A 144,179-nucleotide genomic window follows, 5' to 3' on the forward strand; every position below is an offset into this window, starting at 1 on the left:
ACAATCCCTGGCAATTACATAAACCCAACATAACACATACCATTTACCTAAAATTTCTAAACTTCTCATAGAATAAATCTCAAAAATAAACACATTTTAATTCTCCTTCTAAATGTAAGATACTGCTATGAGCTGCCTTAACTGCCAGCGCCTATAGTTAGGTGCAGTTTGGTTCTATTCCATATCAATGCACATAACATTTGGGGACACCCCCAGAAACACCCCTATCCATGCCCCCAAATATTTGTATTTATTTATTTTACTTGTTTACTAGTTTGATTAAATTGGACTCGCCTATGATTCCTTCCATCGTCACTACTTGCGTCTGAATCCCCCGATGATCCCTCGAATGTCTGTTCTTGTTTATTTTCCCTTATATTAGTAGTACGCTTCCAGGAATATACCATGTCCTGATGATAATCACGCTCATCACGTTTATACTTCTTAATTTTTGTCTGGCGTGTGGTCTCTTTAAACGTATTAATTGTTTGCGGTAATTCGGCATGTTGTTTATTGTACTCCTCCAGCGTATTTTTTCTTTAAGTTGTAGTTCTACCTCATTAATCTGTGTCTTAATCTCTTCCTCAATAGTAGTTGTGTTTTCCATTATTAACAACATTAAATCACTGCTACATCTATTCAAGATGGCAATCCATTTATCTGTAAATTCTTTATCATATGTGAAGAGTTTAGGTTCTTTCAGGACACGAAGTCCTCTAGGTATCATCGGTTTTTTTTAGATACTGGACTAGTGTACTACCGTGTAGCTCAGCCCTAACCAGTCTTTTATGATGATTAAGTAGTTCAGTCCAAGAGTTGAGAGAGGCACCCTCGGTGTTGTCATCTAACAGCGCCATCTTTGTACGATCCGGGAGAACTGCTCCTCAGAGAATCCCGAGAATTCCATAGTAGTGCTAAACTAATTATCCAGATAGTCAATCCGCACTGAATATAATTATAATTGAAGGGAGCTCACAGTCATACAATTCAGGATATGCTCAGCTTCTTCACATTAATCTAATTTTCTTAATGGTCAGTAGGGTCAGGGAGTCATGGTAGGATCTATCAGATCAGCGTACCTGTCCCTATTTGGCTGAATTATTCAGTGAGCCAAGCATACATTTCAGGGGTGGTATCGCAATCCTCATTTAATCCTTATTATATTTTTTTATGATTTTCATTAATATTTACTTTTTCATGAAACCCAAGTCATGTATATAACATATCATTATGTCAAGGCCATTATACATATATATCAGTTTCAAATTCCTTTGCACTATACTATACTTTGTGCTATATGTATATAGCTATCTTAAGATAATACTTAGCTTGCACTAAGCTTTCAATGCTGGAGACCAGATGTCACCGACATAGATCCATGTTTCGAGTTTCTATGCTGTTTCAAGGTAGTCTCCTATGAAAAATAAAAGATAATTCTTAACAAGTAACAGTATTACTATGACCCAAAACACATCTTGACCGTTACTACCCACGAGTGTTTAGAACAGACGGTGTCTAAGATGGCCGCCGATACTTTTCACCAAGGTTATATACCCAATCAGTTCTCACTTAACAAAGGGCACCAATCGCAGCTCCAGGACCGAACAGCTGAATGGATGTCATCGGAGTGATTGATCATGTACTGCGATCCCAAAAGTTGAATAAGGGTTGCCAGTTGGCTTAGAGATAAATTGGACAGGAGGGGAGACAGGATAGATCCCTGAGGGATGCTGCAGTGAAGATCCCATACCTGAGAGGTGGAAGTGGGAGTAATTACCTGAAAAGAGTGATGTGACAGAAAGGAGATGAACCAGGTAAGGGCTTCACTAGAATTTCCCAAAGCTGATAGATGAGAGATTAATAAGGAATGGTTAACCAAGTCAAAAGCGGCCGAGAAGTCTAGAGAAACTGCTAATATGATTTTTTTTTTGTTCATTGAAATGGGACTGAATTTCACTTAGCAGTGTTGTCAAAACTGTTTTTGTACTGAAATTGTTTCTGAAACCTGACTGACAGGGGTGTAGATCAAGAAGTTTTTCAGAAAAATTGGATTTGTTTTGAATTATTTTTGTAATGTCATCTCAGATTTGAAATAGCAAGAAACACAACATCAGATTTCATTGTTTTTCCTCCCTAACAAGGCCATATAAACTCTTGAAGTGGCAGTCCAGTCTGAAGAAATATAGAAACTGAATGCACTTTTTAGAGAAAGTGCCACCCAGAAATGGACCGAGGCAAATCAGCAAGAGACAGTAACTTCTATTTCCACTACTTGTTCTGTGCCTGCTGTGAAACTCAATTGAATGACTCCAGTCACCAGCATTGTCCATTCCATAACTTTTACAAGCACTAGTTTCACTTAGGGGGAAAAAAAAAAAAATTCACACTGAAAGCATGAAAAGTACATAAGAATCAGTAGAGAATGGTAAGCTGTTTATTATAACTGAAGTGACAGAAACTCCCATTCTTTTCTGATGTGGAGAGGCTCTGTTTAGTAAAATGAGTAGATATTTCGCCTTGCGTGTTTATTTATCCAAAATTACTTAACTATGATGGCCCACAGAGATCAATCTCTTATTTATGGAGAAAACCCATGTCTTCAATTCCAAGACCCTTTCGAGTGCAGAGTGTCAGTCAGTGCAAATGTGTGGGGCTTTTGTAAGATAGGCTACCCCCTACCAGAAGCAGAAACCCTCTAAATTCAGTGCACATGTTCCGACGTGCCATCTGATCCACATTATAGCAGCTTTTTGTTTGGTTCCTCAGGTCAGGGCTGGATTCCCACTGTGGTAAACTGTGAACACACAGAACAACTTAGTCACTGAGTTTTCATGTATTTTTACATTTGTCTGTATTATGTCTGAATGTCGGCCCTGAACAAAGCTTCATACAAGGTAGCCATCCTCTTTTATTTAATAATAATTTTTAATGAGGGTGCTGAATTTCTTTCATTCTAGAACTCAATTTACTCAAATTCGGGATTTAGAAAAGTTTCTGGCAGAAAAATTACTGACCAACTTAGAGAAAATAAACATAATCAGATGATATCTCAGAGGTCAGTGAGTATAATGTATTAGCAGCCTTGTTATCAATATAATCTTCACTACCCTTTTTAATTATGGCTGTTATTTTTGAAGTGCATTTTTGCATTTTAGATATGCATAAACCAGCATTTAGACCTACATTTTGCATACATGTCTAAATGCCAGTTTTAGAAAGCCAGGATATAAATGTCCAAAACTTAACTATGTATGGCAAGAGGGCATGGTCGGGGTGTGTTTTGGGTGGGACTATGGTGTGGCAAATAGATACATAAACTTTGCCCATTTCAGAAGGGGAATTCACATTTACCTCCTCCAACATCAACATCAGGATTTACACCTGCTCCTGAGGATGTCTAGGTGGGAGAAAGTTTTTTATTTTGGGGTAAATTCTATAAATGGTGACTAAAAAATTAGCACAGAAAAAAACCCTGCTTAAATGGTATTCTATAAGCTATGACTAAAGTTTGGCATAGTTTATAAAATACACACTTAAGCGGAAAGTCGAGCGTAAGTTTAGGCGTGGCCATTTGCATCAATAAAAATGTGACGCAGATGCCTGTGACTTAATTTACACACAGAGCACCATTTTTCTGTAAGTATGCATGTAACTCAAAGCCACGCCCCATTCTACATGAAACACCCATGACCCTATCATTTCCAAGCCCCCTTTTTTGGAACGCTCGTAAATTTTAAGCATGGATCCTAATCTAATTAGTGCCAATAATTGCTTGTTAAAAAGCCAATTATTGGCACTAATCGGCTTATTATTCAATTAAATTGCACATGCAAATCAGGAATGTGCCTTAGATTGCACACAAAATTTGACAACCTTTACAGAATCAGGGGGTCTATGCAGCATTCCACTGGAAGGATTAGGGAAGTTTTTCCCCTTAATCCCAGTGTTTTTGACCCCCTCCCCCCACCCAAAAGATATACTAGCAAAGGATATCTGGAATTGTGACAGCTTCAGACAAAATAAATGTATATATTGTGATAAGGCAGGTAAACATGACCATAGACAGAAGCAGCCAACCCCAGAATCCCTTGGGAGACTGAAAGAGAGGGGTGGACCCCAAAACATGGAAGGGACCTCAAACATTAGCAGGAATGGAAGTAACTCCAGGAAATGGGGGCCAGTTACTCCAGCTACCAGAAGGGGGAGCAGCAGTCAAGAAGCCCAATTTCCGTGGGTGCGAAATCAATATATAATTCCTCCCAGCTGTGAGGAAGAGAGGGCAGATCCCCTGAAAGCTCTCAGAAGTGTGGGAGAGGAGAAAGTCTGTGGAGAACTAACTGAACCTATGGAGTATGTGGAGAAGGAAAAGGACCTGCCTCCAGAACTTCCTTGCTTAGAGGAGCAAGCCAGCATGGACTGGGAAGATACAAAAGCCAACCTTTCCAGCACTTAAAGGCAGTTGTGGGAGGCCATGGGAGTTTGTTATTGTGGAGTGGGAGGTGAACTACCAGCCCTGCTTGCTGCAGGGCTGCTGGAGTGCTACAGGAAGAAAGGTGATGTGCTCATGGTTTTTTTTGTTACTTGAGCTTTTGAACTGAACTTTAAGTTTGTGAGCTGAACTTTAATTGAACTTTTGAACTGAAGGGGTGGGGTTTGGGGTTTGATTATGTTTTGTGGAACTGGGTCTGCATTAAAACCTTTTTTGTTCGAACTGAGTCCGGATTAAGGTGTGGTGCTGCACCGGAACCTTGTGCCCTGAACTGGGCTTTTGGTTACAACCCCAAAACAGAAGTGGAGGACCTCTTTACAATATACATCTATATATGGCTGGCATACAGTACACATATATGTTCTGGCACATATGTATTTATGTTGCTGTGTTCACTCCATTGATATTTTAGACATTGACCCTTGCAAAATGGATGTTTCCACTGTACTTAACTGGCACATTCATGGAAGACCTGTTCTAAAATACTAGCAGAACTTGACATGTCCCGACCTGGACAGTCAATTCTGATTTGCACATCCTTCCTAAAATCCACCTCCACATGTCCTGGTGTCATCCATCTATGGAACTAGCCAGAGGAAACCAACAGAGCAGGTTCCCGCCAAGATGTGACCTTAAAACCAGGGGAAGAATTTGAAAAAGAGGAATTGAATGGTTTGATTTCTTTTTAATTCCATTGTTGTAATCACAATTAGGCTCATTTTCAAAGCACTTAGCCTCCCAAAGTTCCATAGAAACCTATGGAACTTAGCCTCCCAAAGTGCTTTGAAAATATGCCTCAATGTGTCTTAGAACTGGTCATAGTTTAGCAGCTACTTTTACAATACCATGAAATGCCCTTATCTAAGGATCAGGATACGAGTGTGGGCAATCACCTCCTAAAAATGCCAACGACTTCCGTCATTGGCCCTTAACATGTCGCAATCATGTAAACAGTCTGCTTCTTAATTATGTATATTACTCAGATGTAATGTATCAACCAGTCAGCCATTTATCAAGCAAATCTAAGGTGTTCCCTATATTCCATGTCAGCACAGGTGGCTTTTGTCTGGTCCTCCACCTTGTCTATGACTCTAACAGAGTAAATATTTTGCAAGTGCAATGGAAACCCAGACAACAAACATCTAATAAGATGCCAAAAGCTTTACAGGTCAGAAACTGAGGTTACTTGCTGTAGCCTCAACCCAATTCACTAGATCACATCCTAGCTGTAGCGTTACAAGAATCACTTCAGCTTTACAAACGTATCTTTCATCCTTACATACATAAATAAATAGATAGATAGACTGATAGATTAGGGTGTCTACGAAATTACAATAAATGGCACACGGTAGATTTTGATAAGCAAAACCCGTGTGTGATCAGAATGAAAAATTCAATACACTTATGATGTACATATAAAACAATCAACACTTATTGTGCGAGATCAAAAAGTTTGATTATTGTTTATTTTTTTTAATGAAATGAATTTTTTTTTAATTTTTAACTTTCATGTGTGGTTTCTTTGGCAAATGTACCCCAAGAATTTCAATTATTTTTTACGACTTTGAATAGAAAAAATTAATGATGTCACTGGTTTCACTTGCATAATATCTAATAATGCATCTATTGGTGCCAAAGCAATAAGATCCATAGGTGAGGCAGTAGGTCTAGCTTTACAGAGGTTAAAATGGGGGGAGGAGGTGGTGGGAGTACAGAGAAATGACTGGGAAGGAAAAGCCAGAGAGAGAGAAGCAAGAAGAGGAGATCTTCTGAGTGAAATACCTGAAAAAGAAGGAGAGTTTGGATTAAGAGACATAGAAATGGGAGCAAGAGGAGGGCAGAGAAAACAACTGAAGAGGCAAAGGAGAGAATGAGAGATTAATTCCTCAGCCAGACTATATTTAACTAATCTATTAACATGGGGCCCAGTTTCAGTGGAGTCAGAGGCCATACTAGTTTAAACGCTGTTATATGTAGATCAGTGGCTTTCAATATACATTTAATGTAGTCACGGTCACCACCACTATCTGTTTAGTTTAGGCTTGCTATTGAGCTTAACAAGATAGCAGCTGAATATCATTGCTCTCTGGCTAATATAAGAACATAAGTGTTGCCATACTGGGATGGAGCAAAGGTCCATCAACCCAGTATACTGTTTCCAACAGTGGCCAATGCAGGTCACAATTACCTGGCAAGATCCCAAAACAGTGAAAGAGATTTTATGCTGCTTATCCTAGAAACAAGCAGTAGATTTTCCCAAGTTCGTGTTAATAATGGCTGATGGACTTTTCTTTTAGGAAATTATTTGAAAAAGAATTTGAAAAAGATGAATTGAATGCTTTGATTATCCAAACCTTTTTTAAACCCCACTAAGCTAACTGCTTTTACCGCATTTGCTGGCAACAAATTTTCAGTTTAATTACATGTTGAATGAAGAAATATTTTCTCTGGTTTGTTTTAAATTTACTACTTAGTAGCTTCACTGTGTGTCCCTTAGTCCTAGAATTTTTAGAAAGAGTAATCAAGTGATTTATGTCTATCTGTTCCACTCCACTCAGTATTTTATAGACCTCTATCATATCTCCCTTCAGCCAGGGCCGTGCCGATGCGGTAAGCGAGGTAAGCGCCGCAGGGGGGCGCCCACCTCTGGAAGGCGCCGCCGCGGTGCTTACCCTCGCCCCGCGCCGCAAAGGCCTTTAAATATTTTACCCGGGTCGCAGCAGCTTCAGTGAAAGCGCTGCCGACCAGCAAGGGCGGGGCGGTCCGCCCCGAGTGTCATCAGAAAGGGGGGTGCCGCCGCTCCCGCTGCTCTTCTTCCTGGCAGCCCCTCCCCCGCACCAGCCCTTTAAAAATAAATTGCCGACGCGAATAGCGAGCGCAGCACCTCGTGTGCAAGTAAAAGAAGCGGATCCGATTATCTCATTGGGCCTTCCCTCACTGTCCCGCCCTCCTCTGACGCAACTTCCTATTTCCTCTAGGGCGGGACAGTGAAGGAAGGCCCAATGAGATGATCGGATCCGCTTCTTTTACTTGCACACGAGGTGCTGCGCTCCCTATCGCGTCGGCAATTTATTTTTAAAGACCGGGTGGCAGGGAGAAGACGAGGCAGGGTGAGGGTGGGGGACAGATGGGGTGAGGGTGAGGGTGGGGGGGACTCGGATAGCAGAAGGGACTGGGTGGGAGACAGATGGGGTGAAGGGGACTCGGATGGGCAGAAGGGACTGGGTGGGAGACAGATGGGGTGAGGGTGGGGGGCACTTGGATAGCAGAAGGGACTGGGTGGGAGCCAGATGGGGTGAGGGGGACTCGGATGGGCAGAAGGGACTGGGTGGGAGACAGATGGGGTGAGGGTGGGGGGGCATTTGGATAGCAGAAGGGACTGGGTGGGAGACAGATGAGGTGAGGGGGACTCGGATGGGCAGAAGGGACTGGGTGGGAGACAGGGTGAGGGTGGGGGCACTTGGATAGCAGAAGGGACTGGGTGGGAGACAGATGGGGTGAGGGGGACTCAGATGGGCAGAAGGGACTGGGTGGGAGACAGATGGGGTGAGGGTGGGGGCACTTGGATAGCAGAAGGGACTGGGTGGGAGACAGATGGGGTGAGGGGGACTTGGATGGGCAGAAGGGACTGGGTGGGAGACAGATGGGAGAAGGGGCATGGATCTGGAACTGGGGTCTGAAAAGTGAGCAGGAGGGAGAATGGGGTCATGCCTGGGGCAGGGGTGGATGGGAGAATCAATGGATCTGGAACTAGGGGCAGCCGCAGGTGGGAACTGGGAGCCGAAAAGAGGGGGCATTGAGAGAGGGGGGATAGATCCTGGATGGAATGGGGAGTGAGAGGGAGGGCAGACCCTGAATGGATGGGAGGGGGAAAGAGAGAGGGCAAATGGTGAATCGAAGGAGCAGAGAGAAAGGGCAGACAGTGGATAGAAGGGAGTGAAAGAGCAGACAGTGGATGGAAGGGGCAGAGATAGAGGGCAAATGCTGGAGGGAAAGGAGAGAGAGAGGGCAGATGGTGGATGGAAGGGGGAGAGAGAGATGGCAGACTGGGGCAGATGGTGGATGGAAGGCACATTAGAGAGGGCAGACACTGGATGGCAGAGAGAGAGCGAAGACAGATGCTGGATGGAAGGAAGACGGTGAAAAGAAGATGAGGAAAGCAGAAACCAAAGACAACAAACTGTAAATATATATTTTTATTATTTTGCTTTAGGATATAGTATTTTAGCTGTGTTAATAAATGTTTATAAATAGAACATGTAAATAAGGTAATCTTTTTATTGGACTAATTTTAATACATTTTGACTTAACTTTCAGAGAACAAAACCCCCTTCCTCAGATCAGGATAGGATACTGTAACAGCACTATACTGTATTGACCTGAGGAAGGAGATTTTGGCCTCTGGAAGTTAAATGTATTAGTCCAATAAAATGGTATTATTTTATTTTCTGTATTTGTTTTATTTCTATTTGTTAATTTGTAAAGTGGTGATTGGTATTTGTTAGTTTTTTCAAATTTACATCTGCTGTCTTTATATTTTGCACAGTACTAGGAGACATTTTCTGTTTCTGTGGCGTTGCATTGTATGCAGAGTCTGGCGTTGGGGGTTCAGTTTAATTTTTGTCTAAATAGAAAGTTTATGATTACTTATTCTATAGTGGATTAGGGTGTATCTGTTTGTGAAAAAGACATGGCTTTCAGTTGGCATTGACTGTGCAGGATCGACGATCTGTACTATTCTGTCTGGTTTCGTCTTACAATAGGTGAATTGATGTTCTAGTGCTCACTGTAGTGCTTAAGATGCTTTCCTTTTCCTTGTGTGACTCATAGAAACGACTGCTTATGGTATGGTAAAATTGCTCTATAGGTCGTGTTTTGTATTCTCGGTATGCCTAGTACTGGATTTGGGGGGGGGGGGGGGGTGTTAAAAAAATGACCGGCCCCGGGTGTCAACTACCCTAGCTACGCCACTGCTGCCGACGTCTCCCTTCCCTTGCACTCGTTGGTTCCCTCAGTGTCCCGCCTTCTTCTGACGTCAGAAGAAGGCGGACACTGAGGGAACCAAGAGCGCAAAGGGAAGGGAGATGTCGGCAGCGCTCCGCTTTCACTGACGCTGCTGCGACCAGAAGTAAAAGATTTAAAGGCCCCAGGGCGCGGAGGGAAGGGCAGAGAGGCATGGATGGGAGGGCAGAGAGTCATCGATGGGAGGGCAGGGCCCAGGGAGAGGACAAATTGCTGGAAGGGGAGGGGAGAGAGGATTGCTGGCTATGGATGGAGGAGGGAAGGGCAGAGAGGGACAAGGATGGACATGGGGGCCCAGGAAGAGGACAAATTGCTGGAAATGGAGGGGAGGGGAGAGAGGAGGATTGCTGGCTATGGATGGAGGAGGGAAGGGCAGAGAGGGACAAGAATGGACATGGATGGGAGGGCAGGACCCAGGGAGAGAGGAGAAATTGCTGGAAATGGATATAGAGCAAGAAATGAAGAAGAAAGGAGAAAAGTAAAGAAATAAATGGAAAGGAAGCCCTGGAAATGGAGTTAAGAGGACAGATAGCAGCAGAATCAGATACTGGACCAGCATGATTGAAAAAAGAAAGTCACCAGACAACAAAGGTAGAAAAAAAATCATTTTATTTTCATTTTAGCATTTGGAATATGTCCACTTTGAGAATTTACATCTGCTATCTTATTTTGCAATGTATACCAATTTGTTTCTAAGAATATTGCTGACAATTCCTTTCAGTGTGGCAAGTGGTGAGCGATCATTTTCATGGGGGGGGGGGTGATCATTTTCACGGGGGGGGGGGGGGGCGCCAATTGATAGTCTGCAGGGGGGCGCCAGAGACCCTAGGCACGGCCCTGCCTTCAGCCTTCTCTTCTCCAAGCTGAAGAGCCCTAGTCACTTTAGCCTTTTCTCATAGGGAAGTTGCCCCATCCCCTTTATAATTTGTGTCACCCTTCTCTGTACCTTTTCTAATTCTTGCTATATCTTTTTTGAAATGTGGTGACCAGAATTGCACACAGTATTCGAGATGCGGTTGCAACATGAAGCAGTACAAAGGCATTATAACATTCTCACTTTTGTTTTCCATTCTTTTCCTAATAATTCCTAGCATAAAAATTATTTTTCAGACGTGCGCCAAAATTGAAATTACTGCAAGGGCTACGCGGTAACTGGGTGGTAACTCCAATTTGGCACACATGAAGGGGCATAATCGAACGGAAACGTCTATCTCCATGGGCGTTTATCTCCGAGAACGGGTCCGTGAAGGGGCGGACCGAAGTGTATTTTCGAAAAACATGGACGTTTATCTTTTTTTGAGCTGGGCGTTTTTGTTTTTCAGCGATAATGGAATCCGAAAGCGGCCAGCTCAAAAATGAATAACTCCAAGACATTTATTTATTTATTTATTGTTTGCATTTGTATCCCACATTTTCCCACCTCTTTGTGGGCTCAGTGTGGCTTACAATAAGATAAGAATAATGAAAATACATTTGTTACAACTTGGTTATGGGTTATATTGTACAAATTATGCGAGATAATCGAATTATCATTAGGAATATCACAATGGGACGTCAACATGAAGCTTAAGGGCAGTGTTAAGACACAAAGGCATATGGTGTACATATTTCTGTGAGTAAGTGTATGAGTAGTGTTGAATTATAGGGGATGGGAGATCATAAGTGGATGTATGATGCATTGATGAACAGTGAGTGTGGACTCTATGTGTTTTGGTTCTTTCCGTGGGAGGGGCCAGGATTCGTAGTGCACTGGTCCCCCTCACATGCCAGGACACCAACCGGGCACCCTTGGGGGCACTTTTACAAAAAAAAACAAAACAAGGTAAAACAGCTCCCAGGTGCATAGCACCCTTCCCTTGGGTGTTGAGCCCCCCAAATCCCCCTCAAAACCCACTGCCCACAAGTCTACACCATTACTATAGCCCTAAGGGGTGAAGGGGGGCACCTACATGTGGGTACAGTGGGTTTGGGGGGCGGTTTGGAGGGCTCCCATTTACCAGCACAAGTGTAACAGGTGGAGGGGGATGGGCCTGGGTCCACCTGCCTGAACTCCACTGCACCCCCTAATAACTGCTCCAGTGACCTGCATACTGCTGCCAGGGAGGTGGGTATGACATTTGAGGGTGAAAATAAAAAGTTGTGAAACGGCATATTTTGTGGTGGGAGGGGGTTTGTGACCACTGGGGGAGTCAGGGGAAGTCATCCCCGATTCCCTCCAGTGGTCATCTGGTCATTTAGGGCACTTTTTGGGGCCTTATTCGTGGAAAAACTGGGTCCAGGAAAAGTGCCCTAAATTCTCGCTAAAAGCGCATATTTTTTTCCATTATCGGCGAAAGGCGCCCATCTCTGATCGGCCGATAACCACTCCCCAGTTCCGCCTTCACCACGCCTTCGACACGCCCCCATCAACTTTGTCCACATCCGTGACGGAGTGCAGTTGAAAACGTCCAAATTCGGCTTTTGATTATACCGCTTTATTCGTTTTTGTGAGATAAACGTCTATCTCCCGATTTGGGTCACAATATAGGCGTTTTTCTATTTCGATTATAAGCAGGACTGTGAGCTATATCAAAAAGAAGCACCAGGAGCCATCAAAATCGGGACACAGTTTCTTTAATCATATAACTTGAATGTCAATTCTTCCCTTAATGACCCGACATGGGCCGTGTTTCGATGCTAAGCACCTGCATCAGGGTCAAAAAAGTTGTGACATCTAAGGAATAGCAGAGCTTACTCCTTTTAGGGTAACAATTAAGATGAGTTGTCCCATTGGATGCCAAAGAAATATACCTACGCAGCTTAGTAAAAGGGCCCCTGAGGTAGGGAAGTTGGATAAAAAGAAACAGGTAACTGATTAGATAAAGGGAAAAGGAAAATTGAAGACTACAGGCAGTGGAATGGAGTTGACTACTAGGGTCATGTCCCAACCAACATTTTTCTAACACAATATCAGCAAATAGAAAGTTTGGGAACAAGGCCAAAAAAAAGGGTGATTTGGCTGCTCCAGCCAAAAAGATTATCCACTGTCCCAGCTGAAGATAAACAAACAGATCAACCTTTAAAGAACAGATTAAGATGGGGGTTAGCAGAATGGATGAAATATATGGAAATACCAAGAAAAAAATGTGGACTGAGTCAGTGGAATACAAGTAAAAAAAATCAAAGAAGGAAGGCTTGAGGAAAATGTCAGGTTTCTTGAAAAGGTAGTGAGTAGGGCCAGCAGGGTGATAGCAACTATTACTACCATTGTGTGCTATGGTAGTGATGAATTTATCTCTAGTACTACTTCCTCACAGTCTAACCCTATCTACATTGATATGTAGGGTTCCATTTACTAAGCTAAGCAATTACTGTGCATTAACAATTAACAAAGAGGCCCTTTTACTAAGATGCTCAGCATGTGCTCTGAATTTAGTGTACTGGGAAGACTCTTTATTGCACTTATTGCATTGCTACATGCACCTGTGTGCTAGTGTTACATGGCAATGCATACAACACAGTTACCTGGCTTGTCAAAAAAGATGACATCACAATGGTGCTGGTTCCCCCTTTCCCGATCCTCCCTGATCCTCCTGATCCTTCCCCCAGTGCATCAACTACCCCCTCCAGTCCCCCTTCCCCCAGTGCCACAGTTACATCTTTGTCATACCCCCTAGGTCAACCCCCCAACAGACCCCAGCACCTCTACAAACCAAATCCCCTCTTGAGTAGAGCGAGACCAGCTCCCACCTCCACCCCTGGGACTCATCCTGAGGTTCTATGGTGGAACGGGATGGAAGTGGTCCTCATCCATTCCCATCCCATCTGGTGCCAAGTTTCAAAGTGACACAGATGACCCCTAGCAGTAGTCTAATGGTACTGCACTAGGGGACTTCCATGCAGAAGGGGCATAGAATGATCTGTGACTGTGTCTTACAGTTAATGCAGAGGTCAGTACTATGTGGCACCTATTACCATAGGAGGTAACAGAGAAAACACCACCTCAGAAGGTCTAGCTAACTGTGTCTTGCATTATCTGTGTGCAGTTAATGTGCAGTAGCACATTTTTATCTTTGTTAGCTGCACTTGGAGGTGCTGGAAACACCTGCAACAGTTAATGCAGAGAGTTTGTAATTACCACTTGGTAAGTGCAAAACCTTAGCACAACTTAGCAAATGAGGCCCATAAGATGCATCAGCAGCACAAGAAGAGTAGGTTAGCAAAGAAGTGGAATATCAGAGTTAGAGAAGGAGTTCTGCTGATAATGTACTGCAGTATCCAGTGGTGTGCTGGTAAATGTTTAACAACAGGCTCTCTCCCTGGTCCCCCTCTGCGCCCCCCATCCCCCTCTGTGCCCCCCCCCCCCAAATTGCAGAGCTGACTATAGCCGGGGAGAGAGCCTGGGGGGGTGGCAATGTATTATCCAGGAAAAAAAATTTAAATGATCCCAGGTTCCAATCTAATTCATGTTTAATGTGGGATAAAATGCCATAAATAAGTAAATAAATATAAACTTTTAATGTTGAGCACCTGATTCTCAAAGTGAACATATTCTAAACACTATAATGAAAATAAAATGATTTTTTTTTCTACCTTTGTTATCTGGTGACTGTTTTTCTGATCATGCTGGTCCAGTATCCGATTCTGCTGCTATCTGTCCTCTTAACTCCGTTTCCAGGGCTTCCTTTCCATTTATTTCTTTCCATTTCTCCTTTCTTCTTCATTTCGGGTCCTCAGCTTCTGCCTATTTTCTTCATCCATGCGCAGTTTTTCTCCTCTCTTTCTTTTCCCTCATCTCATCTCCTTCCTCACTATTCTCTCCCCTCCATCCATGTCCAGCATTTCTTCTCTCTCCCCTCCTCTCCCCTGCCCTGCATGCACCCATGCCCAGTAGTGACTCTTCTTTCCCCTGTCCTCCATCCACCCATGCCCAGCAGTGACCCTCCTCTCCCCTGCCCTCCATCCACCCATGCCCAGCAGTGACCCTAATCTCCCCTGCCCTCCATCCACCCATGTCCAGCAGTGACCCTAATGTCCCCTGCCCTCCATCCACCCATGCCCAGCAGTGATCCTTCTTCCCCTGTCCTCCATCCACCCATGCCCAGCAGTGACCCTCCTCTCCCCTGCCCTCCACCCACCCATGCCCAGCAGTGAACCTAATCTCCCCTGCCCTCCATCCACCCATGCCCAGCAGTGACCCTTCTTTCCCCTGTCCTCCATCCACCCATGCCCAGCAGTGACCCTCCTCTCCCCTGCCCTCCATCCACCCATGCCCAGCAGTGACCCTAATCTCCCCTGCCCTCCATCCACCCATGTCCAGCAGTGACCCTCCTCTCCCCTGCCCTCCATCCATCCATGCCCAGCAGTGACCCTTCTTTCCCCTGTCCTCCATCCACCCATGCCCAGGGACTCCCTTCTCTCCCCTGCCACCCCTCCCATGTTGCTCACTGGCGACTTCTCCTCCCTCCCTCCCTCCGGATCCGTCCCTCACCGACCTGACTCTTCTAATTCTTCAGCGGGGCAGGCAGTCTTGCCTGCCCGCTACCAGCGCTGACTCTCCCCTGCCGGTTCGCACTTCAAAATGGCCACCGAAGTCTCGCGAGGCTGCCCGTGGAAGTCTCGGCAGCCATTTTTAAAGCGCAAACTGGCAGGGGAGAGTCAGCGCTGGTAGTGGGCAGACAAGATTGCCTGCCCCACTGAAGAATTAGAAGAGTCAGGTGAGGGACCGGATCGGGCGGGCGGGAGGGAGGAGAGCCGGCTCGCAGTGGGAAACAACCGGCTCGCAAGTCGGTACAAAATGTAACAACCGGCTCTTGAAAGCCGGTGCGAGCCGGCTCCAGCACACCACTGGCAGTATCCTTCATCTGCAGTCTACTGGTGCAATATCGAGAGTCTCATGAGGAAAAAGAATCCTACAGAGATTAGAATGATGAGAAAAGCAAAATGACAAAGGACCTGGAAAGATGAAAAGAAGCAAAACAAAACCTAAGCTGTAGTTACAAAAGTGTATGTGCACCTGAAAAGCACTGGCAGATACTCTTACTAAGAGGCTTAAAATTAAGGCAGTGTATACAGAGGAAGATGAAGCCACCAAATGGACTTGGATGTGAGGGAAATCTGAGGTGAGAAAATTTACACCTCCCAACAGACTCATTCTGTGACAGATTGGTGCCAAGATACAGCAGGGGAACAAGAAGTCCCTCTTCAAAAATAGAGGCCAACCAAAGTTTCCCAACCTCTTTCTGCCAGGTTTCGGTTTTGGCTGAAAATTTATTGTAATTATCAGCCATGTTTTCCGTTTCATCTGAAAGTGACCATGAGTTTTTGTTGAAAGCGGAAAACTTGTACTTTGTCCTGTTTGTCTTCCTCCCTCCCCCCCTCCAGACCCCCAGAGTGCCTCTCCCTTCCACCCATAGGCCCCCTAGGCCTATCATATAATCCCTGGTGGTCTAGGGGTATAGTTGGGACAGGAGCAATTTACACCTGTCTGTTCTGGCTGTGCTCTCAAAATGACAGTGACAGGAGTATCACTCTGCCCTGACTACACCCCTAGACCACCAGTGATTGTAAGGTAGTCCTGAGGGGGAGGGGCTACTCTTTGTATTTTTGTATATTTTTTTTTGTATTGCAGTTATGATCTTGTACAATAGTTTATATGGTAAGTAGAGTGCTCTTTTGATATGAAATTTTAACAGGAATTTCAGTCTGTAAATTTGGAATGATAAGCTCCTTAGGAATTAGCCTTTCAGTGGAGTTATGATGTCAGCTGTCACTCCAAATGTATTGCAAAGTCAGACAATGTAAAAGCACTGTGGCTTTTAGTTTGTTTTCATTAGCTGCAGTCCATGTGTGAAGTGGCTATTCTGTTTGGAGGTAAAATATGGTCTTTCATTGTTTAAATTATTATATTCTGGTTTGAATAGGGTTTAACAGACTGCAAGCTTTGGCAATTCTCAGCGGCCCTCGCTGGTTCACATTCAAACAACCAAACTTGAGTTTTTGGTTTTGGCTTCGGCATTGACCTCAAATGATGAGTTTCGGCCGCAAACTTTCAGACAGTTTCAGTTGCAGTTCCGTTTTTGCCCAAAACTAAACAAAGCAGTTTCAGTCTGCCTCTATTCAAAATACAGAATAGGCACGTGATGAAAGGAGATACCTCAGCAGAGAAATGAGGTGCAGAGTGCAAAGGCAATGTCTGTCATGTGGATGCTGCTGGCTAACATAATTCTGACCACTTCTTTTTCCTGATCTCCTTTAAATTATTTTAAGTTCTCTCTGTGAAATTTTGCCCTACCTTTCCTAGTGTTCTGTGGCTCCTGCCTGCATCTAGCTCCTTCTTCACCCCACTCCCTCCCAGCACACAAAGGGTTACTCTGCTTCAGGTTTTACAGCTGAGGATGGTAGAAGGGGCTGAAATACCATGAAACAATATGGTAGTGGTAGAGTGATAAAGGGAGCGAGAAAAGTGACCAGGTTCAAATGGACGATGATCTCCCACTAGCTCAGGTAAGGGCAAGACAATCGCCATGCTATCAAGTTTGGCATGGAATAGAGGGCTACTTGGTGTGAACTAAGTAGTGGATTTGGGAGATAGTTCTATAAGGTGAGGCCTACTTGTAGACATTAAGAAGATACATAAATTGTGACATTCCAGTCATTTATGCACATCAGTGATCACTTGCATAAATGACCTTTTTGAGACTATTGACTAGCAGAATAGTCTGGGCCTTGATTTGATGGTGCATATTCTGCAGCTTGGACATGTGAATGGACAGAGTTTGGATGGAGTGTGGACAGGGCGCACCAGTATGTACGTGCTTAAATTGTAGAATACTATATTTTATGCTTATTTTATCACACACCTAGGTCTGGGCATTTACACCAGCTATAGGGCTGGTCATACCTTACACCTATCTGCATCTGATAATATTCTATAAGGTGCGCACATTGCAAGTAGACTGCCCGTGACATACCTATGCTCCACCCACTAGTACCGCTGTTATGCATCATGGGCCAGATTCTATATAGTGTGCCTGAAAAATCTGCGTGGAAAACGTTTCCGCCTAAGTGTATAAGCTGCACCTAGATTTAGGTGTGGTATATGGAATACGCTTAGGGCCCTATTTACTAAGATGCGTTACTGTTTTTAGCATGCCTACACTTAGCATGCGCGCTAAACATGTAGGGATATTGTAGGCGTGTACATGGTTAACGCGTGTTAAAAACGTTAATGCACCTATAACGCTGCTTATTAAACAGGGCCCTTATTAAACAGGGCCCTTAGTTGATATCCTAGTGCCTAAAACTACGTGCCTCCATTAACACCAATGAAAACATGGCATAAATCCCCATGCATAGATTTAGGTACACAGGGCCACATTCTATTACAACGCAAGGAATTTTTGGAACTCCCACAAAATGCCCATTTCCCTGCCCCCAACCATGCCCCCTTTGTCTGCATGCATTAGAATTTAGGCACACTTCATTACAGAATATGCTTAGTGATTTAAATTCTAATTATTGCCAATTAGTGCTCATCATTGCTTGTTAAGTGCTGTTAATAATGCTGATTGGCTTGTTAAGCCAATTAAGTTACGCGCATTGTTATAGAATACGCCTAGATTTTGGCATAGATCTGTAGGCACGCTATATAGAATCCAGCGGCATGCAATTAGCGCACCAGTGTTAAATGCCGATATGCACACAAGTATATCTTATGTACCTGTTCTATAAATTTGTTTGCGCAACTGGCTTCTAAATTTAGGCACCTTTTATAGAATTGCCTTTTCAGTAAATCGATTAATAGTAACCAATTAGAGCAGTGGTTCTTGACCCTCTCCTGGAGGCACACCTAGACAGTAGGGTTTTGATACAAAATGTTCCGCACTCTTGAGCTGAAGATGCCATGGACTCATTTCTTAGCACTGAGCAAAGGATGATGAGCCATGAATGCCCCAGAGAAGACAAGTAGTACCTCTCTTCAATCAAATGACAGAGCTGCACATTTGTTGGAAAAGAATCAATGATGAAAAATCTGTTTCAAAGAAGAGAAGGACTTTGTTTTGATATATTTTTTTTTTTTTGCTCAATTTATTTTTTTTTAATCTTTTGACAGTTTGAAAGGAAGAAATCACAAAAGAGGAAGTGTTTGCAAACCACAGTTTAAAGGAGTGCCTTTTAAAATAACAAACGGACGAAGGTTGTTCTCATCCAAGTGCTGAACTATTTCCTAAATCCACTTTCCAAAATTCTGAGGTTTGTACCAGTGGGGCCTTTGCCGGAATCCCAATCACTTTCCAACTAGAGCAAGTTCCCTTCCAAGCTCTGAAACAAAGTTTAATTCCCCCTAAATATTTATAGTTCAATAATGAAGCATCCCTTGCATGCACAGGTTGACTAAATGTTTGTTAAGCCACTTAGGGGGATTTTTACAAAGGCACACTAGTGTTTTTAGCTCGCCCTAACCATTAGCGTGTGCTAAATGCTAGATACATCCATAGGAATATATGGGCATCTCTAGTGTTTAGTGCTTGCTTATTTTTAGCGTGCGCTAAAAATGCTACTGCATCTTTGTAAAAGGACTCCTTAGCTTACTTTTGTACTTGTATAACTGTTACAAATTTTCTAAGAGAAACTTTCCCCTGTACTGTGCCAGTGTTGTAACTGCAGTAAATGAAACTAGATGCACTTGGAGGGCAATTTTTTAAAGGGGTTTCTACACTTAGGCACATACCCCTGGATTCTATATGTTGTGCCCAAATTTGGGTGCACCGCTAAAATGCACAAGCAACCTAATTGCACAACAAGCCATCAACTATCAATAATTGATGTTTATTGGCAGGGACGGCCCCTGGGCAGTGAGGGTCATTGGGCCCCTTCCCCCTTCCCACACATTACAGCCCCCCTACTCCCACAGTTGCCATCTCCTCCTGCACACTATAATCACCCAAGTCTCAGATTCTTCGGAGGGCAGAAAAGAACCCCACTCTTTCCTGCCCACTACCATTATTCTGCCCTGCACTGCCATGTTTTAAAAATGGGTAACTAGACTTCCCGTGGTAGTCTTGCAGGTCTCAGCGGTCTGCCACAGTGAATCTTGGCAGCCATTTTTAAAACTTGGTGGCAGTGAGCAGGAAAGAGTGTTGTTCTTTCCTGCCTCCACAGAGGCCACTACACCTCCAGGGCCCTTCAAGGTGGAACTGGAGAGGGCCCACTGAAGCTCAGGGGGCTGTAGTGGACAGTGACAGCAGCAGTGGCAGCAAGGGGGAGAGAGAGCATCTAGGCTCCCAGGCACTGCCCGATTGCTAGAATGATTAGTCCGCCCCTGTTAAATGTGTAGCCCAAAAGAGGGCAAGACCATGGGAGGGGCATGGGCAGGTCAGGGACATTCCAAGAAATTGTGCACATTGTTATAGAATACTAGATCAGCACACCCAACTTGGGTGCCAGCATTTATACCGGGTTTCAACAGGCATAAGTCTGGTACCTAAAGTTAGTGCGCAGGAATCGGTATTAAGTGCAATTCTATAAAGGGTGTGTGTCCTTTATAGACTCATGCTTAGTTTAAATCTTTTTTGACACCCATTTTTTAGTGTGATTGATAGAATCTGGCCGATGGAGAGTGCCTAATTGGAGCTTGTTCCATAAAAAAATGTGGAGGGGCATTTTTGATATGACATCTGAGTCGGACTTTGGACGTTTTGCGCAAAACGTCAAAAATCCAAACAAGAAATAAGCCAATTTTTGAAAAAAGCAAAACATCTATTTTTTTTTTAATACTGTTTCGAACAAGAGTTTGTACTTTGGACGTTTTTGTTTCTGGTCCATATTTGGGGGAAAAAAAGGAATAAATGCAAAATGTAGAAAATCAAGCCATGAGGATATAGGAGGGAGCCAGCATTTTCAGGAGAGCAATGGGGCACCCTAGAGGGCACTTCTGTGCACTTCATAAAAATACTCCCAAGTACACAACTCACTTTTGCTTCCTTATCTTGTCCCCTGAGGTCTCCAAAACCCACCGTCCTCCACCGTACACAACTACAATAGCCCTTATGGGTGAAGGGGGCACCTATATGTGGGTACAGTGGGTTTTGGGTGACTTTTGGAGGGCTCACAGTTTCCACTACAAGCGTAACAGGCAGGGAGAGGTATGGGCCTTGGTCCATCTGTCTACAGTGCACTGCACCCACAACTATACTACTCTGAGGACCTGCATACTGCTCTAATAGACCTGGCTATAACAAATGAGTCTGTCATAAAGGCTGGTAAGTCATATTTTTATTTACATCTTGGGAGGTCAGAGGGGGTCAGTGACCACTGGGAGTGTATTGGGGGGTCACCCCGATTCCCTCCAGTGGTCATATTTATTTATTTGCTGCATTTGTATCCCACATTTTCCCACTTATTTGCAGGCTCAATGTGGCTTACAATATTACATCATGTCAAGCGTCATTCAAGAGTAGATACACAGTTAATTACACACCGAGCAAGTGTAACAATAGATATAATCAATTCAGTAAACAAGAAAACAGTCAGAATATCAAGTGAGTAGCGATGTGTTAGAAATTCTATTATTGATTATTACGGTAAGTCTTGTTGAAAAGGTAAGTCTTTAATGATTTTCGAAAGTTGATTAGGTTGTGAATAGACTTCAGATCAAGTGGCAATGCATTCCACATCAGTGTGCCAATGTAGGAAAAGCTAGACGCATGTACTAGCTTGTATTTTAGACCTTTGCAGCTTAGTCATTTAGGGCACCCTTTTGTGCCTTTTTTGTTCCGAAAACAGGTCTAGACCAAAATGTTGAAGTTTCAGCCCCAGACGTCCATTATGGCTGTAAAACGTCCAAGTGCTATGAATGCCCTAAGCCCACTCCTGAAACACCCCCAACATGCCCCTTGCGATTTGGACACATTGCAGACAAATTGCATAGATAAACGTCTGCAAAATAGGCTTTGAAAATACTGATTTGGACATTTTCAGAAGAAAAACACCCGAATGGTGCTTTATGACACTTTTTGGACATTTTTCTCTTTTGAAAATGAGCCCCATAGGCAGTGACCATCCTAGGGGGGCTGACACCCGGGGCGGATCGCCAATGCGCCCCGCCCCCTGGGTGCAGCGCCCCCCCCCCCCCCCGGGTACAGCGCGGACCCCCCCCGGCGAAAGGACCCGCCGTGAAGGAACCCCCCCAGGTGCACGCCGCTGGGGGGGTGCCGTGCGCGCCTGTCCTCCGTTGTTCCATGCTTCTTCTCTGCCCCGGAACAGGAAGTAACCTGTTCCGGGGCAGAGAAGAAGCATGGAACAACGGAGGACAGACGCGCATGGCACCCTCCCCCCCCAGCGGCATGCACCCGGGGCGGACCGCACCTACCGCCCCCCCTAGAAACGCCACTGCCCATAGGCACCTACTTTCCTTCACAGAAGACTAGCATCAGTACGTATGCATGTATGTATTAGGCCCAATCACTTACGCACTGGTGTAATTGCTTGCACCCAGATTCTTGCAATATATGCATAACTTATAGTATTATAAAAGTTATACATGTAAGTCTGTACTCCGCCCATGAGTGTGTCGCCTTCAAACTATGCACAACCTAAGATTTGCATGTAGATATAGACTAGGACATAGCTAAGCTATTGACATTTATGAGCATATGTGTACATATTTATGTGTATAAAACAAAGAGAACTGCTGTCACAAAATGACTACTAACAACTGAATAGTATACCAAAATAGCGGAAAAAGCCTCAAAAAGCTTCCAGGTCTTGAATTGATCTGTTGAAGCTATATCGGGTCAAAAGACCCTACTTTCATCATTGGCACAAAAAAACGCTACTGTTTAAACTAATTAGTTGTGCTTTACTAATGAAACTATCAATGTTAAATAGACACCACACTTATCTTTATAGCGGGTGCTTCATGGATAGCGTAAATCGCTGAATTTTTCTCTTCCAGGTACAAGTGCAGGGCCGACAATGGCCAGCGTTTCGCAAGGCTGCTTCAGGGCCTCTATCGCACAGTTTGGAAGAAAGGTCAGCCCGAAATGTTACGCTCTCCTATTTATATGTATATGCCAGTATTCAAGTCATGTAGGCACATCTGTGGTGCCTAAATATCGGTGCCTTCTTTACAGAATTAACCCCATTAATCTGAATATGCAATATACATGTGTCCTCTTCTTCCTGATCAGGTTACATTCCTGGAAATCTATGAACTTAGAGTAGTTAATTATACATACCTATTGAAACTGGGTGGCTTTATTTGGACATTCAATAAGGGTTATTATCACTTCAGGGGATCTAGCTAACTAGCACCTTAGGTCAGCTAGATTTATTTATTTATTCAAATTTATTAAATGCCTCTATAATAAAAACACAATGAAGCAATTCACAAGTCTCAAATGCAATCATCAAAAACAATATATAATTCATACCCCTATTATTAAAATCTTTCCTATTCTAACACATCTAAAAAATCCTAATCCTTGCCAACCATAAATAACCCCACCCTAATCCTCCGCAGCCAAGCCTTTGCTTTTTTTTCACTCTATGCTGAAGTAAATTTTAATTTATCTGATTGGTTAATGAGGAGATTGTATAGCTGTTGGATATTGAACAGCACCTTTATGGGTTCATCAGACTATATAAGTGACAAGGTGGCTTGATGGTTCTCTTGCTAATCTGGTGAACAAGTAGTGCCAGCCATCACTCAGCAGGGACATCTGATGGCCAGACTCTGAATGCATGCATAATGGGTTCTGGAGGGATCTGCAGTCAATTTCAATGGAGATTACTGCTGGAATGGCTAGGCAGTAAAGAAAAGGGTTAAATGGTAGAGAGGGAGGGCTTTTAGATGTAGGTAAAAGTGAGCCACATTCAGGTACAGTAGGTATTTTACGGTCCTTAGAGGGCTTATCATCTAAATTTGTACTTGAGGCAATGGAGAGTTAAGGGCTTCTTTAACAAAGCCATGCTAGCAATTCCTGTGCAGCAAATGAGAGGAAGCCCATAGGAATTGAATGGGTTTCCTCTGATTTGCCAGTTGGGAATCCCTTGCGGCCCTAAGTGACTTGCCCAACCTCACAAGGAGCAGCAGTAGATGAGTTTGAACTAGGCTCCCCTAATTCTCAGTCTGCTGCTCTAACTCAGTGGTTCCCAAACCTGGTCCTGGAGGCACCCCAGCCAGTCAGGCTTTCAAGATATCCACAATGGATATTCATGAAAGAAATTTGCATACCAAGGAAGCAGTGCATGCAAATCTCTCTCATGAATATTCATTGTGGATATCATGAAAACCTGACTGGCTGGGGTGCCTCCAGGACCAGGTTTGAGAACCACTGCTCTAACCACTAAGCTACTCCCTGGATAGTTGAAAGGAAAGACTCAGGGCACTAAGAACCCGGTAAAAGTCAGCTTGATGGCTCTGAAAGCAGAAAATCTGCATGAGAAGCTTTCCAAGAATGATAAACAAATGGATACCTAATTAGAAAGGTAGATTGTACAGTTCCTAAGGATATCACAATGCTGTTACCTGGACTGGACAACATAAAACAATACGGAAAGGGAAAGGGGATGGGATTTGATATAAAGCAAAATAATTTTGTATATTAAATAAACCATTCAAACTTGTTCAAAAACTAAAATGTAATCAAATGAGCAGGAAATGCATTGCAACTGTTGTAAACAGCTAGAGATGTCCCTGTAGTAGGGATTCAAAGGCACCTGCCATATCCAAGATTACTTCGTAGGGGTAGGGTAGGGGTAAGATTCATTGCAAACAATTCTCCAAGATTAACATGAAATGCTTTCTTTCCTATGTCCCTTGCACATCTGCTTTAGTTCAAGATGTGCTGAAAACCAGAGCTGTAGAACCTTGACGTATTATTTCCATGTGGCATGCCTTCTGATGCTACAGAACTGTTGTACGGCTTGCACGTTTCGTTTCTAGAAGCAAAATATTGAATTTAGAAATAAGAAATAAGTGGATGGGGGGGGGGGGTCAAAAATAAGTGGGAAGGAGGTGGGGGATTTGTAAATTATAATCCTCTTTTGCAACAGAGTAATCTGTGAAGCAGCATCATATTAAATGCTCATTACCCTTTATCAAAAAGCCTTCCTTTTTTACATCGCTGTGTTTTCTTCTGTAAAGTGGCTCAACCCAATGCACAAGATTTAATCTGGATTTTTTTTTAAAGACTAGTAAAATGTTTGTGATAAGAGTATTCTTTTATCATCAATGTTCCCTCTAAGGATTGAGCTGATGTGAGCAAAGTTTTTCTTTGCAGCAAAAGACTGAGTTGATATGAGCAAACATTTTCAGTTACATTACCCTGTGAGCACTTTTTACAGATACAAAGGCACACACACACACACTTTCTCTCTCTCTCTCTCTCTCTCTCAGAGGTTGGAAAGAATTTCATGAACCATGCTCTGCATGCTTTCCCTATTTGTTTGCTTGTAGCTTAACTATATGTTTATGTAAATATATGCAAAACAACTTATCTTTTATATGCAGAGCTTGCCAAACACTCACAGCCAAATTCACTCACCAACCAAGAACACACATGAACACCAAACTGAGGATCTTTGATTACCATGCTAGTCTGTATGTTATATGTCATAGAGTACGTACAACAAAAAGGTTTGGCTGATGCTCATTCAAATTGAATTTTTCCAGCTTTTTATGTACTCTTCTGTGTTTTGCATGCACTTAATATTTTTAGGCGCCCACACAAACGGAATACATGCTCACGGTTGTACATTTCTCATACATCATGACTTGTTGTGTGAACAAATATGCAAAAACCAATCCACTAGTTTTCCTATTTATTTATTTTTGGAGGATTGTATTCAAAAAACATTTTTAAAAAAAAGTCAGCTGGAAACCCTGTCAAAAACTCATCCATTGAAAATAGCAGGGCCATGCAGATGTTGCTGGTAGCTGGCATTTTGTAAAGCACCTTTCCTTCTGCTTATGGAAATCCATTGCAATGCTTAGCTGGCTGAGGGTGTGCTATTTATCTTTTTCAAAAGGTCAAACTTTAAGGGAGTTAAATCTATCATCCCGACCCAATCAGATTAAAGTTCACTCACATGATTAGATTGAGCTGTTTTCAGTCTGCTGGCCTCAGGGCACCTCCAGCATTGGCTGTTTTCATCATCTGAGTGCTGATGGTCTTTACCTGCTCCAGACAGATATGAGTGACATTCCACATCAGTGTGTGACGTTCCTGCATCTTTCTGGTGATGTTATCATTGACCCTGAGTGTCCCCTTTCACTTGCACATGAGCCTGAATGAGACAGCTGAACTGATTATTCCAGTTTTGGTTTTTATTCTCTGATCATTTCTTTTTTTGTACTTTTATTTTAATTGCAGGTATAAAATGTGCATCTGGAACCTGAAAGTGGCGTGGGTTTCCATTTCTGGAGTGATAACTAATGAAAGCGGGTGAGAGCAAATGCAATAGGATTCTAGGTCAGACATGCATCCTATAACAAAAGTCCTCCTGTTTTAAATATGAAATGTTTAACCTAATGGGGTATATTTGCGGAAGCACATTGCATTAACATACATGGTTTTTAACATTAGCTGAACATTAAAAAGTGCCAAATGTTATGCGTATTTTGGGAAGGTGGGCAAGACTTATGGTAGCCTCAGTAGAAGATAGTTTCTGTTGCACTATAATGGCAGTCCATTGTTAAAAGTGACCACAGCAGCTCATGAGATACATGAGGGCATTTTAGAAGTATCTACACATGGAAATAGTGGCAATTTTATGTGTAGATTATGTACAAACATTTTATGTTTTTTCTGGCTATTATACACTTGGTTCCAGGCATTGTAGCAACAGTCCTTAGCTCCCCAAGAACCCAGGTTAAAAGGGCAGGAAGGTGCCTATTTTGGCCCTATCTTTTAAATGCACATAGGTGCCTATGGGGCTCATTTTCAAAACAAAAACATCATAAGGTAGCAGAAGGATGTTTTTCACTCAAAAAGAATCCAAGTTATATCCAAAACATGCCCCCTTGAAATTTGGACAAATCTTGGAGCAAAATGTTTAAAATCGAGGGTACTGAAAATCCTGTTTTGCATGGGACATGGGCAGCACCAAGAGATAGATGTTTTCAGAGAACCGCCCAGGTTAGGCTAGGGCATAGCCTCTTATAAGCCCTTATAAGAGGCTTGGGGAGGCTAAGCCTCCCCAGCCCAACTGTGACCTTCTTCGCCTGCTGCCCCCACCCCGCGATGAGCTGCAGGCTTCCCCGCTCCCCAGGTCGTCCATCCCATCTGCCCTCAGCTCCCCCCTAGCCCTCGTTTGCTTCCTGCCATTGCCCTACCTTTAAATATTGCATTTTTCTTCCAGTCGCGGCGCCATTATTAAAAGCAGAAGCAGGCTCTGCTCCAGCCTTCCCTCGCATGGCTCCGCCCTCTTCTGACATATTTCCTGTTTGCGCGAAGGCGGAGCCATGCGAGGGAAGGCTGGAGCCGAGTCTGCTTCTGCTTTTAATAATGGTGCCGCGACTGGAAGAAAAATGCAATATTTAAAGGTAGGGCAATGGCAGGAAGCAAACGAGGGCTAGGGGGGAGCTGAGGGAAGATGGGATGGATGAGCGGGGGATCGGGAATTGGGGGGGCTGGAAGTTAACATTGCTGGATGGAGGGGAGGGCAGGGGGAGAGGAGGGTTGCTGGACATGGGAGCATGGAGGGGAGGGCAGGGGAGAGAAGAGTTATTGGCTCTACATGGGTGGATGGAGGGAAGGGCAGGGGAGAGGAGAGTTGCTATAGAAATGCTAAGTAGTAGTAGTAGTAGTTGCTGGCTGGACAAGAGTGGATGGAGGGAAAGGGAGAGGAAGGTTGCTGGACATAGGTGGATGGAGGGGAGGGCAGGGGGGAGAGGAGAGTTGCTGGACATGGGTGGATGGAGGGGAGGGCAGTGTTTGGAATATGTCCACTTTGAGAATTAGGTGCTCAACATTAAAAGTTTAAATGTATTTACTTATTTATGGCATTTTATCCCACATTAAACATGAATTAGGGTGTTTTGTGGCTCTACATGAGAATTGTGATATTATGATCCCTTGTTTCATATTGTTGACGGTCTGCATTTTCCGTGTGGGTGGTATATTGGTGTATTAGGTTCTGCCCAGTGTAATATTTATGGTACAGTAAGGTTCTGAGTGTGTTTTTGCACAAAGTTGTGCATAGTGTTGAGCGATTGTGGTTAGTATATGCTTTGAGCAACCACTTTATTCTTTGACATATGATACATATCTAATATCTAAATTTAATAAAAGGTATTGTGACTTTTATTTTTTTTCTGTGTTATCAGACAATTATGGATTTAAGCCCCACCCCTAACCCCGCCCCCTTTAGCCTCCCCAAACAGTTGGGCCACCGACCGCCTATGGGCTAGGGGATTGATAACATTGGCTGTAGCAGTCCATTAAGGTAAGGGTATAATAGGTAAATTAAGTAAGTAATATAATGTTAGGAGGGAGAGGAAAATATGTTTCTATTTATTAAAAATTTGAAACCCCACCAAATTTCCCAGAAATGGGTCTAAGCAGTTTACAAGTCTAAAATCAATCTAAGAAAACAGTAAAGAACTCCATAATCATAATAGGACAGTATAAACAATCCACAGCAGTAGGACAGGATAGGTATTCACAAAACACATCGTACCAAAACTAAAAATTAAACCAATAATTACTCAAATTAAATAAAATCAAACACAATTCAATTCTCATCCCATATAGAAAGTGTCAAGCAGGTCAGCTAGGTTGTGATAATTGAGAGGCAAATGCCAGCTCAAAAAAAAAAGAGCTAGAGAAATGCTTTAAATTTAGAAAAAAAAACATGTCCATTATGATGTGAGGGGGGCAAGTTATACAGGTGTAAAGGAAGGAATGATTCAGCTGGGTTTGAAACAAGACTGGAGGTTTGGGGATTTGGATTGGTTGAAGGTGACAGATGAGGATTGATGAATGAAAAGGAGGAGTGAGATTGGGAGGTAAGGAATGAGGAGTTTGGGCAGGCTGTGAGTCAGGGAAGGCTGAGAAGGGAGCAGGAGAGGGAAGTTGAGGGAAGTCTGTGAATTTTGCCTACCCTTCCCAGCCCAATGTATGTAGATGTCTGGTGTTTAGTGTTTGTGGTTGACAGGATGCAGGTTTTATTTCTGTGGGTTATGCTAAATTGTGGGTTGATGGGTCATTTAAGGTGTGAGTGGGAGGTGGGGGTCGGTCACAGCTGGCAGTACAGTTGGCCCAGTATGTGAGGCTTTTGGCTTCAGATGCGGCTGGAATTATACATTGCAAGGGTTAACTATTTAACTTAAAGATTCACTCATGGGCAGCACCACCACCATGAGTAGAAGCCTAGCATGATGACACTGTAAGTCATGCAAAGAAAAGGAGAAAAGATTTGCAATTAAAGGCAGCTAGTTCTGACACCGAATAGCTCAAATTTGTTTGAAGCTGCACTGGGGATGCCAGTAGTTGTATATAGATTACAGTTGTACTTGTTTAAATGGTTAAGTTAATGTTAATGAATATATTGGACTGAATAAAGTATTCAGTGGAGGAGTGGCCTAGTGGTTAGGGTGGTGGACTTTGGTCCTTGGGAACTGAGGAACTGAGTTTGATTCCCACTTCAGGCACAGGCAGCTCCTTGTGACTCTGGGCAAGTCACTTAACCCTCCATTGCCCCATTTAAGCCACATTGAGCCTGCCATGAGTGGAAAAGTGCGAGGTACAAATGTAACAAAAATAAAATAGGAGACACCTGCAGATATAAGGGCTATTGTAGTGGTATACAGTGAGGTACAGTAGGTATTTTTCCACTCCTGGAGTGTTCACCATCTGCTGGGATGTCTGTGTGGCCAGTCAATTAAGAATGATGCCCTCCCCCCCCCCCCCAGACATCCCAATGGTTAGTTTTGGGACATTTTTCTATTGCATATTTTATTTTCCAAAATGGTCCCAAGAGAAAAACTCACTGAGCACAAAATATCTAGAAAAAGGTGATTTTGCAAACCGAAAAGAGAGACATTTTTCAGAATCTAAATGACTATGTTCGCCACTCCATTTTTGTATGTTTTTAACGAAATGTCCAAAATCGGGCTTAAACATTTTATCGAAAATGCTCCTCCATGTGTGTTTATAAAAGACTAGTGCAAATCCAACAGCACCTACATTGAAAGTGCAGACATCACACCTGCTTGATGTCTGTGCATAAAGTAAACAAGTACATGCATAGATTAGCAAGTTTCTTAATGAACATTCATACTTCACAATTCCGTCTGTGCCCTGCCCAGGCTGCATTCCCAGTAACGCCTACAGTGAAAGTATGCTTGTTTGATCTAATGTGCATCCTCCTATGCTTGGCCTAACTTTATACAAACTAACATTCAAACGCCTAAAAAAAAATGAGTTCAAATCAATCAATAAAAAGAATAAAACTCCCCAAAAATCACAGCCAAAACCTAATAATTATAATGGGTGATGGGTGAGTTTCAGAAATCACCAGTCACTTTTACAAACATAGGGGTCCTTTTACTAAGGGGCACTGAAAAATGGGCTGCGGTAGTGTAGGCTCGTGTTTTCGGCACGCACAGAATAATTTCTCAGTGCACTTGTAAAAAATGCCTTTTGGGGAGGGGGCGAAAATGGATGTGCGGCAAAATGAAAATTGGCAAGCATCCATTTTCGGTCTGAGACCTTACCACCAGCCATTGACTTAGTGGTAAAGACTCACGTGTTAACCAGGCGGTAATGGTCTACGTGCACCCAAATGCCGATTACCATCCACGCGCCAGAAAATAAAAATATTTTCTGACGCACGTATCAGATGCACGGCAAAAATGAAATTACCGCATGGCGGGCGGTAACTCAGAATTGGCACACATTGGGCGCGCGTAGGTGCTTCACGCGGCTTAGTAAAAGGGCCCCTGAATGCTATGCAGACAGCAAGTACTTATTGGTCCGCTGTCTAAGTCATGAAAAGGACCTTTAAATTACAGCACTATTTAGGTATTCACATGAGGTATAGTTGATAATTTAAAGTGCACATCATTCATAATGTTCATTAAGGCAGTAAATGGCAAATGTCAATTCTTTTAATCTTTAAGCCTTATAAAAATCAAATGACACTGTTTACTAACCAGCATTATAGCCTACATGGTTAGCACGCACTAAGTGTTGGCGTGCTAAAAGCACTAAAACGCTTCTTCGTAAACAGGGCCCTTAGCTTGCCAACTGAGCAGTCCTTAATCACCCATCTGAACAGTCTATGGGTCCTGTTTACTAAGCCACGATGTAGGTGAGCAAACTTTCTAGCTCGTGCTAAAAATTAGCGCACGCTAATGCTAGAGACACCCATAGGAATATAATGGGCATCTCTATTGTTAGCACATGCTAATATTTAGTGTGCGCATAAAAAATTAGCACACCTATATCACGGCTTAGTAAACAGGGCCTTATGATTCCCCTTTGAGCAAAGAACCTTCCTTGGAGGGACTTTTTTTTTTTTTCAAAAGCCATCGCTAAGTGTGTGTTTTTGTTTTTATTGATTGATTTACCAATTTTATAAAAGCCATTTTATTTACATATATTGCCATACTCTTATAAACTCATTTTAGCAGAATTATGCTTTAAGGGCCAGATTCTATGTATGGCACCTGAAAAATCTATGGGAAAGTATTTCCACCTAATCATATTCTATAAGCAGTTTAGGCGCAGTATATAGAATATGCTTAGATGATATCCCAGCATCTAAAACTGTGTGTCTCCATTTACACCAATGAAAACATGGCATAAATCTCAGCGTGTATATTTAGGCGCAGAGGGCCATATTCTATAACAACACACGTAAATTTCAGAATGCCCACTAAATGCCCATTTCCCTACCAATAACCACGCCCCTTTTTGCCTGTGCACATTAGAAGTTAGGCATACTACATTACAGAATGCGCTTAACTAGTTGTGTGTGTAAATTCTAATTATTGCCAATTAGTGCTCATTATTGCTTGTTCTGTGCTGTTATCAACACTAAGTAGCTCATTAAGCCAATTAAGGTACACGCATTGTTAATGAATACGCCATGATTTTGGTGCAGATCTCTAGGCGCTCTAAATAGAATCTGGGGTAAGCGTGTAGCATTGACTAGCCAATGAGTTAGTCATCATCCATATCAGTAGTGTGTGATGGTTGAGGCTCCTCTTTGCCCCAGTCTTAATGTGACTCCCCTGCAACACCCCTCACCCAGGCAGAGAAGCAGTGACGTATACAAAGGTCCAATGGGAGTGAGGGTGTGTGGCCCTGTTCTGAAAACTATTGATGCAATAGGGGAGGCTAAACTGAGAGGGGAGGGGAGGAGGCAATCCAAGGCTTTCCAAATGAAAACTCCTTCTGCTGCAGTAGTAGCAAAACTCAGTTCATATTGAACTGGGAGCCTTAATGAAACAGGTGATAAATGCAGAACTAGAAATAATGGAATAGATATTTAAAATAATAAAACCAGGAAGGAAAGGCACCTGACCGGTTAAATTGCAGTGAGCAAGCCATCCCCAGATTCTCAGTGGCACTTAACCACACAGTGCCACTGTAAATTCAGTTAGTGCTAGGGCAGTCTGGGGGCAAAATTGGGGCAGGGCTGGGAATTTAATCTTTTAACAAAGAGAGTCTGTTAACCAGGTAAATGACCAAATAAAGGGGTCCATTTACAAACACGTGGTAAAATGTGGCCTGTGGTAGTGTGGGCGTGTCTTTTGGGTGTGTGCTGGGCCACTTTTTACCGCAGCTGGAAAAAAGGCCATTTTTTAATTGGCCAGGAAATAGGTGTGCGCAAAAATTACAACTAGTGCGTGCCTATTTACGGCCTGAGCCCTTACTGCCAGCCATTGACTTAGCAATAAGGGCTCACACGCTACTTGCACAGTAACCATGCAGCATGCACCAATGTGGCTGCACTGCTGATTATGGCAGGGAATGCCCCCCATGGTAGAAAATAGAAAAATATTTTCTACCATGGGATTCGGCATGTTCCAAACTCAGAATTACCACTAGGCACACTAGGCGCATGCGCTTCCCCAGTAGTAGTGTCAGTTTGGCACGCGCTACCTGTGCGTTAGCCCTCCCATGCCTTTGTAAAAGGGCCCCAAACTTAGGGTAGCAAAAAGACTGTCAGTAGCTGAATATTCAGTGCTAGTGCTGATTAGACCCAGCATTAAACATCCAGGCAAATAGTCAGTGCCTTTGAAAATGCTAACTGCCACCCGCTGAATAATGGGGGGAGTAATTACAATAATATGTAGCGTATTGCTCAACTTCTGTTGCCGATCATCAGCGCTGATGCCTTTTAATACTAGTAGAGACCAGTTCTTGAACTGTGCTTTTCCACACCGATCAGATTCCAACAAAGGACTGCAGTGCTGATGTTTATCTATGTGACAATTCTGATTTCATTATGTTCTGTATTCAGCTGAGCAGAAGAGTTGTCCAGTCAACATTCTGCTCTATGACATCTGTCCACCTTGCAATAGTTTCCTACTGGCAAATGACCAAGGAAAAATCTTTTTGAGAATGCAGATGTTGGCCATACGTAGAATCTTGCCAGCCCACCAGAGTTGAGATGCTAACAGCATTGCTTCAATACCTGTCAGACTGCATGTGTGAAGTATGTCAGTGTTAGGAACTCTATCCTCCTATCTGATGTTGAAAATTCTGCAAAGTCAGCGCAGATGGAACTGATCAAACTTCAGGATGTGGCAAGGGAGTGGCATCCAGGACTCATATCCATAAGAAGAGTCATAAGGACAAATGCACGATTGACTTGCCAACTTTGTCATCACATGCACACCATGCTCGTTCCACAGGCGCCACCTCAAGCATCCAAATGCAAAGCTCGCTTTGGTCAATCTGGTATTAATATCAACATAAATGTTACCAGAATCTGGATAGAAGCTGCTGAGATAACAGAATTTGTTATCAGCTGTTAACCAATGTGTCTCAGATATATACTTCTGATGCTGATGGGTTAAGAACTGGAAAGCACTGATGCAAAATCTCAGGGAATTTTGTTTTAGGCTCATAGAGTCAGAAAGGTTGAAAGGATGATACAAAATGATCAAAAAGCTGTGAACATCCATAAACTGTGCCATCAAAACAGTTGTCTGTAAAAGATCATTGTAGATCATAGTTAGTTTTGTGTGTATCCGTGTTTTGACTGGCAGCCACCTGAGGCTGAAGATGTCAACACCAATTCGAAACTGGATAGGAATGCCTAGAGAGCACTTTTTAAAGGCAATGAGCAATACCATTTAAAAAAATAAATAAATAACAGATGTTAAATCAGGACACAACTCTGTTTGCTTCCAGTGGACACAAGGATGAAGTAATGTAATTGTTGTATTAGTCCACTTGAATACACAGAAATAAAGTTTAACAAAATAAAAACATATATAATGTGATACCTTTTTATTGGAATTACTTCATACATATTTTAATTTTAGTTTGACTCATTTCAAGTAACATATACAAGCATTATCTTGCCAAGGGAAATAGATCCATTCCAAGAATGAATAGCAAAGATAATATAAATAAATAATAATAATAAAGGAAATAGTAGGATTCACATCAAATCAAATAGTACACTCTCATCAAATCATTGCAGATTGGGATGACCCAAGATATGGAAAAATCTCTTAAACAAAGCTAAAAATAAAGAAATAAACCAATTTCAATAGAAGCAGTTCCTTCACATGCAATATATAGGCTCCTAAGATGAGACGACATGAGACCATATCTCTTGACTAAACCTTACCATCTAGAAACCTCTCATACTTATCAGGGTCAAATTATTGTAAAAGGAAAATACACATTTACGTTTACAAGGAAATTCTAATAGAAAGTTAAAATCTAAAGCACTACTAGCCCTTATTCTCAGCAAATAAACTCTCTCTTCTTTGTATTACTTTAACAAATAAAGTAAAAACTTCCGTGTATCAAAAATACAATTTTAATATCAAATTCCACATCAACAAGTGAAGAGTCCAGTGTAAATGTTTAAATAATCAACACGATGTATTAAAATTCCAAATATTCCTTTATTCTCAAATATTATCTTCTTTCATATTCTTTCACGCAGCGTGAAAGAATTGGGGTTTGATAAAATACTTCTGTGCTAAACTCAGCAAGCCCTGCCAAGGCATATAGCTGATCAAACCCTCAGATTTTGTAATGCACTGAAGAAATCTAACCAAAATCACTTACATCAAGGATAGATGGGGGGGTCTTGCTCTTCCTTTAACCTTAGCAAAAAAAGGAAAAATGTCAAATAGCTGAGCCAGGTAAGAGCAGCAACTTTAGCATGTGATCAGCTTGACACCAGCTTGGATCTCCTCAACATAATTTCTTCACCAATTTTCAGGAGCCAGCACCTCCTGAGGAAGTCCTGAATGCTAGTGAAGAAAAGATTTACATTGGGGGAAGGGAGAAGTTTATTTGTTAACCTTAATTTTTGTACAATGGAGACAACTAAACTTTCTATACTCTCACCACACTGCTCATATGTCTTATAAAAGAAATAAGCAACTTTTAGAAATTTAAACTTAGGCAATTAATTTTCCTGGGAGCCCGTCCCAATTGAATGAATCAAATGCTTTTTTTAGATCTACAGACACTGTATAGAGGTCTTGATGGTACCCCTGTATCTACAAATGTCTCACCAAATGGTTGTATCAACAAAGAAGCCAGTTGGCTCTCAGGAATGATTTCATTGGCTGTACCATGTTCTCACAGACTGTCGAATGGGACACATGTTAGGATTTTGCCCCAAGTAAATATTAATAATTATTGTCACAATATGTTTGAATATGTGAATATGTGAATAATAAGAAGGTCCTTTAAGCCATGAGTCACTTCTTCTTGCCATATGTGAAGAAAATGCTTAGTCAATCAGCAAGCCACCTGGTGGCCATCAAATTTAAATAGTTCAAGTGGCAGACTATCCTCACTGGGTTCTTTTCCAGAGGACAGCTACTTGGATGACTTTCAACACTTCATCCTGCTAGGGAGGGAATGCCAGGTGCATTGCTACAGCCCTCTGAGGAATTTCATCAAGCACAATGTGATCAAAGAGAGAAGGCTGGTTGAACAACGCTTGAAAGTTCTCTGCCCAGCACTCTAAGATCTTTGCACGGTCAATGATCAGAACAGATCCATTCTTTGAGCAAACTGCTGCATGACCAGAGTTATCTTTCTATCAGTATAGAAACACTTCATGTCATGTCTTTCTGCTGCCTCAGACAGCTGTGTTGCTCTATTAGCCCATCATTTCTTTTTTGTATCCCAAAATTGTATTTATGCATGCTGTTTAGTGCTTGCATTAACAGCCTCTTAGTACGGTTAGATAGATCATTGATCCAAGCCAAATGAGCAGTATATATTTTGTCCAGTAACAGGCATGCTTTTAATGTCTTGGTCATCTAAGCAGGTCTAGTGGGGGATGGTATAAAAGCTGAGTAGTTCCACAATGTTCTAATACACAGTGGTCTTCAGGTACCTCCAGATTTTTGAGCAGGCAATGAACAGAACAGATTTCTTGTTGTTGACCTGCAGTGCAGCATTCAATTTTCCTGAAGCTGTCTTCCCTTTTGTAAGCTTCATTTTTATGACATTTTGCTCACTTTTGTTGCTGCCTGTCTTCAATGATGCAGTGGAAATGAACACTGGGCTACATACAAGGCAAAAGACTAGTTGGAGGTACCTCCCATGCAGCCTGACAAGAAGAAAGATAACTGTCCCCACTGTCCCCAGATTCTATAAGCTCCTTCGAGCAGGGACTGTCCTTCTTTGTTAAACTGTACAGCACTGCGTAACCCTAGTAGCGCTCTAGAAATGTTAAGTAGTAGTAGTAGTAATTGGCTGTTCAATTAACAGACAATTATTGGCTTAAATTGGTGTTACTTGGTACTAATTGGAACCAATAAGTAATTGCACATCCAATGCCCTTAGTCGCTATTCTAGAAGTTGCATGCACCAATTCCATCGAGTGCACCTTCTAGGAGGGCATGGACAAGTTTCGCACCATTAGTGCCAGAAACGCTGTCAGTGCTCTGCATTTTGGTTCTTGCTCCAGCATCTAGTGAGATATCCACAGTACTGCATGGTAAATGTACTTCAATTTAGGAACCCTGATGAAGGCAATTTTATGCCAAAACACTGCAGTGTTGGGTTCATCCTCATGTTGTGCACACCACTATTATTATTCATCTATTTTTTGGATATTGTCCCTAGAAGACTGTTATAGTTTTTATGTTTGAATAATAAATGAACCAAATTTTATACTATCCTGATGTGGATTTGGCTCCTTCCATCCCCTATTTTTTCCTGGGTCAGGGGCATGCTAAAGGTTTAGACATGCAGCTTATAAAATACTAGGAGTTACGCTCATGACTGCCAACAGTTAGACACGAGCACTTACACCAGTCTTTTACATGGGATAAGTGCTCACGCCTAAAGTTAGGTAAGAAACTATGGACTTATGCTAGAATGGAACTGCTGTTATAGAATTAACACTTAGCACACATCATCCTGGTGTCTAAATTTTGGTGCTCTTTCTTGCATCTACCCCTGTATGCGGTGTTTGGAGAGTGGATGCGTGCAAATATTCTTGTTCTTATTCACGGAGAGCACAGGTTTCCTAACTAAGTGTACCTTTAGAGTTTTTATTAATGGTGTGCAGCCCAAAAAAATTTGTTTTATTTCATTTCCTGTGTCGTTTACAGGAATTTTCATTTTGTTCCGTTTTTTTTTAAATTTTGTTATTACAGGAACAATATCATTGTTAGTGTGCATTCTTCTGAGAGAGACTGCATTCTTCTGGAAAAGTGCACACACTCTTTTGGAAAGAATGCACACTAAGGGCTAAATTCTATATATGGAGCCAAAAAGTACTACTACTACTACTAATCATATCTATAGTGCTGCAAAACATATGCAGTGCTGTACGATTTGAGGGGCATAATCAAACGCGAACGCCCATCTCCATGGGCGTCTATCTCCGAGAACGGGTACATGAAGGGGCGGGACAGACCGTATTTTCGAAAAAAATGGTTGTCCATCTTTTTTTTTTTTGATAATACGGTTTGTGCCGGTCAAATGCATTGGATTTGTGCGGATTTGAGCTGGGTGGTATCGGTTTTCAGCGATAATGGAAACCGAAGGCGCCCAGCTCAAAAACTAACAAATCCAAGGCATTTGGTCATGGGAGGGGCCAGGATTCGTAGTGCACTGGTCTCCCTCACATGCCAGGACACCAACTGGGCACCCTAGAGGGCACTTCTAACAAGTAAAAAAAAAAAGTTAAATACCTCCCAAGTCCATAGCTCCCTTCCCTTGGGTGCTGAGCCCCCCAACCCCCCCCCCCCCCCCCCAAAACCGACTGCCCACAACTCTACACCATTACCATAGCACTTATGACTGAAGGGGGGCACCTAGATGTGGGTACAGTGGGTTTTGGGGGCGGTTTGGAGCGCTCCCATTTACCACAACAAGTGTAACAGGTAGGGGGGGGGGATGGGCCTGGGACCACCTGGGTGAAGTCCACTGCACCCACTAACAACTGCTCCAGGGACCTGCATACTGCTGTCATGGAGCTGGGTATGGCATTTGAGGCTAGCATACAGGCTGGAAAAAAAACTTGTTAAAGTTGGTTTTCTTTTAGTGGGAGGGGGTTAGTGACCACTGGGGGGGAGTCAGGGGTGGTGATCCCCGATTCCCTCCTGTGGTCATCTGGTCATTTAGAACACTTTTTTGGGACTTGTTCATGAAGAAAAAGGGTCCCAAAAAAGTGACCCAAATTCGTGGTAAAAATGCCTTTTTTTTCGATTATCGTCCCAGGGCGCCCATCTCTTCTCGGCTGATAAACACACCCCAGTCCCGCCTTCACCACACCTCCGACACGTCCCCGTCAACTTTGTTCATTCCCGCAACGGAGTGCAGGTGAAGATGCCCAAAATTGGCTTTCGATTATACCAATTTGGGCGCCTTTGCAAGATGGGCGCTCATCTCCCGATTTGGATCGAAATATGGGCGCCCATCACGTTCAAAAATAAGGCTGATTATCTCCCAGATTCTATATAGTGCGCCTAGAGGTCCACGCCAAAATCCAAGTGGATTTTATAACAATGCACTTAACAAGCAATAATGAGCACTAATTGGCACTGATTAGAATTTACGCACACTTGATAAGCGTATTCTGTAACTAAGTGCGCTGAATTTCTAATGTGCATAGGGGGAAAGGGGTGTGGTTATGGGTGGGGAAATGAGCATTTTTTGGGCATTCCAAAATTTACATGTATAATTATAGAATGTGTGTGTACATCTGTGTGCTTAGATTTACGCCACATTTTTGTTGGTGTAAATGGATGCATGTAGTTTTAAGCGCTGAGATATCAACTAAGCGTATTCTATAATCGGTGCCTAAATCTAGGTGCTGATTATAGAATATGCTTAGCACTGATTTTTTAGGCACCATATATAGAATCTCCCCCTATATAGAGGTGCTTTCTTTGTCCCTAATGGAGTCACAATCTAAGTTTGTATACCTGGAGCAGTTATGTGACTTGCCCAGGGTCACAAGGAGCTGCAATGGGAATTGAACCCAGCTCCCCAGGATCTCGGTGTGCTGCACTAACCATTAGGCTACTGCTTCTCTATTCTATATGCTGTGCTTAAAGTTAGGTGTGGTTTATGGAATCATGCCTAACTTTAGGCGCACCCATTTTCACCAACTGAAACGTGGTGCAAGTGTATGTGCCTACATTAGGTGCATATCCCCGTTATTCTATAACAACGCATGTTAATTTTAGGAATGCCCCCATTCCACCCATGCCCCTTCCATTTCTACACCCCCTTTTTTAAATTGCATGTAAAATTCACTTCAATTTAATTAATGCCAATAATCGCTTGTTAAAAAGCCAATTATTGGTGCTAATTAGCTTGTTATTTAAATAAATTAAAGTATGCCCAAATTTGTGCACATAATTTTTGGTGACTTTTACAGAATTAAAGGGTATTAGTAAAGAGCGTGCACTCTTGGGAAACAATGTGCACTCTTTCAGATGAATATGCATTCTCTCCTGATTCCTTCACTTTATTACAACGGGCTGTAAAACTAGAATTCACACATAATAACCCTGCTACATCACCAATTTAATATAAATATTTCTTAGGACCATCAGAAGGTGAAGCATTATGCAATATCCAAATCTTTAATATGTGCTTTATAAAAATCAGAAAAAAATGTTTCTTCTGCTTCAAAATCTCTTCAGCTTAATCTTATTCCACTGTTATAAACTCCACTAAGGGGGTAATTCTCAAAATGGTACCCAAAGATAGGGATAACGTGTGCTAAGTACTGATTCTTTATTGCCAATTGTGTGTGTAATTAGCATTACAGAATACAAGCCTAAGTCCACAGTTATTTGACTATCTTTAGGCAAAAGCACTTACACTTCCTGTTCCCTCTAAGCTACCGTAAGTGGGAGTCCTCCACCTGTAGTCCTGCCAGTGGGGGGCGCTGTTTCACTATTACATTTTCAACAGTGAAGAACAGGCAAGCTCTTCAGGACTCCAGGAAAGCTGCCTGTCCCTAGCAATTGAAAACACAATATTGAAACACCATCCCTCACTGGTAGTAATGCAGTTGGAGGACTCCTGCTCAGTTTAGAGGGAACAGTGCTTACATTATGTCTAAGACTGGTGTAAATGCTTGTGCCTAACTGTAGGCAGCTAGAGGCGTAACTGTTAGTATTCTAGAACCCATGTCTGTAAGTGCTAAGCACGCCCCTGACCTACCCATGCCCTCTCCCAGGTCCGCTCCTCCCCTTGTAGTTATGCACTATCAAGCCGATTCTGAAAACGTACTGCTGGCGGTAAACCCAGTTAGTGGGAGAATCTAATCTAGTGTGATCTGAGACTTGTAGACTGCACTAGTCCCAGCAAAAGGTTCAAGGCAGTTGATATGAAAGATAACTCTTAACAACACGAGGAGCTACAAAAAACAATGACAAGAAAATCTAAATTTATAAAATAAACACGTTTTTAATTTTTTATGCGCATATAAATCTGCATGGAATGCTCAGAGGGCTTTAGTGCCGGAAACAACATGCGTGGCAGAGATGGCTGCAAATTGTATTTAAATTTAGTCAAACATATCCTGATGATGACATTTTCTATATCTTCTCAATGCTCAAAGAACAGCGCACAAACAAACCCTGCTCCTACCGCTAGAAATATAATGCCAGCTTGGTGCTGGCGGTGGAAGATTTGAAGAGAGAATTTCTTTTGCTTTCCAGTTTAAAATCTGCTGGTTTTGATTTCTTTTGGAAGAGGATGAAAGCCCATGCAAGCCTTTAAGCACCAGTACTGAGAAAGAAATGTGTGCGAGTCCAGGCAAATCTGAAACTTAAAGCACACATTGGCGCCTATTTTCTGTGCTTAAATATAAGCTTTCCAAATAAAAAAAAACAACAAAAAAAAATAAATTGACAAGCTTATTTTTAAGGTTGCAGAAGAGCAGCTCCGATGTGTGTTGCACAGTCAGGTTTGCCTGGCGCATGCAAACAAGAGCTGCTCTTACTGCAAAACATTTCTGCGTATGCACCATGCATGCTCCTCCCCCTTGCTTTTACCGTGTGCATATAATTTGAATATCATTTCCTTTGAGCATTGGAGAGCTATTTTTCTGCACTGTTCCAGCTGTATGGGGTATGCATGGTTGGTTCTACCATGGGACTTCTGGGAATCGCCCAATAAGGATTTTACTTAGAGGGGCATAATTGAAAGAGACACCCAAGTTTTGCTGAGGAGGTCCTCGCAAAACATCCCGATGGAGGTGCAGGGAAACCCATATTATCGAAACAAGATGGACGTCCATCTTTCGTTTCGATAATACATACGGGGATGCCCAAATCTTAAAATTTAGGTTGTCCTTAGAGATGGTTGTCCCTAGACTTGGTCATTTCTGATTTTCTGCGATAATGGAAACCAAAGATGCACATCTCAGAAATGACCAAATGCAAGCCCTTTGGTCGTGGGAGGAGCCAGAATTTGTTGTGCACTGGTCCCCCTCACATGCCAGGACATCAACCGGGCACCCTAGGGGGCACTGCAGTGGAGTTCAGAAATTGTTACCAGGTACATAGCTCCTTTACCTTGTGTGCTGAGCCCCCCAAACCCCCCCTAAAACCCACTACCCACAACTGTACACCACTACCATAGCCCTTACGGGTGAAAGGGGGCACCTAGATGTGGGTACAGTGGGTTTCTGATGGGTTTTGCAGCGCTCCCATTTACCACCACAGGTGTAACAGGTAGGGGGATGGGCCTGGGTCCGCCTGCCTGAAGTGCACTGCACCCACTAATACTGCTCCAGGGACCTGCATACTGCTGTGATGGACCTGAGTATTTTTGACATTTGAGGCTGGCACAAAATATTTTGAAAGATTTTTTTAGGGTGGGAGGGGGTTAGTGACCACTGGGGGAGTAAGGGGAGGTCATCCCCGATTCTCTCCAGTGGTCATCTGGTCAGTTCGGGCACCTTTTTGTGGCTTGGTCGTAAGAAAAACAGGACCAGGTAAAGTCGTCCAAGTGCTTGTCAGGGTCGAGGACATCCATGTGTTAGGCATGCCCAAGTCCCACCTTTGCTACACCTCTGACATGCCCCCGTGAATTTTGGTCATCCCTGCGACAGAAAGCAGTTGGGGACATCCAAAATCGGCTTTCAATTATACCGATTTGGATGACCCTGTGAGAAGGACGCCCATCTTCCGATTTGTGTCAAAAAATGGGCGTCCTCTTTCAAAAATAAGCCTGTTACTCAATTTTCTAGTATACCGATAATTGGCAGTAATTAGCAGTTACATAGGTAACTGCCCTTAAACAGCAATTATGGTCTATTATTGTTTGTTGACACCAATTAGCAGCTTATTATTAAATTATGTGCACAACTGCTGCTATTCTGTAATTCCATATCATCATGCTGATCAATCCATAGACTAGTGGGTTGTGTCCATCTACCAGCAGGTGGAGATAGAGAGCAAAGCTTTTGCCTCCCTATATGTGGTCATGTGCTGCCGGAAACTCCTCAGTATGTTCTCTATCTCAGCAGGTGGTGGTCACACACAGCAGCAGCTCTGGCTAGGTCTCCAAGCCTAATTTTTAGGTTTTGTTGAGTACCTGGGGTTGAGGGCTCTTCTTGAGCAAGTGCAAACCTGGTGGTGCCAGGTCCCTCTTTTTCTCCCCCCTCCCGCTGGCTCCGTTGAAAAAAAAAAAATTTTTGGACGTCCTTAAGGGTGTTTATTTCAACGTTTATTTCAACGTTTATTGCAGCTACTCACTGGGACACCAGTTCGTTACAGCTCAGAGCGAGAAGCAGGTAATTTTTACCTTTTTGTAGCGGGCAGGGGGTTCCCCGATCGGTCTCCACATGGCCTATGGCGTCGGAGGGCGAGGGCGCAAAGAATCACTCCCCGGACCGCGTGTACGCTTCTAGCGGGGATGCAGGGGTCTTAAAGTCTGATTCGTCCTTGTTGGGTGTCAGTTTGGAGGCCGGTCAGTGTCCCGGTTCTTCCTCCGGTGTGGCGGTTTTTCCCGCCATAAACGCCCATCCACCGCTGCTCGCCTCCACCATCCTGGCCGGCCACTCTGCTCGGACGGCTTCTTCTTGGGCCGCCCTTGAGGTGGGAGACGTTAATTCTATGGCCGCCCTTGATTTGGGCGATGGCAAAAAAGCGGCCAAAGTTAAGCGCCGTTCTTCCCGCGTGGCTCCCTCACAGAGTGTCACGCCGGACACCATTTTGGATGCGCAGCATGTTTCTCCCCCGCTCTTGTGAGCGCCGGTTGAGGGTGCGTCTAGGGCTGTGGCCCAGGCTGCTGAAGTGCACAGTCTGGGGGGTTTCTCCCCCGAGTTCATTTTGCTGCTGCATCAGGCCTTCCTTATGCAAAACGCTGCCCCGGCTCCCCTGTCCGATAAAGGGGTTGGGGCCCCCGGAAGTAAACGCCCTCGGGTGGATTTCCAGGCCTTAGAGGACTCTGTCTCCTCTGATGTAGATGAGGGCAGCGTATCTGGGTTCTCCCAACGGTCCTTTGGGGATTCCTTGGAGGAGACGGATTCCCGCTCGGATGGAGCGGATGACCCCTCTGCAGCGCGGATTTTTCGCTCAGAGGACTTGCCCAACCTGTTAGTGCAGGCCATGAGCAATTTGAAGATTTCCTCTCCGGAGGACGTCTCTCCCTCAGCCCCTGTTGGCTCCGCCATTATGCTGGGGACGAAGCGCCCGCCTAGAACCTTCCACGTGCATGATGCCATGCACACCTTGATTTCGGCTCAATGGGATGTCCCGGAAGTGAACCTCAAAGTGTCTAGGGCTATGTCCCGCCTCTATCCTCTGCCTGAAAGTGAACGGGAGGCCTTTCTTTGGCCTACCGTGGATTCTTTAATCACTGCGGTGACTAAGAAAACGGCGTTGCCGGTGGAAGGTGGCATGGCCCTAAAGGACGCCCAAGACAGAAGATTGGAGGCGGCCTTAAGGTCGTCCTTCGAGGCGGCTGCTTTAAGTTTGCAGGCCTCAGTTTGCGGCTCCTATGTGGCCAGGGCGTGCCTGACGATTGTGCAGCGGGCTTCCCCCTTGGATCCTTCCTTGAGGGCTGATTGGCCGGCCCTGGAATTGGGCTTGGCTTATTTGGCAGACTTGTTGTATGATGTCTTGAGAGCCTCGGCTAAAGGTATGGCTCAGACAGTCTCTGCGCGGCGGTGGCTTTGGCTGAAGCATTGGTCTGCTGACCACGCCTCTAAGTCCCGCCTGGCTAAGTTGCCTTTTAAAGGCAAGCTGCTCTTTGGGGTCGAGCTGGACAAAATTGTGACCGATCTCGGCACGTCTAAGGGCAAGAGGTTACCAGAGGTCAGGGCTCGGGCCAGTGCTCGCCCCGGTAACTCCAGAGGACGGTTTCAGGAAGCCCGTCGGTACCGCCCGGGCAAGTCGGGCTCCTCTGCCCCCTCTTCCTTCAAAAGGAACTTCTCCCCCAAGCAGCATTCCTTTCGCAGAGACCGCCGTCCCGGAGGTGCGCCCTCCGGTCCTCCCCCAGGGTCTTGTACCCAATGACGGGGCCCTGGTCCATGGCCCAGTGCAGATTGGAGGATGCCTGTCCTCGTTTCTAGGCGAGTGGACCAGGGTAACTTCAGACGCTTGGGTGCTGGAAGTCATCAGAGACGGCTACAAGCTAGAGTTCTGCCGACCCTTAAGAGACGGGTTTGTACTCTCTCCCTGCAAGTCTCCGGTCAAAGCTGTGGCAGTGCAGCAGACTTTGGACAATCTGATCCGCCTGGGTGCGGTCGTTCCGGTGCCAGTAAATCAGCTTGGCAAGGGACGTTACTCCATTTACTTTGTGGTACCAAAGAAAGGAGGTTCTGTATGGCCTATCCTCGACCTCAAAGGGGTCAATCGGGCCTTGAAAGTTCGGCACTTTCGCATGGAGACTCTCCTCTCTGTTATAGCGGCAGTGAAGGCAGGGGAGTTCCTGGCATCCTTGGACATCAAGGAAGCGTATTTGCATATTCCCATCTGGCCTCCTCATCAACGCTTTCTGCTTTTTGCAGTCCTGGGCCGACACTTCCAGTTCAGAGCCCTCCCGTTCAGGTTGGCTACTGCTCCGCGGACCTTCTCCAAAGTAATGGTGGTCATCGCGGCCTTCCTGCGAAAGGAAGGAGTACAAGTCCATCCTTATCTGGACGACTGGTTGATCCGAGCCTCCTCTTATGCAGTGCGGCAAAGCTGTGGACCGGGTGATTGCTCTTTTGAGCTCCCTGGGGTGGATCATCAACTGGGAGAAAAGCCAGCTGCACCCGACTCAGTCCCTGGAGTATCTGGGAGTTCGATTCGACACCCAAGTGGGCAGAGTGTTCCTGCCAGACAATCGGATTGTCAAGCTTCAGGCTCAGGTGGACCAGTTCCTAGTAGCCTCTCCTCTTCGGGCTTGGGACTATGTGCAGCTGTTGGGCTCTATGACGGCCACAATGGAAGTAGTGCCCTGGGCCAGGGCTCATATGAGACCACTACAACACTCTCTGCTGCAGCGCTGGACTCTAGTGTCGGAGGATTATGCTGTCCGCCTTCCCTTGGACCCAGCAGTGCGCAAGGCGCTTAGCTGGTGGCTGAAGACAGACAAGTTGTCTGCAGGAATGCCTCTTGTGACCCCGGAGTGGATTGTCGTCACGACAGACGCCTCTTTGACGGGCTGGGGAGCCCACTGCTTGGGAAGGACAGCGTAGGGGCTCTGGTCTCCTGCAGAGGCAAAGTGGTCTATCAACCTCCTGGAACTCAGAGCCATTCGGTTGGCGCTTTTGGAGTTCCTCCCGGTACTGGCGTTGAAGCCAGTACGGGTCCTGTCGGACAATGCCATGGCTGTGGCCTATGTCAACCGCCAGGGAGGTACCAAGAGCGCCCCTCTAGCCAAGGAGGCCATGAATCTATGCCAGTGGGCGGAAGCGAACCTGGAACAGCTGTCAGCGGCCCACATTGCCGGAGTCATGAATGTCAAGGCGGACTTTCTTAGTCGCCATACCGTGGATCCAGGAGAGTGGCAGTTATCAGCTCAGGCGTTCTTGGACATCACGAAGCGCTGGGGCCAGCCGAGCCTAGATCTGATGGCATCATCGGCCAAGTGCCGTGCTTTTTCAGCAGAGGACGGGACCCTCGATCTCTGGGAGTAGATGCTCTTCTCCAACAGTGGCCGACACAGGAGCTTCTCTATGTGTTCCCGCCCTGGCCCATGTTGGGCAGGGTGCTAGACCAGGTGACAAAGCATCCGGGCCGGATAATCCTGGTGGGTCCGGACTGGCCCAGACGTCCCTGGTATGCGGACTTGATCAGGCTCTCAGTGGACGACCCTCTGCGACTGCCAGTGGAGCAGGGTCTGTTGCATCAGGGTCCCGTGGTGATGGAGGATCCCTCCCCCTTTGGTCTTACAGCCTGGCTATTGAGCGGCAGCGTCTGAGGAAGAAGGGCTTCTCAGACAAGGTCATCGCCACTATGCTGAGAGCGAGGAAGCGCTCTACTTCTACTGCTTACGCCAGGGTTTGGCATACCTTTGCAGCGTGGTGTGAAGCAGGCTCACTTTCTCCCTTCACTGCTCCAATCTCTTCAGTGTTGGCGTTCCTGCAAGAAGGTCTGGAGAAAGGCCTGTCGCTCAGTTCCCTTAAAGTCCAGGTAGTGGCTCTGGATTGCTTCAGGGGCCACCTGAAGGGTGCTTCCCTGGCTTCGCAGCCAGATGTGGTACGTTTTCTCAAGGGAGTTAATAACCTGCGCCCTCCTCTGCACTCAGTGGTGCCTGCGTGGAATCTCAACCTGGTGCTAAGAGCCTTGCAGAAGCCGCCTTTTGAACCCTTGTCGAGGGCATCTCTGAAAGACCTGACATTGAAAGCAGTCTTTTTGGTGGCTATCACTTCAGCCAGAAGAGTTTCCGAGATCCAGGCACTATCATGTCGAGAGCCTTTCCTGCAGTTCACTGAGGCAGGAGTGTCTATTCGCACAGTGCCTTCCTTCCTGCCCAAGATTGTTTCTCGCTTCCATGTGAATCAGCAGCTCTGTCTCCCTTCCTTTCGTAGGGAGGACTACCCAGAGGAGTACTCTGCTCTCAAATATCTAGATGTGAGACGAGTCATAATCAGATACTTGGAAGTGACCAATGATTTCCGGAAGTCGGATCATCTGTTTGTCCTGTTTGCAGGTCCTCGTAAGGGTCTGCAGGCTGCTAAGCCTACAGTGGCAAGATGGGTCAAGGAAGCCATTGCAGCGGCTTATGTGGCCGCGGGGAAGGTGCCGCCTATCCAGCTGAAGGCTCACTCCACTAGAGCTCAGGCGGCCTCGATGGCAGAGGCCGGGTCCGTCTCCTTGGAAGAGATTTGCAAGGCGGCAACTTGGGCATCGGCCCATACCTTCTCCAGGCATTACCGCTTGACTTTGGCTGCTCGGGCGGAGGCCCGGTTTGGAGCTTCAGTGTTGCGGTCAGAGATTTCAATGTCCCGCCCTGGGTGAATACTGCTTCGGTACATCCCACTAGTCTATGGATTGATCAGCATGATGATATGGAAGGTAAAATTATGTATCATACCTGATAATTTTCTTTCCATTAATCATAGCTGATCAATCCATAGCCCCTCCCAGATATCTGTACTGTTTATATTCTGGTTGCATTTCAGGTTCAAGTTTAGTCTTCAGTTCCTGTTCAGGAGGACTTCGTGTTCAAGTTTTTTCAATTGGATTCTTCAAGAGTTGAGACGAGTTTGTGTTACAGTGAGCTGCTGCATTCCTCTCCCCTCCGTTTTACGGGGCTGGATTGAGACCTAAATTCTGCCGGCGCTCCCTCCCGCTTCGTGCGGCTGTAGGGCAGCTTTGTACCCCTCCCGCTTCGGCGGTGTTAGGGTCAGTCAGCTCCTCCCGCGGTTGCGGTTGCAGGATAAGCCAGATCCCCCGCATCGGCGGGGTGGTGTCCCTCCCCCGCTCCACGGGGATGAGCTGCAAGGATTCCCCCCCCCCCACTTGTGTGGGGATGAGCTGGGTTAATTCCCCTCCCCCGTTTCGGCGGTGGTGAGCTGGGCAGAGTGTCCCTTTGTGGGTGTAATTCTCTAAGTGCTGAGTCCTGCGGATGGAGCTTTGATATCGACATACTGAGGAGTTTCCGGCAGCACATGACCACATATAGGGAGGCAAAAGCTTTGCTCTCTATCTCCACCTGCTGGTAGATGGACACAACCCACTAGTCTATGGATTGATCAGCTATGATTAATGGAAAGAAAATTATCAGGTATGATACATAATTTTACCTTTGCACTTGCAACTTTGTGCACTCACCCTCAGATTCTATACATGATGCTCAAAGTTGCATGCCCAATTTTGGGTACACTTCTAAGATGTGTGTGCAAATAAATGAGATAATAAGCTCTGTCCTAATTATTGATCTTAACTGGCAAACATTAAAATTTGTGCATGCATCTGGTTGCGTGCTATTCAGAGGCGTAGCTAGGTGGGCACCAGTGGAGCACCAAATGGACTTCCGACAGCACTGGCGCCTAATTTTCAGGCAGTTCATCATGCCTGTGCAGTGCACACATGCCTATGTAGTCCACTCTCCACTCTCTCTGGTGTCACAACCCGTCTGTGCTTCTGACGCTATCCTTTAAGGCACAGCGCCTAACTCCCATGGCTCATATCTCAAAAGGGGGCATGGCCATTGGCATGTCAAGGGTGCACTGGAAAGTTGCACGCAGAATTACAGAACACTGCCTAACCACACCTACCAGCATTTACACCATATTTCGACAGACATAAGTCCAGTGCCCAAAAGTGAGGTGCAAGATTTGCGCTAAGCATTTTTCTATATAAGGCACACGTCCTTTATAGAATAGCACTTAGCACTGTATTTTTTTTCAGCACCATTTATTGAATTCCCTCCTAAATGTAAAATTGGGAATGCAGTTTTGCAGAATCAGGGGGTAAATGCATTGATTTATCTAAAATCTCTAACTTACCTGTAAGTATTCACAGGGACCCCTGGCCCTACCAGAGTACTCATTCTACTATAGCTTCATCACTGACACCCTAGCCCAGTTCTTTTCAACCCTGTCCTGGAGGCACAGCTAGCTAGTTGAGATTTCAGTATTGCTACTATGAGTACGAATGAGATAGATTTGCATACAATGGATCTCTAATATATGCAAACCCATCTCATACATATTCATTGTGGTAATCCTGCAAAATGAACTAACTAGGTGTGCCTCCAGGACAGGGTTGAAAAGCACTGGAATAGCCCCAAAGCATTTCCAAGACCCTAATGCTTGCCCCCTCCCATGCACCACCCTGTCAGTGATAAAGCACAGGTCAGACCTTGAGGGGATACGCAAAGGAGCTCAAGAATACATTTATAAGCCATGCCTAAAGTTAGGTGCGGTTTAAAGAATAGCACTTAAGCACAGGGGTTGCGTGTAAATCTTGGTGCGGTTTATAGAATAGCACTTAAGCACAGGGGTTGTGTGTAAATCTTGGTGTGTCCATTTGCACTAATGAAAATGTAGTGCAAATGCCCCACCTAATTTTACATGCAGAACCCCCTTATTCTATAATTGTGTGTGTACCTGGAATCCACACCCACGCTCCACCCTGAAATACCCATGGCCCTTCTATTTCCATGCTCCCTTTTCCAGGATGCATGTAAAATTTAGGCCCGGATCATGTGCCTAAATTTACATGCATACATGTTAACTGATTTCAATTAGTGACAATAATTGTTTAAAAGCCTATTATTGGCATTAATTGGCTCATTAATTAAATTGCATGCACACCCAAATTTGTACACACAATTTTTGCACCTGTTCCAGAATTAGGGGGGGGGGGGGTCTGTTTCTCTGTATTTCTCTGTTTGTAGAGAGAAATTGTACATATATTTTAGAAAATGCAGGGGCACCACCTAATGGTAAGTAACAGTTTTGGGTTTAAGTAATATCACAGTCTGTGACATATTAGCAGGAATGTGCATCAAAGAGGAAAAATGTGTGAACCCTTTAAAACTATTTTCAAGGGAAAATTAGTGGATTTCCTTTCAAAACTAAATAATGTCAAGTTTTTAAACTAACTCATTTGAGACTAACTAGTGGATCATCAGGGTTTTTTGTTGTTGTTTTTTTTAGTTTTGTATTGCAACAGCAAAAAATTGCTGCAAATCTACGATGTGATGAAATCTGCTTTGAATGTTTTGAATTCACTGCTAATAATTTCCAGACACACAGGAAAATCCCAAACTTGAAACAAGCCAAAATCCGCTGATGCAAGCTTGGTCTTGAATTGTTAAGACATCTCTCACGTGTAGCAATGAAAAGGACATTTTGCGAACATTGGTTGATTGGGTGAAATGTTTGTGATAATAAAAATGGGGCATTGTTTTGTTTGATATCGTTCTGGGCAGCTCAGAATCCACATCAGGCTCCTAGATCCTGACTCCATTCTGATGCTGTTAGCTGTGTAAACCTGGAGCTTTCTACTAATTTTTGTGCTATTAAAAGTTCAAAATACCCTTCCTTCCACTGTGCCGAGCTCTAAGGCTTGCAAGATAAAAATTCTCCATTTTTGTAAGCACTATTTATCATGCTAGCAAGCGATAATAAATCACAGCCGCTGATTTTGGCGAGTGTATCTATGTAAAAGATTTACAATAAGCAAACCCACATTCCCTCTGCTTCAAGATGGTAGAATTAAGCCTGAAAAAAAAATCGTAAAACCTAGAGAGATTTCCTGAAGTGCATTAACACGCTAGTATCCACTAACATCATTAATACAACTTAATAGTAAATAGGTCCCATTGCATATAATGGAACCTGCAGTAAATAAATATGTTTTAATGTAGGTTAGTGCTCAATGGCACCTTTTAGCAACTCTAAGGGCTGTTTTACTAACCTGCACTAAAACGTGGCCAGTGCTATCACTAGCGCAGGGCTTTTCCTCTTGCTGAGGCCACTTTTAACGTGGCTGTAAAATGGTCACATTTTCCATTTTCTCTATTAATGACCATACAGTAATTTCATAGTAACATAGTAATTGATGGCAGATAAAGACCTGAACGGTCAATTCAGTCTGCCCAACTGTCACACTCATTATCAATTCATGATTAAATCAACAAGCACATGGCCTTTACTGTGTGAGCCCTTACCGCCAACTATTTTCTAGGTGGTAAGGGCTCCCATGCTAACCATGTGCTAATTGGTTAGCCAGAGGGGCATAATCGAACGGCGCTGGCCATCTCCATGGCCGGCTCCGCAACTGGCGGAGCCAACCATATTTTCGAAAAGATGGTCGGCCATCTTTTTTTTCGATAATACGGTTGGGGCCAGCCAAATCTCAGAGATGGCCGGGTTTGAGATGGCCAGCATCGTTTTTTTCCCATAATGGAAACCGAAGCCGGCGATCTCAAACCCGGCCAAATCCAAGGCATTTGGTCGTGGGAGGGGCCAGGATTCGTAGTGCACTGGTCCCCGTGACATGCCAGGACACCAACTGGGCACCCTAGGGGACTCTTCAAGTAAAAAAAAAAAAACTTAAAATAGCTCCCAGGTGCATAGCTCCCTGACCTTTGGGGCTGAGCCCCCGAAAACCCACTCCCCACAACTATACACCACTACCATAGCCCTAAGGGGTGAAGGGGGCACCTAGATGTGGGTACAGTGGGTTTCAGGTGGGTTTTAGAGGGCTCCCATTTTCCACCACAAATGAAACAGGTGGGGGGGGGGGATGGGCCTGGGTCCACCTGCCTGAAGTACACTGCACTCACTAAAACTGCTTCAGGGACCTGTATACTGCTGCGATGGACCTGAGTATGACATTTGAGGCTGGCAAAAAAAGTTTTGAAAGTTGTTTTTTTGAGGGTGGGATGGGGTTAGTGACCACTGGGGGAGTCAGGGGAGGTGATCCCCGATTCCCTCCGGTGATCATCTGGTCAGTTCGGGCACGTTTTTGGGACTTGGACCTGAAAATAAAGGGATCAAATAAAGCGGACCAAATTCTCGTCAAGGCGGGCTTTCCTTTTCCATTATGGGGCGAAGCTGGCCATCTGAACGCATGCTCCCGTCCTGCCTTCGCTACCGTGCTGACATGCCCCCTTGAACTTTTGCCGGCCCCACGACGGAACGCAGTTGAAGCCAGCCAAAATCGGCTTTCCATTATGCCGATTTGGCCGGATTCAGGAGATCGTCAGCCATCTCCCGATTTGTGTCGGAAGATGGCCAGCGATGTCTTTCAAAAATAAGCTGGCTAGTCTCCATCCCTAGACCCACCCCCAGCACTAAAAATATTTTATATTTTTTACCATATGGGTAGCGTGTGCCAAACACAAAACTACCGTGGGACACCTGAACATGCTCCACGGTAGTGGTTTTTCATCTTTGATAAGCACGCATATATAAAAGTGCCCCCTAGTAAAAGCAGCTTAGTAAAAGGGCCCCCTAATCCTAAAAATTTGGAGTCACAGGAAATGAACGAGTGAAAATTTACGCAAAACCTATAGATCTTAATGTGCTGTTCCTGATGTGAATTTTCCTGTATGTTCTTCAAGGTCATGAAGAATCATTCACCAGGAAATCTTTACCCCTTGAAGGTACATGGATAGCATGGGAAGAGCTGCTGTTTCCTTGAATTTCAGCAAATTTTGTATGGTTTGTTAGAGTTCAACATAAGATTCAGATAACCCTGTAGCTGGACATTTTCCAAACTGATAAATATTTGAAAGGACAGCTCAGACATTTGTTTATTTGGGGGGGGGGGGGGGGGGGGTGGCTATCTCTGATCATTGAAATTTTTATTTCCAGCATAGACATATTATATGTGCCTATTACCACAATCCTTCCACAAAGAACTCTTCCAATAAGCTTCATTCCCAGGAGCCACCCAAAATACCACTCTAAAGCCTTTAGGGGTCCTTTTACTAAGGTGTGCCAAAAAATGGCCTGAACTGTTGTAGGTGTATGTATTGGATGCGCACAGGTCCATTTTTCAGCGCGCCTGCAAAAAAGGCATTTTTGGGCTGAAAATGGACGTGCAGCAAAATAAAAATTGGTGCGTGTCCATTTTGGGCCTGAGACCTTAACAGTAAGGTCTGATGTGTTAACCGAGTGGTAATCATCAGCGCACTGCCGCTTACTGCCTGGCTAGCACCATACGGTAGAAAATAAAAAATATTTTCTACCGTGTGTACCGGACGCCATAAAAAATGGAAGTACCGCCAGGGACACACAGTAGCTGGGCGGTAATTCCAAATTGACGCAGGTTAGAAGTGCGAAGGCGCCTACCTGCTTTAGTAAAAGGACCCCCTGAGATAGGAATGCATAAATTATTGCAAGTGATTGCCTTTCTTCAAATCTAAGTTATGTCTAATTTTAAAACAAAAGGGCTGAGGAAAGCCATAGTCATAAGGTTTGACTGCTACAGCACATTACACAAGGTAACTGCTGCATAGTGGCTAGATTTCTGTCTTTTCCGACCAAGTGTGCTATACAGGAGTTTGTCCTAATATAAAGACGGATTATGAATAGTGAATTGCTTCTCTCTGACTCAAAGCCGTCTGAGTGACTTTGGTAATATTGCAGCCTGACCTGATTTGAAGGAACTTTTTATCAGCCTGTACGTGTCATTTCCTACCAGTGCAGTTGTTGAACACCTCTTTAGTTGTGCTGATTTCATAATTTATTTTTATTTTATTTATTAGGACTTATTTACCACCTTTTTGAAATAATTCACTCGATGGTGTACAGTAAGAATAAATCAAAGATAAGCAATAGACAATTACAGCAGTAAAAAATTGAAATAACAATACAAAGTATGGCATAGTATACTACTTACAATGTCAACACAATACGTAATAGAACATTTTAATACACAGCATAGGGTATAAGCAAAGATGGAAAATATAGATAGGTAAGGAAGTTACAAAATAAGGTGACTAATTTAAAAGAAAGTAGGAGTGGATAAACATGTCCTGCTGCAGTATGTGTATCCTGTGTCACTCCTTGTGTGTGAAAGAGAGACTAACAAGTTAGTTTCTTCTTCCATTAAAGACCTGGTTGAAGAGCCAAGCTTTCACCTGCTTCCTGAAATAGAGATAATCTTGTGTTAAGCAAAGCCTTTCAGGGAGTGCATTCCAGAGCATGAAGGCTACTCAGGAGAAGGCTCACTTGTGGGTATCACATCATATAATGTCTTTTGGAGAAGGTATGGTTAGGGATACCCCTTGGGAGAACCTTAGTGTTCTTGGAGGTACATAGAGATGTGTAGAGGGTCATCCTGTTCTTCAAGTACTCAGGGCCATTTCCTTTAAGGGCCTTGAAGATCATATTTAGAGTGACTTGTGTAACTAAAACAAATTCTATTCTCCTACATTCTCTTTTTCCATAGGTCCATGTCCCTTATAAATTATACATATGTGAGTTCCGCCCATGCTCCATCTAGACTGCTTATGTGAATGTCTACTTGTAAAATATGCACTCCGTATTTACAGAATAACAAGTAAGCAGAATTTTGGCATTTATTCACATGTTCACATATTTTTTATTTATTTATTTTCTATGCCATTATTCTAACCATTTATGCATGTAATGGGCACAGAAATGTTAATGCCTTTTTACAGCATTACCCCCCATGTGTTTCTCACCTCTTCATGTTTGCATTATAAAGATTCATAGAAATTTCAATACACAGTACCTGTTAATGTAATTGTACATTCAGTCTAACAAGTGTATCAGTGGGGTCTCTGGAAGATCCCACAAGATAGTAATGCTTTCAACTAGCAGTGGACGACATGCAAGGTTCAAGTCTAGGTTCTGTAAACACTGTGGAGGTCGAGTGAACTACCCAAAGAGGTAAATCTCACATTCCTTAAGAACTGCTTAAGTCTAAAAAAAACACTAGTGTTTTTATAAATGATTCGTCTTAAGACTCTGTATTAGAGAGCGCATAAAATCTTGACCCCTCCAGCCCAAAAATGTCTTGTCTGTGTCTGACCAATTTCCGTAGCAATATAATTGAGATTTTGGTATTTGGAATTGGATCAGCTCTGTCTGTCATTTGTTTTCAGGTTTCACCGGATCACGTGCCCATTCCCATTAAACAGTGACATCAAACTGCAAGTGGAATAAGGGCCTTAGTATCTTTATAAAATGGGCTGGAAAAAGGTGCCTGCTTAGCCTTCAGGTCAAGGTGATGTTTAATAAAATTGCCTTCTATTTGTGCCTGCTTGAATGTGGAAAAAAAGGACTTGTCTGCAAATCATTATGAATGAACAGGGAATGGCAGAGTCAGAGTCTATGTCATTGTAAGATTTTTAGGGGCCCTTTTACTAAACGTGTTAAGCACTTAGAGGTAAATTCTCAAAAGGTTGCTGGAATGAAGCGTGCTATGTGCAAATTCTATAATGGCAGTTGTACAAATAACTGCTGTTATAAAATATTAGCATAAGTCTGCATTTATGCATCTATCTTTAGGCACGAGAACATACGCCAACTCAGTAGCTGGTGTAAATGGTCACTCCTAACTGTAGGAAGTTAGGCATGCAAAAGACAGTATTCTGTAACCTGTACACATGACACAATTCCAACCTGTCCATGCCCATTCCAGATCAATGGCCCCCTTGCGTGGTCTGGAATATGAGTGCACAACTTATAGAATAATGATGAAGGGCAGCTATACCCAGTGCTTTTTTTGTGCCGGTACGCAACGGTACGGCGTACCGGCACCTTTTTTTTTTGCTCCCCCCGCCCCGTGAGTCCATGTCCCGCATGCAGTGCCAGCCCCCATTTCCGGCCGCTGCTGCTTCTCCTGTTGAGCAGCAGCGGCCGCTACACAAAGAAAAGATTTTTTAAAAAATTGAAAACCTGGCTGAAACACGGCACCCCGGCACTGTAGACAGCCATTAGGCATTGGCTGTTGCCCCGTAGCCGCTCCTCCTCTTGCCTTACATCACTGCGCTCCTCCGGGGTCTTCCTCCAGGGGCAGTGACGTAGAGGCAAGAGGAGGAACGGATGCGGGGCAAAAGCCAATGCCTAATGGCTGTCTACAGTGCCAGGGTCCCGCGTTTCAGCCAGGTTTCAAATTTTTTTTTAATCTTCTTTTTCTTTGTGTAGCGTAGCGGCCGCTGCTGCTCAACAGGAGAAGCAGCAGCGGCCGGAAATAGGGGCTGGTGCCGCGTGTGTCGCGACTTCGCGCCGTTCGTGGAAAACTTGGCAGGGAGAGGGAAACCAACAGAGGGAAGGATTGGGGAGAGAGAGAAAGAGGGAAACCAACAGAGGGAAGGATTGGGGGGAGAGAGGGGAAAAGAGATGGAAGGATGGGGAGAGAGAGGGAAAAACACAGATGGAAGGATTGGGGAGAGTGGGAAAAACAGATGGAAGGATGGGGAGAGAGAGGGAAAATGGAAGGATAGGGAGAGAAAGAGGGAAGACGCTGGATGGAAGAATGCAGAAAGAAATAGGGGAGACACTGGAAGGATGGGGAGAGAAAGCAGAGCTGCTGGATGGAAAAGGGGAAGAGAAAGACTGGAGAATAAGAGGAAGGGGCATGGGGAGAACAAGGGTGAGGAAAAGATGAAAAGCCACAGGTAGATGAAGGAAATTAAAGAATGGATAGTAAGAATGAATTAAATCTGGACAGAGAGAGAGCCTGAAAAATATTGAAGAAAGCAAAGAAAAAGGAGACAAAAATGACAAATAGCACAGAAGAGTTAAGCGAAAACAAAGGAAAGCAGTACGAGGCTACAATCTCTAATTCATTCAAGAGACTACATTTCATGAGCTCCATTGTCTGTCAGTATATCCTCTGTGCAACTACTGATTGACCCCTGATGAAGGTTTTTTTAAAAACCGAAACACGGACCGTGTTGGGTCCTTAATAAAGTTCTTCTGGAGCATCTCACCTCTTGTCTTGGATTGATCTCTTGAAGTTGTTTTTCCACCTGTTTCTTTTTTCTGTGTCTGTTTATATGCGTCATGGCTGGTATAGGGGGTGTGGTTAATGTGGGTGTGGCTATCATAGGGGTGGAGCCATATGTGGTGACCCCGCCCATAATGAGTACCGGCACCTTTTTTTCTACAAAAAAAGCACTGGCTATACCCATAACTGCTAATTGGTGCCAATTAAGTCATAAGAACATAAGAATAGCCATACTGGGTCATATCAATGGTCATTTTAACTGTTTCTAACAGTTAACTGTTTCTAACAGTGACAAATCCTGGCCACAAGTACCTGGCAGAAACCCAAATAGTAGCAGCATTCATTGCTACCAATCCCAAGACAAGCAGTGGCTTCCCCCATGATCAGGTCCAGTGTTAGGGGTGGCAAACAGGGCAATTGCCCTCATCCCCCATACCATAGGGGGCCCCAAACTTGCCTTGAGCTAATGAAGGCATAAACTGAAGGCCAGATTTTGGGCCCCCTCTCTGGTTTCTGCCCTGGGCCCCTGAATTTCTAACACCAGCCCTGCCCATGTCTATCTCAATAGCAGACTATGGACTTTTCCTCCAGGAACTTGATACACTAACCATTGTTACCACATCCTCTGGCAATGAGTTTCAGAGCTTAACTATTCACTGAGTGAAAAAATATTTCCTCCTATTTGTTTTAAAAGTATTTCCATATAATTTCATTGTGTTCCCTAGTTTTTATACTTTTTGAAAGAGTAAAAAATTATAGCCAATTAACAGCTGATTATTGAATTAAGGTATGCATACAACTAACCTTATTCTATAACTTGTGCATGCAAATTTGCATGCTAGTCAGAAATTTCAACCTGCAAGTTTACATCAGACCACGTGAAGCTATGGGCCACGTGTAACTATGGTGTCTAAATGCGACAAGGACATGTGTAACTTATAGTGTTCTTTAAGTGACAGCACTGTCCATGCTCCTCTCCCTTTGCATTTACTGGCTTTACCCATGCTCCTCCCCCTTTGCATATACTGGCTTTGCATATGCTGCCCCCTTTGCATTTACAGGCTTTTCCACTTAGGCAAGCTCTTAGAGAACAGCACTTACCTATCATGCTGCCACATACGTGTGTAAGTATACACCTACCCACAATCGTGTTGATATTCTGTAAATTCATGCGCACAAGTGGAGCTGAAATGTTGGCGCCCAGTTAAAAGAATTACCTCTTTATGTTTCACTTTTCCCTGAAGAACAAGCGTTCTTTGTGGTTGTCATTAGCTTAATTGGTCAAAAAGCCAAGTTCTCAGATTTATGAGTGGTCCACTCCACAGCACTGAACTACTACAGATAACTCATCACCAGCTTCTGTGTCATAACTAACTTAAGACAGCTTAACGCAATTGACATTCTCTGTTCTGGGGATCTACAAAGTACAGCCAGACAGTAATGAAAGCTAATTATTGCTCACTCCTAAACTCCTAGGAAGAGTGATTTATTCAAGGATTGAGATCATTTAGAGGACAGTGTGGGGAAATTCACTCTGCAGTTGCCTGACAGCATCTGCTCTATAGTTTCTTGAACTTTCAGTCTTCCTAACTTTCATCACAGAGCTGTGTGTACCAGTAGCTCTTTTGCTTCATTTGCTCCAGGTGATGCAATCACCATGTGACATTCAATCCTGAAAGCACAAAGGGCCACTTCTGTTAAGTAATCCAACCTGCAGCCCTAACGCAAGCACCTTTGTCTTACATCAAAGCGGAAAACAATTGTTTGGATCAACTGAACAGCAAATAAGGATATACACACAGGATCCAAATTTGAGATTCAAATTTAGCGATTTGTCCTCTGAAATCTCACTTCAACAGTAAAAGAGATTGCGGTCGTTTTTCAAAAAACTCTTAGGGGATAAAGGTGCTCATTTTTAAAGCACATAGGCTTACAAAGTCACAAGGAGGCATATTTTCAAAGCACTTGGACTTAAACGTCATATCGAAAAATGCCCCTCCAGGTAACTTTGTAAGTCTGATTTTAGGCGTTTTGCTCTAAACGTTCAAAAGTAGAATAGAAAATATGTCCATTTTTGAAAAAGAAAAACGTTTTTCTTTTTGTTTTTAAACTGACCATTTCCTACATGTTTTGTGCTCAAAATATTTATCTTTTTGGTCCATTTTTGAAAAAAAATGTCCAAGTGAAAAGTGCACCATCATTAAACCTATAGGATGTAGGAGAAGGATTCTTGCTAGACTGCCCACACAAATATTCCAACAGAGCAGTGGGGCACCCTAGAGGGAACTGCGGTAGACTTCAAATAAAAGCTCCCAGGTTCACATCTCTCTGGTACCCCTTTATATTGTATGCTAAATGCCAGCAGGTAATCAAATTCTATTAAAATTTTACCTAAAAAAATTGCAATGTGCCAAATACCTGAAAGCAATGTGGAGGAGTAGCCTACTGGTTAGTGCAGTGGACTTTGACCCTAGGGAACTGAGTTCAATTCCCACTGCAGCTCCTTGTGACTCTGGGCAAGTCACTTAACCTTCCATTGCCCCTGCTAGAAATAAATACCTGAATATACTATGTAAACCACTTTGAATGTAGTTGCAAAAACCACAGAAAGGCAGTATATCAAGTCCCATTTCCCCTTCCATCTTTCTTACCTCCCTGTTTATTAAGCCACACGCTAATGCCGACACAGCCCATTTAATTTGAATGGGCTGTGTCAGCATTGCCGCACGGCTTAGTAAACATGGGAGGTTAGCTTTTACATCCCAGCATTGTTGTATGCTAATTCACAGGCTCAGGCACACTTATTTATTTATTTATTTATTATTAATCACCTTTATGAAGAGGTTGACCCAAGGCAGCGGTATAGCAGGTACAGCTGGACATAAAGCTTAAAAATATTGTTAACAGCATATCAATAGCAAAATGACCAAATATAAGCAAAAATGTAATCAATGAGGTACCGGTTATCTTAGAGATGGCAAACTGAATCCTAGCAATAGGACTAACATGATAGTGTCAGAAGTATAAACACTTAGTAGCATTATAAAATAATCACATAACAGCAATTTGATAAGTGTCAACAGAATACAAATGATACCATAATAGACAGTAGGGAATACTTTGCTACCTCTTCCCTGGAGTTCATCTGAAACTGTCTCAAGGTCCCAAAGAGCTCAACCGAAACGTAAGAGAACAACCTGGTATCTTCTTCAATGTTTGGCAAACGGTTCAGATTCACAGTCAGCACTCTAAAACAATAACTCAACTCATTTCAGCCCCAATAAAAGAACCGTGTGTATATGGTTTATTTACAATTCTGCCAGAACATACGTCTTTCTCACAGTGTTGCAGTTAGAGTGTCAGGAAGCTAGTATCTATTTTCTTCATTGTTTCAGATTGCAAAGGCAACCTGAGCCTAGCAATAGAGTTTTTTTTACAAATAAAAGGGTGTCCTTGTATGGGGGAAATCCACTACTATGTTCTCCTGTTCTTGCCAGCTTAAAATTAGGTCACACGGGGTCAGAAGATAATCGGAAAACCCATTGAATAATTTAGAGGGTAATTTGGTGGTCACGAAATGTCAGCCCTTTATAATTCTATAAATCATCCCATCAAATGGCCCTTAAATTGCATTAAGATATTGGATTTTGTACACTGTCTCTATTGATTGAACTGTGCAGTTATTGACTGCATATAGTTTATCCTATGTTCAGGTTGTTCGAATGATTTATGAGGTACTGGCAGCAATAACTCCTTGCTTAAAAATTAAGTCTTATTTTCCAGGTAAAATGTGACTGACAAGAGTATTACAAAATTGATATATGCATAAGCACATTAAGACAGACACTTGTCTACTACCTGTAACCTTTAACCAGGGATGTCTATAGGTTGCAGCAGGGTTTTGGTTCTATAATGTGTTACAGTGCTCTTCATAGGTTACTGTGCTTTTCTAGAGGTCTGATCCCTGAGTAGCCCTGGCATCTTCCCCCCCCCCCCCCCCCCCCCCCCCACTATTTCGAGAGAGAGAGCTGAGTTGATATAGTGTAGATGTAGAGCCTATACACTTGGCTCTGCTTTCTATTCCTGTTGACTCTTTTGGCTCCATCTTTTGACCTGGGCAATGGAACTATCATGGGGCATCCTATATCCCATTGCCTAGTAAAGTTGTAGCTTTTATGCCTTCCTATAAATGCAACTACCTTTAACTCAGATGTGACAGTATTATATGCAAATGCAAAAACCGGGGATATTCAAAGATAAACTGGAGCAAATATAGCTTTAAAACTAATAAAGAAAAATGTTCCAGACCATCGAAGGTACAATACAAAAATATTAGTTTTATTTATACACAAACAAATAATACCGAATCTAACTCATTCATATCATCCATTCATACCACAAACCACTTTGCTCACTTATTCTAGTAAAAGTTTTTGCCCAATGTGTCCAGAATTAACTAGTCCAGAGGCTTGGTGACAAAATGATAAGTCAATTAGGAGAAAACACCTCCAATGTTCCTCATACATAAATCACCTGAAGATAGATAACTTCTGTTGAAGTCTTCAAAACATAATGCCGTCTCCCAGTCAATTGAATGCTTCTCCAAAATATTGTAAACTGCTGTTAGAAGCTGTTGTCAATCACTATGCACTCCATACGACTGTTAAATCTTCTAAACCGCTATGGCAAACTGGTCACCCTAAACCCCCTTCTGATAGGCAAGCTATTGAATATTCAAGATTAAATATGCATATGTAGCATCACATCATAATTTATGCTGTGAGTTTCTCTGAGGCTCGATTGATAGGTTGTTAAATTACAGAGAACAACAGTTGATCTATTATCTTCAAACTGTGTAGCCAGGAAGTTTAAATTTAGAGTTAGAATGGATGACATTGTTATGATCCAGGTGCCCACTTAGTACTTCCTGAAACTGATGTCATATCCCCTCAACTCTATTTAAGCTTGGTAGTAAGGCGCCGTCACCACCTTAGCAGTAGTTTCCCATAAGTGTATGCTGAGCTGGCGCTAGAGACGGCTTTGGGTAAGAGCTTTAGAATGGTCTGCTTTACCTGTTTGAGAATAGCGAAGGATTATTCTCACGCATTGCTGTATTCTTTTCAGGGGACAGTCCTTGAGACAGCCCGGGGAGGCGAAACATGCATGTCGGATGTAGTGCCCCCAGTCCGACATATTCTAATTTACAGTGATAAAGTTATTCAATACTCATCTTATATATAAGGATTACATATGAGTTTGCTCAATCAGGTGAACCGGTGAGGAGGTGTGTGCCAATTATCTTGCTGAAGAAGTTTCATAAGCAAGAGGCACCGCTGAGGTCACCGAAAATAGAAAATCAATTTTGTGTTTTGTGTATGTTCAATTACTTGTTGAATACAGTATATATATAAGATTGACAATATAATCAATATAGCAGGAGTGAAGAGATTTAGTGAGTTTATCTTAGTCAGACTGAATGAACCATACATTATCTGCCATCATCTACTATGTAGAATATTTCATACAATTCTGGAGACTGCACTTTCAAAAAGATATAAACAGGATGAAGTCGGTCCAGAGGGCGGCTACTAAAATGATCAGTAGTCTTCATCATAAAGCATATGAGGACAGACTTAAAGATCTCAATATGTATACTTTGGAAAAAAGGCCGGAGAGGGAAGATATGATAGAGGTGTTTAAATACCTACTTGGCATAAATGCATAGGAGGTGAGTCTTTTTCAGTTGAAAAGAAGCTCTGAAATGAAGCATTACATGCAGGTGAAAATGGATAGACTCAGAAGTAATAAAAAGAAATACTCCTATACAGAAAAGTTGTTGAATTCGTGGAACAACCGCCTGGTGGAGGTGATAGAGACAAAAACTATAACTGTTGGACATGTGAAATGGATGATGGAAATCTTAAACACATTATTTACTCTTGCCCAATCATTCAAGAATACTGGAGCTCTGTATGGGACACTGCATCATCTACTTTGAATATCCTGGACACTTTGTATCAAATAATATAGTCATTCTAGGATCTCTAATGATACAATCACCACTAGATAGTTACCAAGCACAACTATTGGATATACTGTTATACCAAGCCTTAAGAACCCTTTTCTTTTGTTGGAAAGACCTATCCAAAGCAAATTATCTAACATGGTGGAATTCTGTGTGTATATTAGCTAAATACGAATTTGCAGCGGCTGAAAAATATAACTCACTTATTAAATACAAATAAATATGGTCTCCTTTGCTAGATCAACTACATAATAACATGTATAGAATGTTTGTACGTTTGGGAAGCTTGCCAGGTGCCCTTGGCCTGGATTGGCCGCTGTCGTGGACAGGATGCTGGGCTCAATGGACCCTTGGTCTTTTCCCAGTATGGCATTACTTATGTACTTATGTACTTAACCTCTCTCAGAGCTGAAATTTGTGTATGTATACTCCTGTGACTACTATGATTTGTTATTGCAATAATTATTGTCTAATCTTGACTTAAACATGTATACTGATGCTTTGTCATTGTTATCCTGTCATACTACCCCTTTCCTCAAGTCGCTTCACTGGCTCCCTATCCGTTTTTGCATCCTGTTCAAACTTCTTCTACTAACCTATAAATATACTCACTCTGCTGCTCCCCAGTATCTCTCCACACTCGTCCTTCCCTACACCCCTTCCCATGCACTCCGCTCCATGGATAAATCCTTCTTATCTGTTCCCTTCTCCACTACTGCGAACTCCAGACTTCACGCCTTCTGTCTCGCTGCACCCTACACCTGGAATAAACTTCCTGAGCCCCTACGTCTTGCCCCATCCTTGGCCACCTTTAAATCTAGACTGAAAGCCCGCCTCTTTAACATTGCTTTTGACTCGTAACCACTTGTAACCACTCGCCTCCACCTACCCTCCTCTCCTCCTTCCTGTATACATTAATTGATTTGATTACTTTATTTTTTTGTCTATTAGATTATAAGCTCTTTGAGCAGGGACTGTCTTTCTTCTATGTTTGTGCAGTGCTGCGTACGCCTTGTAGCACTATAGAAATGCTAAATAGTAGTAGTAGTAATGATGGCTAATTGTACTTATTTTGGCCATTTTGTTATCTTCCTAAAACTCAATAAAAACATTGGAACAAAAAAAAAACAATAACTGAATGCAAGAAAGCTTGGGACAAGTAAATAGGGAGAGGAAGGGATAGTAGATGGCATGCAGGGGCAAACTGGATAGGCCAAATGGTCTTTATCTGTCTTCATTTTTCTAAGCCTTTTTTTTTCTCTCTCTATCATGATGCAGTGCGATGCTATCAAAAGATTCTTGCCATTACTACTAAATTGTTCATTTCCTAGCTTCTTCCTCTCAGGCATCCTTTGCTTTCATAAAATAATTCTACAACAAACATGACATCCCAGCATGCCATGTCTGCAGTCAGAGTGCAGCACCGTATCAGCTGCATTTCTGTGAGTGTGCATAAAGTGACATTTTCTCCTTACAACCCACCTACAGCACTATGAAATCCTTCACCAAATGTTTTAATGGGAGAGTTTCCAGGTGGAAATCAGAGCATCACTGATGACAGAGCACTGCTACAAACAGCTGTATCACAGGAGCACCTGGGCCACAAAGAGAGCCACATACCAGAAATGCCAATAACATTAACAAGGGAGTCGGTCCTGTCCTGCACTTTCTGGCAGCAGTTCTAGGGAGGCCTATTTTGGGGATTACATGGATCAGATTCTGAGATGTAGGGATTGAGGATGGGGTTGCGGGCGCCCAACTGGATTTCACATTTCCTATGTAACTATTTTGAATCACAAGCCATGATCACATCTTCCAAAATAAAATAAATATGTCATAAAAGAGAAACAAGTCTTTCTTCCAGGAAATACTTTGAAACAGCTATAAAGATGTGTTTTATTAAGGAGATCATCAGGGTCTGAGGGGGGTGTTACTAAGGATCAGGCTGTGATTTAGTCATGGATCCTCCCTAAACCAGGGCAGGCTTCACTCAAGAGGAGATGCACTCAAGCCCTGATATTCAAAACTCCAGTGCTGTTCAGAACAGCACCATAAAAGTACCACCGGAACAGCACAGAGCAACACCATAATGCTAATGAGATGCAAATATAAGCACATAGAGTAGCATAATCGAACGGGGCCGGCCATCTATAAGGGCGGCTATCTCCAATGACGGCCCCGTTAAGCGGCGTACCCGACTGTATTATCGAAACATGATGGCCGGCCATTTTTCATTTTGATAATACAGCTGGGGCCGGCCAAATCTCAACATTTGGGCTGCCCTTAGAGATCGCTGGCTTTAGAGATGGCCGCCATTGGTTTTCGCCGATAATGGATACTAATGGCGGCCATCTCAAACCCGGCCAAATCCAAGTCATTTGTTTGTGGGAGGAGCCAGCATTTGTAGTGCACTGGTCCCCCTCTCATGCCAGGACACCAACTGGGCACCCTAGGGGGCACTGCAGTGGACTTCACAAAATGATCCCAGGTGCATAGCTCCCTTACCTTGGGTGCTGAGCCCCCCAAAACCCACTCCCCACAACTGTACACCACTACCATAGCCCTAAGGGGTGAAGGGGGGCACCTACATGTGGGTACAGTGGGTTTGGGGGGGTTGAGGGGGTTGAGGGCTCCCATTTACCACTACAAGTGTCACAGGTAGGGGGGATGGGCCTGGGTCCGCCTGCCTGAAGTGCACTGCACCCACTAACAACTGCTCCAGGGACCTGCATACTGCTGTCATGGAGATGGGTATGACATTTGAGGCTGGCATAGAGGCTAGCAAAAAAATGTATTTAAAATTTTTTTGGGGGTGGGAGGGGGTTGGTGACCACTGGGGGAGTAAGGGTAGGTGATCTCTGATTCCCTCCAGTGGTCATATGGTCAGTTCGGGCACCTTTTCGAGGCTTGGTCTTGAACAGAAAGGGACCAGGTAAGGCCGGCCATCTGTTAACCACGCCCCCGGCCCACCTTCGGTACACTGCCAACACGCCCCCTTGAACTTTGGCTGGCCCTGCGACAGAAAGCAGTTGAAGCCGGCCAAAAAATCGGCTTTCAATTATACCGATTTGGCTGGCATTAGGAGAAAGCTGGCCATCTCCCGATTTATGTCGGAAGATGGCCGGCCTTCTCCTTCGAAAATAAGCAGGATAGTGACACAGTAGATGATGGCAGATAATGACCTGTATGGTCCATCCAGTCTGCCCAACAAGATAAACTCACATGTGCTACTTTATATGTATACCTGACCTTGATTTGTCCTTGCCATTTTCAAGCAAAAGAGCAGATCACTAGGTGCTCTCAGCATTGAAAGTCTGACCTTTGACATCTGTACTAATATAAAGGAAGTCATTGCTCACTTCCGGTTTTTTACTATAGAAGATCATTTTGATCATATGATGTCCCGATTTTGAGCGCAATATTGCTTGGGAAGAAGCTGACCTGCTGTTTATATGCTTTTGCTTTATTTGATATTACAGCAACTGAAAGCCCCCGACGCAGCCCTTGTGGGCGAAACACAGTCTGTGTCGGGCGATTATTTCTCCAATAAAGTCTTATTAATACCACCTAGTGATCTGCTCTTTTGTTTGCTTCCACGTTGGATTTTGCGGATCATCTGCCTTCTTGTTTTCTTGCCATTTTCAAGGCACAGACCATAGAAATCTGCCCAGCACTAGCTTTGCTTCCAAATTACCAGTGTTGCCACCCAATCTCCGCTAAGCTTCTGTGGATCCATTCCTTCTGAACAGGATTCCTTTGTGTTTATCCCACACATTTTTGAATTCCGCTACCATTTTCATCTCTACCACCTCCCACGGGAGGGCATTGCAAGTATCCACCACTCTCTCCATGAAAAAATACTTCCTGACATAGTGTTCAGCATTAGGGAGTGTGATAGGAGGATTGTGCTTGGTGCATGCGCAGAAGAGTTTCATGGTAAGCTCAGCTCCTGTGCACATGCGCCTGGTAAAACCCAAATGAGATGCACCCATTGGTGTCAGTTTTCTATGGCCTAAATATAAGCATTAAAAAAAATTTTTTTAGCTTGGACGCTTATATTTAGATGCAGGAAACAGAGGCCAGTGTATGTTTTCACTTTGGATGTTTTTTTTATTTTTTTTTTAGCATGGACGCTTTAAATTTAAAGGCAGAAAACAGACGCCAATGTGTGCTTTCGCTTGCATCTATCTGCTGTTTCTCACGACCAGCGCTTAAGAGCTCACTCGGGCTTCTTTCTGCTTCCAAAAGGTTATCAATAGAAATCAAACAAAATAAAACATGGAAAAGAAAATAAGATGATACCTTTTTTATTGGACATAACTTAATACATTTCTTGATTAGCTTTCGAAGGTTGCCCTTCTTCCTCAGATCGGAAATAAGCAAATGTGCTAGCTGACAGTGTATATAAGTGAAAACATTCAAGCATTACTATGACAGTCTGACAGGGTGGGAGGAGGGGGGTGGGTAGGAAGTATGCATGGGGACATCAAAGCATGTCATTGATATTCTAACAGGATGGGTGTGGATAGGTGAGGGGAGGGTGATCAACAGAGACATACAGCTTTATGGTTTATAATGGGCTAGGAACCCCAGATCCTTGTTAAGTCCTTTCTGTTGGGTGTTAAAATATTCAATCATTCTGACTTCAAAGGTCTTACGTACTTGTATGTCCCCATGCATACTTTCTACCCACCCCCCCTCCTCCCACCCTGTCAGACTGTCATAGTAATGCTTGAATGTTTTCACTTATATACACTGTCAGCTAGCACATTTGCTTATTTCCGATCTGAGGAAGAAGGGCAACCTTCGAAAGCTAATCAAGAAATGTATTAAGTTATGTCCAATAAAAAAGGTATCATCTTATTTTCTTTTCCATGTTTTATTTTGTTTGATTTCTATTGATAACCTTAAGAGTGGACTAACACGGCTACCACACTCCTCTGCTTCCAAAAGCAATCAAAACCAGCAGGTTTTGCAGAAAGATTCATGAGACAAGCATGAGAATCATGAGAAATCCTCTCTTCCAACAGCCTAGCACCTGTTGTGACCTGGCATTATTTTTTGCAGCGGTAAGGCAGTTTTGTTTGGGGCACTGTTTTCTGAGCATTGGGGAGGAATACAAAATGACCTCATTAACATAAGCTTGACTACATTAGCTTGCTACTTATGTTGTTCGTCTGTGTGCTCATTTCCTCCCGCGCTCCAGGCCTCTGAACATTCTGCACAAGTAAATGTGGGCGTTGGTATAGCGCTAATGGCCTCCAGCGCCCGTATTTACTTTTGAGCATCAGGGCACCAATTACAGTGGGGTGGGGTGGGGTGGGGTGGGGTAAAGGAAACTGCTGTTAGGATGGCAACCCCAGAATAGCTAACAAATGACACTAAAGTTACATCAGAGAAGAGACGCCTTTCCAGTACTCCAGTTTTGAAGATCGTTTGAGTCAAGTCAATGTGTTATCCAGGCAGGGAATGGTGACAGAGATTGCCAAGGGGAGAAAGCAAGGAATTTGATTTGATCATGAGTGTCCGTCCATTTTGACTTTGAGATAGCATTTAAACTCTGCACTTTAATAATGAAGAGCTTCCTCAAAATGTATGCCATTTATATTCTAAAAATCCTGCAGGGGTAGCCGCCAAGAGTCATGAGTTTATTCCTCAGCCCACGGAGATTGTGTAGGCCCTGCTATCACAGATGGTACCCTGGCCTTACAGCCCAACCCTGCCTTTTTATCACATCACAACTTCCCAAAGATGCCTTTGAAAATCTGATAAGACAGCACGTCCCCAGGACTTTAATGTAATCATGCTTGATTCAACACAGACTGTTCAGAAGCCCAAAAATATGAGTCAGTCACTGCATAATGCAAAAAGCGAGGCTTCTGTACACAGCGCTCTGTCTGAGAGCAATCCGGCACAAAGCTGCCTGTGAGACGCCAGGAGCAGGTTTACTAGAGATGGTAACCAGATGCATAGGGAGACAAATACATCATGCATCCGCCTGATGCTCTGTTTGCATAGCCTCTGGTCCTCAGAGGACATGCAGGCACTTTCCAAGAATAAGGTGAAGAACTGGGGCTCTGGAATCTCCAAAGCTTAGTTCTCAGCTAAAGAAATATGTATTTCGGGCACAGCAGGGGGAGGGGCTGTTTTTACTTATGTAACCTGGCTTCTTGGCTGCTACTAGAGATAATTCTCTATTGAAAAAAAAATGCTCTGTTCTTCACTTATAAGGACCAAAACATGTTTGTTTTATCCACACCTTAACCTTTCATATTTTCTTCCTCCCCCAGATAGCATATCCAAGGTTGCATATATCTGATCTGCACTCTACTGCTCATGATAGTAAAAATACCTGAACTTTCTCTGATCTGAGATCTCGAAGGAAGTCTCCTCTGAGACCAATATTGAGTGCCACTCTTGCACCAGCAGGGGTCACTGTGAATAGAGCAGACTCCTTCCTGCATGAATCACTCCCCTGCCCCCGCTCCCACATACAAAAGACTGGTATTTGAATCTCCTAGACTGTGGAGCCACCCATAAAATATTTTCTACATGTAATTATACTTTTTTTAAAACTAATTTTTCTTTTCCTATCCCTTTTTCAGTTAGGATTAGCTAAGCATCATACAGGGAAACAAACCTGCATCATTCCAATTAAATGTAGCAGCAAATTGGAAGATAAAGCAAGCTGGAAAACAAATAGACCACACATTTAGCTTAACTTTCCATTTGTGAAGCTTATAATGCAAAATCCAAGAGAGACAAGCCTTCCATGAAACAGCAATACATAGCAACAGTTTTCTGTCTTCTTGTATTTCAGTTATCCCTGGTGCAGTGGTCTTCATTGATTTATAAACTGGGGCCACTTTGGATTCTAATAAGCTAAAGGATATCTGCCAAATATCTTCCCATGCAGGGCGAAGTCACTGCTGACCAGTGTGTGTTAACATTGGAGCCAACTCTGTGGGTGCTTGAGCACCCCCAATATTGAGAAAATTCCTTGTATGTGTCCAGGGAGGGGTTATTTCTATTGGGCTTAGCACCCCCAATAATTTTGAAAAGTTGGATCCTATGTGTGTTAATGATATCCATCGCCAACTGCCCACCTTCAGACTTCATTGAGGAGGTGGGGGTATCCTCAAGGTTGTGAACATTTCCTAATGTATTGTCTATTGAGAAATGCCTTGTCCTTCAAGCATGCTTCTCTTCTTCCATCCACTTGCCTCTTTCTGTCCTGAACAGAGGTAGAGAGGCAGAGCAGTAGAAAAAACAACAGAAAGAAAATGGGGGCCGTCATTGTAAATTACTAGAATACACTTAAAGTATTTGCCCCCTTATATAATTACCCTCCACGTGTTTTATGGAGCATAGCCTATAATTGGCCAATTATATTTGCACCTTCCAGCCATTGCTGCTGTAATTTTAGAAGTGGGCCATGAGAAAAAGAATTGTGTGGGCAGGTTTCTTTCTGCTAAAGTGTTCCATAAATCCAAGCATTCACAACTCGTACATTCGGCACACACTCAGACGTATCAACCCCCGCCCCCTTCAATACCACACTACAAGCCGTATCTTCGATAGAATTGGATTTATTTTGGCCGCAGCCAGGAACATCAAAATTGTTACAACTTAAACAAATTACATTACATCTTCTACTAATCATTATGCCAGCATGCATTTCTACCCGGGTACACAGCTTCTACACGTAGTTGCATATTCTGGGCCACAGGTTAAGCCGTACCAAGCACCTGTGGCCCCCTGTGCTGTTTTCCAAGCACCCGACGTCACTTGGTGTCTCCCGTTGAAGGAGGCACCTACCACATTTACAAAATGACGTTCTAGGCCTCCCGGCCGCCCAAGCCAGGAGACAAGCTGTATACACGTTGTTTCCCGTTGAAGGAGGCACCTACCACATTTACAAAATGACGTTCTAGGCCTCCCGGCCGCCCAAGCCAGGAGACAAGCTGTATACACGTTGTTTCCTTATAACAAGGCTGCTCACATGCAAGCCTACCATTTGCATCAACTTGATAATTTTCCACACAACTCTTTCTGCAGCAGTAGTTACCCCAAACTTGTAAGTGTTATGTGTCAAGCTGCTGTGTACCCATTGCTGGCTGTGCGTAAACATTGTAGTCTAACGCCACAGGCCACGGCAATGACACCTCGTTTGCCGTGGTCCCCCACCCCTCCTGGCTGCGGTCATGCCCTAACGCTATGGCTTGTATCTATTCACAAGTCATGTGGGATCCTATGACTTTTAATGCAAACATGAATGCCTGAAGCATCCCTCCCTTACCTATACCCTGTTATAGCTACTCTATCGCCCTGGCTCCTCTATCGCCCTGACAGCCCAGGCTCTCACTGTTCGGTCTCACTGCTGCCCTTCTATGCGCCCACCGCCTTTCCCTGTGCCTAATGTAAATACAAGTGATGAGTGACCGCATATCCAAATCCGCTGCAGCTCATTCTGGATATGGATACCTGTAATAGAATATAATGGGAAGCGACATGTTAGCACAGTGCAAGCAACCATTATCACTTTGCTGTGGATGCCTTAATGGGTCCAATGTACTGCTTGTACACACTAGATGGGTCTGATGTAGCGCTTGTATACATTAGGTCGCCATCAGCTCAGTCTTTTGATGGCCTCTATGGACACTCCTAGCGCTGCCACTGCCGTAGCTGCCCTAATCCTAAATGAGTGGGTACTGTACATAGTGTATGAATCAGCAGGCTGGTCTTTGTTTTAAGTCGGCTTGAAGGTTCAGGACAGGGCATGTCCGTTCCGATCCATTTTGATTTGCGAATAAGTAGGTCAGTTGCCGCGGCTGTAATGGCCGCGTCACGTATTAAGAGGGACATGCCATGGTGGGCATGCTTGTACATAGCCACCAACTCACTGACTCGCAGAGCACCATGCAAAGCTAATGAGAATGCACATTTGACTTGACGGCCCTCAAACTCAGTGTCACTTATCTCCTCTAATGATGCAAAGAGACAGCCCATTTCCCTGCCGGTACTGGGTTTTCTTTTACCTGGGTAGGGTACTCCCGGCCTGCCCCATCCTTTCATCAGTCTCGTGACAACAAATGACCTAGATGGATTTTGGACAGCCACCGCTTTGGCGAGAAAACTGATGGCTGCGAACATGATTGAGACCTGGTTTCTGCTAATTCCCTTCATACATGCCGGGGGCCGGGAATATATCAGTACCACCCTTCTCTTCTAAGTTTTGACTATATGTGCAGTTGTGTATCTTGTCCGCGAGGTATCTGTTAACTATCGCAGCATCGGGTCCCATTTCCGGGTCTGCGCTCTAAAAACGAGAAAGAGCATCCACTATAACCATTCTCCCTGCCTGGTATATGTTTAGCTATAATCACTGCAGAACTATCTGTCTGCGCACATAACTTGTGGGAAGTGCATGGCGGACAACTACTGCCATATTGTCTGAGGGAATTACAATTGACTTGTGAGATATGCCAGGTCCCCCCAGGAAACATGATATCCTACGTGGTCCTTGCTGAAACCTGAGCTTGCTGCGCACCACGCTCCCTGGAAGTAAATCTGCCGCATCTGTAAAGAAAATGCAGGGCTTCCGTGAGAGTGGGTGAATCGTGCCAAAATGAAATCCCATGGGCCAAGAACCTGCTAAATCTCGCTTGATGTCCTGTGTACGTCTGAGATGAAAATGCGCTTTGTTTGTTCCCGATGTTGCTAAAGCTATTGGGAATCACCCTTATTGCGAAGCCTACTGGACCCAGGAGTTCCTGTACCTGCTTCAGCCTTGCTTTTTTACAGTGCCACCTCGTATTCGCCGCTCTGGCAAGCTTATCAATTTTGTCAGCCGACAGTCTGGAACATCTAGTTCCAATTCAATACCTATAACGTAAGGATTCGCCGTGGGCCTACTGTTTTTTCAACGGCTAATGGGATGTCCAATTTCTGTGCCAAGTGGATAAAGACCTTTAACACATCCGTCCACTCTTGTGATTCCTGGTCTTTGAACAGGAAGTCCTTCAGATGAGGACCAGAGACCTAGCGGGGGCTAGTTGCTCCACTACCCCGTGCACAAACATGCTAAGCTCTTTGAAGTATGCGCACTAGATGTGGCCACACATGGGGACACATTTATCGCAATAAAACCTCTCCTGGAACCTGACACCTAACAAGGGAAAGGGCTGTGGGTGTAAAGGCAAGGTGCGAAAAGCTGAATCTCCGTCCACCTTAGCCCAATGTGCCTAGTTCCCTTGCCGCCGAATTATTTGAATGGCATTGTCTACAGATGCATATTGTACTGTACAGTTGCTATGGTCAATGTAGTCATTTACTGATGTTCCTATGTGGCGGGACAAATTACGACTGGGCCTACCTTTCCCCAGCTCCTTCCTTGGTATTATGCCTAGCGGAGACACTGTTGTTGCCTTGAAGGGCGGGTCCTCAAACAGCCCCGCTATGCAGCCTAGCAATAGTTATTTGGTAATCTTGCCTGCAGCTATCTGTCGATGCATGTGAATCGAGGATGCATTGTTGGGGTAGTGTTGTCACTGTGGTGTTGTCCTCTAATATGGAATCATGCAACCTGATTGGAAACCTGTGGTGATGCCCCGTTCTGTCAGGGTAACGGGCTAACCTTGAAGCTTGATGGCTTCTGGACCCTGTCCTGAGTTAATAGGTTGCTTTCTCCTGTCTCATAAGCTTGATGGGGGAAGCGCTAGCTCCCTCAGTACCCTGTCCCGTGATACTAGATTGCTGTTCCCTGTCTCTGGGGAGCCTGCCTTGCCCTGCAGCATGCCTGCCCGCGCGGGCGTGTCGGGTGCTAGGTGCAATGTCCGCTGCCTCCGTCCTGCCTTTGTCCTGACGGCATTGCCTGACAGGACTACCACTGGTGCTGACCCGATATGAATGGATTGTCTGCACTGCTTTCTTGTAAATTTAATATCTTAGTTAAGCCATGCCTGTCCTCTAAATATCTCATGCGCTTTTAAAATTATATTCCATATCCCACACCAAGTCCGGGCCCCTTTCCGTTTCCTTCACTATAGTGAGTGTCCTGAGTATGTGAACAGCTGAGTGTCCTAAGTATGTGAACAGCCTACGACCAGTCCATGAAGGACCCGAATATCTTGGGCTTCTTATCTGTTACGCTATCTCTGCCTACGGTACCCTCCTCATGCAACTCCCACACAAGGAGGGAGAAGATATCGATCCACCTGTATTGTGAGAACGGTACCTAATGCATCGCTCCTGTGATTAAGTACTCCCACATCCTGACTGGTCCCCTGTGCACCGACCGGTGCCACAACCGCATTCTGTCCTGCCATATTGGGCTCCATTACCTGTTCTTATCGTCCCGTACTGCATATCTAGTTATGTCATGCGTCTGCGCTGGAAGGAGTGTGGTGCTGTCATTAGACTTACCCCTTGCCGGTACTGGCGGTAGCCCCGCAACTATGGAGGTGGAGTCTGCGGTGCTGCTACCTCCCTTGCAGGCCCCCGCACCGTCTGTGCTTGTGGTGTAGGTCCACTGTGACTTCTAAGGTCTGGGGCCGCAGCACTCCGCGTCTTAGCTGGCGGAGTTTTGGTGGGCCGCTTGGCTGGCCTTGCTGGTGCACATGTCTCCTTCGCACACTACAATGACATTACTGCAATGGAGAGACTAAAAGAATAGACAATTTAAAGCAAAATGACCTCATAATAACTGATTGTGGTGACGCCGGCTTCCCCAATCGCTGTGTGCATCCTATGTTGCCTGTGTAAACTGTACCCTCCTTGCTCACAGCTACATATCCGACTACGTGCTGTCTGCGCAGTGCGCCCTTCCTTAAATGGCCGGCCTAAAGCCCCACGGGCGATGGCTGTTACATTCAAATTTGGCCTGGTAGTCAAAACGGCTGCCGTATGCAAAATGGGCCGCTAAAATTAAAATGGCCGGGCCCCTGTAAATCCGGCAGATTAAATCAGTAAGACCGGTGGTCCTTGTATCAAAATGGCCACCGTTTTCAAATTAGCTGCTTTAGTCCACGTGGCCACTCTAGTCAAAATGGCCGCTAAGTGCACATGGCCCTCTAGGACTAACACTGTTGTACCAACCCTTCCCCCCGTGGACCTGGTCCTAATGGCATCTGAGAGTAGCATACTGTAACCAATATGTTTGTCTGATGCCCCTAAGTACTGTGACCCGCTATGCTGGCACCAAACGGTATGATATCAATTGTTCCAGACTATGCCGTGTGTCAAAGACACATGCGTGCGGTATCCAAGGTGGCCGCTGCGGTTAAATTTGTATTTGGCTGCCTTTTCCAAATTTTACTGCTAGTCGGAATGGGTGGTGTATTGAAAGTGGCCACCGTTTTTACAATCGGCATTCATGCAAATGGCCACCCTATCGAAATTCACCGCTGCCGTACGTGCCTCTGTAGGTTAATGGCCGACTGTATGGGCGGGCAATTACAACGCGTAGCGAAGCGCATGTCCCGCCAATTTGGGACTCCCCATAAGTGGCCCGCAAGAGAAGACCCTGACTAGCGAGGATCGCAATGTGGACGTTTCTGCAAAAACCCGCATCTCAAATATCGCATGGCAGGCCAATCATACAGACATGGCGCCGGTAAGTAACGTTTAGGATGAAGCGTAGTCGACCGAGTAGAAAACACGGCATGGCCGAAGTGCTGCGTGACATGGGCAGCTTATACAACATGGGCGACTTATACCACACTAAATTTTACCGAATTAGATAACACGGCGTGGCCGACCACAATGGGGCTTGTATAGCTCTGCGTGGCCTGGGCGGCTTATACAGCATGAGCGACTTATACTGCTCTCATTTTTGCTGCATTACATCGAAAATCTGGTGTGGCCGGCCATAACGGGGCTTAGGTCCGTCGCCGTAATGGCATGGACGGCTTATACCGCATTAATTTATCGAATTTGATAACACGGCTTGGCCAGCCACAACGGGGCTCAAAGGTCTGTTGCCGTATAGCGCGTAACTGTCGGCCAAGTATTATTGGCCGGCCATCACCGCATCTTAACATGTGGTGTGCCGCTGAGGCAGGAGAAGAGCAAAAATGACGTACCATTAAAGATGTTTTTGTCTCCCTGAGATCGTTTGCGTTTCGGTTCAGTGCTGTGCACAAGGTCTTCCAAGTCGTGCCTCAGTGCCGTGCTATGCACTAGGTCTGCCGGATCAACCGAAATGGGCCTAGACACGTGTGCCTGTAGAACAATCAACGGCCATAACGGGTTTTAAGGTCCGTCGCCGTATTGGCATGGACAGCTTATAACGCATTAATTTTTCGAATTAGATAACACGGCGTGGCCGGCCACAACGGGGCTCGAAGGTCCATTGCCGTATAGTGCGTAACTGTCGGCCAAGTATTAGTGGATCTTAACGTGCGGTGTGCCGCTGAGGCAGGAGAAGAGCAAAAATGACGTACCATTAAAGGTGTTTTCGTCTCCCTGAGATCGTTTGCGCCTCGGTTCAGTACTGTGCACAAGGTCTTCCGAGTCGTGCCTCAGTGCCGTGCTATGCACTGCGGATTGTGAGCACTGCATGGCCAGCCAAAAACGGCAACTGCGCTGTGGCAAACCCATCTGCCATGCGCCATGGGCAGCATATGTGGGACTCTAGCCTAGTGCGCGTAATGCCGTGAGATAGGCAGCTAACCCGAGATGGCCGGCCATCCTGGAAAAGCTAAATGGGGGTCGGCAGGAGAAAGCTAAAATGCCTTGCAGCTGCACAAAGTTTTAAATGTCTACATACCGTAAAATTTGTTCTCAATTTGCTGGAATATCGTGCTCTGCTGTAACAGCTTCTTTGGCTGTACTCTGCACAAGCTCTGCCCAGGGCAGACACAAAACATGTGCCTGTAAAAATTTCAGGAGCTGCTGCCCAGGGTTGCTCTTCTCCTGCTTCCAAATTCAAAGGGACTTCCTGTGCAGTTCAAATTCCTCTCTCCTCCTCCCTTGCTCCTCCCCTTCTTTCCTGCCCCCTCCCCTTGCTAGCCCTTGTTTCCCTCCCACTACTACCTCTGCTCTCTAGCTAGGCCCTCCCTGTACCCTCCCCCACACTTCTGTCTTCGCTGGCCTTCAGCCCGGTTGTGGTCGGCCCCCCTTTAATGGGTGTGCCTGGTTCTTTCTTGATCTTTCAAATCCAATTAACCCTCCAAAGTGAAGCTTGGGGTATCAGACTGCAGAGTTGTGGGGCTCCTTTTGAGATTTCTGATTGTGAATGACTGCATGCATAGAAGAACTTACCTCGTCAAAGGTTCCTGTTGGGACTTTGTTCCACAGTGTAGAGCAGTGATTCCCAACGCTGGTCATGGAGGCACCCCAGCCAGTCAGGTTTTCAGGATAGCCACAGTGAATATTAATGAAAGAGATTTGCATGCATTACCTCGACTACATGCAAATCTCTCATGAATATTCATTGTGGATAGCCTGAAAACCAAAGGTGTGAGCCCAAGTATTTACATTAGAGCTGGAAGTGATTCACTAAACAGTTCAGCTAACATTTGCAAGACCGACATGCTTTTTTTTTTTTTTTAAGAAGGGTGAATTTGGAAAACCAAACCTATATCTGTGGCTGAGAGCTGCCAGAGGTAAAGAAAAGGTATGAATGTAGGTGAGGTGACTAGGGGCTTACAGGCCTGTCTGTGACCAGGATGAAGAGCGCTAGTGTTTCTGAAGATACCTCTTCTGCCTTGTCCCACGTAACTTTTTTCCCCATTTGCAATGAACATTATCTTGGGGTTTTGCCAAACATCTGCTTTTCAAGACAATAGGTGTTGAGATGTTATCCATTCTCAACCCCCCCCCCCCCCCCCCCAAAAAAAAAAAAAAAAAAGTTTAAAAAAGGCTTTGGTGAATTCAGTCACGAGTTCTAATTTAAAGTTCCAGTTCGTATTCACAAACTGGTGCAGACCGTTTAATTAGTGTAGGATTCTTGTTGCAATGAAGGGGAAGGGGTGTGTTTGCAAGCACTTAGGCACAATTCTGCCACCCGGTGGTTGATTTAGATTTTAAGAAGCAGCTGTGTAAAATAAGAGGTACTGACCCAGGTCTAACAAATTTCAGTCTGTATACTACCTAAACTGAAAAGGGTGATTGAAAACAGGGCTTTTCCCCCTAGTGTACATTAAGAATTGAAGACCTTTGGTTGTAGACTTACATATGCTGCCAAGATGCTGGAGCAGGTCACTGGTCAGACACCTGTCTTCTCCAAAGCTCGATATACTGAAAGGTCCTTTGGCATCAGGAGAAATGAGAAGATTGCAGTCCATTGTACAGTACGTGGGGCTAAAGCAGAGGAGATTTTAGAGAAAGGATTGAAGGTGCGAGAATATGAACTGTGGCAAAACAACTTTTCTGACACTGATAACTTTGGCTTTGGAATCCAGGAGCACATGGATCTGGATCCCAGCATTGGTATTTATGGCCTGGATGTTTATTTGGTACTGAGCAGGCCTGGCTTCAGCATTGCAGACAAAAAACGCAAGACTGGCTGCATTGGAGCCAAACATAAAATTGGTAAAGAGAAAGCCATGCGGTTTCAGCAGAAGTACAATGGAATCATCCCGCCTGGCAAATGAGATGCTTCTGTGTATTACCAAGAATTAATAAAGAAAATTGTGCTTTCAAAAAAAAAGAAGGAAAGAAAAGAATGGAAGACCTTACAGTCAATTTATATCTTGGGAACTTTCTAGAACATGGTTTTTTTAAATAATATGCAATTAAATAATTTGTTTCAAAACTTTTTTAGAGATATGCAGAATGATCTAGTTTAATCCAAGAAGTTTTTTTTTTAACATTATGCTCTGAAGAGTTCTGAAACCACTGATCTGCCCCCTGGCTATATTATTCCTTATTATATTCACTCTAAGGATTCTAAGGATACAGCAAAATTTTCCTCTTTCCCTATATCTGAAGCCTAAGGGGCCCTTTTACTAAGCTGTGGTAGGCACTAGCATGTGCCTACCGCATGGCAAAATGCACTGCCGTGGATTGCTCTGAGCAATCCTTCGGAAATGTGCCCATCAGTACACGCTAATCCCATGCTGAAAAATATATTTTTTTTATTTTTCAGCGCGGGAGGAGTGACTATGAACAGACAGTAGCATGCCCTGTGCTAAACGGGGTAGCACAGGCACATTGCTGTGTGCTACCCGATTTCCGCAGGGTTAGCAAGTAAGTCCTTAGAGCCTACAAAATAAGTGTCAGTAAGGGCTCCCATGTTTATAGCCAACTGCTAATTGGGAAATTAGCATGTGGCCATTAAAGAAAAATATGGAAATGTGGCCATTTTACCACCTTGCTAAAAGTGGCCGCAGCATGCAGGAAACCCACACGCTGACAACAGCGCCGGCCACTTTTTAGCATGGCTTAGTAAAAAGGCTCCTAAGGGCCCTGTTTACTAAGGCACGCTAGTGCTTTTAACACATGCTAAAATTAAACATGTGCTAACACTAGAGACACCCATTTATTCCTAAGGGTGTCTCCTGCATTAGCGCTCGCTAAAAACAATGTTGGCTTAGCAAACAGAGCCCTAAGTTTGGTACTGGCTGAATATGATCATTGGTTATCTCCCATGGATGTTTCATTTTCTAATGTTAGGACTAAGTTTACTAATGTTCACAAATGCAATTTAAAGCACATTTTTTACTAGGAATGCGCAGCCCAAAATTTTTCACTTTGTTTTGTTTCCCATGTCAATTGCGGCATTGTTCATTTTGTTCTGTTTTTGTTAATCTTCCATTCTGAGAGCAATGTCATTAACAGTGCATATGCTTTTGAAACAGGGCACCCTCTTTGTAGGGTGCAAACTATTTGCAAAGCATACACACTTTTATGGGGAAATGAAAAACCACCAGATTCTTGTCGTTAACAAACAAAAACAAGCAGAAAAAAGAATAACAGGCAACAACATGGAATACTTTGTGATATTTCCCATGTTGTTGCAAGCGACTGCCCATCCCTCTTATTTACCATAAGCCCCCACTGTTCCTTCTAAGCTAAGTCCTCCAACTACACTGCTGCCATTGGGGGGGGGGGGGGTGCTTCAATATTGTGTTTTCAGGTTCCCTGGAGTCCTGCAGATTATTAAAAATGTGATGTGATATTGAAACTGCACCCCCCACTGGCAGGACTGTATGTGGAGGGCTCCTGTTCAACTTAGGGAACAGTGGCCCCAATTATTTTAAATGGGGCATATTTATAACATAAGCACATTACTTATCATATGTTAGTATGTGTTAGCAAATCAGACCCTTTAGATGAACGTTTGCAGCACTGCATTATAAAATGTGTTTCTGTTTTGATGACAGATGACAGAAATATCAAATGATCTTATTGCAATGATGATGACTGTGGATTGCTTTGCCTGTATAGCAAGGAGATATATCAGAATATAAGAGTGGACCTTAAACTGTCTATAGAATTTCAACTATTAAAAGAAAATACCTACAAGTTACTTTGGGGTTAATATTCAAAACCTGGAAAATGTCTGCCATCATCTGGATAAATGGCTTAGTTGGACCTAAATGGCAGATATTCAGTGGCCCCATCCAAATAGTGATGCTGAATATCTTTATAGACCACCTCAGCACTATCCTGATAGTGAAAAGTGGTCCAGAGTGGAACCTAGGTGGAGTTGGGAGTTATCTGATTAGCGGTGATATTCAGGGCATACCATTAAAATGTGTTATTTTACTACTAACTCATACTATTTTAGCACAAACCCCATTTTATGCAATGAGAATCCAGAGGTGGCCGGTTCAAATCCCACTGCTGCTCCTTGTGATCTTGGGCAAGTCACTTAACCCTCCATTGCCTCAGGTACAAACTTAGATTGTGAGCCCTCCTGGGACAGAGAAATATCCAGTGTACCTGAATGTAACTCACTTTGAGCTACTACTGAAAAAGGTGTGAGCAAAAATCTGAATAAATTAATTAATTAAATAGTTACTAATAACTGAGATTAACAATAAAATAACATGTATTAATGGTAGCTCACATTGATAACTCCCCCCCTTCCCCCTTTTAGTATACCATTAGCTAGATAGAACACCGGTCACTGCTGAATCTGGATATTCAGTGCTGGTCACTAACTGGATAGTTGCATTGGAGATTTGTATGCAGTTCAGCCGCATGGTTGGTCTTAAAAAAGATTTAGCTAAGTTCTAGGGGACAGATTTATTAATACTTATTAGCTAGGCAGACATGGGGATCACTATCTCCTATATCAGGGAATGAGCATAAAGGACATGGTCTTCTGGGTAAATCCAAGTGGTCCAGTTTGGCTACTGTTAGGAAGCAGGATGCCGGCTCAGTCAACCATTGGTCTGACCCAAAGTGACACATCCTATATTCCTATATTCTAAAATATAATCTTCATTATAATAGGCAGTCAGATATAATGGATCATATGTTTCCCCATACCATCTATTGTTCATCAAAACTTTCTTTATTCCCTATGTGTCTTTATAAAATAATGCCTACATAGGCATTTACTTACCCTCCTACACCAGGTGCCCTGTTATACATTACCCTCATAGAGTGCTCTAGTTTTTCAGGACCCATTAGCCCTATGAATTCGCATTTCAGAGTGAAGTAGGAAGAGAAGGGAGATAGACACAGATAAGAAGTGCTGCAGGTGGTAGAAAGAGGGGAAGAATCATGTCTGTTGGAGGAGGGGGGTTAAAGAGGATCGCACTTGGTAGGGGTAGTTGGAAAGGAGCATAATAGGGGTTCCCTAAGCCCCATACAGCCCTTTAAGATCAGTCCTGGACATAGCAGACTCACCTTATATTCCAACTATAATAAAATATTTTCAAGATTCCTTAATGAGATCTAACACCATTGTTAAAAAATGATGAAATGCAACTCATGGATTTTGCCAATGACCTCCTTAGAACCCTGAAACATCAACTTGGAAAATAAGGTAAAGTCGAACAATTGTGAGAATGGATAATACCAAGCTAATGTATTAGACCATGCCTGCCAACAATAGAAGGTGACAAGAAAGAATGGGATTAGAAGAGAGAGCTAAGTAAGAAATTAAGAGAGTAGTAATTAAGAGATAAATGAGATAAACATGGAGAACTAAGTCAATTGCATTTCCAAATAAAAAACGACTTTCCTACTGTTAGTCTAGTCTTCCTGAGCACTGCAGTCAAGAGCTAATTAATCCAAACTTCTTCAAGAGTGGAAATATACAGCACATATTGGGATGATTAGGGATCACAACAGTTTTCATCTAAATTTGGGAGAGGGAGCCATGGACCACTGCAACTTTCCTCTCCAGGCCCAGGGAAGGGGGTGTCCAGGCCTCTGTGATTGATTTCTCTTTACCTCTTTGTCAGTGCACTTTTTGTAGTGAAAAAGGTGCCGGTACTCAAATACTAGGCCACCCTTCAGGTGTGGGGGTAATCACTGAGGGACCCTCCCCACAATAGCCAGGCCCCCTGCAACCAGTCACAGAACCTATGACATGGCAGAATTGGTGTGTAGAGCCTTAGCTCTTTCATTAAAACTTGGGGTCCTTGGGTCAATTTTAGCAGACAGTGAAAAAGGTGCCGGTACTCAGTACCCCCAAGTACCCCCTCAAAAAAAGCCTCACCTCTTGTCCAGGCTAGAAGGAAAGTATTCTTAGCCATTTATGACTACTTTTTCTTGCCTTCCATTCTGGGGCTGAGGGAAATGCTCCCTGGACCTCCATGATTTTTCTCTACTCTGGACATGGAAGGGAAGTGGGATGATGAATCTGAATTCTCTGGTCTTTACACACTGTCCCTAAGCAGAAGTAGAGAAAGGGTTCATGTCAGCAGGTGTTGTGCAAGGAAGCCTTTTTCACAGTGGTACTTTTAAGAATGGCCACAAAAATATTGAATTTAATAATGTACCAATTGAATAATATATTTTAAAAGAAAATGTCATGGTTCCCCCCCCCCCCAAGAAGACTATGAAGCACCTCAATTTAAGGGCCTAAGGGGACCTTTTCCAAACTGCAATAAAAAGTGCCTTAGCTGGGGTAAAATGGCTGATTTTTCTATTTTCTTTATTACTGGCCAAGCACAAAGAGAGTCTTTTACTTATTCTTAGCTTAAGTTATCTGCAGCAGAGCCCATAGGAATAAAATAGGTCCTGCTGCAGATAACTGAAGCTAAGCTTTAGTAAAAGAACCTCTAATTTTGCCATTAGTGCATGGCCATTGCAGTAAGGGCTCATGCACTAACCACGTGCTAATTGGTTAGCTCGTGGCAGTGTAGTTATTCTAACTGATTAACACAGAACACACCCATTCTCCACCCCCAGACCTGCTCCCAGCGCTAAAAAATAAATCTTATTTTTTAACATGAGGGTAGCATGTGCACATCCCAAAATTACCATGGGATACCTCAGCATGCCCCATGGTAAGCTATTTTTTTTAGTGCTTACCACAGCTTTGTAAAGGGGCCCCTAAGTTAGGTGCCTATTTTTATCCAATTTTAGGTGCATACATTTTGGGGCTGAAAATAGGTTCCTACATTTAGCAAAATATTAAACTCAGTCCAGATATTAATGCTTCTAAGTCTGGATAAAAACATATGAAAAGCCATGTTGAATCAGACCTAGGTCCATCAAGCCCAGCATCTTGTCTCTGACAGTGACCAAAGTGGGTCGTAATTAAGTAACCAGTAGTTGCCAAAAAGTAAATCTACCTCCCATAGGGGGCCTTACCAAGCTGGGGTAAAAGGAACCCTGCGCTAGCAGCAGTCTGTGTTTTTGCCTTGCGCCAAGGCCCCTTTTATGCAGAGGGTAAAAAGGCAAAAAAAATGGCCGTGTGGTAAATTCACACATGCTGCATGGCCATTTTGGAGGGAGCACTTACCTCTATTCATTGAGGTGACAATAGGGCTCCCGCACTAACCCAGTGGTAAAAATATGGAAGTACATTTCTGTAGCACCAGAAATGGCGCACACTGAGGGCAGAATTACCGCTGGGCTGTTGCGGTAGCCCTGTGGTAGTTCCGGATTGGCATGCAGCAAGCCTATTGCCGTGCGCCAACCCTTTAGTAAAAGGGATCCATAGTTTATGTCAAGGAATGAGCATTGGTATTCCCAGGTCTACCTGGCAAATTGTATTTTGTGGACTTTTCCTCCAGGAATTTATCCAATACTAGTAAAAAAAAGGCCCGTTTCTGGAGCCAATGAAACGGGTGCTAGCAAGGCTTTCCTCTGGCCCTCCCACCCAACGCACCTTCATTGTTAGTGATGGCATTGCGCCGCCATGGCCACCGTCGATGTGTGGCTCTGGCCCCCCCCCACCCAACGCACCTTCATCGTCAGTGGGTGGCCCATTGCGCCACCCTGACTGCCGTCGATGTAAGTGAATTGCTCCACCCTCTACGTCATAATGTTTGACGCGAGGGCGGGGCCCCGAGACTGTGATTTTCGTGGCTTCAGAGCTTCGAACTTACGAACCTTGGCTTCAGTGACGTCAGACAATAGAATGTTGAGGGTGAGTTTTATATATATAGATATGCCCTGTACTTTGAAATCAGCACTTCATTCCTAATTTGATTCCCCTGTCCTGGTCCTGTCCACTTTTAGGAACCTTGATTTAGAAGCCTAGAAAATAAAGGCACCTACATTTACATGCTTGGCAGGGAAAAATGTCATTTTGGAAGATCTAGGACTTAACTGTTGAATAATTATCCTTCAGAGTTATGTTAAAACTATGACACTTCTTTCTGGATACCCCTGAGCCATTTTTGTATGATATTGGGCACTTCAAGGATCATATCTACATGGAACAGATAAGCTGTCAAGGAGCAGCTGTCAAACTCTCTACACTGATGCAAAGTCTGTAGGGACCTATGGGTTTTACACCAGGTCTCAAAGAATAAGTTGGTGTATCCATTCCCTTTTAAAACTGCATCAGGAAAATTACCTGCAGACACTTGCACATGCTTCTTCTGTAGGTACAGAAAATAATTCATGTAGATTTGAAAACAGAGAAGGTGCAGCAACTTCCCACAGTTATATAAGCTAAGAACAAAGGGGCTGTTTTACTTGAACTTTAATACAGTTTTGCACTTACATATGGTGGGCTAAGTGTTCAGGGTAAACCCAGCATGTTCCCATATACCACACAGAAAAATTACTTTAACATCTGGTAAGTGTAAGTAAAGATAGCATTAATGCACTTACTACTTCTATGCTGTCTACACCGCTGACATTAAGCAGATGGTAAAGTAACTGCAATGTCGGCTCATGCATCCTTTGGTGCATAGAAGTGTGTGGTGGTAGGCTTTTTTATCTTTTTAATTTAAAATTTTGTATACATTTTTGTAGGACTTTTGCAAGGAGATTTGATTAACAAGAGATGGCATGACATCACAAAGGTGAAGCCGGTCTCCACCCACTCCACCCAAGGAGGTTTTAATTCTCACCAATGCAGCCACTGCCATCTTGGTACACCCAAAACAATGTAATTGATAGGGCAACAAGCTCCGTCTAATGGCTTCAACCCAGATAAAGGGCCATAGGCTAACACCATCTCTTGTTAATCAAACCTCCTCCTTGGAATTTTGTATGCTCCCTAAGGAAGTCCTGGGGGGTGGAACCACTGGCTAGATCGGAGCATGGAGTATGAGGTGTTTTGCCTCATGGAACAGTTATTGATGACTATTTCACTGGAGGGATTGGCCTGGGAAGATGTGGATGTATGATGACCAGTTTCCCTTGGTGAATTTATTGTGTAGTGCAAAAGCTTAACCAGCAATGGAAACTGAAGTGAGAAGAGGAAAAGAAAAGGACTGTTTCACAGTAAGGATGTTGAATGGTTGAAGACTACTCTTCTTTGAAAGATAAGTTTTTGATACTAGATTTTTTTTTTTAAGGTATGAGGAAAATGAGTAGGTGATGAAGTAAAAAGAAGCAAACAATAAGTGTGAGATAATAGTGGAGTTTCCAGCTAAATTAATACATTTTATAACATTATGCTTTTTTCACAAATAATTGCTGTTTGATCAGTACTTTTGGTTTGTGGAGAAGTCAAAGCATTTTTTGTATTTATTTTGTACTTAATATGCAGTGTTCAACTCACACCTATCGCCTGACCATTTCTCACTCTATAACATGGTATGCAGCCTCTTCTTTTTTATTTTTTCCAAGTATAGGATTCTAGTGTGTGCTTATCACAGCTTAGAAGGGCTTTCCACAGGACACACTGAGGCATCCTGCTTAAAGTTGCAAATGCGTGCTTAAAAATCATGAGCAACAAAAATGTTTTAATTTTTCTGGGAGGGGACATGTCTGGGAGGGTGCAGAGTGGGCATTTCTGTACTAGGGGCCGGCGCTGGCTCAGCGTATGTTTTACACGTGCACCGAGGCCCCCTGGTAAAAGGGAAGTCTCGCCTTCCTGCAGAAAATGGCTGTGCATTTCAGGAGGGAGCCCTTACTGCCACCCATTGAAGTGGCGGTAAAGGCTCCTGCGTTAACTGGACGGTAACTGGGCAGTGTGTGGCACTGCCCAATTACCACCAGGTACACTCCAGAGCTACAAAAATAAATAAATTTTAAAATAACCCAGCAGTAATTGGGCAGTGCCATGTGCTACCCAGTTACTGCTAGGTTAGTGCAGGAGCCCTTAATGCCACCTCAATGGGTGGCATTAAGAGCTCCCCCCCCCCCCACATAGCATGGCCATGCGGTACTATGTCACTTATTGTGTGGCTATTTTATGGCCTTTTTACTTTACCGCAGGGTCCTTTTTACTGCAGCTTGGTAAAAGGATCCCTTAATCTGTAAACTGCCTTGATGCCATTTGGCAAATGGCGGTATATCAAGATTCTGTAAATAAAGAATTAATAAAATAAATATGCCTAACTTTAAGTGCACCAAGTTGGGTCTACACTAGTATCCTACAGCATTTTGGACTAGATTCTATATATGGCGCCTAAAAATTTGGCACTGAAACATACCCGCATATGTATTCCATAAGCCATGCCTAAAGTTTGGAGTGGTTTATAGACTACACGCTTAAGAGGAGGGTCATGTGTAAATTTATGCATGGCCATTTGCACCAACAAAATGTGATGCAAAATACCCGCAGCTAAATTTACACATGGAGCACCATTATTCTGTAATTACATGCATAACTAGAAGCCACACCCCCAATCTGCCACAAAATGCCCATGCCCCTCCCATTTTTGTGCCCTCTTTTTTGTACCATGCATAAATTTTAGACACAGATCCCATGTCTAACTTTACACGCATTGGACACAATTAAATTTAATTAGTGCCAATAATTGCTTGTTAAAAAGCCAATTATTGGCACTGATTGGCTCTGTATTCAATTAAATTGCACATGCAAATTGAGAATGCGCCTAAATTTGCACAAGCAATTTTTGGCGACCTTTATAGAATCAAGGGGGTAACTGTTTAACACACTTTAACAAAAGAGACACAAAAAGACTATAAAACTACTTAAATCATCAAAATCAAGATGCCTTCTGCCTGCGCTATTTTTTCAGTAAAATGAAGGACAGACATCAGTGGTAATAATTATTTGTTGTTTCTCCTATTTAAAATTCATCCATACATTGTTTCAATACCTTTCCTAATAAAGATGTTCCAGAATAACACTGCTTTAGCATTGTGTTAATGCTGTACAAAGTAAACCACAGTCCCTGAAAATAAGGAATTAATTTAGTGCTGTTTTACCACAGACTGGTCTGAGCAAATGGTTCCTTTCTGCCCACATTTTCCATGTTTCTTCTTCCTGAAACACCTTTCCTTTTTACAGCTCTGCCGTTAAACTCTTGGAAAGAGATATATGAGTTGACATATCCTCCTCAACCCAAGTGTAACTAGATTAAGCACTAGGAAGCCCTCTGTGCTCACCCTTTGAAGATCAATAGGTATGAGAAAGTCATTCTGCACTGCTTAGACTCTAATTATTATCTGTTTTTAGCTAATATTAGATGTCCAGCATGCAGGTCAAAATGAAAACAGGTTGGCCACTTTCAGGCTTCATTATATACTGTAGCATAAGTATATTTAGGGGGTGAATTTTCAAACAGGCTGCTTAGAGGTCCTTTTACTAAGCTGCAGTAAAAGGGGGCCTGCGCTAGCATTAGCACTTATTTTTGACACATGTTGAGGCCCCCTTTTACAGCAATGGGTAAAAGGCCATCTCTTTTTTTTCTTTTAAAGAAATGGCCATGTGGTAAGTGAACTACTTACCGTGCAGCCATTTCAGGGGGAACACTTACTACCACCCATTGAGGTAGCAGTAAGGGCTCCTGCACTAACCCAGCGGTAACCGAGCAGCACGTGGCACTGCCCGATTAGCCCTGGGCAAATAACGGCGTTACAAAAATAGAAAATATTTTTGTAGCACCAGAAGTAGTCCATGCTGGAGGTGAGAACTACCACCAGGCTGCTGCGGTAGACCTGTGGTAGTTCCTGTTTGTCACACGGTAAGCCCACGGTGGGCTTGCCGCCACTTAGCAAAAGGCCCCCTTAGAAACCACATTTTCTGCATTTTCAAAGGGAGCCTTGATAAGTACTAGCAATGTGCATTTGTTAGCATGCAGTCAGTTCATTAGTGTGCCTTTAAAAATGTATTTTGCACTAAATTGAATTAACACATTGGGATCCTTTAATTAAGCTGCAGTAAAAAGTGGCTTTACCGTGCCCTTATGCGGGTTTTTCCCATGTGCTAAGGCCATTTTTACCACGGCCACAAAGTAGTCAATTTTATAATTTTTTGAATTAATGGCCATGTGCTAATTTTGCAATTAGCATGTGGCCATTTAAAAAAATTAGGACGTGAGCACTTACTGACACCATTTTTTAAGCAGTAAGAACTCACGCACTAATCCTGTGCTAATCAGCATGCGATAATGTAGATATGCTAACTGATTAGTGCAGAAACATCTACTCTCCTCCGCCAGACACGCTCCCTTCCAGAGAAATTAGAAAATATTTTTTAGCACATAATTTGCGTGTGCAGTTCCAAAACTTACTATGGGATGCCTCAGCACATCCCTCAGTAAGCCATTTTAATCTGCAGTACACAGACACTAATGCTTACCGCAGCTTAGTAAAAGGACCCCTATGTCAATTAGCGCATGTTAAAACAATCTAATGCATGTTACATTTTTCATTAAAATAAATGTGTGAAACAAACTGGAAAAAAAAGTCTAAAAATTGTGGAGAAAAGTCCAAAGGAACCAAAAATGAAATGAGAAATGTTATCACGAGCACATCTCTGACAGGTACTTTCCCTTTGAAAAAAAACAAACAGTTTTAATGTGCATACTTTGCCTTTCACCTACATTTTTTCTATAGGTAGTCAAGAGGGCAAAAATAGCATATGTACTTAGACAATCCATATATATTTTTTTTAGCTATGTATTTTCAATTTTTTAGCTCCTCTGAAGATGACAGTTTTTTGGGAGATCAGTTTACCAGGGTAAGTTCTCCAGTGGGAAGTATATAGTCAAGCTCTCTAGATTGCCAATATAGAGGATTTGATATCATATAGACTGAGAATTCAATCTAGCATATTTAGGGGTGTAGTTATCAACATGGGCTACCATTAAGATGGGTTATTTTAGCCCAACTGCTATTTTAACACAGGTCCCATTTTATTCAATGAGATTTAGTTACTAATAACCCATCTAATATAATAATTCGCACCTGCAACGTTCTGAAACTGACAGCGTGGCAGTGAAGCCATGTAGTGTTCATAGGGTTTGTAATTGCCCTGCCCTCAAGGGAACTCTGTATAGTTGCCAGGGAAAGAAACGCGACATCAGAAGTAGAAGGGACGAACCACAGGACTCGCACTCGCTCTCAGTGCCCCGCCCTCGGAGGGAAGGGAAGGCTGCATATAATATTCACCCACCGGAAGTTTGTTCCCTCCCTCCCAGTTCCAGGGTTGTCATCCCCCCTCCCTCCCTTCCAGTTCCAGGCCCCCTCCCTCCAAATTTTAAAAGCCATCCTGGCTTTTTACCGCTGCTGCCGGCTGCCGTAACCCCAATGAGGTAAGTCAGGATGACTTTTAAAATTCAGAGGGAGGGGGCCTGGAACTAGAAGGGAGGGAGGGACGACAACCCTGGAACTGGGAGGGAGGGACGACGACCCTGGAACTGGGAAGAAGGGAGGGGGGACCGTGGAACAGGGAAGAAGGGAGGGGGGACCATGGATCTGGGAGGGAGGGAGAGAGGGGGGACCCTGGAATTGGGAGGGAGGGACCTGGAACTGGGGAGAAGGGAGGGGGACCATGGAACTTGGAGGGAGGGAGAGAGGGGGGACCCTGGAATTGGAAGGGAGAGAGGGAGGGGGGACGCTGGAACTTCCCTTAAAAACATTAATGGCAGAAGGTGATTACCTTGGTAGCGCCCGTTTCATTTCAATGAGAAACGGGCTTTTTTTTTCTAGTGTTAACAGTAAAATACACATCTTACTAGAATCCCATGTTGATAACCCACTTTTCCCCCAGCTCTCACCTCCCAATCCATAAGACAAAGAGGACTAAATTCTATAAATTGCTTTGAAAAATTGGCACTGAAAGTTAGGTGCCGTTACCAGAACATCACTTAGCTCTGGAAACCATGCCTAACATGGTGTAAATTTACATGCCTAAGGGGCCCTTTTACTAAAGAGCTGCATGTGGCAACCCATAACTACAGCTGGCCCAACGTGGCCACTGGCACTTGTTCCACCATGAGCACACGTCATTTCTGGCACTATGGAAAATTATTCCATAATTTCTAGTGTGGCACTAACCTGGCGGTAATTGCGCACAGTTTCTACTGGGTTACCATGGGATCCCTTAGCACCACCTCAATGGGTGGCAGTAAATGCTCCCCCCAGCATAGCCACGTGGTAAGAATAGTCTTACCGCATGACTATATCTTTTTTAGGAGCTTTTTACACCCTGTGGTAAAAGGGGCCCTGCTACTACCGCAGAGCTCTTTTTACCACAGCTTGGTAAAAGGAACTCTGTATTAGGTACTGATCCCCCTTTTTCTATAACAACATGCATAAATTGTGGGAACGCCCCCAATCTGTCCATGGACTCACCCTCTTTTTGGAGCTGCTTGTAAAATTTACACGTGCATCCTGGCACCTAAAATGCACATAAAAATGTTAATTAATGCCAATTAGCTCCAATAATTGTTAGGGCCCAGTTATCAGTGCTAATTGGCTTGTTATTCAATTAAATCATGTGTGCAAATTGGGCACGTGCCCAAATTTGTGTATGCAACTTTTAAGCACCATTTCTAGGTTTTAGGAGACAGTGCTTGCAGCTGCAGTGAATTATTAATTAAGCCATCTTGTGGGTTATTACGGGGAGAGGGAAACTGCCCCTTTAGAAGACCCAGCATAAATCCTCGTAGCTGGATTTGCAGCCCGTCACTAAGTGGCGCTTGATCTTTCACACGCTCTGTAGATTGGTTTCATATTTGCCCTTTCTCAAACCCACCCTAACAGCCCTGCCAATATGGTTTCGCTTAATAACTTCACACATACAAAGCATACTGTCCAAAAGATGGGACAACATGAAGGGACAGACCGAGATAGATTCCTCATGCTGAAGGGTGTCACTTTTACTAGGTAAATCAATACCACATTTCCCTTCTTATCTTGAAAGCAATAGGAGAACAAATTACATTAGCAGCGATCTCTGTTATAGTCCTTGAGCTGACATGTTTCTGAAGCCAAGAGGTAGAGCAGACATTCGGGGTTTTTTTAACAGATTAACCATGAGATATCCATCAGTGTAAACAGAAGTTGTTTAAAAAAATAATAAACCTCTTTGACTCCTGGGTTACATGAGCAGAAAACTACACACAAGTAGTTGGGAAAGTTTTTATGTCCTGGAAATGACTTTCTTTCTTTCTTTCTTTTTTCTTTTTCAATGTGTTGTAACATCTTCTGAAAAGAAGTACAATTTCAAGTAACATTCATTGATTGATTGACTGATCAGGCTTGAATCCAAACTTAATCCTGCATCTCCCCCTCCAAAAAATACAGGGGCCCTTTTACTAAGCCATGTAAGCGTCTACGCGCTTCCAATGCGCGCCAAAATGGAGTTGCTGCCCAGCTACCGTGTGACTCTTGTGGTACTTTTCAGTTTTAACTTGTTAGCACACCGCGATCCTTACACGCTAGTTTATTAACTCTTTCATGCTCATTCTCTGCCCATGACACGCCCCCAGATATATATTTTGAAAAAATAAGCAACATGCGGGCTAGTGCATGCAAACAGGCAAAATATGGCCAAACACTTTAATGCATTTTGCGGTAGCCTGTTTTTCACATGCTAAGTATGCATTAGAACGACCCTTAAGTACAAGGGCCCCTTAGTAAAAGGACCCCACAACGTCTTTCACGTTTGTGCTTATTTTAATACTACTTTCTAAGGTGTACTGAAAAATAGCCTGTGCTAGTGTAGGCGCAGGTTTTGGGCGCACACAGATTCCTTTTTCAGCACACCTGTAAAAAATGCCTTTTTAAAATTTTTGCCAAAAATGGACGTGAGGCAAAATCAAAATTGGCAAGCATCCATTTTGAGGCTGAGACCTTACCGCCAGCCATTGACTTAGAGGTAAAGTATCATGACCTACGCGCATAGAAAGCCACTTGCCGCGCATCTGCTACGCGCGTCAGAAAATAAAAATATTTTTCGGATGCATGCAGCGGATGCATGGCAAAAATGAAATTAACGGAAGGGCAATACGGTAGCCCGGCAGTAACTCCAAATTGGCGTGCGTTGGACGCATGTAGACGCCTAAGCGGCTTAGTAAAAGGGCCCCTTAGATTGTGAGCCCTCCAGATACAAAGAAATGCCCAGTGTACCTGAATGTAACTCACCTTGAGCTACTACTGAAAAAGGTGTGAGCAAAATCCAAATAAATAAACAAAATCCAAAACTCTCTGGTGAACTAATGCATAAGTATAACCAGGGGAAAGCCCTTAGACATTACTTATTTTGACCGCCATGTGGATGTGTTAACCACTAAAAGGGTGAAATTTGCACTTCTTTCATCGGGCAACCTACTCCTAGTGAAAAGTTATCAACTGAATGTGCTCCCACATATATGAAAACATTTTATTTGAAATATAGCACTTCAGCTTATATATCAACTAGTAAAAAGGCCCATTTCTGAAGGCAAGGAAACGGGCCCTAGGCAGGCAATTTCTCCCCCCCCCCCCCCCCCCCCCGCGCTACAGCCCCCTCGACCCCCCCCCCCCCCCCCGTGCTGGCGAAAACCGCCCCTCACCGCCGTTGTGGACTACCTGTGCTGACGGGGGACCCAAACCCCCGACAGCCAAGTGCTGTTGTGCTCTTTGCGTTGCTTCCTCAATCATCTTCTCTGGAAGTTCCTCTGCATGCGTTTGACGTCAGACACACGCAGAGAAACTTGCACAGAAGATGATTGAGAAGCAACGCGAAGGGCAAAATAGCACTTCGGCTGTCGGGGGTTTGGGTCCCCCGTCAGCACAGGTAGTCCACAATGACAGCGGGGGGCTGTTTTCGGCGGGCCGGGGGGTCGACAGGTTTGCAGAAGGGGGGGCGAGGGGGCTGTAGCGCGGGGGGTGACAGATGATTCCGAGGCAGGGGGAGGAGTAGGGAAACACGCTGCGTGTGTTTCCCTACTCCTCCCCTTGCCTTGGAATCAGCTGTCATGACGTCAGTGCGTGTCTGCATAGCAGACCACCTCCAGGGAGCCACGGTCCCAAGCACAGAACGTTGGAGGGTGAGAATTATTATATAGGACAAGACAACGTAAGATTATAAACATTGGACAGTCCACCATAAACTTAGACTTTTTAGTATGATGAAAAAATACTTATCTTTTCAGCCCAGCGTCAACGATCAATCAAAGACGCCAAGGACACAACGGCTGCCGTAAAGTGCGAAAACATGCACCGACATAACAGACTGTCTGTGCTAGTTTAGTTTGGGGCGGGTGTCCCTTTATTAGTAATAAAAAAAGAAGGTAAGAGAATTTTTCATCTCATTCGCTTTTTCTCACTAAATATGAGTTTTTTGCATCTGGGTTTTTTTTCTCTTTTTCCTTCTTAGGGAACCAATGATATTAACCTACTCCTGATATAACAAGCATATAGTAAATACTTTTGTATTTTTCCTGTTTGGAGGTTTGAGGTTTCAATTGTTTTGTAATATATTTAAAGTGGAGGTTTTTCCACAATTAAAGGGACACTCACAAACTAACTAATTATAAATTTTGCAAACTTCTTTTAGAGAGTTAAAAAATACTTCCTGACATTACTCCTGAGTTTGCCCCCCTTCAGCCTCAATTCATGTCATCTGCACAAAGCTAGTATTCTGTAATGGGTGCTCAGTGTACTATGTGTTTTGTTGACTTCTGACATATCTTGGGGGCTCTAATACCTCTATGAGGTATATCAGAAGGTGCAGTATGTGTGGTACTATGTAAAGAAGTACTGAAATGAACAGTACAGCATATTAAAATTATTTAGTTATATTATGCATACTTTGTTGATTTGAAAGCATTAGAATATAAGCCTAATTAGAATTCATATCTACTTTATCAACAATTCTTAAGTGGTCTCTGGAGGAACGTTACTGTTTTTAACAGAGTATTTTCAGAGTAGGCACCAAATCAAGGATAAATGTGTATATTTTATTCAAAAGAACTCTATTTTTTAAATGCCATTTTTCATGGGTTTATTAATTCATATGAGTTGTTTCAATTCACCATAGCAGTAAATCCATTTAAACAGATTGATACACATGATTTAATTTTGTAGCTAAGCTAACAAGAAATAGGTAGAATGAACATCAGACTTCATGAAAGTCTACTTGCACTGCTACGAAAAGGCTTGATAGACATTATCTCTACCAAAAAAAATAACCAATATCTACATCTCCAAGTGGTCAAACAATATAAACATCTTAATCCTAAAGATATCTTAAAAATTAAATTAATAAAAGGAAAGGCAGGCTTTCCTTAAGACATACAGTATGATGTGGTCATTGAGTACACTTTCAGCATCAGCAGCTTTATTGAGCAAGTTAGAAGCTGTTGGCACCTCTGTGGCCTTCTGCCCAGATTTTGAAACAACCATTAGTCTGGAACAGCAAATTCTCCTATGCCATTGATTGTGAAGAATGTTGACACTAGTATTGCAGTTCTGTTGGGTCAGTTGATGCCTGTCAAGGATTTGAGTACTTTTTCACTGAAAGGAGAAATACTTTTTTCACAGAAAGGATGATGGATGCCTGGAACACCTTCTGAGTAGAGATGGTTGGGACAAAAACAATGACAGAATTCAAAAGGTGTGGGATAAATGCAGAGGATCCCTACCTAGCAAGCAGATGGGTTCTAAGAAAACTTAATGACATAGAAGCAGGGGCGTAGCCAGACACCCAACTTTGAGTGGGCCTGGACCCAAGATGGGTGGGCAGAAGAACCCCTCCCTGTCCCACAGGTGATTTGGTCTCTCCTTGTGTCACCTGCATGCCATCTGCTGTTTACAAGGTATGCAGGATGGACAGTTGTTGGGAGTTTTCAGCTTGGGAATCTCTGCCGGCCACATCATAGGTGTGCTGTTACTGGGTGGGCCTGAGCCCAAAGTGCAGGCCCGCCCTTGGCTACGCCACTGCATAGAAGGGTGTAACCTGCATTGTGAGGTACAGTAGGTACAATTCTAAACAAAGGCATAGATGATATAACCTGCATATTTTGCACGGAGCAGTAGGTACAATTCTAGCCACTGCTAGGCAGATTAAATAGACACTGTTAGCCTTTATTTGTTGTGTTACTATGTTACTAAGTAAAACTGATATTTTACCAGTATAAGGGGCCCTTTTACTAAGTCACGTAAGTGCCAACATGCGCCCAATGTGCGGCAATTCTGAGTTACTGCCCAGCTACCATGTGTCCTATGCGGTAATTTCATTTTTTTACATGCGCCCACTATGCGCTGGAAAATATTTTTATCTTCTGGCACATGGGCAGTAATCGGGCAGTAATCAGCATTTTATATGCGTAGACCATTAGCGCCCGGTTACCGTGTGAGACCTTACCGCTAGGTCAATGGCTGGCGGTAAGGTCTCAGGTACAAAATGGACGCACGACAATTTTCATTTTGCCACATGTCCATTTTCGGTGAACATTTTTAAAAAGGCATTTTTTACAGGTGCACTGAAAAATGATTCTGTATGCGTTCAAAACACGCGTCTACACTAACGCAGGCCATTTTTCGGCACGCTTTAGTAAAAGGGCCCCTAAGAAAGCAGAGTATTTGGAGAACACTGTTATTGGGGCAACACTTAACAAATAACAAAATCTCATAAATCACAGGTTGTTCCTCAGGTTGTTCCTCTTGAACATCTAAGGAATGTCTAAGGAATCAGTGCAACTGGTTCTAATTTCTATATTTCTAATTTCAAATCTATCTTCATCTAAGGAACACTCCCTTATGTAGCAGCCTGACCTCTAGTGGTAGCACTGCAAGACTATCATTAGGGGGACTGGACACCATTTTAAACCCAGGCACCAACAGGAAAGATGCAACTGTGGAGGAGTGGCCTAGTGGTTAGGGTGGTGGACTTTTGTCCTGGGGAACTGAGGAACTGAGTTCAATTCCCACTTCAGGCACAGGCAGCTCCTTGTAACTCTGGGCAAGTCACTTAACCTTCCATTGCCCCATGTAAGCCACATTGAGCCTGCCATGAGTGGGAAAGCGTGGGGTACAAATGTAACAAAACAAAACTGTGAATCATGCCTACCCCCCAGCAGCCATGAGTAAGACCTCCTGGTAGATGCTGGATGCCATCAAGAGAGGGGTGAGTGATGGAGTGGACTTGTTGATGGAGGGGGGAAGAATTGGAAGAGTTGTCAGTTGTTTTTTCCACCATCATTCCCCTTTTCACTTTAGTGCACACTACATCATTATAAGGTATGTTAAATCATTCTAGTGTCCACTAAAACAATTTAGCTTGCTCTACAAAAATAAAATAAGGAAAAATAGTAAATGAATCAAAATGTTTTTCCCATGCATATATCACAGCCTGTGTAAATTCAAGTGTTCCTGCTATTAAAACCTTTTGAAGAGTGGAAAAGAATGTAAAGGATAGCGATGATGAATCACACATTCTATCCCATTTGATTTCTTAATTTAGGTCTTTCAGTGTACTTAATGCATATCATTTGTAAGATGTTAATATGGTGTCATCTCCTTTAACTTTGACAGCTCTTTGGAAGTGAAACATCATGAAGTCTAATTACAATCTACCCATACCAGAATGTAGGAGAATACACTCTTTTCTATTTTAAGACTGTCTAGTGGCAAAAGTGCAGTACATTAGGTTAAATTATTATTATTATTAGGATTTATTTACCACCTTTTTTGAAGGAATTCAAAAAGGAAGGTGGTGTACAACAAGAATAAATCAAACATAAGCAATAGACAATTACAGCAGTAAAAATGTTCAAATAACAGTACAAGTATGACATTACAATGTCTAACAATACACAATTAAATATTTTAATAGGCAGCATAGAGTGCTAGCAAAGATGGAGCATATAGATAGATAAGATAGAGTATTACTATTACTGAGGCTCTCATGGTTATTCTTCCCAAACCTGGAAGAGATCCATTGGAAGTTTCTTATCTGAGTGCCAATTTCAAATGATACAAATTAATTCTAAATCAGACTGGATTGCGCTCGATTTGGGTGTCCCACAGGGTTCTTCCTTACCTTCTACGTTGTTCAATTTATTCATGGTCCCAGTTGATAATAATGAGGTTGATATTCAAAGTGATTTTACCAACCAGAAACGTCTCCTGGCCAGTTAAGTCTCCAGTTCAGGATTAACCTGCTAACTTTCAGTGGCACTTAACCAATTAGTGTTGAACTACTGCAAACCAGCTATTTTGGGGGTGGAATCATCACTTAGCCAGTTAAGTGCCGATATTCAGCATTTAACAAGCCAAGTTAAGAACATAAGAATAGTCATACTGGGTCAGTCCAATGGTCCATATAGCCCAGTATCCTCCTTCCAACAGTGACCAATCCAGGTCACAAGCACCTAATAGAAACCCAGTACATTAGAGCTCAAGAGCTAGCAGTTATTCCTAATGTCATGTTAATCTAGAACCCAGGACAAGGTGCCACTGGTGGGATTAGAACCCACAACTCCTGAATGACAAGCCTACACTTCCTAATAATTGGGCTTCTGCCAGGTACTTGTGACCTGGCTTGGCCAGTGTTTTGAAATGAGATGCTGGGCTAGATGGACCTTTGGTCTGACCCAGTATGACTACTCTTATGTTCTTATGTTCCTCATCTAACTGCATGAATTGGATTGCATAAAAGTCAGTCGTGTCTTTACCTGGTAACTCATAGCTGGTTCAGTGCTGAAGCCTGGACATGGCCTGGCATTGAATATCTAGGTTTAACCACTGGCGGGATTCAGCAAAACACTGATTACTGCTGGCTGAATTACTACCAAAGTTTTTTCAGTTAGGCATTCTGGGAGTAATTTATGAGGAGCTGACAAGTTTAAGGCAGCAGAAATGCCCATATGGGGTTGAATTCTATAAATGGTGCCTAAAGAAACCATTTAAGCCACACCTAAAGTTCTGTGTGGTTTATAGAATATGTTTAAGCGGAGAGGTTGCGTGTAAATTTAGACACTGCCATTTGCACCAATGAAAATGTGGCCCAAATGCCCGTACCTAAGTTTACAAGTGGAGCACCAATATTCTATAATTACTTCCTGGATTCTATATATGGCATGCTGAGTAGAGCGCGTTAAATTGTCCACGCGGCCAAAAAGGAGAAGAAAGAAAGGAAAAAGGATAACCCATTATGGGGCACATGAGTCCAGTACAGACACGAGGTAAGAGCTTAAGCCAGCCTGAGATAATATGATGTAGACAAAAAAAGATTCATATAGCAGCAATGCAAATTCAGCATCTCACAAAAAAAATGTGAAAGAGAGGAGAATTGTAATAAAGCACTTACATATTCAGCAGCCAGGATATCAGTTTGCATCAAAAGAGTCTTTATCAAGAAATCTTTGCAAGTCAGTAGGATCATTATAATGCTTAGTAGCATTTTGAAAAGTTACTCGCATGGTTGCAGGATATAGAAGACCATATTGAGCTCCTATTGCTTTCAGCTTGGGGCGCATAGCTAGAAACATCTTTCTCTTTTTAGCAGTGGATTTGGAGAAATCCGGTACCAGAAGAGTTTTTGCTCCATCGTACATCACAGGAGATTTAGAATGAATAGTGTTTAAAATTAACATTAGCTGATCATGTCGCAGAAATTTAGCAATTATAGGGCGTGGGTAGTTTTTCCCTGGAACAGGCTGCGATGCAATATGGTGAGCACATTCTATATCTATAATTGAGTCAGTTGGAAGACCAGCGATTTTTATGAAGAATGCTTTCAGAAATTGAATCATATCCTTACCCTCTGTTTGCTCAGTAAGCTCAAGTATTCGAATATTGTTCCTTCTCATACGATTAGAAAGATCCTCTATTTCTCACTGCAGGAGATCAACTTTGTTTAACTTAAGATTCATCTCCAAATGAAGTGCATCATGAGCTGACATACGATCTTCGAGGAATTCGATTTGCGCATTAAACTGAGTAAGTTGAGTAGAAATTGTGGTTAACTCTGACTTGATTTCAGAGGTAACACTGAGATTTTGTTGCATAAGAATGTGTAACTCCTTAATATCATCAGCGAGAAACTCCGCTTTATCGTGTGGTAATGGCGCCTGAAGGGCTTTCTCAGGAGTGGAGCGATCAGCCTTATTTCTTTTGGAAGCTGAATGAAGAGAGTATGAGCCTTCGTTCCTGCTAGTTTTTGATGCCATCTTGTTTAGGAACAGAAGACACGAGGGTTCTCGCGAAAAAGAAAAAGGTATTAGGCGCTATTTGCCATTTTATAGTAAAGCTGGCGAGAGAGAAAGCTCTAAGCATCCATGCTGGATGAGGTCACGTGACGCCCCCGCCGTTTGTAGTTTCTTTACCGTTCGTTCTTTACATTGTGCGTAATTTCCTTTGCAGTAGTCTGCATGGGCTAGGACCATAGTTTGGACGATGGTGCAGAAAACATTCTGTGGGAGGTAGTTTTTTATTCGTTTGAGTTATGTTATGTGTCTAAGCAGTCACTCCTGCAGTAAATGGCACATTGGAGGAGGGAAGGAAAGACAGATTTGTTAACTTATGTAATAGCCAAAAAAATAATCCCTTTTTCATAGAACAGGTTCCAACTACCTTATTTTTTGTAAAGAGAGGCAAAAAGGGAAATGCTTCAAGCCTGCCACTTATACAGCACTACAGCCATTACCCTTCAACAGAATGACTATGTGATTGCCAGGCCAAGCACCAAGCAAGCGACTTTCACTTTCTCCAGGAAGCCACACTTTCAGCATCCTGTAGTCTAAGAAGGTTAGTTTCTCTCAGTCCAGCCAGGCCATTTCACCCAGTGGGACATCTGAGACCGTCCAAGCTTAATTCATTCAACAGAACTGTGTTGAAATTCTAAATCCCTGCCGGGATTTGAAGAAAGAAATTGGACACAGGGAGAGGTATGCACACTTGGCAAGATGGAGCACACTGAGCTTTAGGTATTTTTTTTAAGAATCTCTTCCTGTGATGGTTAATCTCAGAAACAGTCAAAATAGAAGTCACCACAAAGCCTCTGATGAAATCTAGATCACACACATTTTTGTATGCTGCTTTGTTTGTTTGGAGGGTTTTTTGTTTGTATGTTTGTTTGTGTTTTTTTTGGGGGGGGAGGTCGTTTCTTGGATTGAATCTTGTAACATTACTAGTATTTAAAAAATTATATTGGTCCTTGAAGATAAGGAAATGTTTACATATAGGGACAGAGTGGGCATTCCTGTAACACTGATTGGTTTCTCCCTGCTGCACAATACTCTCCAACAGTCATAGATCCATGATTCAATATAAGCATATGGTAATAACTGCAAGAGTTATAAATGCTATAAATTTCACTAAATGGTTTGAAAATCAGTTTGATGCCTAAACAGGAATGGCTGTTGTGCTAGTTACATCAAAATGTAACACTTTATAATTTTGCTTAGAACAAGGTATGTTTTTACTTATGGTAGCTAATCGTTTGCCAGATCAATTAGTGTGTCTCCAGCAACAGAGTGTAAGTTGCTTTTCCCATGCTTGTGGTATCGGGTTTGTACCTGTCGCCCAATGCATGTTACTTAGAGGGGCATAATAGAAAGGGACGCCCAAGTTTTGCTGAGGACGTCCTCACAAAATGTCCCGATGGAGGGGTGGGGAAACCCGTATTATCGAAACAAGATGGACGTCCATCTTTCATTTTGATAATACGGTCGGGATGCCCAAATCTTGAAATTTAGGTCATCCTTAGAGATGGTCGTCCTTAGACTTGGTCGTTTCTGATTTTTGGCAATAATGGAAAAAAGGATGCCCATCTCAGAAACGACCAAATGCAAGCCCTTTGGTTGTGGGAGGAGCCAGCATTCGTAGTGCACTGGTCCCCTTGACATGCCAGGACACCAACCGGGCACCCTAGGGGGCACTGCAGTGGACTTCATAAATTGCTCCCGGGTACATAGCTCCCTTACCTTGTGTGCTGAGCCCCTCCCCCCCCGAAAACCCACTCCCCAGAACTGTACACCACTACCATAGCCCTTACGGGTGAAGGGGGGCATCTACATGTGGGTACAGTGGGTTTTTGGTGGGTTTTGGAGGGCTCACATTTACCACCACAAGTGTAACAGGTAGGGGGGAATGGGCCTGGGTCCGCCTGACTGAAGTGCACTGCACCCACTAAAACTGCTCCAGGGACCTGCATACTGCTGTGATGGACCTGAGTATGACATTTGAGGCTGGCATAGAGTCTGGCACAAAATATTTTGAAATAATTTTTTTGAGGGTGTGAGGGGGTTAGTGACCACTGGAGGAGTAAGGGGAGGTCATCCCCGATTCTCTCCGATGGTCATCTGGTCAGTTTGGGCACTTTTTTGTGCCTTGGTCGTAAGAAACACAGGACCAGGTAAAGTCGTCCAAGTGCTCGTCAGGGATGCCCTTTTTTTCCATTATGGGTCGAGGACGTCCATGTGTTAGGCACGCCCAAGTCCCGCCTGCGCTACCCCTCCAACATGCCCCCGTGAACTTTGATCATCTCCGTGACGGCAAGCAGTTGGGGACGCCCAAAATCGGCTTTCGATTATACCAATTTGGGCGACCCTTTGAGAAGGACGCCCATCTTCCGATTTGTGTCACAAGATGGGCGTCCTTCTCTTTCTAAAATGAGCCTGTTAGTTTTCCCATGCTTGTGGTGCTGGGTTTGCCCAAAGCAACCTGAAAAGTAGGAACTTCAGCAAACAGTGGACCTAATGCTATTCTTATGATGATACCAATTGGTCAGTCCTTGAACTGCTTCCTTCTCACCGTAAGTCACAGCACTAATTAATTTTGGTAGGGTTTATGAAAGAAACAAAGATACTGAATTCAGTGCATGTGAGATCTCTGAAGAGAGCTGGATAGAAAGGAATAAGAATAAGCAATAGAGGATAAAGAGAAATTATTAGACTGCTTCAGGATCATTAAACAGCAATATAGCATGTCATAAAAAGACTTGGCTACCACACAGGCACCTATAGTATGGCCACCATATGTGTGTCCCAAAAAATATTCAACAGGAAATGTGGAAATGTGCAATCAAAAACTTCAACCAAAACCATTTAAGTAATGCATTGGTAAGAGATTGCTGTTAATTAAACTTACACCAACTATAATATATGATGGCTCTCTCTGTTCATAGACAGCTCAAAAGTTTCTCCCTTCAAAGAGCCAAAACAGGAAAGAGCTTGCCAGAACCCAATAACTTAGGCAGGTGTGTTTTTGTAAGGCATGTGATTGATGTATGTGGTGGGTAAGAAGACACGCAACAGTCCTGGGATAAGGTCTGTGGGAAAAGAGGAGCTCCTGGAGGGGAATTCCATTGCTGGGATCATTCCAGAGAACTCAGAGACCATTAGAATATAGTGTTCCATTGATGAAGATTCAGTATTGAAGTATTTAACATTGTTGGATATAATGCATTCAGGGGCATATTCTTAAATACCCCTGGGCTGACACTAAAACACTAGTGTACTGTATGGTACTTGCATGTGACTTAGCTTCTTCCCAGGTTCAGATTTAAGATCTTAACACCCATAGGCGGTAGGGGGGGGATCCTCCTAGAGAATATCCCTGGCTTTTTCCCCTGGTCCTCCCCTCTCCCCCACCACCACCACCCCCATTTCCTCCACTCTTTTTGCTGGTGCTGGTCTGTGACTGTGGAGATCTTCAGATGGTAGCAAGGAATAAAAATCAGCTGAGATCTGTGAGTTGGCATGCACTCACACCTCCTGCCTTGTTTATGTTCATGTTACTATGGAAACAGGTGCAAAGTTCTGGGTCCAGAGAATCTGTGGTGAATGAACGTCATCAAGGAACCTACACTGATTTTTCTTCCTGTTGCTGCTGAAGATCCAAACAGCTTGCTTCTTTAAGCTTTGGGATGTACCAGCTATAGCATCAGATGGCACCTTCAAAATTTGGTACTTTATGCCATTGGTTCTCGAGCCACACCCAGCGTGGTTTTAAGGATACTCTGAAGAAATATGCAAAAGAAAGATTTGCATGCACTGCCTATAATGTAGAAGTAGAATTGGAGGAGTAGCATAATGAATAGAGCTGCTGGCAAGATACAACTCCCGCTTCTCCTATTGATATGTCTTGTGATCTTGGGCAAGTCACTTCAATTTGAATTGTCTCTGGAATGTAACCTGGAGACCCTTTTGCAAAGCTGTGTTAAGCAGCTAATATGGGTTTAACTGCGAGGTAGACATTAGCATGAACCTATGCTAATGTCTTCTGAGCTAAAAAAGCAGCCAGCGCAGTAAAAATCCCATATTAGCTGTCTGACACAGGAGTGGATGACATTAATTTAAAGGATTCCAGGAGCCCTGTGATTGGTCCTTAGATATTTGTTGAATATTTGCTTAGTTACGTGACAGCGCGTGATTACGTAAGATATATAAAATAACATTAATTAGATACCACGACCATCTTTAAGCCAAAGAATGGAGGATTCCTGATGCCCGTTGACTATAGGTAGTGTACGATCTTATATTATATTTAACAAAGCTTAAATGTTCTTCCATTGAGTTCACATTAATGACTGTGTCTCTTTGGTTGCAGGGAATTTCCTTTAAGACAGCTATTTGTATATAGCGAAACATAGGCTATGTCGGAAGACATTCCCTGAGCACAAATCTACATCTAAAAGATAATCATATTTATATAAAAGTTGAAAATAAAATTTAAATTGGATAACGTTTGCTATATAATTAAGAGATATTAACATACAAAGATAAAAATGATCACCAAAATGACCGATGATGATGTGGGGGCGTAAGTCTTGCCAATTAAGAAAGATAGACATATTGGTGAGCCGTACTGTTGAGGACAGAGGTGAAGCTGTTTTTGAGAAAACATCATTGTGGCTGAGTTAACACAGGAGTTGTGACATGGGTAGGTGAAGAAATGATCAGCAGCGACAGTACCGCACACTACCTATTATGACTGCTGCAGTTACCGCCACCTTAAAATAAGACAGTAAGAGCAGGAGTGCTATGGGCAGTGTGGTGGCTCAGCTTCTGTCATTTTAGTTGTGGTGGCATTTCTCCACCTCCCCCATCTCAATCCCAATCCCCAATACATCTGATCCCACCCTGCAACATCTGATGCCCTTTTAGACAACCTCAAAATATTTAATGCCATCTATCCCCCCTTCCAAGCTCCTCCAAAGGTCTGATGCCCCATGTATAAAATCTAGTCTTCCAAAAACCATGCCCCCAAATAAAATGTTCCTGCCCCCAGGATCTACCTGAGGTTGCCATTGGTGATGCAATGGATACCGTTGGGAACGGTACCCCCTGCTCCCACCTGGGCCTGGGCTGGAATCAAAAGTGGCTACACTTGCAGTAGTAAAAGAGCCCCTAAGATTGAGAACTTCTGGGGACATGGAAATTCCAATTGTTCCTGTATTTAACTTATCTTGAACTTGGATATAAAAAGAAGAGTAAATAGATTTTAAATCTATGTCTCTTTCTTAAACGTTCATTGTGAGGTCCTGAAAACCCACCTGGTTGGGCGTCTCTGATACATTATGAGAATAATTCTAATAAAATGTCTATTTAGGGCCTATTCTGTAAAGGAAGTATATGCCTACTTTCTTTTCTAGAATACTAGTAGAGCAGAGCGAATATGTGCACATATTTTAGGCACAACCATTTACACCAGTCATTGAGATGGTATAAATATTTGCATCTAGATTGCTAAAAAAAACAACACATGTAAATTACAATATTTTATAATTTATGCATGTATCTGTTCATCCTGCCCCAAGTCCACCCATGTGTACGCGTCTTCAAACTATGAATCATCACATTTAGATGCCATCCTGAAAAATAACACATAGCCAAAACATTGGTATTTACTCACATATGTGCATATATATCAGTATTTTGGTCACTTCTATGTGTGTTTGGAGGAGTGGCCTAAGGGTTAGTGTAGCAGACTTTGATCCCACTGCAGCTCATTGTGACCTTGGGCAAGTCACTTAACTCTCCATTGCCCCAGGTGCAAAAACTTAGGGGTCCTTTTACTAAGGTGCACTGAACAATGGCTTGAGGTAGTGTAGACACATGTTTTGGGCGCGCACAGTATCATTTTTTAGCGCACCTGTAAAATATGCCTTTTTAAAAATGTTGCCGAAAATGGATGTGCAGCAAAATGAAAATTGCCATGAGCCCATTTTAGGTCTGAGACCTTACCGCAAGCCATTGACCTAGCAGTAAGGTCTCATGCGGTAACCGGGCAGTAATGCACTATGTGCGTAGCTGCCTCACATCAGAAAATAAAAAATATTTTGCAGGCACACACCAAAATTGAAATTACCGCAAGGGTGACACGGAAACCGGGTGGTAACTCCAATTTGGCGCACATTGGACACGTGTACGCACCTACATGGCTTAGTAAAAGGGCCCCTTAGATTGTGAGCCCTCTAGGAACAGAGAAAATATCTCCATTTAATGTATACATTGCTGTTTACATCTAGTAGCACAATAGAAATGATTAGCAGACTAAGGGGGTCTTTTACTAAGTCACAGTAGCATTTTTAGCCCACGGTAGAAATCAGCTGGCAGTAAACGCCAAGACGCCCATTATATTCCTATGCGTGTCTCGGCATTTACCACCATCTGATTTCTACCATGAGCTATCAATAGAAATCAAACAAAATAAAACATGGAAAAGAAAATAAGATGGTACCTTTTTTATTGGACATAACTTAATACATTTCTTGATTAGCTTTCGAAGGTTGCCCTTCTTCGTCAGATCAGAAATAAGCAAATGTGCTAGCTGACAGTGTATATAAGTGAAAACATTCAAGCATTACTATGACAGTCTGACAGGGCAACCTTCGAAAGCTAATCAAGAAATGTATTAAGTTATGTCCAATAAAAAAGGTATCATCTTATTTTCTTTTCCATGTTTTATTTTGTTTGATTTCTATTGATAACCTTAAGAGTGGACTAACACGGCTACCACACTCCTCTACTTACCATGAGCTAAAAACACTACAAAGGCTTAGTAAAATACCACCTAAATGTTGGCACCTAATTACCTTTATGTCAAAATATAGGTCTTTTCTCATTACATTTGAATCAGTTCATACAAAATAGAAACTTTACTGCAAGTTCCACTTGCTGTAAATAAGTTCCACTTGCTGTAAATTTTCTATTTTGTATGAAAATATTGTATTTTGTATGAAATTTTGTATTGTAAAGTTCCACTTTACAATAATTTTGCAGCTTAGCTATCTCCCATGCATAGAAGGTACAGTTCAGACTGGGGAGGCAGCTGAGCCTAACAACAAAGTAAAAGCCAATCAATTGCTGTTCCTGGGCAGCTGTACAGGGCAGGAACTAAGTTTCCAGGTGATGTCAGACCCTGGCTTGCATCTGATTGGGCCTGAACTTCCGGTCACAGCTCAATAGTTAAGGGGACCTGAGATTTGGGCCCGGTCAGCTGCAAGCTGCATCTAACACTGCTTGGAAAGCCTGTAGAGGGAGAGAAACAGAAGGATGAAAAATATATATTTTTAAATAACTACTTTCCAAATTTGTAGTTTGTTACTAAGTACAAAAGTACAGCTAAAATATAACTTGTTACAAGTGAAAAGTACAAATACTTTGTTACTACTCATCTCTTTTACAATTTAATTCTAGAATCTGAGGCAATGGAGGGTTAACTGATCTTCCCAAGATTAGTGGGATTTGAACCCTGATTTCTCTAGTTGTTAACCTGCTCGTTCAACCATTAGATTACTCCTCCACTCCCTTTTCTCTTTAATTAAACAAACACTAGACTATAATGACTGGAACTCAGCAAGGTGCACTGAAAAGCTGCAGGTGTCCTGACAGAGACAACCTGGGTCAAGTTGGTTTGATAACAGGAGACAGCATGATGTCAAAAGGCTGAAGCTGGTCTCCACCCAAGGAGGGATTAATTCTCTCCCATGCAGTCACCTGCCATCTTGGTACACCCAAAACAATGACATTAATAGGGTGACAAGCTCCGCCTAATGGCTTCAGCCCACATAATGGGCCAGACAGACTTATGCTGTCTCTTGTTATCAAACCTCCTTGGGCTGGGTGAGGTTCTCTGGAAGCAAACTCTATAGAGGCCAGCCAGTAGGTTGAGTTTGTAACAGCCTACAGAAATGAGGACAAGAGGCTCTTCCCTAGCTGTAGGAGTTGGGAGTGGGAAACCTAAGGAAAGATGGAAGTTGCACACTGACCAGGGAAAAAACAGAGGTGGGCTTTATAAATTACTAGTAAAAAAGGTCCGTTTCTGTTAGAAATGAAATGGGCGCTAGCAAGGTTTTCCTTGGAGTGTATGTTTCAGAAAGAGTGTGTGTGAGAGATGGAGCGTGTGTGTCAGAGAGAGAATGTGTGAGAGAGAGAGAGACAGAGTGTATGTGTTTGTGCGAGAAAGAGAGAGAGTGTGTGAGAGACAGTGTTTGTGTTTCTGTGTGACACTGTGTGAGAGAGAGGGACAAAGACAGTGAGTGTGTGAGTGAGAGTGTATGTGGCAGACAGAGAATGAGTGACTGCGTGTGTGGTGTGAGGAACCCCCTCACCCCCTCCCTCTCCCCTGCCCCCTTGCAGCCAGGCATGTGCAGCGACCCTCCTCTCCCCGTGTTCCCCCTGCAGCCACCCATGCCCATCAACCCTCCTCTCCCCCTGCTACGTCCTTCCTGTCTCCCCTGCTCCCCCTGCAGCCAGCCATGTCCAGCGACCCTTCTGTCCCCCTGCCCCCCTGCAGCTACCCATGTCCAGCGACCCTCCTCTCCTGTGCAGCCACCCATGTCTGAGGACACTCCTCTCCTTTTTCCTTGTTCCTCCCCTGTGGCCAGCCATGTCCATCGACCCACCTGTGCCCCCTGATGACCACCAACCCTTCTGTCCCCCTGCCCACCCTGCAGTGTCCGTCCTGTATCCCTTGTCCCCTTGCAGGCACCCATGTGGTGTGTGGAGCCCCATCCCTATCTCCCTGTTCCCTGCCCCCCCTGCAGCCACCCATGTGCAGCGACCCTCCCCTCCCTCTGCTTCCTTCCAGCCACCCATGTCCAGTGAGACCCCCCTTCCCCCCCAGCCGGCGCAGCACCCAAAGAAAGCCCCTTGTCCCCCCCCCCCCTTCGCACATCACCTGACCCCCCCCCCCCCACCGTGGCACATCACCAAGCCCCTCCCCACCTCATCAACCCCCTCGCCACCCGCAACCGCTAATACAAACTGTGTCCGGCGGCTGCTGCTTCTGCTATTCAGCAGCAGCAGTCCATACATAAAGAAAACAAAAAAAAAATCCTCCTAAAATGCACCTCCGTTGAGAAGCATCTCACATTGGCTGAAGTCTCAGCATGCGCTCCTCCTCTCCCCTCTGACGTCTCGGCGTTTCTCCGGGGTCTTCCGGCAGGGGCACTGACATTGAGGGGAGAGGAGGAGCGGCTGCAGAGACGTCAGCCAATGTGAGATGGTTCTCCACGGAGGTGCGTTTTAGGAGGTTGTTTTTTTGTTTGTTTTCTTTATGTACGGGCTGCTGCTGCTGAATAGAAGCAGCAGCAGCGGCCGGACAGAGTTTGTATTAGCGGTCGCGGGTGGCGAGGCAGTCGATGTGGGGGGGAGGGGCTTGGTGAAGCGGCGGGGGAGGGGTTGGGTGATGCGGCAAGGAGGGAAGGGGGTAGGGGCTTTCTGATGCCCCGATGCACGGGTTGTTGTGGCGATGCAGCGGGGGGGCACTTAGAGGTGCACCGTCGAGGCTGTTTGTGTGTGTGTGTTTGTGTGTGTGTTTGTTTGTGTTTGTGTGTTTGTATGTGTTTGTGTGTGTGTGTGTGTTTGTGTGTGTGTGTTTGTGTGTGTGTGTGTTTGTGTGTATGTGTTTGTGTGTGTGTTTGTTTGTTTGTTTGTGTGTGTGTATGTTTGTTTGTGTGTGTTTGTGTGTGTGTGTGTTTGTGTGTGTGTGTTTGTGTGTGTGTTTGTTTGTGTGTCATATTGTCTTTATTGAAACTTGCAACAAGACAAACCAAGCATACAAACAAGCGATAAAACAAGCAATAAAACCCGCTAACTAATACATAAATAAAACCTTACTGGCCAATACCCCCGCCCCTCAACAAACCCTCCCACTCAGGGAGGCTGAAACGAAAAACCCCTCCAATGCCTTGCCCACTGTAGTCCAGAACAATGCTCCTTCTCCCTCACTGCCAGCTGCTGGACAAAATGTACCACATCCCCTGCCACCTCCTGTACAGACAGCCACTTCCGATATAATGAAGCTTGGCAGCGTGCCTGCCACAGGAAGTAACAAAGGGCTGCAGCGATGATATACAGTGTCTCCCTACACCACCCCTTTCCTTTTGGAAACCCTCCATAGGCCCATTCTGCATAAGATAGCTGGTGGAAGAAAGGAATCCCTAATTGGCGGGCTACTGCCTGACAGACTTGTTGATTGAACGGGCACTTGAGGAGGAAGTGGTCCATTGTTTCATCCTCCGTCACGCACTCCCCCCTCGGGCACTTACGATCATTGCTGTTTCTATTTTTCATGTTAGCTCGAACATAAAGCCGGCTGTGGAAAGTCAGCCAGGCCATGTCCGCAATCTTCCGGGGGAGGCGTGATGAATTGAGGAAAGCCAGACCTTCCTCCTGTAGTGGACCTGGGCAGTCCCTCAAGGCTAGACGTGTTGAAAAGTGTGTCTGAATAATGCGGTGTTGTAGCTGCCTCCTGTCCTCCTTCTGGATTTCCTGTACTGTGATACCCCATCTCTTCACCAATCTCAACAGAGGTGAGATGTACTGTGGCAAGTATCCCGCCTTCCCTCGCAGGGGCATTGCCTGACCTCCCCTCACCCAATCCCTCAAGTACCGCTGAAGCCAGGAGGCCATGCAGTCTGCCCAAGCCGGCCTCCCTTCCCGCAAGACCCCTCCCAGATTTTGTTGGAAAAAGAAACAACTAAAATGTACCACAGGGTTGACCATTCCCAACCCCCCCTCCCTTTTGGGCAAATAGGTCACCTCCCTCCGGATAATATTCATCCTGTTCCCCCATAGCTGTTGGAAAAACAAGCTGTATACTCTGGCATGTAACGATATAGGCAGTAAACAGACCTTGGATATGAACAGGAGAAGGGGTATCAGATAGGTCTTAATGACATGCAGTTTTTCCACAAACCGCAACTTATATGATTTCCACTGGGCCACCCTTTCCTCGACTCTCCCCAGCCCCTTCTCCCAGTTGATCGTATCATAGTCCTGTCTGCCTACCCAGAGACCCAGGATCCGTACTTCATCCCTTGCTACTGGGTACTGACTGGGAAGTTTGAAAGCTGGTCTGCCCTGTCCTACCCAAATTGCGGAGCTCTTATCCTGGTTTATCTGGGCCCCCGCAGCCTGTGTGTATTCTGCCATCCAGGTCTGAACTCGCTCGGCTTCCTCCTTGCTACTGATTACTACTGTGACATCATCTGCGTAGGCGACACATCGCCATGTGTGTGAACCCAAAGAGATGCCCTCTAGTTGACCGCTAAACCCTCCACTCAACCTTCTGAGGAAAGGATCTAAGGAAAGGACGTACAGCAAGGGGCTGAGGGGACACCCCTGCCGTACCCCTGACCTCACTGCAAAGCTCTTGCCCACCCAACCATTTATTAGAGTGCTACTCCTTGCATTGCGATACAAAGTCTGGATCCACCCTATAAACTGGTCGGGTATCCCATAGCACCGAAGCACTAGCCATAGGTACTCCTGGGACACCCTGTCAAAAGCCTTAGACTGATCAAGGGTCAGCAAATACTTTCCCTTTGTCCCACCTTGACTCCTTTCCACTATTTCACGGATGGTACAAACTGCTTCCACTGCCCCTTTCCCCTTCACCGAGCAAAACTGTGCTGAGGACAAGAGACCACCCACTGCCCCAGCCAGGCGGTTGTAAATAATCCTGGCCATTATTTTCCTATCTACATTCAGAAGACTTATGGGTCTCCAGTTCTCGATAAGTTCCAGATTTCCCTTCTTTGCGAGGAGAACCAAAATAGAACACTGCTGTGAAGGGGCCAAACGCCCGTTCTGCAAACAATTATTAAAAATTGCAGCTAACACTGGAATCAGGACCACACGGAATTTTTTGTAGAACTCTGGGGTCAGCCCATCGGGACCCGGAGTTGTACGTGCTGATAGCGTATCAATAGCATCATCTACCTCTCCTGTGGTAATGGGCCTAAGCAGTTGTTCCATCTCCCCCTCCGAAACCTTTTCCAAGCCTGGGGCACTCTGCACGTATGATAGCATGAAGTTAGAAACCAAGCTCTCTTTCCCCCACAATTGGGTGTAAAACCGAATGACCCTGGCCTCGATTGAACGTTGGTTCGTCAATCGCTGCCCTGCTTCATCTCTCATAGCATAAATGACCTTGTGTCCTACTGCTACCTTGCAATTCTGGAAAGGATCCGGGGAATACCGATGCCCATATTCCCTTTCCAGAAGCAAAGCAGCGTATCGATCATATTGCAACAGCCTCAACTGGGCCTGCAAAGCTTCTATCTCTCCCTTCTCTAAATGGTTGGAGACCGCGTGGTCCAATTGCTTACGAAGACGACAGCACTGTGCCTGTAACCCCAGACTCTGCTTCCTGGCTAGGGACCGGAAAAGGGCCTTGACTCGCCCCTTTACCATGTCCCACCAGGCTCCCTTATCATCCATCACCTCCCATAGTGTTTCTTGGTCTGCTAAAAAACCCTCAAATATTTGTCTGTTTTCCTCTACTTCTAATAACTTTGCACTCAGTTTCCAAAATCCTGGGCCTTTCTGCGCCCCTTCGCATATTGTTAAGACTGTGGAAACTAAGGCATGATCTGAATATTCCGTCCATCTATTCGGCTGCCCCTGAAACTTAGCCAACCCGCCTACAAAGAGCCAGTCAATACGGCTCTCCGTGTCTCCCCTTCTAAAAGTGAACCCCTTCCCTCCCGCCACCTCCAGTCTTGCCTGTTTTACAATTGCTGCCAGCTGGAGGCTGTCATAACCCACCTGACGCCTGGACCCCTTTCTATCTGCTTGCTGTAAGACCATATTAAAGTCTCCTCCAAATACCACCAATTTGCTTGTATATAAATACGGTTTCACCCGGAGCAACAGCTGCTTGCGTTCCCAACTAATCTGGGGCCCATAAAAGTTAATGATTCGCACTGCTACCCCTCTAATGAAAACGTCTAAGACAACACACCTCCCTATCTCCACCTCTATTTCCCTCGTAATCTCCACTTCTCGGGTGGCAAAAAGAATAGCCACCCCTGCGCATCTTTCTTTGGCCAGAGACCAGAATGAGGGCCCCCCTTTCCAATCTCTCTTGGCCCGGTGCAGGAGCTGCAAAGAATCCAAATGAGTCTCCTGCAACAGGATGCAGTCTACCTTGCACTGGGTCAAATCGCTAAAGGCGACAAATCTAGTTCTCTCTGCCTTTATGCTGGCTACATTCAGAGTTGCAAAGATTAAGGACAAGGCAGCCATGGTTTATTTCTTAAATTTCTTACCCCTCCTCATCTCTTCACCGCAATCCCTCTTCACAGATATTCCTGCCCCCATCATTTCTTCAGGATCCTCTATAATTTCTTCTAATTCCAAATCCTCCCACTCTGAGTCATCTTCCCCGGCTTTCTTTCTACCCTTTTTTTTCTTGGTTTCCTCTGGACCAGCCCTTTCCCCTTTCATCCCTTCCTTACCCTCCTCTATTTCCTGCATGAGGCCCTTCGTTAAACTAGTAGGATGTGATGTTAGACTGGGGGGTAACACTGCTGGCTCCTCTCTGTTAAGTCTTTCAGATGATTCATTCCTTGCTCCCCTCCCCTCCCTCCTCTTCTCCTCCAAAACCTCCCTTTGGGGTGGATTCATCTCAAGATCACCCTCTCCTTCACCTGAAACCTGAAACACTGCATATCGATTACTCTGGCTCTTCTCCAGAATATCTGTTCTCCCCGCTCGGGCTAGCCCCCTCCCCTCCTTCCTCCGACCCCCCTTCCCTCCATGTTTCCCTACCAGGGTCCATGCTTCCCCTTCTTCTCCCCCCTTCTCCCCACCTCCTTCTTCCATCCTTTCACAAATACCCCTTCTTTGAATGTGATCCAAACCTGATGCCCTTTTCTCCCCCTTTCCCTTTCCCTTAGTGCCTGCCTCTGTATGAATAGTGGTATTTGATTTATCCATTAATCCCTTTAATGCTTCCCGCTTCTGTCCTTGTATCCTTGTAGTTTCTGCTTGTGCCCCTTCCTCCCCCCTCCTCTCTTCCTCTACCTGATTGTGCGATGCTTGTGGGCACTTGCTAAAAGGGTGCCCCAAGCCTCCACACAGGTTACAGCGTATGGTAGTGCAGTCGCTGGTGTCATGATCTGCACTACCACATCGCGAGCACTTTAACACTGTACATGACATGCTTAAGTGACGGAAAGATCCGCACCTGTAGCACTGTCTGGGTTGTCCTGCATAAAAGCATTGAATTCGATCCCTTCCAATGTATGCGGCTGAAGGTATATGTTGGGTGACATAGCCTGCCTGTTTTAATTTTACAAGGGCACTCCACCCCCCCGCCCACACACGACTCTGGTCTGGTATTTTGCTTAATGGGGTCCTAATTTCGGCATACCGTCCCAACCAGTATGACAGGTCTGCAGCCATAAGAGATTCATTACGTACCAAAATGGTAATCTGGACTGCGTCCTGTCTACTGATGGGGACAGCCTTAAAATCCACCCATCTACCCTGATGCTGCACCTCTGTGTACTTTTCCCAAAACAGGTCCAAACCTCGCCCTGTTAAGAAACTAATATCATATTCAGGGATTCCCACAGGGTGTATGCATGCATACAAATCTTCAGGGATAAAGCCAAGGGAGAATACCATTCTTAAAACAACCTCTCTAGGTGGTGCTACCCCTGTGCCCACCCAACGCAGCTGGACAACATTTCGACGTTTTGGGGTAACACCGCTCCCGGGACCCCGCAACGGACCAGAAAATGGATTTCCCCTTGTCTCCATGTCTGACTCCTGCCTCCCCTCCTCCTTCCCTGTCTCTGCCCCTCCTCCCCGTACTACTGCTGCAAAGGATAAAGGGGCTGATACCAGTATGCTCCCCCCTTCCCCACTCCCTTCCTGCCTTCCTCCCCTCCCCCTCTCTTCCCCTCCCTCCTCTCCCATGTCCACTAACCCCACTATGTTCAGTTCACTTGTGCTGTTTCTGTCTCTTCCCCCTCTGCAATATTCTACTTCCAGTCCTTTGCCAGTTGCTGCTGTTCCCAACCAGCACTCGTTCCCTTGCTCTGCAACTGTCCCACTCAGACCAGGTCTGGGATCTGTCTCCTCTTGTAGCTGACACTCTCCTCCATGCACTTTCTCTGTTTCTGACACTGTCATACTCAGTCTGAGTCTTGGCTCCGCCTCCTGGTGCAGCTGACACTCTCCTTCATGTACTCTCTCTGTATCTGGCACTGTCTTACTCAGTCTGGGTCTTGGCTCTGCCTCCTGGTGCAGCTGACACTCTCCTCCATGCTCTGTCTTACTGGGTCTGGGACTTGGCTCCGCCCCCCGGTGCAACTGACACTCTCCTTCATGTACTCTCTCTGTATCTGGCAATGTCTTACTCAGTCTGGGTCTTGGCTCCACCTCCTGGTGCAGCTGACACTCTCCTCCATGCCCTGTCTCACTCGATCTGGGTCTTGGCTCCGCCTCCTGGTGCAGCTGACACTCTCCACAATTCTCTCTCTCCTTTCTGGGACTCCTGCTTTGATGGGCATGAGTTTCTGAGAAGCTCCCTTCTGCTCTTTCTTCTTGTTTCTGAGTGGCAGAATCTATTGGGAGCCCCTGCCTGTCACTGAGCTTCCCCCATGATGTCATCAGCACTTCTGATTGAGATTGGATGGCAGCTCTTGGACAGCCCTGCTCAGAGGTCTGCCCTATCAATTCTGTCCATGAGTGACTGTGGTGTTCCCACGATGTTCCCGCCCTCTGTCCACCATATTTGCTCTCAGCTTCTTCCATCTCTTGTAGTACTCCACTACTCCATTCCTGTACTTTCCCATCCTCTTTAGTCTCTGTCTCCATCTGCAAAACCCCTTGTTTTTGCTCTACTTTCCCTCCCGTTGTTCCTGGTAACTTCTGTACTTGCTCAGTGTGTAGTGATTCTTCTCCTACCTCAGCATTCAAACTGTTCTGATTCTCCTCAGCATTCAAACTGTTCTGATTCTCCAGGCTGTCTTTCTTCTCTGTCTCTCCCAGCAAACCTGAGCTCTTCTCTGTGGGTTCGGCTATGCCCTGCCAGCTCTCTAAGTATAAGGGACGTTTTTGAATTTTTTTCAGTTTCATAGCTCTTTTGTGTTCCAAACTTGCCAGGCTCTCTTGCTGCATGCAGTGCTGGAGCCCCTCCTTATCCACAGTACCTGCCACAACTGGACTAGGAGCCTCTGTTCTACAAGGCTGGTAAGTGGATGGAGCACCTAGCTCTTGGGAATCCTGTAGGAAATAAAATACTGGTGATAACTGGGAATTATTTGTGTCAGTCTTGTCTTTCCCTCCTTCTGGCTGCTGCTGTTTCTCTTCCCCTGCTGTCCCTTCCAGCATAGCCTCTGGGGTGTCTGGAACCACGGAGTCCTGTGTGTCTCTGGGTTCTGCTTCCTGCTGAATCTGGGACTGCGTCTGGGTCTGCTGCATGCGTTCCCTGTTCAGGAAAACCTCACGAAGGGGATTATCTCTGCAGTTCTTTAGTTTTTGCAGCTGCCTTTGTTTTGCTGTAAGCCGCTTCTGGAGTGCTTCAACTCCCTTAACATACTTGTCTCGTGGGCCAGTGGAAGCCAGGTTACACATAGTTTTTGCTAGCTTCAGCCGCTTCCTCAGTACCTCTATTTCACCTTCTACTCGATTCATTTTCTTCACTGATCTAATTACCTCTTCAGGAGTCATATGCTGGGCCTCTTTCTTCTGCCAGGCCCTAGGCCTGGATTCCTTCTCCTCCTCTTCTTCCTCACTAACGTCCTCTTCAGACTCTCCGCTATTCTCTTCCACCACCTCTCCTCTGATACTGGATGCAGAGAACCCTGCTCTGGAACCCGGGCCCTGCCTTCTTGCCCCCTGTTCTTCACCCAGCTTAGGAATGTTATGGCCAGGACTTACAGTCAGGGTGAGCTGGCTCCTCAGCAAGCGCTGCTGGGCTCTGGTCCTTCCTCCGTCCACAGGCCTGGGCTCTCCTGGTTCTCCTGGTTGCATGCTTGGGGCTTGGGTGGAGGAAGCCTCCCCGTCATAGTGTTTCTCAGCTCCAAGTGTGCTAGGCCTTTCAGCCTGGGGCCCTCCTGCAGGGGGGCCCCCTCCCCTCTGCATTGTTCAGCAGCCACAGGGTACAGCAGCTCTCCTTTCAGCACCTCTTCACCACAGGTCTGTACTCTGTGTGTGTGTGTGTGTGTGTATGTTTTTGTCTGTGTGTGTGTGTTTGTGTGTGTGTTTGTGTGTGTGTGTGTGTGTGTGTGTTTGTGTGTGTGTGTGTTTGTGTGTATGTTTTTGTCTGTGTGTGTGTGTTTGTGTGTGTGTTTGTGTGTGTGTGTGTGTTTGTGTGTATGTTTTTGTCTGTGTGTGTGTGTGTGTGCTTGTGTGTGTGTGTGTGTGTGTTTGTGTGTATGTTTTTGTCTGTGTGTGTGTGTTTGTGTGTGTGTGTGTGTTTGTGTGTGTGTGTTTGTGTGTGTCTGTGTGTGTTTGTTTGTGTATGTGTTTCTGTTTGTGTGTGTGTGTGTTTGTGTGTGTGTGTTTGTGTGTGTTTGTGCTTGTGTGTGTGTGTTTGTGTTTCTGTGTGTGTGTTTGTATGTGTGTGTTTGTGTGTGTGTGTGTTTGCTTGTGTGTGTGTGTATGTTTTTGTGTGTGTGTGTGTTTGTGTGTGTGTTTGTTTGTGTGTGTTTGTGTTTCTGTGTGTGTGTGTGTGTGTGTTTGTATGTTTTTGTCTGTATGTGTGTGTTTGTGTTTCTGTGTGTGTGTGTGTTTGTGTGTTTATGTGGTTGTGTGTTTGTGTGTGTGCATTTGTGTGTGCGTTTGCGTTTGCATGTGTGTTTATGTGTGTGTGTTTATGTGTGTGTGTGTTTATGTGTGTGTGTGTTTGTGTTTGCGTTTGTTTGTGTGTGTGTGTGTTTATGTGTGTGTGTTTGCGTGTGTGTGTTTGTGTGTGTTTGTGTGTGTTTATATGTGTGTGTGTTTGTGTGTGTGTTTGCGTTTGTGTGTGTGATTGCGTTTGTGTGTGTGTTAATGTGTGTGTATGTGTTTGTGTGTGTGTGTTTCTGTGTGTGTGTGTGTTTGCGTTTGTGTGTGTGATTGCGTTTGTGTGTGTGTTAATGTGTGTGTATGTGTTTGTGTGTGTGTGTTTATGTGTGTGTGTGTGTGTGTGTGTTTATGTGTGTGTGTATATGTTTGTTTGTTTGTTTGTGTGTGGGGGGGGGGGGTTGCGGCTGGTTTTTGTGGTCGTGTGGTTGGGGAGTTTGCCAGCAGTCTGTAGCGATTTCTAGACAGGGGGAGGAGTACGGAAACACTCCCCCTGCCTGGGTCGTTGTTTGTTGGAGGGGGTTGCCAGTTGGTAGGAGTGCCTTTATGGATCCCTTTACTCTCTGTGTTCCACCCTCGAGGGCGGGGCAGAGAGACATGGTGAGTTGGATGGCTTCACCACCATTAACTTACGAACTGTTTAGGGATTTTGCAGATGGCTTCAGCAGGTTGTCTTCAGAATGTTGAGGTAGCGTTTTATGTACAGATGGGGCATGGCTGAGGGCGGGTCTATGAGTGAGGGTGACTGGTCCTAGCCTATGAAGACTACAGGAGTTTTGTGCTTCTCTGCCTTGGAGTGAGCTTCTCTGCCTTGGAGTGAGCTTCAGAACGTTCAAGGTGGGATTTATTAATATAGATATGCTATTTTATTCTGGTTGGTCTTTTATGTGCAAGCAAACAGGGAATGCTATGAGAACTGTGTGCTTCAGAGCAGATGTTTGCTATTGCCCTAGCAAACCAGTTGGGGGAGGGGGTTAAAGCCTTCCTTGGTGATTTGAAGCCAGCATGAAACTGCCTAGCCATACTAGATAACTGGAAGTGAAAAAACTTCATGTAAAGTGGCAGAGTCCCAGGAAGCTCCTGGCCTTTTAAAATGAGATTTGAGAAAAGGAAGACTGTTGTGAAAAGACTGGATATCGTTTTATATTTGAGATTTATTCTGTTGTTGTAAGACTTGTGCTTACAAGGCAGGAAAAGAACTCTGCCTGTGTTTTTGATTGGAGCAAAATGAAGAAAATAAAAGCACCACTCCCCCTCCCCCCCAAAGACTATTTGTTGTTAGACTACCACAAGAGAGTGTGAGCATTCTTTAGAGTGGAAGAAGGAACACAGCCCAAAGGACATGTTAAATAGAGTCCAAGAACATCTAAACCTGCATATGATAGATGTTGGTCGTGCCTTGCCATAAGAAGGTGGCTTACCCAACAGTACTGGAGCTGACCTGGAGGAGGTGCTCTGTGACAATGTATATCACATTCATTTGTAAATATCAACTTCAGAAAGCAGCTATTTACATGTGGAGATCAACCTACTCAGAAATTTCAAGGGGGCATGGGCTAAAATCTATATGTGCATTCCCCATTTTAAAAAGTAAATGCAAGTATGTAGGGAAAAGTTTCGACATCACATTTTACACCAGCAGAGGCGCACACTTAGGTTTTTAAAAAGTGCTTACTTCAGCCGAGGCTTTACGTAAGAGATTAAGGGAGACATTTTCTTTTATCCCATGTAACTAAATTCTACTTCCAAAATGAAACAGTTTTAAAACTGCAGCCTCACCACTTGGAGAAGTGGCCTAATGGTTAGTGCAGTGGGTTGTAGAACTGTGTAACTGCACCTCCGTGTTACCCTGGGCAAGTCACTTAGCCCTCCATTGCCCCAGGTACAATATATACTACTTAGATTGTCAGCCCATTAGGGACAGTACTAGTACCTGTATAGAAAATTGTACTCATTAACCACTGTATGCCTATGTGAAAGCCTCGGCGGTATATTAAATGCACTAAATAAATAAAATACATAAATACCTGGAAGCACTTACACATTCAAATTTGTAAAAATGGAGATGTTTGGCAACTTCCACATGCAGCTGCTCCCTGTGGAAGTTCCAGGTTCTTGCCATTCATTTTTCAATCTGTATATTTTTTAAATGGCTGCCCCCACTGCAGATCTGGCAGATAGAGTGCATATATATGTCAGCAGATCCTTTTCTAAAATATCACCAGCATTGATCACTCAATCTGAATCTCTCAATTCAATCACTATGTTTAGGGGGCAAAGTTATCAAGCTGCACTAGGGTAATAACCTGCATTATTTGCCCCTTAAGGTAATTTAAAGTGCCTTAATGCAGTGTTATTTACGTCACTGCTGGATAAATAATAATAAAGAAATCCACTGTGAGCAAAAACAACCATAAAGAGAAAATGGAAGGAAAAGCCTCAAAGAGCTGAAGATTCGCCAACAATCTAACAAGCTGAAATGATCCAATGATCACTTATTCCTTCATCATCAGCATAAAAACGTTCCATAAAAAATATATCAAGGTATCCAAAAATGTCAAAAACAAGCATAACACATGACGTTCCTATATTCCGTCACTTTCTTTCCAGTGTGCAAAGACTGAATTACATACAAAGAAAGGCCCTTTCTAAAATTGCACAGTGATATATATGTATAAAGGCGCATGCACCAACAAAATGACAGATAACTTATATGCAGACCATGTGTAGGCATTCCTAAGAGCATTGATTCAGCAGAACAGGGGCAGGGTTGTGATGTACGTATGTATGTAGTTTATAAAATATGTGCATTCTTGTTTGGAGTTAAGACTATTTTATATTCTTGGCTGCAAGCAGACACACCCACTGTACAGAGACGGCGCAGCTATATGATTGACCAATTATGCTTAGAGTTTCTTCAAGTCACCGATCTCACCACTGTAAAGAGTCAAGCATTTCAAGCAGTGTGGGAACTTTTTTGGCCCATCTTGCCTCATTCAGCAAGAAGTAGGCTTTTAAATTTAGTTAGTATGAACTCTTATAAAGCGTAGAATTGTCCAATGGTTGCTGTTATTTATGTAGGATTTAGGGGGAGGGGAAATGGGGGCAGGGGAGAGATTGTTATTGTTGGGGTTTGTATAGATGGTTGGACTGGTTTCTCTTTGTATTTCCTTGGTTTTGCAAACTAAAATCAAAATTTAAACATCAAATATGTGCATGTATGCATAGAGTGCACACAGACATTTACACTTGATGTGGAGCAAGTATAAATATGTGAAACAGCATTATCTTTTTACAGCAGCTGGATCTGGGAGTCTAAAGTGCTCATTTTCAAGGCACATGAACAATTTTTTGGGCATTTTGAGATGTCTATCTGCTAAAATTTTCCAAATAGCAATTTTAGAAAGGCAGAAAAGAAAGTCTGCCAACACTGCAGTAAGTCCAAATAGCACGGGGAGTGTTCTCAGTGAGGCTAGGGAGAGCCCCAAAACAGGACGTCAAACTGCGATAATTGAATGGGAAGAAACGTCCAAGTCTTAAATTTGGATGTCCTAAGTTACACCTGTTTAAGTCATATCCAGGGTAAAATATAAGGTGCTCTGATTGAGCAGCTGACCACTACAGGGATTAAGGCATGACACCTCCATAATTCCCCAGTGGTTACTGTCCCTCTCCACTGAAAATGAAACTAGAAAGGAATGCCAGGCTCTGCGACAGCTTCAGGTATTACAGGCATTCTGATGAAAATAGAAAGCAAGTCTGAAGAGTAGCCTAGTGCTTAGTGCGGTGGACTTTAAACCAAGGAACTCTGGTTCAAATCCTATTTTAACTCAATTTTTTTGTGTGAGCCCTCGAAAAACATATATTTAGGCAGAGTAGGTATATTTCTAAGACACCTACAAGCCTGAAGGCTATTGAAGAGGTGTGCATTCACGTACAGTAAGCATTTTTCTGTTCCTCAATTACAAAATAAGAGTTAAAATGGGATGTGAACTTGGTTCCCTTGGTTTAAAGTCCACTGCGCTAACCACTAGAACATAAGAATAGCCATACTGGGTCAGACCAGTGGTCCATCTAGCCCAGTATCCTGCTTCCAACAGTAGCACATTTAATGTCAATATTTTGCAATGTGGTTGCTGAGATTAGCCTTCCTCTGGCAGATGAAAAATCTGAGGGTTCCGGTACTTCACTTGTCTTTCTTAGTCGTGATTGACTGACTGTTGAAAAAGTTCAAGCTTTCCAGGAGGTGATTACTTTAAAGAAGAAGTTGTCCATGCTTGAGATACAATCCTTAATAGGGTGGTTTAATTTGACTCGCAAGTAATTCCAATGGGGTGTATTTTTCGCACTGGCTAGCGCTGTTATTTAAAGGGTTGAGAATGAAGCACTATAAGGTTCGCCTGCCAAAGGAGTTCAGGAGGATTTGCAATTGTGATAGAAGTTTTTGGCACAGATTAATGGAGTGAGGGTGTGGCCTCAGCCACCAGTTTCGAATAGTGATTTGCAGTTGTTCACAGATGCTTCTGGCAGTCATGGTTTCGGCATTTATTTTCAGGGTGCATGGTGTACTGAGGCATAGCTAGAGTGGTGGAATGTGGCTTTATTAGAATTATTTCTGGTGTGGGTGGCATTGATGTAATGGGATAGCCTTTTATGCAACCAAAGAGTGATTCTGTTTAGTAATAATAGTGCTGTCATGGAAGCAGTGAATAAGCAATCTGCAGGGATCTGTACTGGGACCGGTGCTATTTAACATATTTATAAATGATGACGAGTGAGGTGATTAAATTTGCAGATGACATGAAACTATTCGAAGTTGTCAAAATGCCTGCAGATTGTGAAAGATTGCAGGAAGACCTTAAGAAACAGAGTGGGCATTCAAATGGCAGATGAAATTTAATGTAAACAAGTGATGCACATTGGGAAGAATAATCCAAATCATAGTTATCTGATGCTAGGGTCCACTTTAGGAGTCAGAACTCAAGAAAAAGACTTGAGTGTCATTGTAGATAATATGCTGAAACTTCTGCCCAGTGTGTGGCGGAGGCCAAAAAAGGAATTATTAGGAGAGGGATGCAAAATAAGACCAAAAATATAATGCCTCTGTATTGCTGCATGGTGCGACCTTACCTTGAGTATTGCATTCAATTCTGGTCGCCGTATCTCAAAAAAGATGTGGAGGGGCATAATCAAACACAAACACCTATCTCCATGGGCGTTTATCTCCGAGAACAGGTCCGTGAAGGGGCGGGCCAAACCGTATTTTCAAAAAATGGACATTTTTGAGCTGCGCGTTTGTTTTTTTTAGCAATAATGGAAACTAAAAACGCCCAGCTCAAAAACGTCCTAATCCGAGCCATTTGGTCGTGGGAGGGGCTAGGATTCGTAGTACACTGGCCCTCCTGATATGCCAGGACACCAACTGGGCACCCTAGGTCAGTGCGGTGGACTTCAGAAAAAGCTCCCACATGCATAGCTCCCTTACCACGGGTGCTGAGCTCCCAACCCCCCTCCCCCAAAACCCACTACCCACAAATGTACAACACTACCATAGCTCTTAGGGGTGAAGGGGGCACCTACATGTGGGTACAGTGGGTTTTGGAGGCCTCCCATTTACCAGCACAAGTGTTACAGGTGGGGGGGATGGGCCTGGAACTCATTGCTGGAGGCCAAGAATATAATTTCTAGAATCCTGTTTACTTTTTTGGCCACTGACGCACACTGCAGAATATTTCAACATATTGTCTACAATGACACCTAGATCTATTTCTTGGATGCTGACTCTAAAGTGAACCCTAGTATTAGGTAGCTATGGGCCCTGTTTACTAAGCCGCATAGGCGAGCAAACTTTTTAGCGCACTCTAAAAATTATCGCTAATGCTAGAAACACCCATAGGAATATAATGGGTGTCTCTATCAGTGCATGCTAATTTTTAGCACACGCTAAAAAGTTAGCGTGCCTACAGCGCGACTTAGTATACACTTTGCATTTGTCCACATTAAATTTCCTCTGCCACTTGGATGCCCAATCTTCCAGTTTCCTATGATCACTTTGAATAGTTTTGTGTCATCTGCAAATTTAATCACCTCACTTGTCATTCCCATTTCCAGATCATTTATAAATGTTAAATAGCACCAGTTCCAGTACAGATCCCTGCAGCACTCCACTGCCTCCATTGAAAAAAAAATGGCCATTTGACCCTACCCTCTGTTTTCTGTTCAATAACCAATTTCTAATCCACAGAAGGACATTGCTTCCTATCCCATGTCTTTTTAATTTTCTCAGAAATGTCTCATGAGGAACTTTGTTAAAAGCTTTCTGAAAATCTAGATACACTACATCAAACGGCTCACCTTTACCCACATGTTTATTCACACCTTCATAGAAATGAAGCAAATTGGTGAGGCAAGATTTCCTTGGCTAAATTCATGCTGAATCTATCCCATTAAACCATGTTTTCTATATGTTCCATAATGTTATTCTGTATAATAGTTTCCACTATTTTGCCCAGCATGAAGTCAGGCTTACCAGTCTGTAATTTCCCGGATCACCCTTGGAACCCTTTTTAAAAATCATTGTTATGTTGGCCACCCTCCAATCTTCAGGTACTATGGACGATTTTAACAACATGTTGCGGGTCACTAACAGCAGATTAGCAATTTCACGTTTGAGTTATTTTAGTAACCTGGGGTGTATAATATCAGGTCCAGGTGATTTATCACTCTTTAACTTATCGATTTAGCTCAGTACATCTTCCAGGTTCACCAAGAATTTTCAGTTCTTCCACATCGTCACCCTTGAAAACCATTTCTGGTACAAGTAGATCTCTTGCATCTTCTTCTGTAAAGTCCGAAGCAAAGAATTCATTCATTCTCTCCTCTATGGCCTTGTCCTCCTTGAGTGCCCCTTTTGCTCATTCATGATCTAATGGTCCCTTGGATTCCCTCACAAGCTTTCTGCTTCTGATGTACCTGAAAAAAGGTATTACTATGAGTTTTTGTCTCTGCCTCAAGACTTTCTTTAGCTGCCTCTATGTTCAGCCTGGATGACTGTGTGGCCATTTATCTTAAAATGATGCCAGACAGACGTCCCTGGTTTTTTGCCATTCAGAAGTTGAATGTTTCATTTTGGAAAACAGCTATTCTTTTTGGATGTTCTCAGCACCAAAATGTCCATCTTGCATCCATTTTCAAACAGAAAATCTGGATGTGTTTCCTGTTTGAAAATGACTGTGAGAGAGACTTTTTGGACGTTATGAACAGAACGTCCCAATTCTGACTTAAATGACTTTTTGAAAATGCCCCTCCACGACATATAGACATTTATAATGCCTTTATAAAATAAGCCTGAAATAGGTCCTTTCGTAGGCATCTTGCAGAGGAATCTGATCTACCATCTGTTGGATTTTGTTTTTCCACAGCTTTACTCTCACGTTCCTGATGTTTTCAGATTGAAAAGGCTTTGTAGAAAACCCTTTCAAAAGAGAATGCTAGAACCTTGAAATTTTGAAGCATGGCATATTTGAGTGCATTTATTAGTCTGCAGAATTGTGGGGAAGGGAAGAGGAGTAGAGGGATTTGGGAAAACTTACCCAGATTATATTAGAAACATATTTTTGTGTAAATAGCAGTATCTATATCTATGTATATTTCCCATTCATGTATAAATACCAATTTTGGAAGGCAGTTATTTACATATGGAGATAATCCCACTCAGAGATTTCAATATTCAGCCAGTGGCAGTCAGAGTTTTTATTCCTGGATATTCAGTACTGGGCCATAGCCAGGAACCAGCAATGAATATCTGGGTCCATGCTGGAATGTGCTGGCTGCTGAAATTTATGCGGGTCCCAGCCAATATTTAGCCAGGCCCCAACTGAAGACCAGCTGGGACCCACATAAGTTGAAGTAGGTTCTATTACCTCCCCCCCCCCCCCCAATGACAGAGGGCTTCAGATTTGGCCCCCTCACCCCTGATGACAGAAAGCTTCAGACTAGGCCTAGTGGTTAGAGTGGTGGACTTTGGTCCTGGGGAACTGGGTTCGATTCCCACTGCAGGCACAGGCAGCTACTTGTGACTCTGGGCAAGTCACTTAAAGCTCCATTGCCCCAGGTACAAATAGGTATCTGTATATAATATGTAAGCCGCATTGAGCCTGTCATGAGTGGGAAAGTGCGGGGTACACATGTAATAAAAATAAAAAATAAAAAAATATCTCTGGGGGTCTAGGGAGTCCTATGGGCAGGAGAAGTAATTTTAGAAAAGGAGCCACAACAGGCAGGAGCAAGTAGACATCCCTCCTTCCTGTAGGACCCCTAGACCACAGAGATGTACAAGGGAGTGGGGGAGCCCAGTCTGTAGCTCTGTCATTGGGAGTGGGAGGAAGAGGGAATCCAAATTATGGGGGATGAAAGGGGTACCAGAAACACAGATGCCGTTGACCAGAAGTTAACCCAGCTCTGGCCAATATTCATGCAGGTGCCCAGTTAGCTCAGTGGCTAGTTAGAAAAGCCTTTTTGCTGTCCTAACTTTAGCCATTTAATCAGTTAATGATGACATTCACACCGCTAACTGGTTAAGTACCAGCTCTGCCCACAATAGAGCTGATTTATCACTTTTTTTCAGTAGTTCCCCAATAATTCCCGTGAACCACTGTTGAGTACGAATATTTGGAACAGTATTGAAAATGAATTGATCTAATTAGGTCACTAGGACCATTATGTCAAAAACAGCTTTAACATATACAACTTTAGCATATTGTGTCTTTGATTCTGTTGTTACCATATGGCTTTTCCATGCAGAAGAGCACCATGAAATAATTCAGGGGATATGTCAACATTTAAAATGTTGTCCCATGCACAATGAGTAGTATATAGTTTCTGAATATAGTCATGTCATATATCCATATTAAGGAAGCTTACCCTTAAAAATGTTTGACTGGCTGGTAAATCCATCAGCTTTTTGTATAAAATCAAATAATATGGATTTATTCATGACCTAAACCAGGAAAGCAGTTTTTCTTCAAATGCAAGATGTTTGCATCAGGTTGGTAGAAGATAACGCCACTGCATGAAAATTCCGAACAGTCACTGTCTAAATCTGGCAGTATTCAATATATGTTGCTCTGAACTGCATATTTGAAAGTAAACAAAAAGAATTGCCAAGGATTTCTGTAGATTTAAACTCAAATTTATTAGTGTACCCTGGAAAACTGTATGCCTCGGCATGGCAGTTTCCACTGTACAACTGGTGAAACATTTCCATCTTAGCAAACTGTGTTAGGTCAAGCTGAGAAAAGGACACCTTGCAGGTTGTTGATACCTACCTATCCTTGGACCAGTCTAAAAGCAGCAGCCTACAGAGATCCTCATATAATCTCAGATCAATATAACAGCTACAGTAGAACTGTGCATTACAGAAACGGAGGAAACCAGTTCTGGTTTTCTCCACTGCAATTAACCATATTTTTTAGTACATAGAACAGCTTTATGAAATCTTCTACTTTGTAGGTGATGGACAAACAATTTATCAGGCAAAGTGTGCAGTAACAGATGCTTTCATCGTTTAGCAAAATTAATCCTGTAATTTCCTACAAGCAGCCGTTTCTTGTGGCTGCCAGTTGAAATATATCCTGAGCAATGAGGACCAGGATTCCTGTTCAGACTTGGATGGACCACCGTTTCCTCCCTTTCTGAATACTGAAGATGTGCATTTGTGTGTCTTTTTTTCTTCCCCCGCAGTCTGGTTTATTGTTTCATCATAGCCATAATTTATAGAATAAAAGGTCTTCAGTTAAGCCTAGCAAGTTTCAATAAATGACGTTTTCAACTGTATCTAAGTAATGCAGTTTATCATATTGGTGAAACAGGAGCAGCTCATGCTTGGTGTTCCTGTAAACTCTGCTGGAGTATGGGTGCGAGCACCTGCAGGCAGGCACCTTGCAGGTGGGGAGAGCAATCAAGCCAAGCACATGCTTTCCTGTTGACAAACATTACATACTGTATGGAAGAGAAGGACTTGCCTCTTAGGTGACATAAATCTTCAAATCTGAGGTTTGGCTGTAACTAAAAAAGGTTTCTTCGACTACAACGATAGACTCTCCTCCTGTATACAAAAGATCTAACAGGTTTAGAAGCCTTCCGCAGCTAAGCAAGTGCATTAAAACTTCCATAAATAACTAGGGCTCAGCAGAACCAGGAATTAGTAGTACATACAAGACTTCTCACTCAGAGCTTCATATACTAAACTCTACATACCATTTTTATAATGAAAAAAACAGGACATTTTGACACAAATCAGAATTTGAGACCAGCCAGTGATACGCTGAATATTAGCAGATAGCCGTTTAAATCGCTAAGCGCTAACCAGCAATATTCATCGGGAGATAATTGACAATCTCATGCTGAATATTGCCAGTTAAGTGCCATTTTACCAGCCAGGAGCTGTTCCTGGCCGGTTAAACAGCTTTAAATATCGGGCAGAAAGTTTCTATATTCTAAATTTTGGAATAATTGCATTTATAGGAGATGACAAAGCACAAACTTTCCCACAAGAGTTATCACTAACACAGTAGCCAGGCATTTGAAAACTGGACTTTGTCATCTCTGTCAAAGGTGCTCTATTTTTGCCTGTATTGCCTGCAAGTCCCATCTGAAGTAGGAGGGGCAATTCTAAACAAACACCTCCATTTAGGTGCCCTGATGCAATGTGAGAGTTTTCTCAGCAATTTAACCCCCAGATTCCATTGCAGAATTCTAGTGCATCTAGCGTTTACACACCTGCAGTTAAATCAGTCATAGACCTGGTGTAACTGTGGTCATGGAAATGCAGCAGTGATGCCCATAACTTACAGTATTCCCTCCCATGCTTTGCCCAAGTATATACCCCTTGCATTTACACATTATGACACGTTACAAAAGAGCACGTAATATCCCTGCTGGTACTTTTGAGGGTATGTGTACACTTATGCATATCAGTGGTAGTATTCTATGCACTGCATACTTGTACAAATGTATGAATGTTGACGGTTTATTATAGAATTGCCCTATAAGACTAGATTTAGTAAATGGTGCCAGATTTGGCCACCAGGAAAAATTGGCGCTCAGCACTATTCTATGAAGGGCACTCTGGGATGAGCCTGTTTTAGAATAGCACATCTTACTAATTCCCACTGCTAAAATTTAGTCATGGGAATTCAGAGAAATTTTTCATGACCATCTGTGGAAGGCAATTTTCTCAGTACAGGGCCCTGAGAATTGGAACAAATTGCCACAATCTCTCCGTGAACAAGTCACTCTAGAATTTTTAAAACTGACCTAAACATTTTCCTCTTCCAAGATGCATCCCCCTGATGCCTCCACCAGAAGTGGTTCTGACAAACTCACCCCCCCCCCCCCCGCCTCCGTCGTATTGCGTTGTAGTTTCACCTGCAATCCTTCATCATGATTCATCTCCCCCACTTCTCTCTTTCTGTTTTTAGTCTGTAATCCACCTAGATGTAACCCATGATAGTTGGAACTTGAGGTGCCAGGACTTAAGCCCCCCCTCCTCATTCTGTAACACAGCATGTAAATTTTGGGAATGTCTATGCCCCTCCCATGACCACACCCTCTTCTGGATTGTGTGCAAGAGAATTTAGGCATGATTCTTTATAGGTGCACAACTCCATATTAATTTATTTTATTTTTATAATTTGCCAAAGTCTCACAAGCAAAAACACTTGTTACAGAAAAATAGAAGGAAATAGCTTCTAAACAAGAAATAATCTTATAAAGAAAACAATTATCAATCTTTATTAAACCATGAATGGAAGAGGAGTGACCCATATACCAAAGTGGAGAAATAAAGAAGTAACTAAACTAGGCATGTGCAATTTATTTATTGGGATTTATTAATCGCTTTCATGAAGAGTTTCACTCAAGGTGAGGTACAGCAGGTACAGTCTAACATAAAACTTAAAATTTTGTTAAAAGCATCACAATAGTAAAATAACCAAGAATAAACACAAATACAATAAATGAGATAAACTTGAAAAGATCAAATTCAAACCTAATAATAGAACTACCGTGAAACAGTATCAAAATATATACATTTAACAACACTGGAATTCAAATACCAGAGATACAATATAATGTTAGCATACTACTACTACTACTACTACTACTATTTAGCATTTCTATAGCGTTACAAGGCGTACGCAGCGCTGCACAAACATAGAAGAAAAACAGTCCCTGCTCAAAGAGCTTACAATCTAATAGACAAAAAATAAAGTAAGCAAATCAAATCAATTAATGTGAACGGGAAGGAAGAGAGGAGGGTAGGTGGAGGCGAGTGGTTACAAGTGGTTATGAGTCAAAAGCAGTGTTAAAGAGGTGGGCTTTCAGTCTAGATTTAAAGGTGGCCAAGGATGGGGCAAGACGTAGGGGCTCAGGAAGTTTATTCCAGGCGTAGGGTGCAGCGAGACAGAAGGCGCGAAGTCTGGAGTTGGCAGTAGTGGAGAAGGGAACAGATAAGAAGGATTTATCCATGGAGCGGAGTGCACGGGAAGGGGTGTAGGGAAGGACGAGTGTGGAGAGATACTGGGGAGTAGCAGAGTGAATACATTTATAGGTTAGTAGAAGAAGTTTGAACAGGATGCGAAAATGGATAGGGAGCCAGTGAAGGGTCTTGAGGAGAGGGGAAGTATGAGTAAAGCGACCCTGGCGGAAGACGAAACGGGCAGCAGAGTTTTGAACCGACTGGAGAGGGGAGAGGTGACTAAGTGGGAGGCCAGCAAGAAGCAGATTGCAGTAGTCTAAACGAGAGGTGACAAGGGTGTGGATGAGGGTTTTGGTAGAGTGCCCGGAAAGAAAGGGGTGGATTTTACGGATGTTGTAAAGAAAGAAACGACAGGTCTTGGCAATCTGCTGGATATGAGCAGAGAAGGAGAGAGAAGAGTCAAAGATGACCCCAAGGTTTCAAGCTGAGGAGACAGGGAGAATGAGAGAGCCATCAACAGAAATAGAAAACGGGGGGAGCGGGGAGGTGGGTTTGGGGGGGAAAATGAGAAGCTTGGTTTTGGTCATATTTAATTTCAGGTGGCGTTGAGACATCCAGACAGCAATGTCAGACAAGCGCGCTGAAACTTTGGTTTGGATGCAAGGTGAGATATCAGGGGTAGAAAGGTAGATTTGGGAGTCATCAGCATAGAGATGGTAGGAAAAGCCATGGGATGAGATTAATGAACCAAGGGAAGAAGTGTAGATAGAAAAGAGGAGGGGACCAAGAACAGAACCCTGAGGTACGCCGACAGGCAGAGGGATAGAAGTAGAAGAGGATCCACCAGAGTGAACACTAAAGGTGTGGAGGGAGAGGTAGGAAGAGAACCAGGAAAGGACAGAGCCCTGGAATCCAAGTGAGGATAGGGTATCGAGAAGTATGCTGTGATCGACAGTGTCAAAAGCAGCGGAAAGATCAAGAAGAATGAGGATGGAGGTGTACTAATGATACACCTAATAAATTTATTTATTTGTTGCATTTGTATCCCACATTTTCCCACTTATTTGCAGGCTCAATGTGGCTTACATTGTGCCGTAATGGCAATCGCCAGTTCCGAATCAAGAAATACATAGTGGTATTGTAATAGAGTATATTAACACGATTCACTCAGGGCTGTACCTGTCTCGGTGTTTCTGGGGTTTTGGTTTTGGTTTTTTGTTTGGGTTTTTTTGGGGGGGAGGGGGTTTGCTGTTTCTTCTTGTTGATAATGCCTCATACCAAAAGGAAGGAAGTTATCAAGGTTTTTCTTGTGCCAGCCTGAACCTCATCCTTAGTGCGGCAAATGCTGGAACAATATGCCTCCAAGCAACCTCAGATTCTGCCAAAAGAGAGAGAGGGCCCTGCTGTGAGTTTCAGTGAAACAGTGTCCCTACTTCTGGGGCAAGTTGTATCTCTGTCCGCCCCCCCCCCCCCCCATACAGTATACCACCTTGTCAGTGGGAGCTTCGGAAACGGAAGCCGCTGTGCTGCAACCCCATAGTGTGGGGGACAAAGCTGCAGTGGTACAAGCTACTGAGAGAGACTCCAATGGGGAATGCGGTTGGATCCCTTGAATCCATAGTGGTTACCTTGGAGGTTACTTGGAAGGTCCTGAAGAAGCTGGATTCAATAGTTTCTAAAGCTATGTTAAAATTTCCAGTTTGTCTGCTAAGGTTGACTTGTTCTCTCAAAATGTTGAGAAGGTCAAAGAAGGTAGCATGGGCTTTGTTCAGCAGACACAATTGGAAATTAAGGAGCTTAAAGACACTGTCTCTATAGTAGCCAATGAGATAACTGTGATACAACGAAAATTTGAGCAACCTGAAAACTTTAATGGAAGGTTAAATTTACATGTACTTAATTTTCCTAAGGCAGAAGGTTTAAACCCTGTTGTATTCTTTAAGAAATGTCTTATTGAGATTTTGTTGTTTTCTCATAATGTTATTCCTCCGTTTAATATTTATTATTTGCTAAGTTCTTCAAGATGTTGATGTTTTGAAAGATTTATCTGCAGTTTTGAAGGATTCACTGTCTGATATCCATGAAAAAGCTACACTGCTAGTGTCATTCGTATTTGAGCAGGATTTGAATGCTGTAAAGAAAATGTTTTTTTGAAATTCTAAAATGACATTTTATGGGTAGAAACTTAGCTCTATCCTGATATCACTAAGGTGACGTAGGAAGAAGAAAGAAATTTCTGGCCATGCGGGCTGAGACACAAGGATTTGGGTGCTACCATTCTATTAGCATACTTATGTAAATGCTTAGGGGCCCTTTTCATAGGCACACCAAAAAATGGCCTGGGGTTATGTGGGCATGTATATTGGACACACACTGAACCACTTCTCCAGCACGTCTGGGGGAAAAAGGGTTTTTGAGGGGGGGGCGGGAAATGGATGTGTGGTAAAATGAAAACCAGCTTGCGTCTATTTATGGCCTGAGCCCTTAACACCACCCATTGACTTAGTGGTAAGGGCTTATGCATTACCCACACAGGAACTGTCCAGCACATGCCAACTGTCAATTACCGCCTGGAATGCCCCCGCGGTAGAAAATGGAAAATTATTTTCTACCATGTTTTCAGCACGTGCTAAACTCTGAATTACCACCAGGCGCACACACTAGCTGGGCGGTAATGCTTACTTGATGAACGCTGCACACGCATAGACTCTTATGCACTTTTGTAAAAGGGACCTGAGAAAGCTATGTGGGCATCAAGTATCCTTTTATGTTCCAGCTCAACTTAGTTTTTATGGACCTTTAAAAAAAAAATCTACATTGGTGTTAGTACAACTCCATGTTAATGACAATTAATACCAATAACTGATTGTTAACCAATTATTGAGTGTTAATGGCTCATTAATTTAGTTGTATGCACAACTCATGATCGTGTCCAAACTTGGACAACCTTTATAGAATCCAAGGGATAATGTCCTTGGGCCAGTCTGCTGAAGAACAGATGGCCTCTTTTTGCTCCATATCAGGCTGCTATTGAGCATGCTTTGCTGTGGCTTAGATGTCAGTCATGGGAGCTTCACGGCAAGCAATAGAGTATCTCCTTTCAGCTGGCTCTGCTGCTTTGTGAATTTAACTCCACATGTATTTGTGTTGGCAGTGCCGATATTGCCTCTGGGTTTGTCATGTGGTTAGGCTGTTGATGGATTCTCTGCTTCCTTGTCCACAGTGAGATTATCTACTTTTCATTCACCTTTGCTTTTTGTGAGCTTAGGAAACCCAGTCTTATAAATCTCCTTTGTAACTCATATGCCAAATCTTTTTCCAGTTAAAAAGGTGTTTCTGTGCCTATAACTTGTTTAAATAAACCTTCAGACCACTGAAAGAGGGAATCTGCACTCGACAGCAAGTTGCACCTTCCATTTCCTCATTTGAAGCATTTAAAGCAAGAGCCTAACACTACACTTTGCATCCATATAGTCAATATGCATATCATATTCCATACAGTTACTTCCTTAATCCTTCTGGAAAATCCATCACAGCAAGTGGTGTTATTGCTATAAAAAGTGTTAACGCTGAATAAAATTATTTATTTATGGAGGGAAGACGTCTATGTAATTTAAAACAGCTTTTCTGTTACAGAACATGACATGGAAAAGCCATAGGCAAATCATTCCAAAGTGATCTCTCAGGCCTTCCTTTTACTCTTCCTCATATAACATATTTATATTCTCAGCACAAACACCTTCATTCCAGCTGATCCACTCCTACTCTGTTTCTCTCTTTGGCAATGAACCTAATTGAGGACTTGAGAGGTTTAGGGATGCTGCCATGTTGTTCTTCTAACATTCTAGTGGGTCCGGGAGATTAGCTCTTCAAACTCATTATGCAGGAGCCATGAAGGAATAAATGGCATTTGGCATATACAGATTCCAACATTCTCCTTTTTGGAAGGCTTCTCTCTCATTTGGGCTTCCAACAAGCTGTTTTGTTGTCTTTTTCTTCAGAATGTTTCTTTGGCTGGGGTGTAGAAGGCAACCAGACTGACTTTATTGAAACGTAGTGAGCTAGTCAGGTTTTCAGGATCTCCACAATGACTATTCATGAGAATGATTTGGAGGCATTGCATGTATATTTGTCTCATACATATTCATTGTAGACATCCTGAGAACCTGATTGGCTAGGTGTGTCACCTCGGACAACAATTATTGGGGTAATTCTGTAATGATGTGACTGTGTATTTGAGTATCTACTTTCCCTTTAGACATGGAAAGGGGAAATACTTTATACCTGGTGTCTGGGGAAAAAACAGGACTCTGACATTTTTCAAAATAGCTCAAAAACAAAAATACTATTATTTAAAAATTATTACTATTATTGACAAGTGATACTGCAAGATGCAGTAAAAACAGGATGATCCCTGTTTTCAAAATGGCATCATTCAGAAAGTGACCATTAAGATCCATTTTAGCAAAATGGCATTTAGCGAAGAAGATAAAGTTGCAATTCAATTTTTGTGACAAACTAAGGCAACGTGTTTGCTAAGGGAGTTCCCCTAATGTATTTTCAAAGGTCATACTAAATTGTAAAATGATTGCAAAGTATTTTGAAACTATGTAAGGGGTCCCATTTTATCTGGACACCGTGTAGCATATAAGCATAACCATTTACAATATATACATGCATATGTGCTGAAGTGTGAGCTGGTGTACATGTGTATACCTGTGTTCTGAGATATCTGTGCAGCTTATAGTATTCTATAGGTTTACACTGTGCCCATGGTCCACCCAGACCCCACCCATGTGTATGCCCACCTGCAATTAAACACTATGGGGCCCTTTTACTAAAGGGTTGGCGTGGGGCAACAGGTTTGCCACGTACCAATCCGGAACTACTGCCGGGCTACTGCAGCAGCCCAGCGGTCGTTCCCATCCCCAACAAATGTCATTTCCGGTGCTACAAAAATATTTTCTATTTTTGTAGCACCAGTGCTTACCCGGTGATAATCGGGCAGCATTGTTCACTGCCCGGTTACAGCCGGGTGACCATGGGAGCCCTTACCACCACCTCAATGGGTGGTGGTAGGTGCTCCCCCCCCCCCCAAAAAAAAATGACCGTGCAGCAAGTGGTTCTATTACCGCAAGGCCATTTCTTTTCCAGAAAAAAGGACAGCCTTTTATCCAATGCGGTAAAAGAGGGCCTCAGCATGTGTCAAAAACACATACTGGTGCTAGCACAGTCTCCCTTTTACCGCAGCACAGTAAAAGGACCCCTATCTGAGATATATGCACTATCCTTCCTGCAGGAATCTAAAGCACAAGTCAATCTACGCATCTTCCTTTTCGTACATCAGCCTGCACTCCTGGAATGCTTTGCCGAGACTACTGAAAGAGACAACGGATCACCCGACATTAAAAAAATTCCTAAAAACTTATTTGTTTAGTAAAGCCTATCCCCAAGACCTCCATACTCTTTAAACCCCTATTTCCGTTTTGTTTGATTTCCCGCTTTTTGCCTTTGTTTGCTTCCCTTTTGTTGCTCCTGTTTTCCCATCCGTATTCTTTTATTTAGCTGCTTTCGTTCTGTATTTGTTAATTTTTTATATAACTGCTGTATTATGTAATTCTCTTGTAACTTTGTTAGCCACATTGAGCCCGCACAAGCTGGGAAAATGTGGGATACAAGTGTACCAAATAAATAAATAAATTACAGAACAGTGTTTAGGCACACTTTCTGCATATATGAATATATACGCTACAATTCCAACCATTTACATGTGTAACATGCACATAAATATTAGTATCTACTTTATAGACTTACCCCATTGGGGTGAATTCTATATATGATGGCCAAAAACTCGGCACTGAAAAAACACACTTAGCGCTATTCTATAAACCTTGACTAAAGTTAGACGCGATTTTATAGAATATGCGTAGGGCCCATTCCCACAACAAAAATGTAGGTGCACCATTTATGCCAACTAAAACCTGGTGGAAATACCCATGCCTAATTTAGGCACCAATAGGGCATATTCTATAGTTTATCATTTATTCACACTTTCTATACTGCCCAAGCTAACCAGCAGATCTGGCGGTGTACAAAAACTAAAATTTACAAAGTAAAAAAACTTCAGGAAAAGAACTACGTGTAAAGTGTGCATAATTTTTTTGGAAAGCCCAGAACCCCCTATAATCCTTCCATGGCCACGCCCACTTTTGAGATCAGCACATTATTATATGCACACACCACTTTACAGAATACTTAGAAAGTTGCAAGCATAAATTCTAATTAGTGCCTATAATTGCTTGTTATTGGGCAATTATCGGTGCCAATTGGCTTGTTAACCAATTAAGTTGTGTGCACAATTTGGCCGCACTTCTATATTTGTGCGTGCAACTTTAGTTGCCATATATACAATCTGGGAGATTATGCATAGAGATTGTTCAGCTAGAATATTTCCCATTAGTGTTCCGCTCTCGTAGAACAAATTAACATATCTGAATTCATTTTATCTTAAATGATAATCTTCAGGAAACAATTGAAACTCATTATATTCATACCAAAGTTGGGTTGTTAGGTTCCAGTTAACGAATCAGTTGTACAGCCTGAATTTTATTTCTTAATGTTAGAAAGTCTGTAGGTATGTTGTTACTATTTTGTTTGAGGATTTGTTAAGACTAATATTTATTTATAAGCCTTCTCTTCAATGATCTTGGTAGTCCAGTTTCTTTTGTTTTTATTTTAATGAAAAACTGTTTACTTTTTGATTGCCAATGACAATAGAGAAGTCTTTATTAATTAGTTCTGCTGAACATTAGTTGATATTCAAACTCTTGTATTTCTAAGTAAAGACTGTTTTGATTTTGCATTACAGATTTTGAAGGATTAAGTTCATTCATTATTTATTCAGTTTTTTAGATATATATATATTTTTTTTTTTTCAATATCTAAAAATTGACCAATGGTAGTTTGAGGAAAACAAGCACTGGAATGTTACCCAGATTATCAGAGCTGCAATCCAGTCACTTAACAATCACTCAAAGAAATGATATAAAATATCACATTTTTATACAGATGAATAATTGGGTTGTTTGTCACTCAATTCTGAGTTGACTGAGCCCCTTAACCATCTGAAACCGGAGTCCTTTTTTTCCCTCTGTAAATCTGCTGATGAAATGTTGACAAAACAGCCAATTTTCTATAATTTCACTGCAAGCTTCTGTCAGCACCAAAGGCACTCCAATGCCATTAATTTCAGATAACACCAATGGGCGACCTTTGACATTTGCCTCTTTGCTGACTTCGGAGACTCCTATAAGTGTAACAGTTGCGTCTTTCAGGTCACAGGATGCAGGCCTACAATCTTAGACCCTGATGCACTGAAGGCAGCCTTTGTTTTCCAGCTGATTAAAAAAAAACTCCTATAGAGAAGGGATAAGAAATATAGTTAATAGCTCGAGTGACCTAATCATCAGCTGCTACCACCCCATCAATATTAGGAGGGATCGGAGCCAGTGCAAAGATATTAGATGCCCTAGGCAAAACTTCAGCCTTGCCCCTACCCCCCCCCCCCCCCCCCCCCCCAACAAACATGATCACCCTAACACCACCCACCCCAGCATAATCTAGGTAAATAGGCTATTTGAAAACTGCCCAATCTTACTGCTGGTGAAAGTACCTGCTGCTTCTTTGAGTCTGTGTGGCTGTCAGAATCTGTTGTTTTTACTTTAACTACAATTGCTTTTTGCCGTCTCCCTTCGGAGACCCTAGATGACTGCCTGATCTTGCCTCATGGTCGAGCTGGCCCTGGGGGAAGGGGATGATTAGATTTATCAGTAAGAAAGTTCACAAAGCGAGAATATGACCTGCATTTTGATCCATGATTTATTTCATATTGTGCAGGAAATCAGCCTATCATAGACTCCTTTGTTGTCTTTCTCTTAATCCAAAGGCAGTTAGGTCAATTCCTTTTCCTTTATTTACCTTCAATGCAGCTCTTATTGGGGCTGGGGTTCATCCAACAATCAAAACCTTGCTGCTAGTGTTTAAGCTGTTCAGCATGGGGGTAATCCTATGAAATAGGCCCTAACATTTACATGTCCATTACACACGTAAAGGTTTAGAATAATGACAATTATGTATTTGTCACACACATATGTGTAAATGCCAAAATTGCACCTAAGCACTAGTCTGTAAATACGTGCATAACTTGAATAGCAGGTACAGGTACACGTGTGCAGAATGTGGGTAGAGCAGATGTCTAGGCAGCTTATCTTCAGCATTTAGATGTGAGCACTTAGCACTTATGCTAGACACAGAGCTGGTGTTAACACCAAACTATATAAAAGTATGTATATATATATATATATATATATATATGCACACTTTAGAGGACAACTACATTTCAGGTTCAGGTTTTGGCTGAAAATGCCTGTGCATGTTCGACTGAAACCAAAACTCCCCCCCCCCCCCCCCCCAATCCTACTCAACCAATCATAGGCCTACCTTAGGAAGCCCTGGTGGTCTAGTAGCATCTTCAGGGCAGAAATAAACCCTGCTCGTTCCTTCCCTATGCTGCTGCTCCATCGCAATGGCTGCTGAGATCTCCCATGGCAGTCTCGTCAGACTAACTCCTGCCCTTACTGGTGCCAGTTGCAAAGTGGCTGCCAGGACCTCCCATGGCAGTCTCAGCAGCCATTGTGACAGAGCAGCAGCACAGGGCAGGAATGAGTGGGGTTTGTTCCTGCCCTTAAAAAGGCCACTAGACCACCAGGTGTGGGGGGCAGTTTTGTTTCAGTTTCTTCTAACACTGAAAGGCCAAATTCAGTTGCAGATTTGGTTTCTACTGAAACCAAAGATATTGGGTTCAGTCAGGCTCTAACCCACTTATTCTAATATTCTATAAAGGAAAGTAGGCATCTACATTCCTTTATAGAATATGCTCCAATCAAGCATCCTCTAGACACCTATAATATATAGATATAGATATGCATAATGTCATAAAACAACCCTCAACTTGTATCCAAGAGCAGGTGAACAAACAGGGCATCTTTCAAAGCCATTCACCTAGGTAAACTGGTCTTTCTGAATATTGAACTCCTTGTGGGGGAGGGAGGATTCAAAACGCACACAGTATTAGCTATAAAAAGGGCATTACCAGCGAGGTGAGGGATGTGGCATGTGCTTCGCATTTTCAAAAGTCCATCTGCTACATTAAAGCCCTCTTCCATCTCTACCGCTGCACAACTAGGGGGTGCAAGCTACATGGATGCTTTTAATGCAGATATATATTACACAAGCTAAATTTCACAGAGACACTACCTGTATAGTTTTCCTTTGAAAGGTAACTGAAAAATATTTGCACTTAAACCCATGGATTCTGTATAGGTCGTCCAAATTTGGGGGCAGATCCCAGATCCACGCATAAATGAATTAGTTAATTAAACACTAAGGGGCCCTTTTACTAAGGCATGTAGGTGCCTAGGCGCGTCCAACTGGAACCACCACTCGGCTACCGCGTGCCCCTGGTGCTAATTCCATTTTGATGCACATCCAAACACATGGTAGAAATATTTTTTCTTTTCTACCACATGATGCTTACCCGGCGGTAATTGCCAGTTTACACGCACTGACACTTACCGCCCGGTTAGTGCATGAGACCTTACAGCTAAGTCAATGGGTGGCGGTGAGGTCTCAGGCCGAAAATGGACGTGCGCTGGTTTTAATTTTGCTGCATGTCCATTTTAGGCCACCAAAAAAAGGGCCTTTTTTCCCAGGCGTGCTGAAAAATGGACCTGTGCATATCCACAACATGCGCCTTACACCAGCACAGGCCACGTTTCAGTGCACCTTAGTAAAACGGCCCCTAACCTTGTATTCTATAAAGAATGCTCTGCACAAAGCGACCTTTACAGAATACTAGCTTAGCATGGATTTATTGAATCTAGCCCAGTGTGTGCATAGTCTGCAACAATGTGCGTTAATCACAATTGCCCCATCCTATATAATAATTTGCACCTCCAACATTCTACGTCTGGATGCCTGGGTTCGTAACTCAATTCCCATTCGTCCGCCCTCACGTCTGAACGTGATGACGTCAGAGGCCGGATCAGTGAGAGGGAAGGGAAAACAGCACCAGCCAGCCAGGGAACGTTGGAGGTGAGGATAGAATCGTGGGAGAATCGCCCCCCTCCCTCCCCCCTCTCCTCCGAGTTCCATGCCCCCTTCCCTCTCCTCCCCTCTCCTCCGAGTTCCAGACCCCCGCGCCTCCCTCCCTCTTTCTCTCCCCTCCGAGTGGCAGCCCGACCTGCGTTGCCCACCCTTTTCTCCCAGTCCCCTGCCTGCCCCTCGCCTTCCTGCGTGCCGCCCAGAATTTAAAAGTTCTGACCTCGGGGTACAGTGGCAGCAGTGAAAGGTGAGCAGGCACGGCGCTTTAGCCTGCCTTCCCTTCTGTCTCAGGTCTGCCTCTGGTCCCGCCCTTCCGGAAACAGGAAATGATGGAGAGAGGCGCAGGGGTCTGGAACTCGGAGGAGAGGGGAGGAGAGGGAGGGGGCATGGAACTCAGGGGGAGGGAGGGGCCAAGCTAGAACTCGGAGGATAACCTTGCTAGCGCCCGTTTCATTTGTGTCAGAAACAGGCATGTTTTACTAGTAATGAATATGTAGCTGCTGAAGTCTAGGAAAGTTAACCGTCTTTTAAAAATAAAGTAATTTATTTATTGCTCCACATTTATAATCCATCAATCCAAGAGAAATGCCTTCTCTCAGGGGCCCTTTTACTAAAGGGTTGCCACATGGCAACCTGGAACTACCGCCAGCCCAACGCTGCTGCCGGCAGTAGTTCTGCCTTGACTATGTGCCATTTTCAGTGCTATGAAAAATACCTCCATAATTTCATACCACATGGCTCTGCCTTTTTTAAGGACAAACACGGCCCCCGCAGCTACTGCAGAGTCCTTTTTACCGCAGCTTGGTGAAAGGACCCCTCAGTGAATTGCGTCCATTGTAATATTTTTAAAAAACATAAATTATTGCAAATAAATAGTACAATAGTTTGTTTATAAAAAGTGGTATAGTTTTGTAGTTACTCTGCTGAATCCTTTGTTGAGGGTATTGCTCAGAGGCCCTGCAAGTCCTGAAAAGAAAAAAAAACAAAGATCAAATACCTAGTACTTTTAGCTGAGCTTTTGCCCTGGCCTACATAATTCATTATTGGCTTCATTGCCCAATGTATTGGATACTCAGAATCATCCTCCTGAACTAAGTAATGGAGGTGCTCCAGCTGTGATATTAAAGCAACACTGAAAAGTCCATAAGCCATTATTAAGATGGACTTGGGGAAAATCCATGGCTTATTTCTAGGAGAAGCTGCATGAAATCTGTTTTACTGTTCTGAGATCTTGCCAGGTACTTGTGATCTGGATAGGCCACTGTTGGAAACGGGACACTGGGCTCGATGGACCTTCAATCTGTCCCAGTATGGCAACAATTATGTTCTAATATTCTTTTATGTTCATATGATCCTTTCAAAATGTATTTTGCATGTAGGCAGTGTTTAAAAACAGGGTAAACTTGAAAGGATATTTTAATATTTTCTATAACTATTGCTATTATTACCAGTACATGGACTTGGAAAAAGGCCACATTTTTGTCAGTTGAACTTTGTAGTGCTGTAACTGACCGGGATCGTTTTGAGCATTTTGGGGTATGCCTGAGAAGTTAGATTGTTTTCATGGGGGTTACTAGTTTCATCTGTGGATATGCACATACAGGGTATTGTAAGACAGGTAAAAGAATTTTCAGAGGTCCCTGCAGTTTTGGCTTGTCTTTTCATGCTTCTTCCAGCACTGAGCATCCCAGCAGTGTATGAAAGAGGATGAGATGTCCCTATGGCCCCATTCTAGACTACAGCAGTGTTCAGATCACAGCATCCCCTCGACAGAAATCATCTCTGCTACTCTCATACAGAACCGAAAACACAACGAGTGACTTGCTGACTGATGGGCTACTTTTAGAGCTTGATGAAAGCACATCCTGCATTTTTTCCATTCTCACAATATTAACTCTTCACCAAATCAGTGTCCAGTAAGTTAAAGGCAAAAGAAATTTCTTAATTGTTAAATATAGGAAGGAAGAAGCCTCAGAAAAATGCAGACGTTACTATCCATTGTTCAAATTCTACTCACTTCAATCACTGGCTCAAAAATCTTTCCCATTTTTTAAAATCTTAAATTATATTTTAAATGGCATGTTATAATATCCAGCTACTTAGCTTCAAAAATGTACAAAGGTCTTCCTGACACTGGCCACCATTTCGCAGTGCCAAACTGCTGCCTCAGGGAGTACTGGACCATCTTTCACTTGCTGAAAAAAAACAAAAAACTGAACATTTAAAACCTTCATTCATTCATTCATTCATTATAAAAACCAAGAGCATATGAATCTTCATACTCGCTATAAGCTTGCTCACTCTGCCTTACTGAGCACTTTTCAAAATGGCAGCTTGGCATTCTAAATCTCCTATTTCTATACAAAGTGGCTAATTGGGTGAATCAACATTCAATCTTTTCATATCCCATAACGATTGGCTGAACTGACAAAAGGGTTAGGTTAGCATATAAATGGTATAAAAATTTGAAAGAACTTTTAGCCACTTTTCCTTGATTTGAACTAAATATGGAGGGCTCTAAGAGAGGACACAACACTTGTAATCATTGTTCAAATTGTAAAATGACATCCACGTTGACAAGTTTCATTATCTCTGGAGATCAATGAGAGTTTGAATTAAGGCATTCGACTACATGTGAATCAGAGTTCATGGTATATTGTCTTATACCTTTAAAGTTATCTTATCTATCTGCTCTAAAATTTGTGTAGGGCAGACTTCTAGGAAATTGAAAACGAGGATAACTGAACATCGCAATGCAGTGCACAGACATATAAAGGAAGCACCTCTGGTTGAGCATTGTGTTGCTTTGCAACATGCTTTTGATGATCTTGGATGTTTTGCTATCGATTAGGTCCCCAAGGATATCTGACGATGCTGGATTGGAGAACATTTTAGTGAGAAGACATTTTACAGAATGCAAACAAAACTAAAAAGGCTTTCAATCTGTCTTCTCCACACTAAAATGTTTGTTATAATCTGATGTCGGAATCAAGAACATTTTAGTGAGAAGACATTTTACAGAATGAGACTTTTTAGTTTTGTTTGTGTTCTATAAAATATCTTCTCACTAAAATGTTCTCGACTCTGACATTGCCAGATTTTAGCACTTTTTGTATTATCGTATTATTTTGTATAGCACTAATGCTCACTTTACCAACACTTGCAGTCAACAATATCATTTTTTATTATGAGAGTGTTCCCTAGCCTTGTTGTGCTTTGTTTAATACTTTCTTTTTATAGAAATGTTTTTGATTTTAACTCCGTCAGACCTCAGCACTATTTAGTTCATCTTCCACAGCACCCACCTCGCAATTTTGACACTTGATTGTTTTTGTTATGCTTCACGTTGCTATCTCATTATGGCTATCTCACTACACATTATTTCTGATTTATAGCATTGTTCTTATTGCCTTCCCACTTATATGTAAATCATTTCTCTGCCACTTTTCATACCTTTATAAGTCTCTGTGAACATTTCCCACCACCACGTGGCTTCTCAGGATATAAGTTCCTCGTCTTTAATCCTTTCATTTTTATATTTCAGATTGCTACTGCAGTTCTCAACTTTTTACCACATATTGTTTAACTTTATATCGTCACACTTTCAGAGGTTTGTTTATATTCTTTTCTGTTGTCTTTTAATTTATTCAGTTCATTCTCTACATTTATTGCACCTCATCTTTTAGATGTATTTACAGGAAATTTATGTATGTTTTTACATAGTCATCAATAAATTTATAAAAATG

General features: G+C 43.6%; 1 protein-coding gene across 1 annotated transcript; it reads left to right on the forward strand.

The window, feature by feature from the left end:
* The first annotated feature begins 16,969 nt into the window (after nucleotides 1-16,969).
* On the forward strand, nucleotides 16,970-78,657 carry LOC115472533 (60S ribosomal protein L11-like). The gene is made up of 4 exons (XM_030206827.1): nucleotides 16,970-16,996; nucleotides 22,449-22,525; nucleotides 25,870-25,941; nucleotides 78,209-78,657. Exons 1-4 carry the CDS (start codon nucleotides 16,970-16,972, stop codon nucleotides 78,633-78,635), a joined length of 603 nt encoding a protein of 200 aa, XP_030062687.1. The 3' UTR covers nucleotides 78,636-78,657.
* The last annotated feature ends 65,522 nt before the right edge of the window (nucleotides 78,658-144,179 follow it).

The sequence above is a fragment of the Microcaecilia unicolor genome, chromosome 6 (genome assembly GCF_901765095.1).
Source record: "Microcaecilia unicolor chromosome 6, aMicUni1.1, whole genome shotgun sequence".
In the NCBI taxonomy this organism is placed as follows: Eukaryota; Metazoa; Chordata; class Amphibia; order Gymnophiona; family Siphonopidae; genus Microcaecilia; species Microcaecilia unicolor.

Bases quoted from the DNA above. Each gene is read 5' to 3' on its own strand.
- LOC115472533 (XM_030206827.1), top strand. From the start codon at position 16,970: ATGGACGATGATCTCCCACTAGCTCAG. The intron at 16,997-22,448 runs GTAAGGGCAAGA...TTTCTCTTCCAG, and splicing joins ATGATCTCCCACTAGCTCAG to GTACAAGTGCAGGGCCGACA. The intron at 25,942-78,208 runs GTGAGAGCAAAT...CTTTGGTTGTAG, and splicing joins GTGATAACTAATGAAAGCGG to ACTTACATATGCTGCCAAGA.